Source organism: Euprymna scolopes, chromosome 11, assembly GCF_053919585.1.
Source record: "Euprymna scolopes isolate OS-2025 chromosome 11, ASM5391958v1, whole genome shotgun sequence".
NCBI lineage: Eukaryota > Metazoa > Mollusca > Cephalopoda > Sepiida > Sepiolidae > Euprymna > Euprymna scolopes.
In genome coordinates, this window is record NC_136492.1 from 107062509 (window position 1) to 107195008 (window position 132500).

A 132500-nucleotide genomic window follows, 5' to 3' on the forward strand; every position below is an offset into this window, starting at 1 on the left:
ACTTATCACCAGAATTCTTAAATACAGGCCATACTGATGAGGTTTTCCAGGGTGTTGGAAAACACTTCTCATTAAGGCAACGATTAAGCAGTTTGGTAAGTATGGGGGCAAGTTCTGGTTGAAGCTTTTTTAACACTATAATTGGAATACCATCAGGGGCAGTTTCTTTAATGGAATCAAGGTTCTTGATTAGCTTGGCGACCTCATGCACAGATATTTGTATGTTACCTAGCGTGTTGTGTGTTGTAGGAGGAAATACGGGGAGTTGATGGCCTTCGTCGCATAGGGTAGAATTAGCTGCAAAGTTCTTGGCAAGTAGTTTGGCCTTGTCGGATGCTGACGAGATGACCTCTGGTCCATTGATAATGGTTAGGAAAGAACGCACGCTTCTGTTCAGGATCCTATTTGCTATTTGCCAGAACTGGTGGGAACCAAGCCGCTGCTCAGCTACCTTGGATTTAATGGATTGAGCATATAGCTCTCTTGCATTTTTTATTACTCTTTTACAATGGTTGCCGGCGGTCCTGAAAACAGCTTTAGTCTCAGTGCATCTATTACGTTGGTAGCTATGGGGGTCAGATTTAAATGTTAAGTTAGAGTATCCTTTAATTATGAACTCATCTAGGGAAGTGGTCGGCCCTATTCCAGTTTCTATTAGAAAGAATATGTCTGGTTTTGTCTCCTGTTTGAAGTAGACCCCTGGCGTTGGCATGGTAGTAGGGTTCTACATTGGAGGATGGGGTTCTAGGTTTATTTGTGTTTTTTTTTTAGATATTTCATGTTGAGGATTTTGGGATTTGTGGAACAGGTTAGCATACTTGGTTAGAGCAGTACAGAGAGGGAAAGTAAGAATGAAAAGACGGGAAGATTTTTTTTTGTAGCACATGATAAGGTAAAGCCATAACATTTACCCACTAGTATGGCATCGAGAGGCCCCACCAGAGACTACTGCATGATCCAGAATCCATTCATCAAATGGCAATGCAGCAGCCCCAGTACTTGGCACCTGCTGATAGAACAGCCTCTTTAGTGATTAATCCAAGGTTCGGGTCCCTGACTATCAGGCAGTTAGCATCAGCCTAGATGAAAACGTTTACCTCCAGCACGCTCACTAGTGACATGGCCGCAAGGATAGACATAGAGACAGAAAATTTCCGACATCTCAGACTACTGCTCATGAAGTACTACCCACCTGTGAAGCAGCTTTTTCTTCACCCTTTGTCAGAAACATCACTCATTGGAAATGAGGACTGAGGGACAGAAAAGGAGAAGCGAGAGTTACTGGAGCTGCCGATAACACATCGACTGCATTATCTACTCTCCATAAAAAAAAGGTAAGAGGGACTTATTAATATCTACTTAGATTAAGTCCTTTGCCCCATTCCCAGTTTAGGATAGTACTTGAAGATAGTTTCCCCTCCCATGTTAATCCGTGGAAGTTTTTTTTGTTTGTTTGTTTGTTTTTGTTTTTTGTTTTTTTGCTTTAGATACCTCTAGGTAGAACCTTCGAGCTTCACCTTATAATTAAGTTCCAATAATGGGAATTGTGAAGTCGGCTTATGTTTTTGGATTGGAGAATCTTATTTAAGGACTGGTTTAGAGTAGTACCAGGCATAATTGATAAAAAAGATTTAAAAACAAGAAAATTAGCTAAACAGGATACGTAGAGTTAAGGTGTTTCGCATTTTAAGTCGAAACTGCAATAAGAAAAAAATGAATAAACAAATAAATAGTTAGCAAACAAATATATATATATATATATATATATATATATATATATATATATATATATATATATATAAATGGTTAGCAAACAAATATATATATATATATATATATATATATATATATATATATATATATATATATATATATATTACACAAGTGTAGGCATTATTAACAGTTATGGATAAGAATTGTTTAACTTAGCTCTGAATACACCGACCCTGTATTCCTGAGGTCATCTCGAAAAGAAGGAAGCTAGCCGGTTTGTTCCTGGTACTTAAATTAAGAGGTACAGATAAAGGCCAGGTCTAAGACACATGAAATTTTTTTAAGGGATAGAGGGTGAAGAGTGAAGTAAAAAGAACAAAAAAGGAAGAAGAGGCTATAAAAATAAAAATAAAAAAATATATATAAATATAAAATAAGATAAAATAACAAAAAAATAAAAAAAAATTTTGGTTTCGTTAAAAGGAAGCAGAGTTGGATACTTAAATGAGGAGTAGTGCATATGCATGCATATATATACACACCAACACACACACACACACACACACACACATATATATATATATATATATATATATATACACCCACAAATACACATGTACAATGGGGTTAGCCGGCAGAAGCAGAAAGTTCGGAAAGCAGTATCCTGGGGGGGGGGTAATATTTCTTTACAGGAGAGGGTCTGCAATAGTCCACAATGAAGTCACGAGAATACCCGACTGCAAAGGCCAGCTTTCTGTTATTTATAAATGAGCATGACATAAACAACAGAGTACATACATGCTCGTTTCTAAACGAAGAAAAAGTAATTTCTGAGTGTTGTTTCCTTGAATTATTTTTTTATTTTTAGAGACATGTTGAGGATAGACATACTTCTGTCCGTTTCAATTTCCGTGCTTGTCTTGCAGATATTCATTTTATATTGTTCTGTTATTATTCGTTAGTTGTGCTGCTGCGATAAGTCTTTTATTCCTCTTTTGTGTATGAAATGGCAGAATTCGAGTTTGGTTCAAAAACTGTGACAGCATTCTCTGTAGTTGCGGCCATCTGCGGTTGGTTGGATCGACCTTTACTGACCGTCAAGCGGCATGGATGGGAAATGGGAATATATCTGTGTAGATGACGGAGGTGGGAGGAGCTATATAGAGTGACTGAAAGTCGGAGGTCCTTATTGTAAAGTAAACTTCAGTAAATTTAAATATTAAATATAAATATTTCTGGATGGAAAGGTTAGTATTATTCTAATTGCATAAGTTTATATGTGCTGTTTTTTTTATTTATTATGGGGGAGTTTAGATCAGTACGATTAGTAGGGAGAGGGTTACAAGTGTGTGGGGGGGGGGGGGCAATATTTCTTGTATTTAAGTTAGAGGCCCAGGGAGGAGGGAATTTTTAAGTTACTTTTCATTAGGCTATGGTCTTAAATTGGTGAGGATATATTTTTGGTGTAACTGGTGTTAATTGCTAGTTTTGTTGCAGCTTAATAGGTTGTGTCAAGCGTGAGATTTAATGGGATGAGATTTGATTAGGGATAATTGTCTGAGAAGCTATGAGTAAAGTAGTTGTAGCATTAGTAGGATCTTGCCGGGAGGCAAGTGGTTCAAGGTGGGATTTTTATAGTTAAAGTTATATAATCGTTATATATTCAGAGAGTGTGTTAATAGTTTATATTAAAAAGTTAAAGTTATTGTGGTTAAAAGTAAAGAACCTTACCTCATGCATCGTGCGGCTCGTGTTAGGAAAGAAAAAACAGAGAGAATAAAAATGGCCGCCCCCTGGTATTTATGGACTGAAAATCACGTGATGTGACGAGAGAGGGGAGGGGTTATGCAAATGAGATGTGGTTGGGTCTCTCTATAAAAGAGACGTCTTCTTTATTTTGGGTGTCAGTGTGGAAAGTGCAGAGAAGAGGAGAACAGTTGGATTTGAGTTTGAGACTTTTGATCTGAGGTTGAGTTCAAATTTAACGACAGTTATAATGGCGAGCGCAGCTGATAACAATTGCAGAGAGAAAAAAAAGGGATTTAAAATTTGGGGTGTTAGCCGTTAGCTAGGGGAGAGGGGCAGCGAGGGAGGGTGTTACGTTTTTTTTTTTCATTGTTATTGTTAGATGTGCTAAATATTAGTTGGTGTCTGGTGGTATATTTTCAACGGGGATATTTGTATTTCCGTACTTGAACTTTCTCATGCCTGCAACTGGAGATTATCTCTGGTTTTGAGTTGAGAATGTTTAATTTATTAGGTGTCGCTATAATCTCAGTCGCCTCTGCGTTACATATTAGGCAGTATTTAGAGCCTGGGCTGTAATATTTGGATTTTCTTAATATCTTCCATTTTAATGAGGTTTATTTTGTTTGGTTTCAGATTTCTTACTAGGTTATATAGGGTAGCTTTTGTTTTAGGGGTCTCTCTAGAGAATGATTGTAGATGGTTCGCAATTCTGGTCTTTATCAGGAAGGAAGATAATCCTATGTAGGTGTGTATTTTTGGGTTTGTGTGTGGTGTATTTAAAGATTCTTGATTTATCTGAGGGTAAATTGAGTTTCTATGTTCCAGCTCACTATCGCCTATTCCTATCGGTTGTGTGATCGGTTGTACAGTTAGTGTGCTATAATTTGTTGGGTTATGTGGATCCTTGCTGGAATAACTAGTTTTATGGGCTGTGGCTATCTGGTTATTTGCTATCGTGTTAGATGGAAGTTCGGTTAGTGTATAAGAATATATGACGTCTGAGTTTGCACAGTCATTCTCCAGTGGGCAGCTATTGGAGTCGTTACAGTTGCAGTTTGGGTGAGCTAAACTTGGGTTGTCGTAAACTATTTTCTGCACCGATTCTATTTTCTTATTATTAGTGCTTATAATAGTTTGTGCTATATTAGGCATAGTTGAGAAGGATAATTTAATAGAGTTTTTATTTAGGATAGAGCTGTATTTGTGAGGATGCTTGAATGAATTTTCTATTTTAAAGAATTCTTTTGGGATGTTAGTTTGGACGTTATTGTTATATGGGGGGTTGGACCAAATATTCTTTCTTCTAATTCATTTTTTTTGGAGGGGGGGAGGGTTCTCTTTTTGTATGAGTGTTACATTGCTTGGATTATCATGCAAATGATTCTTATGATTCGATTTTGCCTTGTTATTTTGCTTGGTTTTGCGTTTAGTCATGCTGTGGGTAACTATGCCTAAGGTGCTGGAGTGTTTCTTACCATTATTCGTATTGTACTTAATTGTGTCTTTGTATCCTGAGTTTGCTAGCAGCGTTGCAGAGTCGGATGGTGAAAGTCCGACTCCGACTCCAACTCCGACTCCTTGATTTCCTAAAATGCCGACTCCGACTCCTTTGATATCTTAGACTCTGACTCCGACTCCCGACTCTGACTCCTTCTCTGACTCCCGACTCCGACTCCTTGACCACTATGTGGAAATCTATTCTGCAGATCCATATACCAGCCTGATAAATATACTCACATATACACTCTACCATTTTTATTTATTTATTTAATGTTAACTCATAACAAGACATATCACCACTTGGACGAAAAAGGCTACTTTTTGAGACCATGTCAAGGAAAGATTAGCAAGATGTCGGTTTATGTTACATTTAAACTTCTGCATATCAGTACGACCAAGAAAGCAGGTAGCAGGAAGGGAATTCCAAAGTCCAGCTGTTCAAGGGAAAAAACTATTAGAATAGAAAGCTTTTTGGCATCTAGGTACCTCAACAGTGAAAGGGTGAGATCTTATTGCTGAACGGGTTTGTCGGAGACATGTACGGGATACAAGTGCAACGAGTTCATCAGAACACATTCCATTAAAACAGGCACAAAGATGCAACATTGTGGCAATGGGACAGGAGTTGGAGCTAAGTTGACAAAGTGGGACCTATTAGATTGGAGACTCTTTTTTTGGACCCTATCCAAGATGGAGAGACTAGTGGTAGATGCACCAGCCCAGATGTGGCAACAATACTCCATGCATGGGCGAATGGTGGCCTTGTAGAAGTACAGAATACTCTCAGGTGTGAGCAGTCTTTTAGCTCGATAGAGGGAACCCACCATCTTTGCAGCAGTCTTTGCAATGTCCTCTATGTATTTGTTCTAGTTCATATTGCCTACAAAGTAAAATATGGTAAAATAGTCCCAAAAAAGGAGTTTAAAGGTAGAATTCTCAGGTTGAGTGTTTTTTTTTTCATCGATATAAGCGATTTCAGAGGTATCTTGTAATTGTTAAAGGAGAGCAACTAAGTTTTCCTAGCATTAAATATTACCATCCATTTGCGTCCCCATTCACCTATGGTCTGGAGGTCATTTTCTAATGATTTTTCCATTGTCTTAGATTTATTTACATCTTTTCTTCCCTAATGCATGTTATAGAGCATTGTATCAACAGCAAATATACCCATCTCAGACACAATATTATCAGGGAGGTCGTTTTTGAATATCAGGAATAATAATGATCCAAGGATCCACCCCTGAGAAACTCCCGCATTAATGTTATGCTGCTTGGATGTATGTCCATCAATGACAACCTGTGTGCTTTTATTGTCTAAGACGTATCTAATTATATTTAGTATACGTCCAGTTATAATGTAAGATTTAATTTTCATTAGAAGCCCTTTGTGCCAGACTTTGTCAAAGGACTTGGATGTATCATTATCGCAGGTGGCTTTAGTCCTCATAGGGAAATTTGGGAAGGAGTTGTTTGTTGGCTCTAAGGTGGAGTTAGAGGCAATTGCCAGGACAACAGTTCCGCCTTTTCCATTACCGTGCATGCAACCATCTGGTTGTTGCTCAGTAGAGGAATTACTGATTGTCCTGTATACACTACAATAGTATAGATTTTTCAGAAATGACGAGTCTCTATCTTTGGTGATTCTATGCGTTCCCTGATTATTTCAGCATGCTTTCTTTTGACTGTCACTATTTCTCTCTTACAATGATTTCTAGCATCTACGAATTTTGCCTATTTTTATTTGACTTATGACGTACAAACTGGCGGAATGCAGGCTGTCTTTGTGCCATAGCAGTTGCACAATCTGTAGTGAACAATGGGGGTGAGTGGGGCTTGCTATAATACTTCTGTGTAGGAACATGTGCTTTAATTCCCGCTTTGCACCATTCAATTATCTCATTGGCTCTCTGTTCAGCAGGAAGAGAGAAGATATCGATCGATGGAGCATCTCAGATGTGTTCTCTAATGGTTTCCCAGTAAGCCCTGTTATAGTACCTTTTGGTTTTGAGCAATGATTCCTCACCTTGAAGTTGGGATTTAAATGTGATGTCAACTGATACCACGAGGTGGTCTGCGTTTCCAAGTGGACTGTGAGCATTAGTGACACAATCTTCAGATATTGTGGTGAGGAACAGGTCTAGAAGTGAAACCTGCTGAGTTTCACGATCTGGTAGGCAAGTTGGAAACATTACTGTCTATGTGAGGGAATGGGTTATAGAGAAGCTATTAGTGGAGTGACCAGCGGTATCTATGTAACCTGAGAAACCAAGCCAATTTTTATGGTGGACGTTAAAGTCACCAAACGCATGTATTTGGGCATTACTATCCAAGGAGAGTGCTGCACTTATACAATCAAAGATATGATCGATTAGGGTACAATCCTGACTTGAGGAAAAAACAACAGAGAAAATATAAGTAACTAAGGCAGTAATGAAATGTTAGTCGAAAGCACATAAAGCCTGGTCATCAGATTCAAGATTTTTCTCTCTAGTTTAAGGGAGGATACTACGAATGTAGACTCTAAGTGCGTGCATACATCTATTCTTTTCGAGTCCTTATGGTAAAGAGGGAGGTATCCTGTAATGTTAAAGTAGTTGGAGGGGATTGAAGAGTGTAAGTTTATTTCGCTTAATGCTAAGATATCCGGGGAGTTTACTAAAAGGTAAGAGTCTACATCATCTATATTACCTCTAAGCCCACAGATATTTGTGAAAACGAACCTCAAGAGCGGTTTACATGGTGGTCACCACTTATCAAGGCCCGGAAGCTACTCGAGGATAAGGGTTATTGCATGTACAATAATCAATGGGATAGTATCGTAGTAATCATTAGTATTTAAGATTTGATAAGGTGTCTTACTTAAGGGGGCGGTTCATTAGGAATTTGTTAACGGTGGACTTGAAGACATCCAAATTGTAGTCCGGTGGGAAACAGGCAAACGGAAGAAAGTCCCACAGGCGTGCAGTTCTAAGAAAGAAGCTTTGTTCATGGAATCTGTGTTTTGATTTAGGCACAAATAAAGAGTGGGGAAAATTATTGACAGTGGTTTCAGCTAGACGGGTGTTTATCGTGAAAGATTGGCGAGGCGAGGACCAGGGATTGGAGCTCAGACGAGCACTTGCCATGGAAATAATGATAAAACAGAGACAGGCTTGCAACGTCTCTTCTGTGGGAGAGAGGTTGCAGGGAAGAGAAAAAAGCATCCCCCACTAAGCCACGAAGTCTATTTTGTACTCTGTCAAAGCAGGATAGGCTGTTTTTAGCAGCTCCTGTTCAGATGTGGCAGCAGTACTCCATCCTTGGACGTACTTGGCTTTTATATAGATAGAGAATTGCATCATTAGTGAGATATCTCCTGGAATGGTAGAAGGATCCCACCATTTTTCCAGCAACCTTGGCAACAGACTTGATGTACGTGTTCCATTTCAGATCAGGAGTAAAGGTTAAACTCAGAAGCTTATCAAAACATGGAGACTCCCCAAGACGAGAGCCATCCATTTTAATTGATGCCAGATGGGGATCAGAGCGTTTATCATGTAAAGATAGGAGCTTAGTTTTAGATGCATTAAAAGTAACCAGTCACCTCTTTCCTCTACTGTACCACGTGCTCAAGATCAGAGGAGAGAGAATCAGACAGAACTTTGTCATTTACCGCCTTTGGTGTATGGCATAGATGGTCGTGTCATCAGCATAGATGTCAACGAATGATTTAAGTATGTGTTTTGGGAGATCATTGATGTAAATTAGGAAGAGAGTTGTGCCCATGATGGACCCCTGAGAGACTCCAGCATTAATACTGTGGGCTTCTGATTTCTGCCCATCAACCACTGCTCATGAGCCTATCAGAGAGAAATGATTTAATAATTGAGAAAACATTTCCAGTTATACCGTAGCTGGAAATCTTGTGAAGTAAGCCTTTATGCCATACCTTATCGAAGGCCTTTGATATGTTAAGAGCAATTGCCTTAGAAAGGAACCTTTGTCAAGAAATTCACTAATCCTATGAGATATAACCGTTAACACATCTGCTGTAGATCTAGAAGAACGGAAACCATATTGTATGTCTCTAAGAAGGTTATTTTTGCTGAGGTGGTTGACTACTTCTCTATTTAATATAGATTCCAGCAACTTACTCATGACACGCAGGAGACATTGGTCTATACTGAGAGGTAGATGACTTATCACCTAAATTCTTAAATACAGGGCATACTGATAAGGTTTTCCAGGGTGTTGAGAAGCACATCTCCTTAAGACAACGCTTAAACAGTTTTGTAAGTATGGGGGCAATTCTGGTTGAAGCTTTTTCAACACCATAATTGGAATGCTGTCAGGGCCAGTTCATTTCTTGGTTTCAAGGTTCTTGATTAGCTTGGCGACATATTATAGGAGGAAATATGGGGAGTTGATGGCCTTCATCGCATAGGGTAGAAGTAATGGCAAAGTTCTTGGCAAATGTTTTGGCCTTGTCTGATGCTGACGAGATGATGGTTGGGATAGAACGCATGCTTCTGTCCAGGATCCTGTTTGCTATTTGCCAAAACTGGTGGGGACCAAGCCGCTGCTCAGCTAGTTTGGATTAAATGGACTGAGCATATAGCTCTCTTACATTTTTATTATTTTTACAGTGGTTGCTGGCAGTCCTGAAAACAGCTTTAGTTTCAGTACATCTATTACGTTGGTAGCTATGGAAAAAGTAATTTCTGTGCATGATGGCAGCAGCACATTTTGCGGAGAACCATGGCTGGCTGTTAGGTTTTTATTGGAATTTTTTAGATGGTATTAATCTGTCTATGCCTACAATTAACCATTTGGTCAGGTCTGATACATTAGAGGATACATTCATCTTTTTAAACATGGAATGCAGAAGTAGATTAGATATAAATGTATGGAAGCTATCCCAGTCAGCCATAGAGTATCGGTATACAGTCCTGTAGAGAAGTACACCTAAAGACTTATTACATTTTATTTTTATCTTAGCTGATATAACGGAATGGTCGGAGGATCCCAGAGGAGATAGAATGGAACATGAACATAGCTCAGAGCAAGTTGTGAGAAAAAGGTCTAGAAGGCTTGCATACTGACTGGTAGTATCGAGCACACGGATGGGTTCGTGAACAATCTGAGTGAGGTCATAGGCAATGGCAAAATCATAACAACCTCCCCTCATCATCTGTCTTGTTCGAGTGGGTCAGCCATTCCACATCATGGACATTGAAGTCACCACAAATGTTAGCTGAATGATGAGCAGACAGGATGTGGTCACTTTTCTCCGATATACTCTTAAAGATAGTAACTCCGCTGTTGTGGAGGCAATAGAAGGCAAATATAAATGCGGTGGTGTAAGCAAGTGCAACCCAGAAGCACATATGAGGTAAATTAGGGTCTTCTTTGGAGATATCCCTACCACAACGCTCTGATCTCCTATCTTGCATCAATTGAAATGAATAGCTCTCGTCTTGGGGAGGTTCCATGTTTTGACAAGTTTCTGGGCTGAATAAATGGTGGGATCCTTCTAGCACTCTAGTAGATATCTCACTGCTGATGCAATTATCTACCTGAGTAAGAGTTGGGTACATACAGAGATGGAGTACTGTCGTCACATCTGGGCAGGAACTGCTGGAAACCTTTTATCATATTTCAACAAAGTTCAAAATAGACTTTGTAACCTGGTGGGGGTGCCCTTTTCTCTTCTCTGCAACCTCTTCCCACAGAAGAGACATTACGAACCTGTCTTTACTCTATTACTATTTTCATGGAAAGTGCCTGTCTGAGCTCCAATCTATGCTCCCCTCTCGCTAAACTTTCATGAAAAACACTCGTCTATCTGAAACCACTATCAATAATTTCCCCCCAATCTTTTTCTATGCCTAATCCTAAACGTAGATTCCATGAACAAAGCTGCTTTCTTAGAACTGCATGCCCGTGGAACTCTCTTCCATTTCCCTGCTTTCCAGCTGACTACAATTTATCATATTCAAGTCCAACATAATCAAATTCTTGATGAGCCGTTCCCCTTAAGTAATCCAATTTACCAAATTTCCACTACTAACGATTACTAAGATATTGTGTCATTGACTTGTGTACACTCATTAACCATTATCCTCGAGTGATCTTTGGGCCTTGATAAGTGGTGACTCCTGTGTAAACAAAAAAAGGAATAAGCTATAAAGGGCTATAGTGCTATGGGTTGCTTCTTATTGATTTATGCCCGTTATTTTTTGGGGGAGATAAGATTATAATTCCAGATTGATCACGAACTAATCCAATTGCCAAATTCCATTTGGCAGTTCCACTGGATAACTTTCAGATTACAATACGATTGTTATCCAATGTAATCTACAGTGATCCCACTCAAAGACAGAACTTTCATTGATCTTGTATGACATCACAACGAAAACAGCTGTCTAGACTGGATTTGCAGTGATCCAATAGACCGAAATATCTTGATGAAGTGGAAGCATTACAGTACAATACAAAATATGAGATATCTCCAAAAATAAAAGCAAAACCATACAAAAACTGCTAAATTGTGCAAACCACTGCTTATTAAGCAATTAAGTTATTGCTTATTCACCAAACCTATTTTCCTGCTCTTATTTACTTATACTGCTTCTTTTTGGAAATCATAATTTATCATTCTATGGCTAAGTGTAATGTTTAAATATAAGGCCTATACTGGCCACATGTATATTGTTACTGATGTATGTTACTGAAATAACTGGCAGAAATGTTATTTCTAAATGTCTGCTTTAAAGTGATAATGATTTACCTCCAAGACACCTTCCTGTCTGTTTTGCATGATAAACATTAAAAATCCTTATACTCTTAAATCCTCCTCAAATCACTGTATATCTATATTGTATATTAATGTTGTATTTTTGTAAGTATATCATCTCTCTTGTTTCAACTGGACCAAAAAAAAACAATTGCTCTTCTCCCCAAGCTGATATAAAATCACATACTTTGCATGTACCTTGGGAGGAGGGTTTAGCTTCCAGTCCTAAACTTTAGTAGGCTGACCTTTTCAAAATCGATAAATACTAAACATCTATAGATTTCTATTGCTAAGGGATGCATTAGCTTAACCTATATTTATACTCTAAAGAATATCTATAAAATAGATAACTAATAACCACAGTTTGTGCTCAGATTATAAGTGATATGTATTAACTAGCAACTATATATTTCTTTCATTAGATGGGATAAAGTACTAGTGATTATCTTTACATGAAAACTAACACCTAAAGCACATTTTGAAATGTGCCCTAACGCTTATACTATAATTTTCCAATTAGTCACTAATCCACAAACCACATTTGATCTTTTCACCTTTAATCTACACCCCACACTCATACATACCTCCTTTAAAAACGTAACCAATCTTAATCCTATTCTGAGGAGTATAACTTCAAAGGAGATACTAATTCTTTGATACTAACTCTATCAATCCTCACTATCCATACAACCAGGTGCAGGAAAAACCCTCTCAGTGCTGATGGACCAGTAGATCTGGTTAGGTCATCCATCTAGGATAAGGAAAACTCCAATTTGTAAACCTGTGCCACTGACCTCATACGTCTTGGCACCAAACAGGGGAGGGAGGCCTCCTAATTCCTGGACGACAACCTCCCTAGAGCTGGTGACTTAATCAAATCACCAGTTTGCAAACTTAAACTGTTTAAGGAGTAGATAGGCTCGGCCTATCTATACTCCATATTCTTTCTTTGCCGATTAGCCATTATATTAGAGACGCCCAGTGCTTAGCCTTATTTCCTAACTAGAGCAATGAATGCCGTCCCCTACATTTGCCTCATTCCCTTCTCCTATAACTGGGCATCTTGGGGGTGCTTATTTACCATATATGCTAACATGATTGGGCTGGACCACTCCTATCGGACAAGTTTGAGGGTACCGGTTTGATAGTTGCTAGTTACTGTTTCCAACTGACAGTACAGAAGCCCTTTGATAGTGCTTAGAGTGGCTGTTCTATCATGAGTTGTGTAATATCGGGATATTTGTAGTGCCATGTCATGCATGGAAAGGCACCCTTCACTCATTTCTGGTGGGCATTCCCAAGACCACATTCTTGTGGATGAGGAGCAGGCTGATGGTCTACTCGTGTTGCATGATGGTGCCTATGCACATGCGTTTTGCCTAGTACCTCAATCTAGATCTGAAACTATTAAATAGAATGAAATGACAGCTCAATCCAAAAAAAATGTTCAAACCAGACACATACTTACGCCTCCTCCTCCTTGAGGCTTGCATTTACACATATCCGAGGACTTAGAACTAACTTAGAGGATGTAGAATAAGTTCTCCTAGCAAACTCCCCAGATATCTTAGCACTAATTTGCACTTCTCCATCCCTTCTAACATCTTTAACCTTTAACATGTCTGGTTATCTTACACTTTGTCGTAAGGACTTTAACAGGAACATACTTGGAGTCTATATTTGTAACACCCTCCCTATGTCTAGGGAATCTAAACTAGAATCAGGTGACCAGGCCGATATGTGTTTTAAACTAAATTTACAACATAGCGTTAGCTACTTGGATTTTCTTTATTGCTCTCCATCCAGCCAGAACTGTACTATAATCAATCATGTCTCTTACAGCATAGATGTAGCACTCTCCCTTGACACTAGCGCCAAAATACATGCATTTAGTGACTCTAACACCCGTCACAGAAATTTGTTTGGCTTCTCTAACTTCAATGACACAGCTAGTAGCATCATCCATAGCTTTGCTAAATCCCATTCCTTGACACAGACAGTAACATTCCCGACTCATCTCCCAGATCGCCTCACTTGTGGATCTATTTCTGACAAGAAATCCTGAGGATTGTGTAACAAATGCTGATTGCCCACTTAGGAATGCTGATCATGCTGTGATAATGATAGAATCACTCTAAACTCTCGACCCCAAGTTGAAGAGCCATTGCTCAAAACGACAACGTACTAAAATAAGGCTGGGATGCCATTAGCGATCGCATGGGGAAATATCTTTTCTCTTCCTGCAGAATAGTGTGCAAATGAGACTACTGAATGGTTCAAAGCAGCAATTGAAGCATATGTTCCTACACGGAAGTTCTATAGCAAACCCCACCCTACCCAATGGTTTACTTCTACTTTCGCAGCTGCTATTGCTCAGAGGCAACATGCATACCATAGATTTATCCAGCAGAAGTCCTGTACAAACAGACAAAGTATATAGAAGCTAGAAGTAATTGTAAGAAAGAAGTAGCAACAGCTAAGAGTGAATATACTGAAACCCCCAGGAAACGCATTGAAGTGCAGAAATTAGGAACTCATGATTTCTGGAAAATCTGCAATAGTGTAGTAAATAATGGGCAATCAATAATTCTCCCACTATCCAACAATCATGAGGTTGTTTGTACAGCAACTGAGAAAGCTAACATGTTTGCCCGTTATTTTCCCTCAAACTCTACCTTGGACCCAGCAAACCATTCCCTCCCTGATTTTCCTCTGTGGACAGAAACCACACCAGATGATCTGAAAATTACCCCTTCTCCAGTACATGATATCATAAAAAACATAGACACCTCAAAACCATGTGGACCTGATCTCATGCCAGCTGTGCTATTAAAAAAATATGCTCCGCTGAGGTTGCTCCAGTTCTCTCTAAACTCTTTAACAAATGTCTTACCGAATCTTGCTTTCTTGACAGCTGCTTCTGTGGTACCAGTTTACAAAATCTCTGGCAAACGAACTGACCCATTAAATTATTGCCCAATTCATCTCCTCCCACTTTTCGCCAAAATATTTGTCTTTAATTATTCAAGTTCTAGTCCACCACCTTACAGTTGCTAAACTTTTGTTTGACCATCAATATAGATTTAGGCAAGCCCGTTCTACTGCAGATATTCTAACTGTAATCTCTGAACGTATATACCAAGCACTGAATAAGGCAGGGGAGGGCAGTAGCCCTATATATATCTAAGTCTTTTGACAGGGTATGACACGATGGTCTTTTCATGAAAATAAAATCTATGGTATTACTGGACGAATACTTAACATAATTAAATTCTCCTTAAATGAGAGAAGAATCCAGGTTCTCCTCGATGGGCGTACGTCCAAACAATATAATATAAATGCAGGTGTACCTCAGGGATCGATCCTTACCAGATAAAATTGTCTCTGACATGGGTATATTTGCTGATGACATCACGCTCTATAGCAGGCACGTGGGGAAAACTAATGAGCACACCTCTAAGGCAATGGCGGAAACCCTAGAGGAAGACCTTCACTCTGTAGTGGAATGAGGTCAGAAATGGATAGTAACGTTTAAAGCTGTCAAGACAAAGCTCGTTTCCTTTAATAATTACATGAAACCTTACCAACCACCAATAGTTATGGCTAGAGATACCTGAAAGTACTTTGTTCAAACTCCTTGACTTAACGTTCACAGGGAACATGAGTTGGAATAAATACATTGAGATCATGTCAGGGCTGTTGCAAAGAAAGTGGGCTCTCTCTACCGTGCTTGAAAGATACTTATGCCTGAAAATATCCTGTGCCTCTACAAAGCCACCATTCACCCATGTATCGAGTACTGCTGCACATTTTGGCTGGTGCATCTGCTACTGGATAGTGTTCTAAAGAGAGTCACCAATCTGATAGGTCCTGAACTGTTATCTAAGCTTCAGCTCTGTCCTATCGATGAAATGTTGCATCCCTCTGCTTGTTTTACAAATATTTTAATGGTGGATGCTCTGATGAACTACAAGCTCTTGTACCCCCTCGATGAAAATACCCCGAAAAGCCCGATAAGCAGCAAAGTACCACCCCTACACAGTAGAGATCCCAAGGTGTAAGAAAGCCTTATACTCCAATAGCTTCTTCCGCAGAACTGCTAGACTTTGGAATTCTCTTCCGATTTCCTGCTTCCTCAACTGTACTGACATGCAGAAGTTCAAGTGTAATGTAAACAGACATCTTGCTGCTAAACTCCCTACATAGTACCCCTGAAACTTAGATCCCTGATAGCAGCCCCCTACATCAAAGTGGCAATGTGCCTTGTTTGGTTAGAAAATGTAATTTAAAAAAATGGTAAAACCAAACAGGAAAACCATGTAAAAAAATAAATTCATTGGACTTAAGGAGTCGGAGTCGGATAAAAAATTCCGACTCCGACTCCTTGTACTTTTAGAAATCCGACTCTGACTCCAGCTAAAACCTCCGACTGCTTCCAACTCTGACTCCGCAACCCTGTTTGCTAGAGTGTTGTTATAAAAGGTGGAGTTTTCATTGAATATGTTATGGTTTGCAGAGAGATTGTTTTGATCTATTTCGTTCCTAATCAATCCAACGCTAGATGCCGCATCCCCACTATGTTACCTAGCATCTTCTCTACTCTTCTAATGAGAAGCATTAGGCTTCGAAATGCCTTGACATAAAGAGTCCCTTCTATCCTCCAACTAATTGTCTGTATTCCCTTATTGAATAAATCTATATCCACCAATATATAGTTCTGTGACTTCATTTCCCACTCCTATTGTTTTCACACATATATATATATATATATATATATATATATATATATATATATATATATATATATTTATACATATATATTTATATATATATATGTATATAATTATTTCCACAGCCCAAAGAATATCGCAGCCTACAAGAGCAATGCCAGCTAACGAACCGGAAGTCTAAGACACGAGTTTCGCCCTCATTTCTTGTGTGCAGGGCGTTTGCTCAGTTGGTAGAGTGCTTACCTCGCACGCAGGAGGCTCAGGTTTCAAATCCCAAGTGCGGATATGTCTGACTGATGAGCTCAAATGAGGGCGAAACTCGAGTCTTAGACTTCCGATTTGTTGGTTGTGGAAATAATTATATATAATCTCTCACATTCTGAAAATTATATATATATATATATATATATATATATATATATATATATATGAGAGAGAGAATAGAGAAGAAATTAAAACTCTGAATTAAAGTTTACAATTAAATTGATTGTTTGACAGAATACTCCTAAAAAACAATTTTCAAAGTTCTTATTCTGCAGAGTTTCCAAGAATGCTATGCTTGCTATTCTTCTCATTAGAGAACAGAAACAAATTAGCAAATTATAATTGTAGCAGAGCTAGAATTTGCTGGTTGAGGCATCAAACGAAACAGCAATTTATGAAAGGTAGTCAGAAATTGCAAAAAAAAATGTTTACATCAGTAAAAAAAACATGTGAAAAAAATGTATATTTTATCAAGCTTTATTTATTTTCATATATTTTATATATTTGATCATGCTTTATTTATTTTATATATTTTCTATATTTTATCATGCTTTATTATTTTTATATACTTTATCACGCTTTATTTTTATATATTTTATATATTTTACATGCTTTATTTATTTTTATATACTTTATATATTTTATCATGCTTTATTTATTTTTTATATATTTTATCATGCTTTATTTATTTTTTATATATCTTATATATTTTATCATGCTTCATTTATTTTTTGTATATTTTATCATGCTTTATTTATTTTTATATATTTTATCATGCTTTATTTATTTTTTATATATTTTATCATGCTTTATTTATTTTCATATATTTCATATATTTTATCATGCTTTATTTATTTTTTATATATTTTATATATTTTATCATGCTTCATTTATTTTTTGTATATTTTATCATGTTTTATTTATTTTTATATATTTTATCATGCTTTATTTATTTTTATATATTTATCATGCTTTATTTATTTTTTATATTTCATATATTTTATCATGCTTTATTTATTTTTTATATATTTTATATATTTTATCATGCTTTATTTATTTTTTGTATATTTTATATATTTTATCATGCTTCATTTATTTTTTATATATTTTATATATTTCATCATGCTTTATTTATTTTTTGTATATTTTATATATTTTATCATGCTTTATTTATTTTTTATATTTCATATATTTTATCATGCTTTATTTATTTTTTATATATTTTATATATTTTATCATGCTTTATTTATTTTTTGTATATTTTATATATTTTATCATGCTTTATTTATTTTTTATATATTTTATATATTTTATCATGCTTCATTTATTTTTTGTATATTTTATCATGCTTTATTTATTTTTATATATTTTATCATGCTTTATTTATTTTTATATATTTTATATATTTTATCATGCTTTATTTATTTTTATATATTTTATATATTTTATCATGCTTTATTTATTTTTATATATTTTATCATGCTTCATTTATTTTTTATATATTTTATCATGCTTTATTTATTTTTATATATTTTTTCATGCTTTATTTATTTTTATATATTTCATATATTTTATCATGCTTTATTGATTTTTATATATTTTATATATTTTATCATGCTTTATTTATTTTCATATATTTTATATATTTTATCATGCTTTATTTATTTTTATATATTTTATCATGCTTTATTTATTTTTATATATTTTATCATGCTTTATTTATTTTTATATATTTTATCATGCTTTATTTATTTTTATATATTTTCTATATTTTATCATGCTTTATTTATTTTTATATATTTTATATATTTTATCATGCTTTATTGATTTTTATATATTTTATCATGCTTTATTTATTTTATATATTTTATCATGTTTTATTTATTTTTATATATTTTATCATGCTTTATTTATTTTTTATATATTTTATCATGCTTTATTTATTTTTTGTATATTTTATCATGCTTTATTTATTTTTATATATTTTATCATGCTTTATTTATTTTTATATATTTTATCATGCTTTATTTATTTTTATATATTTTATCATGCTTTATTTATTTTTTGTATATTTTATCATGCTTTATTTATTTTTTGTATATTTTATCATGCTTTATTTATATATTTTGTCATGCTTTTATATATATTTTATATATTTTATCATGCTTTATTTATTTTTATATATTTTATCATGCTTTATTTATTTTTATATATTTTATCATGCTTTATCTATTTTTATGTATTTTATATATTTTATCATGCTTTATTTATTTTTATATATTTCATCATGCTTTATTCATTTTTATATATTTTATCATGCTTTATTTATTTTTATATATTTTATATATTTTATCATGCTTTATTTATTTTTATATATTTTATCATGCTTTATTTATTTCTATATATTTTCTATATTTTATCATGCTTTATTGATTTTTATATATTTTATCATGCTTTATTCATTTTTATATATTTTATCATGCTTTTTTTATTTTTATATATTTTATATATTTTATCATGCTTTATTTATTTTTATTTTTTTATATATTTTATCATGCTTTATTTATTTTTTATATTTTATCATGCTTTATTTATTTTTATATATTTTATCATGCTTTATTCATTTTTATATATTTTATCATGCTTTTTTTATTTTTATATATTTCATATATTTTATCATGCTTTATTTATTTTTATATATTTTATCATGCTTTATTTATTTTTATATATTTTCTATATTTTATCATGCTTTATTTATTTTTATATATTTTATCATGCTTTATTTATTTTCATATATTTTCTATATTTTATCATGCTTTATTTATTTTTATATATTTTATTATGCTTTATTTATTTTTATATATTTTATATATTTTGTAATGATAAATACAAAAACTGAACCGATATTCTGTAATGCAAAATACAACTTCATGATTTTTAAACGAAAGCTGAAGATATCTTCATTAGAAGTGGAAACATACTTAAAACTTACAACCTCCAAATACTAGCATCTGCTGGAAATCTGCCCATATATATACATATATATATATATGTATATATATATATATATATATATATATATATATATATATATATATATGTATATATATATATATATATATATATATATATATATATATATATATATATATATATATATATATATACTTTATTGTACATACTGAACACGCCATAGTTCATAGCTTATGATTTTACTTCCAATTTATACCTGTACTGTATTGTACTTCATATCAAAAATGACGTTACTTGTATCTGACAGCATAGATACAGCACTTAACCCTCATGCCATCTAAAATACCCAGAGCTTGGGCAACCACATTTCTAACTAAATCTTAATATCAAGCCATTCTGTAATACGTTATCCTATTCCTAAACCAACATATAAAAAAATATTCTAAATTTAAAAGAAAAATATTAAACTATATCTTAACTCCTTCCAACTAACCTGTTGCAAATATAACTGCTTCCACTGCATGAACTTTTACTCCCTCCAGTAACAATGTAATAGCAATGTCCCTTAAACACTTTGAGGAGTGTAATTTTTCATTAGACATATAACATTTACATACTAACCCAGTAACATTAACTACCGATGCAGAGTTGCAGAAATACCTGGATTAGGATCCAGGCGCGGGGCAAACCCTCTCGGTGCTGATGAACCTGTAGATCTTCCCAGGTCATCCGTCTAGGAGAAGGAAAACTCTGAAGCTAAACCTAAGGGGAGGGTCTTGGATGACATGCTTCCTAGAGCTGGTGACTCAAATTACCGGTCTGCAAACCTAAACTGCTTAAGGAGTAGATAGGCACAGTCTATCGCCCAGCTTCCATACTCCTTCTTTGCCTATTAGCCAGGCATAGAGGTCGAAGCACAGGGATTCGACAGAAACACTCAGTGATCGATCTTGTCTTCTGACTAGGGCAATGAACGCTGTTTTCCCCTTCTCCCAACACATCCCATCCCTCTCTAAACTGGGCACTTGAGAGTGCTTGAACGCCATAATGCCAGTACAAGTAGATTGGGTTCACCATCGTCTGAGTGGTTGAGGGTACCGGATTGACAGTTCCTGGCTGCTGTTCCCGACTGGTAGTACAGGTGCCCTAACTCTTGGGTAGCGTTGAATAATATCGGGATATTTGTAGTGCCATGTCGCGCATGGAACGGGACCCTGCACTCATCCTTGGTGGGCTTTTCTGAGGCCACATTCCTAGTAGATGGAAGGTCAGCTGATGGTATACTTGTGTTGCATGCCTGGTATTCTGCATAACCACTTGTTCAGCAACCCTTACCTAAACTGAAACTCTTTAAAAAAAATGACAGTACAATCTAAAATTACGCTTAAACCAGGACAAAACTCAAACAAAATCAAATTGCCTCCTCCCTTGAGGCTTGCATTTACGAACATCCGTGGGCTTAGAACTAATTTAAATTATGTTGAAGCATTTCTCCTAACAAACACCTTGGATATCTTAGCACTAAGTGAGACTAACCTACACTCCTCTATCCCCTCTAACTACATTAACATGCCCGGATATCTCCCACTCTGCTGTAAGGACTCTGACAGACATATGCACGGGCTTGGAGTCTATATTCGAAACACCCTCCCCTTGACTAGAGAAACAAAACTAGAATCAGATGATCAAGCCTTAATATGCAACATAACATTAGTTACTTTTATTTTTTCTACCGCTCTCCCTCGACCCAGGACTGTACCCTAATAAACAAAGTCTCTGACCGCGTAGATACAGCACTTTTCCTCGACACTAGCGCACAAGTGCATGTATTTGGAGACTTCAATGTCCACCACAACAACTGGCTTGGATTTTCTACTTACACAGACGCAGCTGGTAGCACAACACATAGCTTCTCTATAAATCATTCCCTATCACAGATGGTTACGTTTCCAACCCGTTTCCCTGACCAGCAAGAACAACATGCATCACTTTTAGATCTGTTTCTGACCACAGTTCCTGATGATTGTGTTACGAACGCCTACAGCCCACTTGGGAATGCTGATCATGTAGTGATAATAGTTGAAATCGCCCTAAACTCTAGAGCTAAAACGGAAGAACCATTACTCAAAACAATGAGATATTATAAAAAGGCTGACTGGGAAGCCATCAGGGATCTCATCAGAGACGCCCCATGGCGAAATATTTTTTCACTTCCTGCTGAACAGTGCGCAAATGAGACCACTGAATGGTTCAAAACAGCAATTGAAGCACATATTCCCACGCAGAAATTTTATAGCAAGCCCTACTCTCCCCAATGGTTTACTTCCACATGTGCAGCTACTATCACGCAAAGGCAGCACACGTACCACAGATTTAACCAACATAAATCCAGTTCAAACAGACAGAAGTATATAGAAGCCAGAAGTAACTGTAAGAAAGAAATAGTGACAGCTAAGAGAGAATTTACTGAAACCACCAAAAAACACATCGAAGCACAGAAATTAGAAACCCGTGACCCTCTGGAAAATCTACAACAGTGCAGTAAATAATGGGCAATCAATAATTCCCCCGCTATCCAACAATCATGAGGTTGTCTCCTCAGCAACCGAGAAGGCTAACATGCTTGCCAGTCGGTTTGCTTCCAACTCCACACTGGACCCTGCTAACAACCCTTTCCTGGACTTTCCTTTGCGGACAGACGCCACACTAGACGATCTAAAAATCACCCTTTCTCAGGTGCATGTATCATAAAAAATCTTGACACTTCAAAAGCATGTGGACCTGATCTCATCCCGGCTGTGCTATTAAAAAAGTGCTCTGCCGAAGTAGCTCCAATCCTCTCCAAACTTTACAACAAATGCGTTAATGAAACTTACTTTCCTGCCTGCTGGAAAACTGCTTTTGTGGTTCCAGTTTTCAAGAATTCTGGCGAAAGAACTGACCCAGTAAATTACCGCCTCATTAGCCTCCTCCCATTTTTTGCCAAAATATTTGAGTCTATAATTAATCAAGCTCTAGTCCATCACCTTACAAACGCTAAACTTCTGACTGACCAACAATATGGATTTAGGCAAGCCCATTCCACAGCAGACATTCTAACTGTAATCTCTGAGCATATATACCATTCACTTGACAAAGCAGGGGAGGGTAGAGCGGTATCTCTAGACATATCTAAGGCTTTTGACAGGGTATGGTATGAAGGTCTTTTCAGGAAAATCAGATCATATGGTATCACGGGAAGAATACATAACATAATTAAATCCTTCCTAGATAAGAGAAAAATCCAGGTTGTCCTTGATGTTCATACATCTAAACAATATGATATAAATGCGGGAGTGCCTTGGACTTCTATTATTCCTAATATTCATAAATGACCTCCCTGACAAAATTGCCTCTGAGATGGGTATATATGCTGATGACACCACGCTCTATAACGGACACAATAGGAAAACAAATGAACACATATCTAAAGAAATGGCAGAAACACTAGAAGATGACCTTCAATCTCTAGTGGAATGGGGACAAAAATTGATGGTCACATTCAATGCTGCCAAGACTAAACTTGTTTCCTTCACTAACTACAAGAAACCTTCTCTGCCACCAATAGCAATGGCCAAAGACTCTTTATCTGAAAGCACATCTTTTAAACTCCTCGGCCTAACGTTCACATGAAACATGAGTTGGAACAATTACATTGAGAGCATTGCCAGGACCACTGTGAAAAAGGTAGGTTCTCTCTACCATGCTAGAAAACTACTAACGCCCGAAAGTATCCTGCACCTCTATAAGGCCACCATTCGCCCATGTATGGAGTATTGTTGTCATATTTGGGCTGGTGCATCTGCTACTAGCCTCTCACTCCTAGACAAGGTTCAAAAGAGAGTCGCCAACCTAATAGGTCCTGAACTGTCATCCAAGCTTCAGCCTCTGTCCCATCGACGAAATGTTGCATCCCTCTGCCTGTTCTACAAGTACTTTAACAGTGGATGTTCCTACAAACTGCAAGCACTTGTACCCCCTCTACGTAAATATCCCCGACAAACCCGACAAGCAGCAAAATCCCACCCCTTCACAGTTGAGATCCCTAGATGTAAGAGAGCCTTCTACTCCAGTAGTTTCTTCCCCAGAACCGCTAGACTTTGGAATTGCCTTCCAGATTCCTGCTTCCCCAACTTTACTGACATGCAGAAGTTCAAGTGTAACATGAACCAACATCTTGCTGCCCAACTCCCCACCTTGTACCCCTGTAGCCTGTGTCCCTAATAGTAGCCTCCTACATCAAAGTGGCAATGTGCCTTGTTTGGGGTAAAAAAAAAAAATAGCTGCAATATTTAATTTAATGCATTGTTAACGTGAACTTGTGTTTTTTGTGTTTCCTCTTTATTTCAAGTTGAAAAATAGAACAGAAGAAAACAACTGTAATATATTTAATTTAATAGCAGTGGTATCGTTAGAATCTTACAGTTATTCGTCTTTTGGTAACATGTGTTGTTGACAACAAACAAATCATCCATTAAAATCGATTTGACAGTTTTGAGGATAAACTGCCTTCATCCAGTAGTATTTTTCGCCGCGGTTTTCACGAAGCAGAAATCTTTAATACTCGTATACGTATGCGCGGTCTGAAAAAAACAAAATGTCAGAAAATATAACTCGTGTTTTTTCTTTTACAAAAGGGTCATCGCTTATCAAGGCATGAAGTCTAATTGAGAATAAAAAGTTAATAAGTTAATGAGGAGGGTGGTGAAACAACATTGGCAATCGTGTAATTTGGATAAAATTCGATTAAAAAAATAGCTCAACAAGAACTTGTTTATATTGGACTTGAAAACGACCATGTTGTAGTAAGCTGGAAAAAAAGCCCCGCAGTATAGGGTTCCACAGGCAGGCAGTTTAAGGGTAGAAACTTTATTCATGGAATTTGCATTTAGTTTTTAGTTTTATAGAGAATGTGGAAAATTGTTGATAGTGGTTGTAGCTAGATGAGTGTTTGTTGTGAATGTTTTGCAGGAGGAAACATAGATTAAAGCTCAGTCGAGCACCTGCTATGAAAATAAGCACAGAGCAGAGATAGACTTGCAACGTCTCTTCTGTGATTATAAGATTGTAAGGAGGAGAAAACAACGCTACCTACTAGATTTCGAAACTGATTTTGAATCCTGTTAAGACTTCCTGTCCAGATGTTGTAACAGTATTTCATCTTAAGAAATATTTGTCTCTTATACAGGTGAGGCATTGCGTCGAAAGTGAGATACCTTCTAGAGCGGTGGAATGATGCAACCATTTTTCCAGCCAGGTATAATACACAACATGTTCCAGTAGCAAGCACATTGTTTCTAGGATCAGTCAACTTGATAAAGGTCTAGTGGCAAACATCTTATTGTATTAGATACGATGTGAAAAGAGAGAGGTATACTACGTAACATGATTCAATGTTGAGCACATTGGTTGTAGGATCAGTATTCAAAATTGCGTAATTGAAGAAAAATCTATGTGATAAAATCAGGTAGCTAAAAGGTTGTTGAATTAAATTCAGTGTCACCATAAAAAAGTGTTATCCCCTTGGAGAGTTCCAGTATCGAGCACGATGTTTCCCTCTTTTGTTCATTTTAATACTTCAAGTCATGTTGCCGTACACATATACGCACGCACACGCACACACACACACACACACACACACACACACATGGATAGACATATACATATATGTACATGTATATATACATATATATATATAAGTAAATAAACATGTATAAATACACACATATATACATATGTTTATATGTACATTTATATATACACATACATATATAAATACATATATATACCCTTATGTATCCCCTTAGTGAGTTATATATATATATATATATATATATATATATATATATATATATATATATATATATATATAAACTAGCGGAGGGGGCGTCCGGCTTTGCCTGGGTGTAAAATACGCTTAAATATGATATTTTAATGTGTACCGATTTCGTATATATTATTATAAAGTTGTGATTTCAAAAAGTAAAAAAAAAGAAACTATTTAGGTGCCGTCAGCCAGAATCGAAACCGAAACTGTAGAAAGACTCATAAAAGAATGGTCCATAAAAAATGTCTCTTTATATTTATATTTATTTGATCTTATTTTTGTTATTTCTTGTGGTTTTATTTTTTATTATTTTTTAATATTTTTAACATCCATTTTCATTTCCCTATTTTTACACTCCTATATTTAACAACTGTGTATCTCTTAGACCTTTTATTATCTACTAGCATTTCAAACTGGCGTTGCCCGGGTATTTGGAGGTGTATGTTGAGCAAAAAAAAAAAAAAACGGTCAATTTTTTAACTTTGACCCCTATTACGAACCCTTAACATTTATTGTTTTGGACTCAAATTAAGTTACTAAGTTAGATACATGTCCAAGTAACCTATATCTAAAATTCCAAGTGTTTAAACCCGAAATTGGCGGAGGAGTTTGGTAGAGTTCTCAAAGGTCAAATCGTTGAACTTTGACCCCTTAACAGCGAAATTTCTGGCTGAAAACCGATTACAAAGATTTTCCCAAATCTCAATACTCTGTATATGATATTTCGAGTCTGTAGACTAAAAATTGACGGAGTTATTGCGTAGGGAAATGTACAGAGACAGACACACAGACACTTTTACTTTTATAGATATATAGATTATTAATCTATAATTCTTATATTTTGATATCTATTCATCCCATATTCCTTTATATTTTATCCCTTTATTCTATCATCTGTTTATCCTCTTTCTTATTCAATTAAATTCTCTCTATATTGTATCCCCTTACATCTATTAGCTTACTATTATTCCTAATAATTTATATTTCTTTTATATACAGTTATAATTTTAGATACCTCATCTAAAATATACCGACATAGCATAAACCCCCTATTTCATGTAAACCCCTTCCATGGCTATAACCCATCTACACACATGATTAAATGAAAACTTTCTTTTAACTTAAGTCTATATTCTCCCGAGAGTTTAATCACATATATTGCCCACATATATAAAACCCACTATGACAGATATGCTATATATCTACCTGCATTATATAATAAAAACTATATTCCTCCTGTATTACAGAGATAAATTTTGTTCTCGCAAACAACCTCAATATTTTATTTCGCCCTTAATGTAACTACCGCTAGATGTCGCATCTCTATTTTGTTACTGAGCATCTTCTCTCCTCTTCTGATGGGAAGGATTAGGTTTCGAAATACCAGGGTATAAAAAGTTCTCACGCAACACCCCTAATTGATATATATACCCGTATTGAATAAATGAATAAATCTATATATATTTAGTATATAGTTTTATATCGTCATTTTCTTTCTATATTTCTCACTCTCTCTCTCTCTCTCTCTCTCTCTCTCTCTCTCTATATATATATATATATATATATATATATATATATATATATATATATATATATATATATAGAGAGAGAGAGAGAGAGAGAGAGAGAGAGATAGATAGATATAGATATATAGTTATACTAGCAGTTCAGCCCAGCTTTGCTCAGGCCCCATATACTGTTCATAACTTTATGCGCATATGTATACATATATTAGGTTGTCCGGAAAATAATGGCCATTTCAGGAAGTCTGTTTTGAAATTGGATTTTATCATAGGATTTTTATTATATTTCAGGTAAACATCGACATGATTATTGATTTATATGTGCTCTTTAATAATTTCTTACTTTTTTTTTTCACAAAACGTTATATGAGCGAATGAGCCCATAATTTGGAATATGAGAAAAGAAGACTTACGATTACTTTTCCTGCATGAGTTTAAGCTTGGTAACAATGCTTCTCAAACAACTGCAAATATCAATAGGGCATGGGGAGAAGGCATCACAAGTGATAGAACAGTACGAAGGTGGTTTCAAAGATTTCGTAGTGGTGAATAGAGCCTTAAAGATGAAGAAGGTAGAGGACGGCCATCTAATCTTCACAATGAAAATTTGAGAGCCATTATTGAGCAAAACCCACGGCAAAGTGTCAGGGAAATGTCTCGGGAACTTGGTGTTAGCAGTTCAACAGTGTCGGACCATCTGAAGCAAATTGGCAAGATGAAAAAGCTCAACAAATGGGTTCCACATGAACTCAATGAAAATCAACAAGCTCGACGTTTTGAAGTGTGTTCGATGCTCTTTTTGCGAAACATTAGTGATCCATTTCTTGACCGAATAGTCACCTGTGACGAAAAGCGGATCCTTTATGATAATCGGAAACGATCAGGTCAATGGCTTGATTGTGATGAACCACCCAAACATTTTCCAAAGCCAAAGTTTCACCAACAGAAGATTATGCTGACTGTTTGGTGGTGTGCAATTGGTGTTATTCATTACAGCTTTCTGGATGCTAATCAGAGCATCACGGCAGAGGTTTACTGCAATCAACTCGAAGAAATGCATCATCATTTACAAAAATTGAGACCTGCATTAGTGAATAGGCGTGGTCCAATCCTGCTCCACGATAATGCGCGGCCTAATGTTGCGAGAATGACACTGCAGAAACTCACAGACTTGGGATACGAAACTTTACCACATCCTCCTTATTCTCCAGATCATTCACCAACAGACTATCATTTTTTCAAGCATTTAGCAGCTTTTTTAAGCAACAAAACTTTCAGATCTAATGCAGAGGTTGAATCTTTTTTCAAAGATTTCTTAGCATCTAAGCCAAAGAATTTTTTCTCAACAAGGCATAAATGATCTAGTTGATAGATGGCAAAAATGCATGGCTGTTCAAGGATCATACTTTTACTAATTTCAATGTCTAGTGTCACCTATTTGATTAATAAATCCTTTTTCTCTAAAATTGGCCATTATTTTCCGGACAACCTAATATTAAAAAGTTTGACTCATGTTCAGGTAACCTATATTTAAAATTTCAAATGTTTAGAACCAAAATTGGTAGAGGAGTTTGGTAGAATCTGCAAAGGTCAACTCTTTCAACTTTGACCTCTTGACAGCCAAAATTTCGCTCCAAAACTGATTAAAAAGCGTGCCGCATGTCTCAATACCCTTTATTTAAATTTCAAATGTTTAGACCCAAAATTGGCTGAATAGTTTGCTTGAGACTGCAAAGGTCAAATCTTTTAACCTTTGATCACTTGGTAGCCGAATTTTCGACCAAAAACCGATTAAAAATCTTGCCCTATATATGAATACACTTTATGTAAAATTTCAAATGTTTATACCAAAAATTGGCTGAGTAATTTGGTAGAGACCGCAGAGGTCAATTTTTTTAAACGTTGACTCCAATTTTGACCCCTAAACATTTATTGTTTCCAGCTAAAATCGAATTAAAAAGTTTGATCCATGTCCAATTAACCTACATCTAAAATTTCAAGTGTTTAGACCCAAAATTGGCAGAAGAGTTTGTTAGAGTTTTCAAAGGTCAAATCATTGAACTTTGACCCCTTAGCAGTCAAATTCCTAGCCAAAAACCGATTAAAAAGATTTTCCTAAATCTCAATACCCCTTATGTCAAATCTCGAGTCTGTAGACTGAAAATTGACAGATTAGTTTGGCAGGGAAATGTACACATACAAACACACACGCACACACGCACACACGCACAGAGAGAATTTGACTTTATATCTATCTATATAATACTAAAAGTCTATGGATCTTGTATGTTTGCAATCAGATTTCCGGTTTTCAACATCCGGTTGCGCATGCGTAAATAGCAACGTCTTCAATCCGTTATTCCAATTCCGGAATTTTTATATCGCTTTTAATACAAACAATTTCATTTAATTTGATCAAATAGTTTTTGGTTTTTTTTTTAACGGCTAAAAACATTCAACTTCGTAAAGTCTGTCGCAGTTTCAAAAAAACTTCTCCCTTTTAAAAAAACAAAAGTAAACAAACAAGAAAAACAACACTCATTATTAATAGAAACAGCGGCGGTGAAAGAAAACACCTCTCACTTTCCCTCTAATAGATTTCAACACTCCTACTCCCTCTGTTTTCGTTACGTACGCGAGAAATCTTTAATTCATGTCATTATAAATAAATAATTTTATAAAATCAACCGTAGTTTTTTTTTTTTTTTTTAACGGCTAAAAACATTCAACTTCGTAAAGTCAGTCGCAGTTTCAAAAAACTTCTCCCTTTTAAAAAACAACACTCATTATTAATAGAAACAGCGGCGGTGAAAGAAAACACCTCTCACTTTCACTCTCATAGATTTCAACACTCCTACTCCCTCTGTTTTCGTTACGTACGCGAGAAATAGTTACGTGTATGTGTGAGAGAGAGAAAAAGGGAGCGATGTAAAACTGGATAGTTAAGCGAAAGGAAAACATAAAAGTTTTTTTAAAACACTCAAATTGTACAAAAAATGTTGTAAATAGAAAAGTATTGTCTTAGTTTTAGTGACCTTATTATTAGCATATGAATACAATATTTATTTTCTGTACAATAAGTGCTTAAGCACCCGTGCTTTTCAGCGATACATATTCAATAAAATAAATTGATTAATATAATTAATCTGGATATAAGAGAGTTAGAACCTGATAAGAAGTCTCAATTAAGCAAAAGGATAACAAAAGTTTTCTTTAAAAAAAATTAATTGTACAAAAAATGTAAATAGAAAAGAATTGTCTTAATTTTATTGACCTTATTATTAACATACAAATTAAATATTTTACACAATGGGTACTGAATGTTTGCTTAAATTAAATGAAAAAAGTTACATTTTATTTTCATTTTCTATTTAAAAAGCCATTATTAACATGTGGAGAGTGTTTTTTTTATTATTCTGTACTTTCAACTAACAATTTCATTTAAAAGATGATATATCAAAATTTGAATTTAACTATAATAAGGATTATGATACCTGTTCAGTGCATATTTACCTATAAGTATGACCAACCACTTATAATTCAGTAACTGTAATTTAAAAAAAAATAACAATTATAATAAACAGAACGACTCATAGAAATCTATCTATATTCTTTTTTCATTTTAATATACTTTCATAGAAATGCTTCTGTTATGTAAAAAAAAACTATTTTCTTTATGCCACAAGTGTCACGCTCATACATGAATTCCATAGCTAATATAACGTACTGACCCAACGGGTCACGGGTGGTCTAGTATATCTATAAAAGTGAATGTGTCTGTGTGTCTGTGTGTCTGTCTGTGTACATTTTCATTTGCAATAACTCTGTCAAGTTTTAGTCTACAGACTCGAAATTTGATATACAGGGTACTGATATTTGGGAAAATCTATGTGATCGAGTTTCGACCAGAAATTTTGCGGGTAAGGAGTAAAAGTTCAACGATTGACTTTTGAGAACTCTACCAAACTCCTCCGACAATTTTGGGTCTAAACACTTGAAATTTTAGATATAGGTTCCTTGAACATAGATCTAACTTAATAACTTAATTTGAGCCCAAAACAATGAATTTTAAGGGGTCATAATAGGGGTTAAAGTTTAAAAAAATTTACTTTTTTTTTGTTTGATTTTTTTTTGCTCAACATACGCCTCCAAACACCCGGGCAACACCGGGCACCCATGCTAGTATATATATATATATATATATATATATATATATATATATATATATATATATATAAAAGTGAACATGTCTGTGTGTCTGTCTGTGTGTCTGTGTACATTTCCCTACGCCATAACTCTGTCAATTTTTAGTCTACAGACTCGAAATTTGATATACAGGGTACTGACATTTGGGAAAATCGATGTGATTGGTTTTCAGCCAGAAATTTTGCTGTTAAGGGGTCAAAGTTCAACGATTTGACCCTTGAGAACTCTACCAAACTCCTCCGACAATTTTGGGTCTAAGCACTTGAAATTTTAGATACAGGTTACTTGGACATGGATCTAACTTAATAACTTAATTTGAGCCCAAAACAATAAATGTTAAGGGGTCATAATAGGGATCAAAGTTTAAAAAATTGGCCGTTTTTGTGGGGTTTTTTTTTTTTTTTTTGCTCAGCACACACCTCCAAACACCCGGGCAACGGCCGGCTGAAATGCTAGTATATATATATATATATATATATATATATATATATATATAAAGCTGAACGTCTGTGTGTGTGTCTGGTCACGAATAGGCTCCTATATGGTTGACTATTATAGAAAACTGATCACATATAATGATAGATGTATTGAAACACAGGAATGGAAATGTTTGATCTGGCATAATGATGATTCATTAAAATTGTGGGGTCTGCATACGCGCCTGGTCCACAAAGTATGGAAATAAAAAATTTAAAAATTTAAAAAAAATACGTTCGCAAGTGTTTTTGATATAGATGTACATAATAATACTTTGATAAGTATGTTTTAACTTAAATAGGGATGGTATAATAAAATTGTGGGGTCTGCATTCGCGCTTGGCCTCCATAGAATGGAAATAGCCACAAACTTTAATAAAGACTTTTCATATCTATCTGCGTAAGTATACTTTGATAATTATGTTTCAGTTTGAAGAAATATGGTATAATAAAATTATGGGGTGTTTGTTCACGCCTGACCTCCATAGAATGGAAATATGTCACAAAGTTTAACAAGGTTTTTTAATATAGATCCACAGAATATTGTGATAAGTGTTTCAGTGTGAACAGGTATGGTATAATAAATTATGGGGTTTATCTATTTTATTTTTACTTTCATCATATTTTGCTTTGGTTTTGATACCCCCAAATTCGAAGCTATCTCTTTACAACCCTTCCTTTACATAACTTATCATACTTTCATAAATCAGAGTCCATTTTCTATAGGTTGTTTTTGAACCCAGTCAATGACGGGTACTTTTGCTAGTATATATATATATATATATATATATATAGTCTTTGAAGTTTTTAACATTTGAAACCATACAAAAAGTTACTTTTTATCATTCGTTAAAAAAAAAAAAAAAAATCTAGTCAGTAAGTCATTTAATCACCTGCAATCACTGCATCAACTCTCTCGAATTTACTATAATACCAATTTTATTTTTTTATTTTTCAAGGGATCATCAGTTGTTTACCATGAAACACTGTTTCGGGGATTTAAAAACAAAACAGTATATTACATCATGGCTCCCCAGCAGTGTTGATCAAACACCACCACTCTTAATCTTAGGAAGAAGACATGTTACAAAAATTTGATCCAATTTCCTATTCTTAATTGCAATTACTAACCTTTTCATAGTATAAAAATGAATTTCTTACCTATGCGATTCATCAATTTCCACATTTAAAATGGATTATATTTATTTGCTGTCCACTCAGCAAAATGTGGCACAAGGCCGGAAAGTGGTAACCCAGCAGGCTCCCCTAAAGGAGGGGCACTCCTGCAATTTTAAAAATTGCCTGAGTAACCCCGTCGGCATTCCCCGGTCGGGGCGCCTCAGGCAGCAAGCAATAAACTTGCTCCACCGGAAAGCCCGGTGGCAAGGCCTGGGAGGGTGGACCTCCTAGGTATTACCCAGGCGGTGTACCTCAGTCCAACAGGTGCTGGGCCGGTCTCCGGCCCCTCACCTGTTGGGCTGAGTGTCAAGTGACGGATCCTTGACTGGTACTATCCATTTAAAATGGATTATATTTATTTGCTGTCCACTCAGCAAAATGTGGCACAAGGCCGGAAAGTGGTAACCTAGCAGGCTCCCCTAAAGGAGGGGCACTCCTGCAATTTTAAAAATTGCCTGAGTAACCCCGTCGGCATTCCCCAGTCGGGGCGCCTCAGGCAGCAAGCAATAAACTTGCCCCACCGGAAAGCCCAGTGGCAAGGCCTGGGAGGGTGGACCTCCTAGGTATTACCCAGGCGGTGTACCTCAGTCCAACAGGTGCTGGGCCGGTCTCCGGCCCCTCACCTGTTGGGCTGAGTGTCAAGTGACGGATCCTTGACTGGTACTATCCATTTAAAATGGATTATATTTATTTGCTGTCCACTCAGCAAAATGTGGCACAAGGCCGGAAAGTGGTAACCTAGCAGGCTCCCCTAAAGGAGGGGCACTCCTGCAATTTTAAAAATTGCCTGAGTAACCCCGTCGGCATTCCCCAGTCGGGGCGCCTCAGGCAGCAAGCAATAAACTTGCCCCACCGGAAAGCCCAGTGGCAAGGCCTGGGAGGGTGGACCTCCTAGGTATTACCCAGGCGGTGTACCTCAGTCCAACAGGTGCTGGGCCGGTCCCCGGCCCCTCACCTGTTGGGCTGAGTGTCAAGTGACGAATCCTTGACTGGTACTATCCATTTGAAATGGATACATTTTTTAATTTATCAGTCTTGTATTTATAAGATTTGGATTTATCCATTTAACTACTTATCACCCCCACTATAATTAGTAGTTTGTATATTTACATTCTTATTTATTTAAAATTAGATATATAAACGTTAAAAATATTTTATTTTTACATATATACATTTTTTTTTTATTTTTTTTTTTTATCTATAAATTTATTATATGTAATTATAAATACATTTTATACATTGTTAATATAGTTTTGGATTTCCTTTATTAATATAGTCTGGTTTATCTTAAACGATTCAAAAGCATCAGGATAACGAACAAATGCTTTATTTAACTGTTTAAATATTTTATTTTTATCTCCACCTTGTTTTATCATCCTTATTACTAAGCTAGAAACTGGTGGTATAAAATCTGTTAATTTTAGAGTAACGCGAGCTATTCTCAAAAACTCTGACATAATGGTTCCATAAAACACAAAAACAGGGCAGGTGCTATCCTTATGGGGCATACGTACTATTTTAAAGGGAAATGCGTTTCTCTTATCAAATATTTTATAAAGAAAAATCCCATCCTCAATTTTTATATCTAAATCCAGAAATGTAGCCTGTTGTCCTCTATGTTCACAATTCAATTTTAGTTCGTTTGGATATATAAGATGTTTATTTTTTTCGAATTCATCATTATCGTTTATGCATATAAGGTCATCTATAAATCTCCTACACCCATGAAAGTTATATGTTTTAGATATATCTGTTCTTAATAATGATGACATATATATATACTCGAGTCTATGTAAATACAAATTTGCCCAAAATGGTGCAGGATCCAATCCCATTGGGATACCTATCGTTTGGAGTAATATTTTATTTCCTATTTGAAAATAGCATTCTTTAATAAGATGACTTACAAGTATTTTTAAAATACCTTTAGAAACACTAGTTTTGCTATTTTTATTTTTACACCAGAAAGCTTTAGAGTTTGAAAAGTCTATATATTTACCTTTTCCACCTTGAAAAGCCAAATCTACAGTATCATTTAATTCTTTTATAAGTTTTTCGTGCGGAATTTTAGTATATAGCGTACTAAAATCATAAGTAGCTATAGATTTTGTTTTATATACTGGAATTTATTTTATCTAATTTTTCTTTCACTAGTTTGGAATTATTTACTACCCAAAATAGATTTATATTACTATAGAATTTACTTTTCAGATGAAAATTATTTATTTGATTTATAATTAATTTAAATATTTTAGATATAGCTTTACTTAGAGGTTTAGTGATGCACGTCTTTGAACCTACAATAAATCTAGCACCAACTGGATTTTTATGCATTTTAAATATATATATATTCTACAATATATATATATATATATATATATATATATATTCTACAATATATATATATATTCTACAATATATATATATATATATATATATATATATATATATATATATATATATATATATATATATATATATATATATATATATTGTAGAAGTACATTCCAGTTACCACAAAACTCACTCCACAATTATGATTTTTATTTTTTATATATCCCTTTTTTATTTATCTATGTAATTTCTATATGTATCGAATTTTCTATATGTAAAATGAAATAAAATAATAAAATATTTAAAATACAAATATAAAATAAAAATATAAAATAAAAATATAAATAAAGTATGAAAAAAAACAATGCTGATTTTTGTGGCAACGGGAATGTAATTATGTGTATATATGCCCTCAATGCAGTAAGACGTCTTCATTGATCTTATTATTTGTAACAATTTTTATTTTTTATAAGCAATATATATTTGGATTCTGATTATTTGTGAGTAGGATTAATTATACTTATTATTCCAGATTCTTCAAGATGAGAACAATAGTTTGAAGAATCCAAATAATTTGAAGAAATATTTACTTTAAAAAAGTATGCATTTTTATATACACTAAAGATGTATGCATGTATGTATGTATGTATGTATGTATGTATGTATTCTCCATTGCTTCGGACTGACAGTTAGCATTAAGAAGACTAAGGTCATATACACTCCCACTCCTGGTGATCCGTATGTGAAAGCTGATATCTTCGTCTATGGAAAGCACCTTGAAGTTGTAAAAAATTTTGTCTACCTTAGTAGTACCGTATCAAATGATGGCACCCTTGATGCGGAAATAAGACCGAGAATCAGCAAAGCATCAGACAATTTAGAAGGTTACAAGATAGAGTTTGGTCTTATAGTGATCTAACTTTCACAACTCAAATATCAGTGTATCAAACATGTGTTTTGCCATCTTTACTCTATGCCTCTGAAACATTGGCCTTGTGCCAGTCACATGTAGAACAGCTTGAGAGGTTTCATCAGCATTGCCTTAGACACATTCTTGGTTTAAAGTAGTATAGCTTTGTCCCTGATACATATGTCTTAAATAAGGCCAAAACTACCAGTATTGCTACCATTGTTATTAAGAACTAGATGCGTTAGGTGGGTCACTTTGCCAGACTTGATGACTATTGACTTCCAAAACACTTATTTTATGATGAGCCCCTTCTTGGCAAAAGCACAAGCTCAAAAACGTTTCCGTGATAGCATCAAGGAGAGTCTGGTGAGATTTCATGTTCCTGTTGACAGTTGGGAGTCCCTAGCATATGATCACAAACAGTGGAGGGTGCAGAACACTTTGAAGCAGCCAAGATAGACCGAGCGAAGCTCAAGAGGGCATGTAGGAAATGCCAAAACCATGGAGATCTTTGGATCTGTGAGGTGTGTGACTGGGCACTATTGTCCAAGGCAGGTCTTGTTAATCACATAAAAGCACACGATGATACGGGTTCTGTTGGTGTTGGTTTTATCCAAACCAATGACTGTCTTCAGTGTCATGTCTGCTTGAGGGTGTGCAAGTCGCTGGCAGGACTAAAAAGTCATCTTCGGGCACATGGACGTTCAATGACTGAGAGCGTGGCACTCGTCTGACAAGACGTCGCAATCATTACATACGTATGTGAGGTACTGTATGTATGTACAATGAGCCTGGCCAGTACCAGATGGTTGACCATTTGGGAATGCTAGGTGCAGTATGTACCGAGTTGGGATGTAGAAATTTCCAGGTTGATACGGGGGGGGGGGCGTTTAATTAACTGGGAGAGATGTAATTTCAGTCTTCATTAAGATATGCATCTAGGAGAAGGATAACTCTGATATAAAACCTGGGGTCTACTGTCCGCTCTATCTTGCAGCAGCCATTGAACTGACTTAGATTAACAATTGTACCAAAAAGTGTGGTTGGTTCTGCACAAAGTCTTCATCACTATAACCTAATCATCTGTGTGGATTTCTGAATAACTTAGTTTTGTGACGGACCTCATACAGGAGTATCATCATGTATGTCAGGTCTTCGATGTCCGGCTAATCCCATTTGTTTTTAAATATAATTTTAAAATTAACCCTTCTCCATTTTCATTACCACTGTAGTGAATCGTGCACCGTCAATTGGGAATGACTGGATTGGTTTCTTTAATCACATTGCAAACAGACAAATGGGATACACTCGATTTTTTCGTATGTTTTGCTTCAATAATCGTTTGGACATGACAGAGACGATTTTATTGGCAGGAGCAAAGTGGCCTCTTCACTATTTAGTTTTCACAATTCGAGTCTGATAACATGTTGGTGTTATTTTCAAGTTTACCTTCTCATCGATCTTCCAAAACTCGGTAGTGACGTGAAGCCTATTATTTAATTAATAGCTTGTTATATTTTCATTTAAAGGAAACGCTAATGCAAATTGTTTTGTTCTTCCTGTTTTAAAAAAATATATATTAGATATGCAAATTCAGTTTCTTGCCACATGATTCTGCATGCGTTCCTTTTTCTTTAAAAGACTGAGTTGGATCGACTTGTCGCTGTAATAGATGTTAGACTACTTGAAACTGATACGCTAACTCTCAAAGAGGCTACTCAATGTGCTAGGGCTTGAGAACAAGCTCACTTTCGTGCTGAATCATACATTTCCCCGATTGGAGCAGCCGCTGCTACTACTACTACTACTACTACTGCTACTACTACTACTAGAACTAACAATGTGTCTTCTGATCCTGCCACTACTAGTACTAAAATTTCTGATTCTACTGGTTCTCGTATGGAGTGTGACTCTGTTCAATTTTCTGCTGCCCTTCCTGCTCGTGGCAAGTTTTACAACTGTGGAGTAAGACGTCACTTTAAGGATGATCGCCGTTATTGCCCTGCCCGCTATAAGGTATGTCGAAACTGTGGTAAACTCGGTCATTTCTCCAAAGTTTGCCATTCTAATATGCCGACACCTTCACATTCTACTTCTGCTATTTTGGTAGCTCATGCTAAAGGTGGTGATAGGTGTCCTTCCATTACTAAAATTATTGAATTAAAAGGAAAAAAATTAACTGCTCTCGTAGACACTAGCAGTTCTGATAAATTTATCAGTGCTCGTATTGTTCAAACAATGAAGCTGTCGACTTCAAAACGTAATTCCGTAATTTCCATGATATCATCTGCCGTTTCCCTCAAACTATCTGAATATTGCATTGAGAATATTTCCTTCAATGGTTGCGAATATAAAGAAATTGACTTTACAGTGCTTCCTGATTCCTGTATGGATATTATAGTCGGAGTGTCTTTTTTAAAACTACACCAGGGTATCACCATTTCTTTCGGTGGACCTTAGGATATTTTAAAAATCTGCATCCTAACCAAGATCAGCTTTGCTCCTGTGAAATTGTTTCGAAAGTTGACCCCTGATTGCAAATCTATTGCTACTAAATCCCGAAATTACAGAGCGGAGGATGCTTGATTCATTGAAAAGGAAATTCTACAAATGCTTGCGGATGATGTAATTGAAACAAGTTATTCAGCATGGCATGCTCAGATTGTTGTGACTTCGTCGCCTGATAAAAAGAAACGATTGGTAGTTGATTTCTCTCAAACTATTAACCGTTTCACCTTATTTTCCACATTCTGATAGACCTCAAAATCCTGCTAAAAGTATTCAAGCCGACATTGCAAATGCAGACCCGACCCAGTTGACCGAAGTAAGTCCTGTTAGTACTAACACCTAATACAGAAAATGAATTTGACTATAATAGTCAGAGCCCTGAGAACCATTTACAATCTCTTTTACAAGTGGGGGAGATTGTTATATTTTCATTGAAAGGAAACGCTAATGCAAATTGTTTTGTTCTTACTGTTAAAAAATTATATTAGATATGCAAATTCAGTTTCTTGTCACATGATTTTGCATCCGTTCCTTTTTCTTTAAAAGACTGAGTTCTTTCTCTTTTGCTTTAGTAGGTGTGAATTTTGTTCAATGAAGCCTTGTAAAGAGTTTTGTTTTACATCTTCATTTATTTACAACACTACATAGCTGGTGGGGGTTAGCGTGATTCATACCTTTATCCATAGATAAAGTGATTCAATTTATCCAAATCCGCAATCTCCGTCCCTAACAACAGCATCATAAAATTAACAAGTGAAGCATGCATGGTCCTCCGTGAGTACATAGTGAACCAGGCATCAAAAAAATAACTAAGTTCAGCATTTTCCCACCCCCACACCCCTCATGTAGCCCCAAAAGACCCCAGGAGACGTCAAATTCTGGTGAAAATGAATAAACGGTGCAGTTTTAGGCTTTAACATATGTAAATTTTGAGTTCTGCCCCATGCAAAAAATGAAATGACTAAGCCCCACCCCCATTTAGTCCCAAAAGTCCCCAAAGCCTTAACAGATTTAAATTTGAGTTCAGCACCATGCAAAACTGCTAAATAGACATACACAGAAAATTTTGAACAAATATGGTAAAATAGTCTCAAAAATGGAGTGTTTTTATTAGCCCTAAAAGAGCCCCTTGGGCACACCCAAGAGTTATCGCAAAGTATAGATAAACCAAATTATATAGAAATCAGTAAGTTACAACTTTTCAGAAAGTTTTATAAAAATCCAAGGCATCGATTTTTTTTAATAAGCAGAAAAATGTCAATTTAACTATTTTAACACAAAAGACATCCCTAGGGGAACAACTGGAGTTTTCACGGAAAATCTGTTCTGTTACTTTTTTTACTCATATCATGTTTAATGTTTGTGCAAAATTTCAAAAAATTCCAAGGTGTAGTTATTGAGAAAAGTGCGGACAGACGAAAGTACGAACGGACAAAGGTGAATTCACCGGTCCACCCTCCTTTTGTTGGGGGACGAAAAACAAAACTAAAACAAAACGCTATAAGTAACACATAATAACTAAACTAATGTCATAAAAAATAAATGAATGAACAAATAAATACTTACTGCTACATCTATATGCATAGTCGCCTTCCAGACCATCTAGTTCATAATATAACAAGTGATCCCACCGTTTATTTCCACTGCACTGGGGAGAGCGTATGGTGCTTTGATAAAATTCACCTGATAAAAATAGATTTAAAATTTAGGAACTTATGCATAGAACATACCGTGTTGAAATAATAATGTTATTATTTGGAAACACATTCTTAACATGGAAAGGTGAGGGTGTTTTATAACTATTCTTGAATTTAACTTGAAAATACTATTTAAAAAAAAATAGCACGGTACCTTCTCTCCATAAGTACCAAAGTTTACACATCGATCTATACAAACGCATTCAAACGCATTCAAACCATCCCCAAAGTGTTTCTGCTTGTTAAAAAAAAGAAATCACTCAGTCGTGTTACATAAGTGATTACACTATAACAGATAGAAACGAGAGTGAAAATTCATGGTTGCCATAAGAGACAATTTATTCATGTCACCTGTATATTGTAGATAGGGCGATTAAGGATTAATTTGTGTATGATTTAACCGACACAGGTCCAATATGCCGTTAATATAAATAACACAATACCTGAGAATTCTTCCTTCAAACTCCTCGGCCTAACATTCGCAGACAATGTGAACTGGAACAAATACACTGAGGACATTACGAAGGCTGCTGCAAAGAATGTGAATTCCCTCTACCAAGCTAGAAGACTACTCACATCTGAGAGTATCCTCTATCTCTACAAGACCACCGTTCACCCATGCATGGAATATTGCTGCCACATCTGAGCTGGTGCATCTAGCACTATCCTCTTCCTCTTGGATAGGGTCCAAAAAGAGTTTTCGATTTAATAGGCTCCACTTTGTCAACTAAGTTCCAACCCACGTCTCATCGCCTTAATGTTGCATTTCTGTGCCTGTTTTACAAATATTTTAACGGAATATGCTCTGATGAACTCGCTGCACTTGTGGCCCCTCGACATGCCCACTTAGCAACAAAATCTCACCTAAGTTAAGGTCTCTAAATGCCAGTAAACTTTACTATAATAGTTTCTTCCCTCGAACAGCTAGACTTTGAAATTCCCTACCTGCTACTTGCTTCCCTGTCTGTACTGATATGCAGAAGTTTAAATGTAACGTAAACCAACATCTTGTTAATCTTTCATAGGCATGGTTCGAAATAGCAGCTCCTTACGTCCAAGTGGTAATATGCCTTCTTGGGGGTGAACGTGAGTTGAAAAATGTAGCGGAATCGTGAAGTGATTCATATGAATGCTAAAACGTAAATGGCTCTAATTGCTACACTTTTTCTTTCGGAGTATTTTAAACCAATGAAAATCGTTTCAAACTCTAAAAGCAGCACATTTATGTGAAAGTAAAAAGCCAATACGAACTTAGAAATTCCTATAAGACATAGTCAACAAAATCAGTTTTCTCCAGATTTAACAAGTCGGCCATGCATGGCAAAACCCAAGAATGTTTTCTCACCTTCTCCTTGCCTTTGGACTGGTGGAGGCGAAAAGGGCTTAATGACTCATGTACTAGCTTTCTCCATCTCGCACACATACCCTTTAACACTAGCGACAATCAATCGTACAAAAACGAACTGCTATTCGCAAGTTCAATGCACTAACAAGAAGAAAGTAAACCAACGCCCATACATACACAATACCACGTTGCCAAATATTCACATATTTGTATTACTTACAAGCGCATATTATTCACACTATGAACATTTTGACTTGTGACTACTTCCCCAACTTTCTTTACGAAACATGTGTTTACACTGTAAACATTTTCATTGTTGAAATATAAATGAAATCTACAAACTTATATAGAAATTCTTTCTACACATTTTGCAGTAGTGTTATCAACACATTAAGCAGAACTGTTCTAAATAAATTTTGCAGAAATTATGTCACTAACATTGCAGAAATTTTCCCAACACATTTTGCAGAAATTTTCTTAACAAATTTTGGACATATTTTCTCAAAATATTTTGAAGAAATTTTATAAACACATTTTGCAGAAACATGTTGCAGAAATTCTCTCAACAAATCTGGCAGAAATGTTCTCAACACATTTTGCAAGATTTTCTAAAACCTTTTTGCGGAAATTTTCTAAACACATTTGGAATAAATTTTCTCAACAGATTTTACAAACATTTTATCAACACATTTTTCAATAATGTTCACAACACATTTTGATGAAATACTCTAAACACACATTGCAAAAATTACTATCAGCCCATTTTGCAGACATTTTTTCAACACATTTTGCGGACATTTTCACAACACATTTTGCAGAAATTTTCTCAACACATTTTGCTGAAATGCTTTTCACACATTTTAATAAATTATTTCAACACATATTGCAGAAATGTTCTAAAAATATATTTCAAGAATTTTTTCAACACGTTTTTTAGAAATGTAATCAACACATTTTGTAGAAATTTTATCAAAACATTTTGTAGAAATTTTATCAAAACATTTTGCAGAAATTTTATCACCACATTTTTCAAAAGAATTTCTGAACATATTTTGTAGAAAATGTTTTCAACACATTCTGCAGTAAATTCTCTCAACACATTTTGCAGAAATATTAATAAAAACGCTTACAAAAATGTTCTCAACACATTTGCATAAATTTTCACAACACATTTTTAAAAAATGTTATCAATACATTTTGCAGAAATTATACAACACATTTTGAAGACGTTACCAACAGATTTTGCAGAAATTCTAACAACACATTTTGCAGAATTTTCTCTAAATATTTTATAGGTATTCTCTCAATTAATTTAATAGAAATTCTACAAACATTTACAGAAATGCTCTAAACACATTTTCAGAAATTATTTCAACAAATGTTGCAGACATTTTCTTAAAACATATTGAAATAATTTACACATTTTGAAGAAATTTTTAACGCATTTTGTAAAAACTTTATCAACAAATTTTGAAGAAATGTTATCAACACGTTTTGTCGAAATTTTCTCAACAAATTTTGCAGAAATGTTCTCAGCACATTTTGCAGAAATGTTATAAATAAATTATAAACACATTTTGCAGATATTTCCTTAAAGCTTTTTGAAGAAATTCTTTCAACACATTTTAGAAGAATCTTCTCAACACATTTTACAAAAAGTTATCAACACATTTCGCTAAAATTTTCTCAACACATTTTTGCAGAAATTCTCCCAACGCATTTTAATAAAAAAAATTTTAACACATTTACAGAAGTTGCTATCAACACATTTTCAGAAAATGTTATCGACATATTTTGCAGTAACAATTCTCTCAAAACATTTTTACGAAATTTTCTCAACACATTTTGAGAAAAGATTATCGACAAATATAGTAATAATTCGGTGAACACATTTTTCAGAATTTTTCTGAATATATATTGCAGAAATTATCTGAACAGATTTTGCAGAAATTCTCTCAACAACTTTTGAAGAAACGTATTAACAAATTTAGCAGAAATTTTACAGAAATAGTTATCAACACATTTTGCAGTAAATATTTGAAAAATATTTTGCAGAAAATGTTTTAGAAATTTAATCAACACATTTTGAAAAACTGTTATCAACAAATTAGACATAAATTATGTCAACATATAGTGCAGGAATTCACTTAACACATTTTGCGAATACATATACATATTACAGAAATTCCCTCAACACATTTTGAAGAAATTTTCTGAGTACATATTGAAAAAATTCTCTAAACACATTTTGCAAATATTCTCACCACACATACTGGGAAATTCTTTAAACATATCTGAAGAAATGTTATAACCACATTTTGCAGAAATGTCGGCCACACATTTTGCAGATATCTTCTCAACACATTTTGCTAAAAGTTTTCTCAACAACAGATTTTTCAGAAATTTCCTCAAAACATTTTGCAAAACTGTTCTAAGAGCATTTAGCAGAAATATTCTCAACACAATTCGCAGAAATTTTGCAGAAATCTTATGAAAACATTTTGCAGACATTTTCTCAACACATTTTTAGAAATTCTCTCAACACATTTTATAAACACATTTTGCAAAAATTTTTCTTAACCTCTGTTTCAGAAAATTTCTTGAAAATATGTTCAGAGAATTCTCTGAACATATTTTCAAGAAATTTTCTTAACATATTTAGCAAAAATGTTATCAGAATATTCTGCAGAAATTTTCTCAGCATATTTGTGCGAATTATCCTAACATATGTTGCAGTAATTGTTATCAAAATATTTTCATAAATTGTTATCAACACATTTAACAGTGAATTCTCTCAATACATTTTTCAGAAAATTTCTCAACAAATTCTAAAGACGTGTTATAAACACATCTAGCAAAAATTATTTAGAAATTTTCTCAATACATTCTGCAAACATTGTTATGAACACATTTTCAGAATTTTTCCCAACACATTAAAGCAGTAAATCTTTCAACCGATTATTCAGACATTTTCTCAACATATTTCTGAGAAATTTGCTCAACACATTTTGCAGAATTTGTCTAAACACATTTCGAAGAAATTCTCAAAAACATTTTGCAAAAATTTTATCAGCACTCTTTGAACAAATTTTCTAATCACATTCAGCAGAAATTTTATCAGCATGCTATCAGCATATTCTCTAAATAATTTTCAAACATATTTTGCCGAAGTTTTCTCAGCACATTTTCCAGAAATTTTATCAGAAAATTTTGCAGAAATTATCTGAGCAATATTTTTAATTTTCTTAAAACATTTCGCAAAAATTCTCTTAATACATTTTGAAAATAAATGTAACACTTTTTCAGAAATATTTCAAAATATTTTGCAGAAATATTTTCGACACATTTTGCACAATTTATCTAAAAACATTTCGCAAAAATGTTATCAACACATTTTGCAGACATTTCCCTAATACATTTTGGCGTAAATTCTCTCAACACATTTTGCACAAATTTTCTGAACAAATTTTGCAGAAACTTATAAACATATTTTGACAAATTTTCTAAATACATTTTGCAGAGGTTTTCAAAAGACAATTTGCAATAATTTTATAAACACAAGTTGCAGAAATTCTCTCAATAATTTTTTCAGAAATGTTATCAATACATTTTGCACAAATTTTCTTAATTCATTTTGAAAAAATCTTTATCAACACATTTTGCCGAAATTTTCTCAGCACTTTTTGCAAAATTTTATAAACATATTTTGCAGAAATTTTAGTAACACATTTTGACGAAAATCTTGCAACACATTTTGCAGAAATTATTATCGATATATTTTAAAGTAAATACTCTCAACACAATTTGCAAAATCTTCCCAACACATTTTGCAGAAATTCCATCAACATATTTTTCAGAAACGTTATCAACACAGTTTACCTAAATTTCTCATAACAGTTTGCAGAAAATGTTTTAGTATATTGAGCAGAAAATGTTATTAGCAAATTTGTTGGAAATTTCTCAACATATGCTGCAGAAATTATCTTAACACATTGTTCAAAAATGTTATCAACAAATTTGGCAGAAATTCTCTAAACACACGTTTGGAAGAATTTTTTTCAACACATTTTGCGGCAATTCTCTCAAGACATTTTGCATAAATTTTCTCAACATATTTTGAAGAAATATCAACACATTTTGAAGAAATTCTCTGAACACATTTTGCAGAAATTTACTCAGCAAATTTTAGAGGAATGTTATCAACACATTTTGCAGAAATTCTCTGAACACATTTTTTCAGAAACTCTCAACACATTTTGTAAACATTTTGTCAAAACATTTTGCAGAAGAGTAATCAACACATTCTGCAAAAAGTTTATAACCACATTTTGCAGAAATTTACAGAGAAGTTATCAACAAATTATGCAGGAATTCTACCAACACATTTTGTAGAAATTATCTTAACACATTTTGGAGTAATTCTTTAAACACATTTAGCAGAAATTTTCTTAACACTTTTTATAGAAATTATTTCAACACATTTTGCACAAATTTCCCCAAACATTTTGCAGAAATTCTTTCAACACATTTTGCAGATATTCTCTTGATACATTTTAAAGAAATTGTTATGAACATATTTTTCAGAAATTTTCCTAACACCTTTTTCCAGAAATTCTCTCTTTAAATATTTTTAAAAACATGTAATCAATACATTTTGCTGAAATATTCTACAACACATTTTGCAGAAAATTTTCTAACACACATTGCAGAAATACTCTCAACACATTTGGGAGAAATTTTCTCAACTCATTTTGCAGAAGATTATGTCAACTTATTTTTAAGATTTATTCCTAACCTATTTTGCAGGAGTTTTATCACACATATTGCAGAAATGTTATTAACACATTTGGAAGAAATTTTATCGACACATTTTGCAAAAATTCTCACAAATCTTTTAAGAAATGTTATCAACACATTTTGCAGAAATTCTCCCGACAAAATTTGCAGAAATTCTTACGACACAATTTGAAGACATTTTCTCAACACATTGTGCAGAACTTTCTTCAATACATTTTGCTAGAATTATCTCAGCACATATAGCAGAAATTTGTGTTATCGTTTTAGCATAATTTTTTAACATATTTTGCAGACATTTTCTAAACACATTGGGAAGTATGCTAATCAAAACATTTTGCAGGAATGGAATAAACACATTTTGCAGAAAAGTTATAAATACATTTTTGCAGAAATGTTCTCAACACATGCTGCAAAAATTCTCTCAACACATTTCGCAGAAATTCTTTCATGAAATTCTCGCAGCGCATTTTACAGTAATTCTTGCAAATCATTTTGCAAGAAATTTTTTCAACACATTTTGCAGACATTTTCTTAACAAATTTAGCAGAAATTCTCTCAACAAACTTTGCAGAATTTTTCTCAGCATATTTTGCAAAAATTTTCATCACATATTTCGCTCAAATTCTCTCAGCACATTTTGGAGAAATTTTTTCAAAACATTTTGCAGAAATTGTTATCAACAGATTTTTCAGAACTTTGTCTAACACATTTTTATAGAAATTCTCTCATCAAATTTCGCAGAAATGTTACTAACACATTTTGCAGAAATCTATTCAACGTACTTTGCAGAAATTCTGTAAACACATTTTGCAGAAATTTCCGAACATATTTTTCAGAAATTTTTTTAATATATTTTGCAGAAATTTTCTGGACACATTTTTCAAAACAATTTTCAACACATGTAGCAGAATTTCTGTCAACAAAAAGTGCAGAAATTGTTGCCAACTCATTTTGCAGTAAACAGTTTCAATACATATTGCAGAAGTTTTCTCAATGCATTTTGCAAAAATGGTTTTAACACGTTTTGCAGAAATGTTATCGACACATTTTATAAAAAAAACTCTCAAAGCATTTTGCGGAAATTCTTTCAACACATATTGGAGAAGTTCTCTAAGCACATTTAGCACAAATTTTCTTAAGACATATAGTAGAAAATTACTTCAACACTTTTGAGATATTTTTTCAAAACATTTTCACAATTTTCTCCACACGTTTTGCACAAATTATAGCAACACATAACGAAGAAATTCTCTCTACAGAATTTGAAGAAATTATTTCAACACATTGTGCACATCACATTTTGATAAAATTCTTTTAACACATTTTGCAGAAATTTCTCAACATATTCTGCGGAATCTTTTTCAACACGTTTGCAGAAATTGCTATCGACACATTTTAAAGAAATTCTATAAACACATTTTACAGATTTTTCAAAACATATTTTGCAATAAATTATCAACATATTTTGCAGAAAATTTTCCAACTCATAGAAATTCTCTCAACGCATTTTGCAGAGAATGTTATCGAAAAATTTTGCAGAAATTCTCCAACCACATTTTACATTTGCAGAAATTTACTAAGAACAATTTGAAAAACTCTCATTACATATTTTGAAGAAATTATGTAAACACATTTTGCAGAAATTATCTCAATATATTTTGAAGAATGTTTCTTTACCCATCAAGCAAAAATGAAAAAAAAAAAGATTTGGCAGAAATTTTGTTGTCACATTTACAAAAATGTTATCAATATATTTTGTATTAATTTTTACAACACATCCTGCAGAAATGTTATCAGCAAATCTTGCAGAAATTCTCTCAACACATTTTGCAGAAATTTTCTCCACAAATTTTCAAAATTATAATCAACACATTGTTCAGAAATTCTCTTAACACTCTTTTCAGAAACTTGCGTAACACATTTTACAGAAATTTTTCCAACGCATTATAGCAGAAATTTTGAGGAAATGTTATCTAAACATTTTGCAAAATCTTTGTAAACACATTTTGCAGAAATTCTCCCAACACTTTTTTCACACACTTTCTCAATGCATTTTGAAGAAATTTTTTTCAACACATTTACAGAATTTCTTTCAACACATGCTGCAGCATTTCTGTCAACATATTTTGCAGAAAACATTTTTCCGTATATACGCTCAACACATTTTGCTAGAAATGTTCACAGCACATTTTGCTAGAAATTTTCTCAACACATTTTGCAAAAAACATTCAACACATTTTGCAGAAATAGTAATTAACAAATTTTGCAGAAAGTTTCCCGACACATTTTTTAAGAAATTCTTGCAACTCACTTTGCAGAAATGATTTCAACGCGTTTTGCAGAAATTCTCTCAACACATTTTTCAGAAATGTTATCAAAACATTTTGCAGAAATTTTATCAACACATTTTGCAAAAATGTTTTAAATACATTTTTCAGAAATTCGGTCAACACATTTTGAACAAATTTAATGAACACATTTTGCAGAAACTCTCTCTAAACATATTTTAAATATTTTCTCAACACATTTTTTAGGAATGTTATTAACACATTTTACAGAAATTTGCAATAAATGTTAACATATTTTACAGAATTTTTCTCAACACATTGTGCAGAAATTCTCCCACTTTATTTTCCAGAAATGGTTACAAATTTTGCAGAAACTCTCTCTCACCACATTTTCCAGAAATTTTCTTAGCACATATTGCAGAAAAATAATGAACACATTATGCAGAAATTCTCTTAATACATTTTACTAAAATGTTTTATAAAACATTATGCATAAATTATTTCAACACATTTTGAACAAATGTTATCAACAAATTTTGCAGAAATTTTCTCAACACATTTTGAAGAAATTTTCTTATCACATTTTGCAGGAATTTTCTCAACACATGTTGCAGAAATATTATCCACACATTTTCAACGAATTTTACAGAAATGTTATCAACACATTTTGCAGAAATTGTCTTAATATATTTCACTGACATTTTTTCTAAACATTAGGCAGAAATTTTCTCCACACATTTTTTGCAAAAATATATCAACTCATTTTGCAGTAATTTTTAAACACATTTTGTAGAACTGTCTTCAACACATTTTGCAGAAAATCTCACAACACATTTTGCAAAAATGTATCAATACATCTTGAAGAAATTTTCTAGGCACATTTAGCAGAAATGTTATCAACATATTTAGAAAGAAATACTTCTTACACATTTTTTTAAAGTTATCAACACATTTGCTGAACTTTTTTCAACACATTTAAAAAAAATGTGATCACCACATTTTGCAGAAATCTTTCCAACACATTTGCAGAAATTTATCTAACGCATTTTGCCGAAATGTTATCCGCATATTTTGCAGGAATTCTCTCAACACATTTTGCATAAATGTTATTAACACATTTTGCATAAATTTTTATATCATATTCTTACAGTGTTCGATTACTTACCTTTCCTTATCAACAAAGTAATTATCACGAGACAAAGTTAATATTAAAATAAATTAAAGAAATTGTAAAGTTTATTATTTTTAAACCTTTGTCGTGGTTTCAAAATCACCACCTTCATTTTTCTTTCTTTCTTCGCTCCCGCTTTTCTCTCCACCTTCCCGTCCTTTAAACAAAAGATGCGATAGGCTAACGCCAGCTAAACGTATAATCATATCCGAGTTCAACGTAAACATTCACCTACCCTTTTTTCCGTTCTCGACTCCTACGCACGTCGGAATTCAAATATATCAAACAAAACGCCAATAATTCAGGCAATCGACTGTTTACTTTTTAGACGAAATTAATTTAAATGGAATCAACAAACTCCCAAGCTACTTTTGATTGCATGAATTTCGTTCTGGAATTAATTAGAGTCGTTTGTTTGTCTTATTGGGAGCGGCACCACTAATATCACTCCTTACCAATGAATACAGCCCGTTTCGGCGCAGTCAGGTGTTGGCTGGGGAGTCGTGACACAACTGGTTAGCGCGTAAATACACGTAAATAAAAAATATTTTAAACACAAAGTCCATTCCCCAATTTCTTATAGGGCCCTGTGCCTAATTTTGTTGTTTGTTATTTTTGCTTTTGTAATTTTTTATTATAATTTCATTTTTGACAACAATAAAATAGATAAATAAGATAAAAACGAAATGCAATAAGTCCTCAGACGTACCTCTCCACCGTACTTACTGTATATTGATACTCTACGGCTGACCGGGATACATTCCATACATTTATATCTGATCTAACCCTACATTCCATGTTTAAAAAGGATGTGTCCTCCATATTATCAGACCTGATCGAATGGTTAATTGTAGGCATAGACAGATTCATACCATCCAAAAAATTCCAACAAAAAAACTAATAGCCAGCCAGGATTCTCCAGAATGTGCTGTTGCCATCGCGTACAGAAATCACTTTTTCCATAGCTACCAACGTAATAGATGCACTGTGACTAGAGCTGCTTTCAGGACTGCTAGCAACCACTGTCTAGCAGAAATCACTATCAATAATTTCCTCCACTCTTTATCTGTACCTAAACCTAAATGTAGATTCCATTAGCAAGCTTATTTATTATATATATATATATATATATATATATATATATATATATATATATATATATATATATATATATATATATTCTTTATTATACACGGCTATGGAATTGTCTTCCGTTTTCCTGCTTTCCAGCTGATTACAATATGGTTGTCTTCAAGTCTAAGGTAAACAAGTTTTTGATGAGCCGTTTCATATAAGTTAACAAATTCACCAAATTTCCATTACTAACGATTACTATATTGTCCAATTGCTACTGTACATTCTTTAACCCTTATCCTCGAGTGACATCAAGGCCATGATAAGTGGTGATGCCCATGTAAAAAAAAAGAAAGAAAAAAGAGTAATAACAAATGCAAGAGAGCTATATGCTCAGTCCGTTAAATCCAAAGTAGCTGAGCAGCAGCTTGGTTCCCACCACTTTTGGCAAATAGGAAACAGGATCCTGAACAGAAGCGTGCGTTCTTTCCCAATCATCATCAATGGACCTGAGGTCATCTCGTCAGCATCAGACAAGGCCAAACTATTTGCCAAGAACTTTGCAGCTAATTCTACCCTATGCGATGAAGGCCATCAACTCCTCGTATTTCCTCCTATAACAGAGAACACGCTATGCAACATACAAATATCTGTGCGTGAGGTCGCTAAGCTAATCAAGAACCTTGATTCCAGTAAAGCAACTGGCCCTGACGGCATTCCAATTATAGTGTTAAAAAAGCTTCAACCAGAAATTGCCCCCATATTTACAAAACTGTTTACGTGTTGCCTTAAAGAGAAGTGCTTTCCAACATCCTGAAAAACCTCATCAATATAGCCTGTATTTAAGAATTCAGGCGATAAGTCATCTCCCTCTCAGTACAGACCAATAAGTCTCCTGAGTGTCATGAGTAAGTTGTTGGAATCCATATTAAATAGAGAAGTACTCAACCACCTCAGCAGAAACAACGTTCTTAGTGACATGCAATACAGTTTCCGTTCTGCCAGATCTACAACGGTTATATCTCATAGGATTAGTGAATCTCTTGACAAAGGCTTCCTCTCTAGGGCAATTGCTCTTGACATATCAAAAGCCTTCGATAAAGTATGGCATAAGGGTTACTTCACAACTTTACAAGATTTCCAGCTACAGTATAACTGGAAATGTTTTCTCGATCATTAAATCATTAAATCATTTCCCTCTGATAAGAGTAGTGGTTGATGGGCAGAAATCAGAGGCCCTCAGTATTAATGCTGGAGTTCTTCGGGGGTCCATCCTGGGCCCAACTCTCTTCCTGATCTACATCAATGATCTCCCAAAACACATACTTAAATCATTCGTTGACATCTATGCTGATGACACAACCGTCTATGGCAACACATCAAAGGCCGTAAATGACAAAGTTCTCTCTGATTCTCTCTCCTCTGATCTCGAGCATGTGGTACAGTGGGAGAAGAGGTGGCTCGTTACTTTTAATGCATCTAAAACCAAGCTCCTATCTTTACATCATCAACGCGCTGAAAACTTCTGGGTTTGACCTTTACTCCTGACCTGAAATGGAACATGTAAATCAAGTCTATTGCCAAGGTCGCTGGAAAAATGGTAGGATCCTTCTACCGCTCCAGAAGATATCTCACTGCTGATGCAATTCTCTATCTATATAAAAGCCAAGTACGTCCAAGGATGGAGTACTGTTGCCATATCTGAGCAAGAGCTGCTAGAAACACGAGAGACGTTGCGAGCCTGTCTTTGTTTTATCGTTACTTCCATGGAAAGTGCTCGTCTGAGCTCTAATCTCTGGTCCTCCCCCTTTGCGAATCTTTCACGTGGAGCACCCGTCTAGCTGAAACCAATGTCAAAAATTTCCCCCACTCTTTATCTGTGCCAAAACCAAAACGTAGATTCCATGAACAAAGCTTCTTTCTTAGAAGTGCATGTCTGTGGAACTCTGTTCCGTCTGCCTGTTTCTCACCTGACTACAACCTGGATGTCTTCAAGTACAACATAAACAAATTCCTGATTAACCGCCCCCAGTACGAAAGGGTGAATGTGGTATTATGGTAAAAGAAGATACTAGCCAAGTTTAGTTCTGGAGAGACACGGATGACCAACGACCCCCATTTTCCCCCTTTTGAGTTGGCCTTGTGCCTAAGATTTTTGTTCAGTTGAAACTTACATTGTAATTTTAGATTGAATAAAGAATTTAATATCTCAAAATCAGATGTGATTTAATATCTCAAAATCAGATGTGATAGAAGTAAGCTATCCCACTAAGAGTTTAGTCGTAGGTGGATACACACTGCTAGTTTGTGTGCATCGCACAAAACAGGCTTGAGTACATGTTCCCGGCCTAGACATGGTACACGTCGACTACAAAAACAAGACAATCTCATCATGGTGGAGTGTTATATATAGGGTCTTCTTAAAAGAGAGGATAGTCTTAGAGAGAGAGATTTATTAAGAGGGATGTTGAAGACTCAGAGAGAGAGAGAGAGAAGTTGTAAGACTTAGATAGATATTAGTTCATGTTAGGAGGCTTGTTGGAGAGATTCTTATATATTAAAATTTCATTCCTTAATTGTGTTGAATGGAAGAAGAAGAAAGCTCTTGGAGTGAAGGGGACATAGTGTTCAGACAGTTCGGACATGATGATGTTGAGACGTGTATGTAAAGACATATAACACAAATATATAATACAATTCCACTTTACCTTTCTGTAAGAATCATAAGACACAAGACAAGCTTTACAAAAAACACTTGATGGTTTATTCTTCACACGGCCATGATTCCCTCATCAAGAATTCAAAGTTTTCACATTTTTTTCTTGAAGTGACGTCTCGCTCCTAGACGACTGAATCTCTCTGAGTTTTCTCACTGACTGACTAACTCTAAAGTTTTTTTTCTATTCCTAGAACTTTCTATTTTCCGTGACGTCATACACATGTTAAAACATGTGCATTCTTTCACGTGTCCTGGACATACGTGTCCAAAACTTTTCCTATTTCTCAGTAACGTATTTATCCAATATGTTAAAAACATTATCTTATAAGCTGCATTCTTTCAATTTAAAATTTCATAACAAACTTGAGAGTTCACATTCTTTCCTTGAAATATTTATCTATATTCTAAATAAATGTTTGTTTTACATTTTTAAATTCTCACACGTAATCTATTTCTAAACTAAATTACCAGGTTCGAATTTGTCTATTGCTATTTCATTTTCATTTTAAACTAAATTCTCCATTTTTATACTTACATGAAAAGGGGACAGCCCTTATCATGTAACATCCCTCCCTTCCATATTTCACAAAAAAAAATGTATGCATTTTTAAATTTAGTACATTTTTTTTATTTTTACATCAACACAACCACACGGCTAGAAAGACCAGGCTAAAAAACAAACGAAAAAAAATCTCTTTCAGTCAGCCCTCCACGGCCGACTTTACAATTATTTATTTATTTATAAGATCAGAACCTTTCTGATCTTCGTGGCATTTACTTTTTTTGGGGTGTAGGGTCTTTACCTATGATTCATATCAGCTATTTTCCAGCCACCCATATGCCGCAGACTAGAGGTTTTCACCTTTCTCGAAATGGACGACTTCCTTCATCTCAAAAGTGTTCTGATCTCTCTTTCCGCATGGTTAGTCTTATCAAGTATGGCTTTGTTTTTTATTCTATAACTATCTTACACGGGACATACCAAAGCTCATATACTTAAATCTTTGTGGTTGGCTTCAGAAGTTTAAGATATACCTTTTTTTCTCTCATACGGATTCACTCGGATTTCCTTGCTTGGATTCTTGAAACTTCAACGAGGATTTAGAAATATCACCCCTAACTAACTAACACTTTTCGCGCCCAACACCTTAATAGCGCTCTAAATACTATCTAATAGCCCGATTTTTTTGTGATTTTTCTTTTCTCTCACCAGCCTCTAAGATCCAGCAGATATATCCCACATTCATGCTTCTCTAAAAAATATACAAGGTTATATCTTTCTTACGTAATCTACGGCATATTTTTGCTTGTCTCTTACTTCATTATGCTATATGTGATTGCCTCGGGACTACCTCTCATCGGTTTACTGGTCCCCTTAAGAATTTTCGTATTCTTTCCAACGCCTGTTTATTAATTAAGCCAAGACTTACCACTTTGCTTGGAGTCGGTACGTGTGTTATATAGGGGTTTTCTTAAAAGAGAGTCTTAGAGAGAGAGTAAGAGTCTTATTACAGTGAGGGATGTTGTAAGACTATGAGAGGGAGAGAGAAATGTTGTAAGAGTTCTAAAGAGATTGTTCGTGTTATAATTCTTATATATTAAAATGTTCTTTCTTAGATCTTGCTGATGGAAGAAGGAGAAAGCTCTTTGAGTGATGACATATTGTTCAGACAGTTCGGACATTATGATGTTGAGATGTGTATGTAAAGACATATAACACAAATATATAATACAATTGGACTTTACCTTTTTGGTAAGAATCATAAGACACAAGACGAGCTTTACAAAAAACACTTGATGGTTTATTCTTCACGACCGGCCGTTCCATCACCAAGAATTCAAAGTCTCATATTTTTTCTTGAAGTGACGTCTCGCTTCCAGACGTCTGACTGTCTCTGAGTTCTCTCACTGACTGTCATCTAACTAAAATTTTTCTCTATTCCTCGATCTTTCTATTTTCCGTGACGTCATACACATGTTAAAACATGTGCATTCTTTCACGTGTCCTGGACATACGTGTCCAAAACTTTTCCTATTTCTAAAAAAGGAATTTTAACCTATATTCAATATGTTAAAACAGTATCTTATAAGCTACATTCTTTCAATTTAAAATTTCACAATAAACGTGACAGTTCCCATTCTTTTCTTGAATATTTATCTATATTCTAAACAAATGTTTGTTTTACATTTTTAAATTCTCACACGTAATCTATTTCTAAAACAAGATTACGATGTTCGAATTTCTCTATTGCCATCTCATTTCCATTTTAAACTAAATTCTCCATTTTTATACTTACATGAAAAGGGGACAGCCTTTATCATGTAACACGTGCAACCAGCTTATTTTAAGCACTTAATTAACCAGGTTCCCAAATTTTTTATATAGGGCACATCTTGTGCTTATCAATCTTTACCAAGTCACTTTTCTTGGAGAAAAATTTTTAGGATCTCTAAAAAAAACAACAACAAAACCAAATGCTAAAACAAAATATCTTTTTTTACGGCTTATCACATCTAAAAACTCTCCAAATACCCGTTTACGTAATTTTAATTCTTGTCCCCCTTCTAAAATTCTAACTGAATCTGTAAGCCAACCATACGTCTTAACTAGTTATATTTTCTCCTAGACTGTTTAAATGTAATGTATATTTACGGATAACTTTGAATTCCTGCTGTGAAAATCAATAACATTACATACATAAGACAATTTACAATATTTGTTCAACATCATAAAAACATTTTCAAAAAAAAATACCTTAATACATTTAAACATTTTGCAACAGTTATAACTTTTTTTTAACAACAAAAAAAATCATCTGTAACAAACAACAATTTAACAGTCTGTCTAAAACAATTGTCCCTTTTTTTTTCAAACATTTTGAACTTTTCGGCTTTTTATTTTTTGTGTGTTTCATTTGAATTTATTTTTCAAAAAAAAAAATTCAAATGAAACACACAAAAAATAAAAAGCCGAAAAGTTCAACTATGAACACAAAAAATGCATTTCCAAACAGAATGTACACGCTGTTTCAAAGACTACATGCGACCTTTGAAAAATTCCTATTTAATTGGCAGATTAAATTCAACAATTCGTCCAAACGATTTCATATTGACACAAATTTCTAACTGACACTCCATACAATTTTCAAAACAATAATGGGTGACCCCAATCTGTGCATTTGCGTGTATGTGTGTGTGTGTGTGTGTGTGTTTTTTTTTTTATCAAACCAATTCATTTATCAATGAATTACGCATGGTGACTTGTTTACTATTTTTCCATTCATTACTACGGATTTCTTTTACGGCATATCGGCCTTTTCTTCTTTTTCTTTTTTAATATTTCTTGTATCTTTTGTTCTCTGTGTGCGTGTGTGTTCAATTTTTTTTCTTTTTTTTTTCGCATTTCTGTGATCGTGTAGTTTTTTTCCGTGGTATTATTTATTTATTTATTTTTTAAATTATGTTGGACCCTTTTAAAACGTTGTGTTTTTAATTTTTTTTTCTTTTTTTTTTTCGTGGTATTGACCCCAGGTTCGGTTTCTGCATCGCTGATGCAAACTGGTTCACGGCACCAAAATATTGTTTGTTACATATAGGGTCTTCTTAAAAGAGAGGATAGTCTTAGAGAGAGAGATTTATTAAGAGCGATGTTGAAGACTCAGAGAGAGAGAGAAGTTGTAAGACTTAGATAGATATTAGTTCATGTTAGGAGGCTTGTTGGAGAGATTCTTATATATTAAAATTTCATTCCTTAATTGTGTTGAATGGAAGAAGAAGAAAGCTCTTGGAGTGAAGGGGACATAGTGTTCAGACAGTTCGGACATGATGATGTTGAGACGTGTATGTAAAGACATATAACACAAATATATAATACAATTCCACTTTACCTTTCTGTAAGAATCATAAGACACAAGACGAGCTTTACAAAAAACACTTGATGGTTTATTCTTCACACGGATGTCACCAAACATCCCCGCAAACCCCACCCATTTTGTCCGTAGACTGCCTACTCCCACCTAGGAGATGACTCCCTTGTTTTCGGTGAGAACCGGAAAACAGGAAGCATTTCGAAAATTAGATTAGGAAGGGAGGATTCCCGCTAACTCATCAGCATCAGCATTTTATTTGGTTTCTTTGTTTTTATTACTGTTATATTTCTTTATTTTGGGGTGTATTTAAGGCTTTCCCCCCCCCCATCATCCTCATACATCATACACATCACGAACTCATATTTTCATATATCATATACATCACCCGTTTTTTGTCATCTCATTAAAATTCACGTTCAAAAAAAAAAGGGAAAAAAATCCCTAATATATATATATATACATTAATATATATATATTAGCATTGTAAATATTGTATATATGTTATTTTCATCTCATCTGGGTAGATTTTAAATAGCTTAAGTTGATGCCGTGAATGCGGTATTGTGATGATTGCAACTAGTTTTAGGGAATAGATCAAGTGGACGACCACCGACACTCCCTCCCCCTCATCCCCTTCGAATTTCATGCCTAATCATAAAATGATCATATTTTTATTGTATAAGACTTGCCTGTCAAGGTTTATACGCCCAATGAAATTTATATTCAATTTTCATGATAAATAAAGCATCTTGGCTGGGGAGTAGGAGGAGGCTCCCAAAATGGCGATGTTGACGCTACCAGTCACGTCGACCAAACCCACCAGCCGAGGGGTTTTCAGCGACACCAGCCGTCTCAGCAGCAGTTCAACCAGCCCTTATCAGGGATAAATAACCAGCCCTTATCAGGGATAGTAAGTTTTTCTACTAATGCGATCCAGCACCAGCAGCGAATTTCACCCCCAGTCTCCAGCGCTTCCAGCTCACTCCAACAGTTTCCTGCTCATTCCAGCAGCCTTTCCAACCCTTGATGCCTCCAGCTCATTCCTGCAGCCTCCAGCTCCTCTTGCAGCTTTCTGGCAATCTCGCTCCTCCGGCCTGCAACCTCACATGCACCTTGCCCCTTCAGTCTGCAACCTCGCCTGAACCTGGCTCCCTACCGACCATCCGTTCCTTAACACTGATCCTACGTTCTCAGTGTTGTCCGTCCCTTAACACTGACCTCACGCTCTCTGTGTCATTCGTTCCTTAACACTGACTCTACGTTCTCAGTGTGGACCGTTCCTTAACACTGATCATACGTTCTCATTGTTGTCCGTTCCTTAACTTCACACTCTCAGTGCCCACTGTCCGTTCCGGATCGCCCTGACAGCCAGATGATCATTCCAGGCCCCACCTAAACCACGCTACGTCTAGAGTACCTGTTCCAGACCTCCAGACCTTAGCTTCCAATAACAAGCGACCTTCCGGACAACCAGCATCCAGATCATACGATTTTTCGCTTCCTTTACAAATAAAAGGCGAACCCTCGTCTTTAACCAAACAACCTGTGCCCGTCTTTCTTCTTTGCCTTTTGCTGTTTACTTTCTGCCCGTGTCTACCTTGTTAATTGTTGAGTCGATTGTCCCTGGACGACCGGCCCCGCAACACCTTTATCTTATTCAATATTTGAAAATACGGATCAAGTAAAGAATAGATACCCTGTAGCAGACGACGACGACTAGTAACAACTGGCGCCCATTTCAATTGACACCGGTGATTTGACCTTGACATTGGTACACGCACATGGCGTTGGTTGTTTGTAAACGCGTCAAATAGCAGACAAGCAAATATTCACAAGCAAGATTTTTTTTAAATATATTTACAAAACTTTTGAAGATTTAAAAGAAAAAATATATATTTACAAAACATTTTTTAAAGTAACAAAACGAACGTATTTAAATAAAAGATATTTAAATAAATGGGTGCCTTTTTGAGTGCGTTTTTAATATATTTACAGAACTTTTTAAATAAAACTTAGAATAATTATAATTATAATAAAATAAATAACTAAATACATTTAAGCCAAACTTATTAATGGCAAAAACAAATATAAAATAACTGCCTTGTTCGGATTTTATGAATGTTTCAGTTTGTTTCACAGATTTTTGCGACCAAGATTGATTTTTATGTACAGCGTTTTTTTTTGTTTTTTTTGTTTTTTTGTTTTTTTTTTTGTTTTTTTTGTTTTTTACAATTCAATTTAATTATTCTTTAAAACATTAACTTTAGCGACAATTAATATATTTTTAAATATTAAATTTTGATTTAATATCATGATATCCTCACGTGATCAATTTATTAAATGACAAAAAAAATCCAAAATTAATATATTTAAATGAATGGGCGTCTTTCAGAGTGCGTTTTTAATATATTTACAGAACTTTTTAATAAAACTTAAAATAATAATTATTATAATTATAATCGTCTGCTACAGGGTATCTATTCTTTACTTGATCCGAAAATACTATACATAACTTCACTGACTAGCCTCAAACTGAAAACAGCATCTTACACACAACTTAACATTAATACGGAAAAAGATTTTTTTTTAGCTCTTGTTTGCAGAAACATTTCATAAAAACGAATCATCTGAGTAGAAATAATTCAAGTTGCATGGGATTACTTTATATCTTACAATCAATGTTTAACCATTTAATCATATCAAAGAAAAACATCGCACTTCATTTCTAAACATTTTAACATAACCTAAGAAATAACTATCTGTTGGGTAAAAAAGGGTACTTCTTTATTTGAGTTTTCCGGACAAGTTTTTATTTCATTTTTGAAGAGTTCCACTCGGGACAAGAGACGACAATCAGGAAATTTATTAAGATTTTGTGAAGCATCATTTGTAAATCAAAACAAATATATTTAATTAACGCAATACCATAACAAAAAACATGAAACATCGAGTTATTTATTGAATTAAATTAAAAATCTGTGTTTACTTAAAAAAAAAACGAACACACGTTTTAATTACAGTTTTAAAATAAATTTCAAATATTTATGATATATTTTTTTAATTTTAAAATAAATTTCAAATATGATATATTTTTTAATTTTGAAATAAATTAAAACAGCAAATTTAGAATATCTTAAATGTATTTAAATTGTTGGCACTTTTATTATTTTTTATTATTTTATTCAATAAATGTGCACATGAGTAACGCTTTCTGTTTTTCTTCTGTATTACTTTTATGTATTGGCTTTGATTTACCCCCAGAATCGCAATGGTTCAATAAATTTCGTGATTGTCGTTCCTTGTTCGAAGTGGAACTTTTCATTTTAGTGCAGAAGTACCGCTTAATTAATTATATGATTAACGGGGATTTTCAAACAGATAATTATTTCAAAATTATAATTAAAAGAAAGTGTTCGTTTTTAATAAAAACAAATCGTTTAATTCAATAAATTTTCTAGCGATGTTTGCTTTTGTCTTACTGCGTTACTGTAATGTATTTTTATCAAAACATTCTCCAAACTAATAAATAATAAATAATAAATAAATAAGAAATGAAAAAATAAATAAGAAATAAAAATAAATAAGAAATAAAGAATAGATAATAAATGAAAAAATAAATAATAAATAAATAATAAAGAATAAATAAAAAATAAATAAGATATAAAAAAAAATTAAATAAGAAATAAATAAGAAATAAAAAATAAATAATAAGTAAAAAATAAATAATCAATAAATAATCAATAATAAATAAATAAAATAAATAAGAAATGATAAATAAATAATAAATAAATACATAATAAATAAAAAATAAATAATAAATGAAAAAATAAATAATAAATAAGAAATAAATAAGAAATAATAAATAAATAAATAAATAAATAAAAAATAAATAATAATAAAAATAAATAATAAATTGAAAAATAAATAATCAATAAATTTTGTGATTATCGTCACTTATTCACAGTAGAACGTTTCAGAAATGAAAAAAAAATGTCCTGAAAACCGAAAAAGGATTTTCGTTTTAGATTTTCAGACGGACCGATTCAAATGCAGCCTCATCAAACCCATCAAATCAGGCAGGGCTTACTACAAAGCACATTATAAAAACTGATCGGCAGAGTCAAATCTGTTGTAGCCCGTTTTATATAACTGGAATTGGAAACGTTTTGTCATGACTGTTATATATGAATATATAGACATCTATATACGAAAGACATTTACTGCCGGTTGATAGCTGAGGACACTTCCGGTAGCTGGGGCTTCCGGTAAGATGGCGTTCTGGAAATAAAAGGTGTTTTAAACTACTCGGAGTCAATCTCTTTCCTCATATCTCTTCCACAGGACATCCTGATCTCTACTCACTCAGGATATTAAATAAGTATCTGCACAATAAGACAAACTTATTTTATTATCACACTCACAAATAGATAAACTTTGCTTATAGTCAGGAGGCAAAATCTGAAAAGAGGCCTAGAAATCACTTTAGCGGGTACGGAATGTTAGGAGCAGGCATTCATGTCAGACTGTTAGAGGGGTCCATTCTGAAGGTTTTTCAGGTGGATGCCCATTCAATTAGGCCTTTAATAATTTTTTAGAGCAAAAACAAAATGGCCGCCATGGTTGAAAATACAGTACTATTATAATGTGACATAGCTCCATATCTATTTGAGATAATGTTATGAAATTTGCTGTAATTGGAGATAATATTATTTGTGATGTATATTAAACTTTGTTTAGTAAGAATTCCATATTTTTATACATTTAAAATGATTTTATTATCACTTTTTAGCCAAATTTCTGACGAACTTCATTGGGTCATTCTATCTCAATTCACCTGGCAATTACACCCACTAACTCCGAATTACTTGAAAATTGGCACAGAATTTCCTCTTGGAGAGTTAAGATGATTTGCCAAATTATTTGGTTGTAAACGTTATGGTTCAGATTTTAGGGGGGTGTAAAGTTTCCATATTTGGCTACTAAATGTAAGCCATGAAACGTCACAAAATTTCAATGTTATCTAAATTTTTAAAAAATACTTCCACAGATTCAATATTTCTGAAATTTTGTACGTAAAACATTTAGAGACTGTATAATCCAAATATTTAATTATTTTAACTCTATATTGAATAGAAAAATATTTTGTTCATCCAAAAGCAGCCCCCCCCCCTCCAACATTAGTCAGGAGGCAAAATCTGAAAAGAGGCCTAGAAATAACTTTAGGTGGTACGGAATGTTAGGAGCAGGCATTCATGTCAGACTGTTAGAGGGGTCCATACTGAAGGTTTTTCAGGTGGATGCCCATTCAATTGGGCTTTTATTAATTTTTTAGAGCAAAAACAAAATGGCCGCTATGGTCGAAAATACAGCACTTATAACTGACATAGCTTCATGTGTATTTAAGATAAAATCATTAAATATTTTTAATATAATTTTATTATCACTTTTTATTCAAATCAAAGATGAAAACTATTGTAAAATTTTGACAAAATCACCGATTTTTAAAATTTATGATGTTATCATAACATTTATAAGATGGTCTCATGCTAAAATAACCAAAAAACATGAAAATATAATCCAGTCTGAATCATCATGGACATAGTTCAAAGGATTTCGACAAGTTTCTGCAGAACAACCACAACCGGTGGTGCATCTCAGTTTCTTCAGACGACAACTGCATCTTTGAGATTCACAGTTCTTGCACTGGCATTGTGTGAGTTTAAGGTAAATCTCTGGCAATGGCTCATCGCTCATCAGATGAGGCAGTATATTTCTAGTTGTGCCATCCTGATTCCATCCATTTCCAACTGGGGTACAAATGTCTGGACATGCGATCAGTGAAGAGAGCCAAACTTTACACTGATAATGTGCTCGCTGTATGTGCAACTTCAAGGAAGACCGAGTTGGTGGTAACCTCTCGGGATCTTTGGAACCCTTGAGGAACATTTTAAAACGCACATTATTGATTTTTGTGTCATTTTCATTGTTGGAATAGAGCCTGCAGATGAATTTCTCTACATCAGTCAGAGTTTGTTCCGTGAGTGTGCCACGTCCAAGTCCATCCAGTAAGGGACCATAACTGGTGAATGTTTTCCAGGCTGTTGTTTTGCCAATGCCACAAAATTGGCTGACTGTGTCACAGCCTGATATGGCATGGAATCCGGGAAGGTTGCGACGAAGAACAGGATCAAGCACTACATTGTGTACAGCAACAAAACTCCTATCCTTTGCTGTTCCTGTCTGGAACCAGATCTCTCTGGTTAGGTAACTGGCAAAGTGAACAAGGAGGACAAGAATGTCTGTGTCTCTGCAACTAATGACCAGCCGCTCAAATCCAAGATCTGTAACACATTTACAATGTAACAGTATTCTGGTATCAGCTTCATCGTGGTTACACTTTAAGGAATTGACGTTTGTTCCACGGGATGATTCTGCAGCCATCCTGTCATGGAATCCTCCAGAAGTCACAACATCGCATTCTTTTTGTGTTAATTTTGTTTGACGAATCAGCTCCATACTCAAGAAGTGTTCTAAATCTTTTTTGTTCTCTGGGAGGTCAATAAACTGTCTCCAGTTAACAGGTAATGGTACGTCCCTGTTATTCACTTTGCGACGTATTGGCCGGCTTTTTCCAATCCGAGAAATTCAAGTGGTATCCTTGATGGTATGTGCTTCATACCGATCAAATACGACATCGACTCTGGAGCATGATTGACTAAAGTGACTAAAGACTGAGGTCACAAAATGGTCAGCGAGTTGTCCAAAGTTTTGGATATTTGCAGGTTTTCCAATTGCTTGGACAAGTGCCTGACCATCGATGATCACACAAGTTTTCAGGTTTGTTATTGGCAGTTGTTTCTCTACAGTTGTTCTTTTCTGGAGAATGTTGCCCAAAGCTGCTTTGTTTGTCGATCGTATTACCCCAGAAGTATCTGCAAGTGAAAGTGGAACTGGCGAAAGTTCATAGCTGAGGATTTCCTTTAGGTCAACCTCCCGTCCAGCTTCCTTAGATACAAGCAAGCGTTGGAAGAGGTTTCGGTCTGCTTTGATAGTCTTTTGCTTGAGAGCTGGATCTTTGCACTGGACTTCATACATGGTTTTCAGGGTTGAGCTTTTTGACTGTCAGAGCTTTTCATGGAATCCAACAACCTTCTTGATAAGACGTGAAGCCACAAATTCCTGTATTTTCTCTTGTCCTTGTGCGTGTGCTGCCAGAATAGATTCTGTAATTTAAAGAGAAGCTACATCTCGAGTGGCTAGACTAACGTTTGGAGTTTGATGTTGAAAAATGCCATAAATCTTCAATTGATCAACAATTTTCTGAACATCTTGCTTGTCCCGTTTTAGTCTTGAAGGTCCAGCTTCTTTCACATATAAAGAACTATAGTCTTTATCTGCAGTGTGCATGTCCAGCATTAAGTTTGTCTCATGGACAATTCTGCTTCGCTCATTAAATGTGAGACATCATTGATCTCTTGCTCCTTCTGATCGTGTTATTCCAACAAGGCCTCCTGCAACTTTACCAACTTTGTTTACATGCTCCAAGGCATGATCCGTCGATAGCTGATTGAATGTGTTGTTTGTCGTCTTGACCACAAAGTTTCCATTCATGAAATCATGGTGGACATCAGGGTGGCTTGTTTCTAGGAGCATGCAATCAGCAAGGTACACTGCTCCCCAGCGGGTGTAATTGACATGGTCATATTGAGCAAACCAGGGTAACATTTTAGCAAAAGACGATTTATGCAGGCTCCAGTTTCCGGTTCTCTCAGCACGCAGGAACTGCAGTAAGATGAAAACCATTTTGATGTACGTCAACCAAAATCTGGAAGTTGGTGGCTGTGTCTCTTGAAAGTCATCCAACAAACTGATGATTCTAGACTGAACAAGTTCATCCTCCAGTGCTTTGACGTTGTTGCTGATCACCTCTCGCTCATCGTGTGCCTCGAAAGATTCTATGATGTTGACTGATAATGTTTGGATGGCATATTTGTCTACTTGGTGGTCCTGTGCCCATTCGATGAATGTTGGCCAGAGAATTTTCCATACGGCTTCAAATTTGAGCTTGTGTGCTCGAATCGCCCTGTTGTACGATTTGGCTTGCATGTTGTTCTGAGCTGTGTTCTGACCAAAGACGGCACTTTCGGCCCATACTTCAAGGAGACCAGAGTCTGCAAAGTGCTTTCCAATGACACACATAAAGTTCTTAATAATGTGGAAACCCCCAAATTAGCACATTATCATACTCTAAAGAACACTAATCAAATGTGTTCATGCTTTATTTTTTTTAATATCTATTTGATAAGCTCATAAACAACATCTACAGCGAATGGCACTATCATCTTTCCCTTTCTCATGGAAAAAACGAAGAAAGATAACAAAATGGCAGTACCCGATACACGGACACTAGTGGGAGCCGACAGATAATAATAATAATAACTTATTATATATTACATTCATCACATATATAAACTTCTTATACATAGATTAAGTACAAGTGAATAAAATAAAAGATTTTAAGAAAATCATTTTTCGCTTTGGCAGCCATTTTGTTTTTTTTTTTCAATAATTATCTTCCAAACTAGGCAAAGAACCCCGCCAAATTCTTTAGAGAACTTAAACAATCATATAGTTGATGCTATAAAAAAGAAATTTTATGACAATTGAATGAGATGTATTTTCTCTATACTGACCGTAAGCGTCTTAGGTCTAAAAATTAATTGGGGGGGGGGGGGGCTCCTTTTGGTTGAACAAAATATTTTTCTATTCAATATAGAGTTAAAATAATTAAATACTTGGATTATACAGTCTCTAAATGTTTTACCTACCAAATTTCAGAAATATTGAATCTGTGGAAGTATTTTTTAAAAATTTAGATAACATTGACATTTTGTGACGTTTCATGGCTTAAATTTAGTAGCCAAATATGCAAACTTTACACTCTCCTAAAATCTGAACCATGACGTTTACAACCAAATAATTTGGCAAATCATCTTAACTCTCCAAGAGGAAATTTTGTGCCAATTTTCAAGTAATTCGGAGTTAGTGGGTGTAATTGCCAGGTGAATTGAGATAGAATGACCCAATGAAGTTCGTCAGAAATTTGGCTAAAAAGTGATAATAAAATCATTTTAAATGTATAAAAATATAGAATTCTTACTAAACAAAGTTTAATATACATCACAAATAATATTATCTCCAATTACAGCAAATTTCATAACATTATCTCAAATAGATATGGAGCTATGTCACATTATAATAGTACTGTATTTTCAACCATGGCGGCCATTTTGTTTTTGCTCTAAAAAATTATTAAAGGCCTAATTGAATGGGCATCCACCTGAAAAACCTTCAGTATGGACCCCTCTAACAGTCTGACATGAATGCCTGCTCCTAACATTCCGTACCCCCTAAAGTGAATTTTCAAGATTTTGCCTCCTGACTACATATACATAATGATGTATGCATACAATATGGTGTCAGAAGTTTAGAACCCATTTGCTTTGTTGACGAAAAAAAAAATAAAAATAAAATGGATTCGCATTTTATTGCGCCTCCTCCACCTGAATTTTCCTCAGAAAATTTTTCTGGAGACTGGAAGGTTTTTAAACAAGACCTTTAAATATATTTAACGGCAACGGAAAAACTCGAGAAAAGTAACGAAGTTAAAACGAGCATTCTTTTGCAATGTCTAGGCAAACAAGGCCGCAGAATTTATAGAAACTTTGATTTTCAAACTGAGGAAGACAGCCTTAAATTTCCAACAGTTTTAGACAAATGTAAAGAAATGTAGCACTCTCTCGTTTTCAGTTTTTCACTGCTCGTCAGAAAGACGCAGAATCGTTTTATGAGTTCATTACTAGGATAAAAATACTCAGCCAAGAATGTGAATTTGGTGAACTCTGTGAAAGTTTAATGAGAGATGTAATAATAATAGATACTAATAACTCACGTTTACAAGAAAAACTATTGACCGAATCTGATTTAACTTTGGAAAAAGCTATAAAAGCGGGTCGAACGGCTGAATTAATTAGACAAAGACTGGGGGTATTACAGAAAGAATTAAAATTGGTGACCTTTACAAAAAAAAAGAAAAGGAAAATACTAATCAACCACAACAACGATCCCGAAGTAATTTACCACACTCTTCAAATAATAACTACAGTAACGACAAAATAAAAAACTGTAGATTCTGTTCATTCTCACATTTTCGTGGAAACTGCCCTGCATATGGTCGAATTTGCAATAAATGCAAGAGACAAAATAATTTTGTAGATGTCCTGCTAAAAGAGTAGTACATACAGTGCATCGGGAACACAGTGAGGCATCTTCTACAGACGATGATGATTATGAAAATTATGTGGATAGCATCTCTGTTAAATTCTCATCTAAGGAGAAAAAAGTAAGGAAAATCCACAAAGTTAATGCTTAGCTGAAGATTAGAACATTAATTTACAAGTCAATGGGACGAACAAACAATTTAAAATGAACTCCGGCAGTCAAGTTAATATTCTTCCAATAAAAGATTACTACAGATTATCGGTTCGTCCAAAATTGCATTCAACCACGTAAGATGGCGTTCTGGGAATAAAAGGTGTTTTAAACTTTCCTCATATCTCTTCCACAGGACATCCTGATCTCTACTCACTCATAATGATATTAAATCGGTATCTGCACAATAAGACAAACTTATTTTATTGTCACACTCACAAATAGATAAACTTTGCTTATATAAATCACATACATATTAATGTATGTATACAACAGTGACCATCAACCCTGACTTTGAACCCCGTTAAACTGAATCAACTCTGCTTTATTTCATTCATTTATATATGAGTACCAATAAGCGAAATAGATTCAGCCGTGAGGGGAGGGGGTCGCTCAACCTCCAAATCAACAATTGAGATGGCCTATTCTCGGTTGACTAAGTTATGTCTCTGATCTTATGCTGTTATAGTTCCACTCTTCTAGGCTTTCTCTTCTTTCTCTGAGAAAGCGTTAGCTTACTGCTAATCGCCTGAGACGTTACTACTGGGGAATGCTGACGGGTTTACCTGTGGAGAAATGCGTGACTTACCTGGATAGACCACGTGCGGGTCGGTCACCGAAAATAAATAAAAAGAAAGAAAAGAAACGGTCAAGACTCTTATTTATAGAGTAGTGATCACGTGAGTTAGAAGAATATGCAAATAGAGGTGAACGATTTTGCGATATAAAAAGCCTGTGTTGTTAAGAGGAGGGGCAGACTGTTGGCAGAAGTCAGTGCTGTCAGACGTGCTTTAGAGTTTTGTTATTATATGCTGTGTTCGATTGTTGGGAGAGAGAAAAGAGAAGAGGAGGAACCAAGAAGACATTCTGCAGATACTTGACTTTGTGTTGGTTTTACTACCAAAACATTTTGACAGGTTAGAGTACTGTTCCGCTATAGTGCTTGTTATGCTCTTCAATCCAACTTTCCAACCGTTGTGTCACATCATTAAAGTGTAGGAGAGAGAGAGCAATAACTTCTACGTTACACTCGTTGGGTCTTGAATTCTTGAGTCAATATCCACCCCTGCCATGGCACTATGCATGATAGCATGATAACTTTTCGTTGTATTTTTAAGTTGCTTACGTAACACGTTATTCTTGAATGAAAAATAAATCCTGTTTTTCTATTTACCCATAATGAGGTATGTTTCTCCTGATTTAATTTGGTACGGACAGGGTAACGCCAATGTCAAAAGTCCTTCACTGTTATTCACAAGATTCAATTTCCAGGGATTTCCCTGAAAAAAAAAATAGATACATAAAAAACACAAATGTTAATTTAAATAAAAGGAACACTTAAACACACAAAAAAAAAAACACGTTTAAACGTAGCCGATTCGAACGGCAGGGTTTGCGGTTAACAATGCGCGACAGACCGACATAATAACAAAGATTTATTGAACGCATCTAGAAAACAATCAGACAATTCAATCAGCATCTTTTGAATCAAAACGTGACAGACCAAAGAAAGTGACATTTGAAGCTTAAGTTCGACAAAGTAGAGGAAACGCTATTTCGAACTGTAACCTGGCGAAACGAGATAAAGAAAGAAACTGATAAAATGATTCATCCCTATTTATTAACAGGATTTATTTTTCTTGGATATTAAAAAATACGTCTCTTTGTGACAATGTTTTTCGTGTCCTGGTTTCTTATGATAACAGTCTATTAAAAACCAATTTAATCTTTCTTACAAAAATTGTTTCTGTTGGCGCCGTGGAAGATGAAACATTTTGGTTGCGAATTAAATTCCTTGTTTCTTAACTATCTCTATCTCTATCTCTACAATTATATAAATGCAACTTTGTCTGTGTGTATGAGAGAGTTCGTTCCTTATAGACTTCGAAACGGCTGGGCAGATTTTCTTTCAAATTTATAGAATTTTAGTGCATAAGTCTGGGAGTGATCTTAGTAAAGTTCTGTCTCAGAATACCCCCGGCAATTACCGATAATCGGTAATCGAAACCGTTATTTTAATTTATCTATCATCGGTAAAGACATTTTTCCATGGCGTCGATTAGCAACAATGAAAGAACAACGGGCAGTGAAAATTTTACTGTAAGTTGATAGCGTGTTTTTTTTTTCTTTTTTATTCTTTTTGTTTTGTTTTGTCTATTCAAACTTCGCGCGTGAGTTTCTTAATTTTTTTTTTTCATTAACTGCAAAGAATTTGAAAATTTACGTGTTTTTTTTATCTTTTTGTTTGTTTGTTTTGCATGACGTGGTCTGTAGTTTCAAACCCCGCATGTAAATTTCTTGATGTGTTTTTTCGTTAACTGGAAATAAGTTTATCTATCCATACTCCTAGAAATTCGTTTTTCTTTTGTGTGTATTGATATTCATATTAAAAACGTTCTTTCTATTTATTTAAAAAGAAAAGAAAAGAACATTTTCTTATATATGGGTTCTGGAATTGCATTTACCAGCAAAAGATCTTGCTAATTTGCATATTCTTTTAAACATTCATTTTAATTAATTCCCTATTAATGTTTCTGGTTTTCTTATGGGATGATCATCTTTAGTAAACTATTACGTGTAATCATATTCATGCAGATATTCTACATGATTTATATTTGCATAATATTTACGTAAAAAGTTTACAGTAAACGCAAAATTGTTTCCATATGTGTTTATGTATACGTATATATTTTTGTTTAATCTATCTATCTATCTATCTATAAAAGTGAAGGTGTCTCTCTGTGTGTCTGTGTGTGTACATTTCCCTGTGCAATAACTCTGTCAATTTTCAGTCTACAGACTCGAAATTTGATATACAGGATACTGAGATTTGCGAAAATCTATGTGATCCATTTTCGGCCAGAAATTTGGCTGTTAAGGAGTCAAAGTTCAACGATTTGACCTTTGAAAATTCTACCAAACTCCTCCGACAATTTTGGGTCTAAACACTTAAAAGTTTAGATATAGGTTCCTTGGACATGGATCTAACTTAATAACTTGATTTGAACTCCAAACAATAAATGTTAAGGGGTCATCATAGGGGTCAAAGTTTTAAAAAATTAACCTTTTTTTTTTTTTTTTGCTCAGCATACACCTCCAAACAACCGGGCAAGGCCTGGCACCTATGCTAATATATCTATAAAAGTGAACGCGTCTGTATGTCTGTGTGTCTGTCTGTGTGTGTGTACATTTTCCTACGCAATAACTCTGTCAAGTTTTAGTCTACAGACTTGAAATTTGATATACAAGATAATGAGATTTGCGAAAATTTTTGGGATCGGTTTTCAGCCAGAATTTTGCTGTTAAGGAGTCAAAGTTCAACGATTTGACCTTTTAGAACCCTACCAAACTCCTCCGACAATTTTGGGTCTAAACACTTGAAATGTTAGATATAGGTTCTTTGGACATGGATCTAACTTAATAACTTGATTTGAGCCTAAAACAATGAATGTTAAGGGGTCATAATAGGGGTCAAAGTTAAAAAAATTGTCCTTTGCGGTCTCTACCAAATTACTCAGACAATTTCTGGTCTAAACATTTGAAATCTATATATATAAAAGCGGAAATGTGTGTGTGTGTGTGTGTGTGTGTGTGTGTGTGTGTGTGTGTGTGTGTGTGTGTGTGTGTGTGTGTGTGTGTGTGTGTGTGTGTGTGATAAAAACTTTCGACATAGGCCACGGATTTTAGCCAGATAGGTATCATTTTAAAGCTCCAACCTTCGCCCGACAAATATCGAAAAATTGGCCAAAAACATTAATTCTTTCACCCTAAACTGGCCCTTTTCTACAAGGAGGGTTCCGAAAAAATCGTTTCTTCATTTTCTCTCATCCTGCTACTACGACAATGACGTCATGTTTGACCTAGAAAACGTTGACGTTAGTTTCAACCACCTACAAGTGTTTTTAAAGGTTTAATTTTATCCGATATTAAGTGTATGTCTCTTTGGCGTAGAGGTCACGTGTCGAGCATTTTTTCCGCCTTTGCTTCGATGCTTCGGGTTCGAGCCTGTCTTTCTACCTAAACTTTTTCCCTCTTTTTTTTACGTTTGTTCGCTGTTTTGCTTTATTTTGTTTTTTCCAATTTTTTTTAATATCGTATTTTTTTAATAATATTAAAACAGGGTCACCCTCTCCTACATACACACCTCCAAACACCCGGGCAACGCCGGGTACACCCGCTAGTTTTGCACAAAGGGTATTCAGAGATTGGGCAAGTTTTTTCATCGTTTTGGGTCGAAAATGTTTAGTTACCAATATATAAATGTATGTATGTATGTATGTTTGCATGTCTGCCTAAAACTTTCGACAGAAGCGACGGATTTTACCAAAATCAGTATCATTTTGAAGTTCGACCTTTCATACGACAAATATCGAAAAATTGGCTAATAACATTAATATCTTCATCTTCAACTAGGCCCTTTTCTACAGGGGCGTCGCTTTTTTCGCCGATATTTTTGAAAGTCATCCTCTCCTTTCGATTGTCTAGCTTTAATTTAAACATGTCGCTTCAAGTTTGGTTGTGGTCGCAACTGCAAAGACGTCAGTTTTTTCCCCCGTTCTTTTCCTCCTTCAAAGTACGGGTTCGAGCCTGCCTTCCTAATACCACTTTTTTTTTTTTTGCCCAACATACACATCCAAACACCCGGGCAACGCCGGGATGAAATGCTAGTAAATCTATAAAAGTGACGCGTCTGTGTATCTGTGTGTCTGTGTTTGTACATTTCCCTATGCAATAACTCTGTCAATTTTCAGTCTACAGACTCGAAATTTGATATACAGGATACTGAGATTTGCGAAAATCTATGTGATTGGTTTTCGGCCAGAAATTTCGCTGTTAAGGGGTCAAAGTTCAACGATTCGACCTTTGAGAACTCTACCAAATTCCTCCGACAATTTTAGGTCTAAACACTCGAAATTTTAGATATAGGTTCTTTGGACATGGATCTAACTTAATAACTTGATTTGAGCCCAAAACAATAAATAAATTTTAAGGGGTCATAATAGGGGTCAAAGTTAAAAAAGTTGATTGCTTCTTTTATTTTATTTATTTATTTATTTATTTTGCTCAACATACACCTCCAAACACCCGGGCAACGCCGGGCTAAAATGCTAGTATATAATAATTTTATAAAAGAAACAGTAGGTTCTCTAGAGTGCAATGTATAATAACATATATTTTGGACTAAGTTACTGCATGGAGGCATGTGAAGCTTTCTCCCGGGCGATTTCATGGATTTCGATGACAATAAAAATATACGAGTGTGAAATATTCGTTGACCATCATTCAATCTCCAGCAATGTCGGGTCTCCCTGCTAGTCTATCTATAAAAGTGAGAATGTGTGTGTGAGGACACTTCTCAACCTATATACTGAAAGAATTTTTATGTACAGAATTTAAATTTCGTATATAGTGTATATGTGAAAAATCCAGATAAAAAGAGCTGCTAAAGGGTCAAAATTGAAAAATTGGTATGTGGGGTTCAACGGATTTTTATCTGTTTGTCAATTGCTTCACGAATGCGCATGCGCGAATTATTCAGATGACATTTTCCTTGTTTTAAGGAACATGTGAAGCTGGCCTAATGGTTATCGTACTTGACTCACTGTCTTTAGGTTTTGGTTTCCATCTCAGCTCGAGTATTCTTTTTTTACTTACAATAAGGGAACTGTTTAGAAACAAACATAATACTAGCATGCAGACTTCTTAGTTTTTGTGAATTAAAATATAATATTTATGCGTGTTTTACTACCGATAAATGCCGGGTGGTCTGCTGGTATTCAATATTTGTTTATTTTCATCGTTTGTCAGAATATTTTTTCAAATATCCAATATTGTTAATCTTCTACCTTCATCATCATCACTACATAAAAAAAAACAGTTATCTTCATTCTTATTGTGTGTACTCCTTTACCAAATTACATTATTCTCATTTTTATCGTTCTAAATTCTTAAACAGGATTGTTGTTAAATTAGGTTTCTGGATTATTTTAGATAGAGAATGATAATTCGTATTATTGGGATTATTTGGACTATTGTTCTAATATTGAGTGCTATTTTCACAGCGTTTCGGTCGACGTAACCTCCGACCTTCTTTAGGTATAGCTTGTTGAACTTGATAATCTTTCTGTTGAATTCGAGAATCTGGAATTTCCAACGGAAACTTTTATATGAGAATCAGTAATTATATACAGTAAAGTAACACACACACACACACACACACATGTATATACTAGTTGGACACTCGGCGTTGCATGCTGAGATATAAAGCTTAAACATGATATTTTAATTTATGCAGATTGCGTATGTATTATTATCGAATCAATCCTCTATTGAATATTATATACTACGGTGGACAATTGGCAAAATAATAATAATAATAATAATAATAATAATAATAATAATAATAATAATAATAATGTCATTCATCAAATTCCGTCTGTGTTAGTTTACAATATCACGTCAACTGATATTTGGGCTTGACGATGAATGCCCTGGAAAAGTCACTTTTGATTAATGTTTAGTTTTAAAATATGCAAACGAAGAAATGATTTGTGGCGATTTTATATGGTACCTCTTCTTTTATTGCGAATTGAACTCGTTGATAAGAAAAAATTAAAATAAAATGATTTGGGACAACCGAGCTTGAGCAGGGAATCATTCGATCTGTAGTCGAATGCTTTACTACTGAGCAATAAATCTGTTTTATAAAGAAGAAATGATTTGCTGAGATTTTATTATCTCCTTTGGCTGGTGTAACGTAAAATATTCCCCTGTAAAAATTCTTCTTTTTTATCTATAAGAAAGGATGATTATTTTTAGGATTGGAGTTTTTCGATTTTTGATACTTATCGGATGAATTTCTGTATAAAACATATCTAAAGACGCTGCCAGATATATAAATTGCCTTTTGTGTGAAATTTGCAAAAGTAAATTTCGTAACTTATGAGGAAGGAACTTACACACACACACACACACACACACACACACACACACACACACACGCAAAGTGATTTTTATATAAAAGTAGAAATAGATATATATAGAGAGAGAAGGAGGGAGCGATAGTAATAATAATATTTACATCTAGAAACAGAAACAGTTTCAAAGCACGTTCATATTAGAATTGTCCAAAAAGATAAGTGGCATAACGGATAAAGTGCTTGGTAAAAATTGTGAATTACTTAGGATTCTTTATGGTCATAGCGGACGAAACAAGGTCATGATGGCCCATGGATTAAATAAAGGGTTCCGTTTAAAATTCCGTGCAAATTCCTGAGTTCGGCAAGATATACATGAAGAAGGTTAGCGGTTAATGCGACTGTGGGTCATTACAAAAAAATTGGAAACATTCATGTAGAGTAGTATAACTATTGGTCCTGATTAAAAAACATGGGAACATATTCATAGGGGGTAATAAGACTGTCGGATCCTACTAGAAAAATAGAACAGAGGTTAATGCGACTGTTTGTTTATACAAGAAAAGTTGAAATATATTCTTAGAAGTTAATATGACTTTTGGTTAAAAAAAATGGGAACATACCCATACGTGTAATATGACTGTTGATTCATGCAAGAAAAATGGGAAGATATTCAATCAGGTTAATACGACTGTTGGTTCATGCAAGAAAACTGTGAATGTATTCATACAGGTTAATATGACTGTTGGTTTCTAAAGAAAAATGGGAAGATATTCATACGAGTCAATACGATTGTTGAAAAGAAAAACGGAAATATATTTATGGGGTTTAGGATAAATTCTCATAATGAGATAAAGATGTACTAAGAAAAGTGTTATGCTCTGTTCTTTTTTGCCCTTCCCGAGAGCGTTCCAAAACCGATTTAGAATGTGCAAAACGATAAAACATCAAAGAACATGACGGCATTAAGCAAATATATTCTTCATTTTTTATTATTTACAGCATAATTATTAATACAAGAGTAAGACACAAAAATCGACGGCTGCATCACTATGACTACATTTATATGGAATTCAATCGCCGATTATCATGACTAATAACACTCTAACTGAGAGCTCTTTGGGTTAGCATTGGCAAGCAACATCAATTGGAACAAATACATCGAAGACATTACCAAAGCTGTTGGAAAGAAGGTGGGCTCCCTCTAACATGCTGGAAAATTAATCGCACCCGACAATATCCTGTATTTCTACAAAGCCACTATTCGCCCATGCATGGAATATTATTGTCATATCTGGGCTGGAGTATCTCTCACTAGTCTCTCGGTTTTAGAAGAGTCCAAAAAGGAGACTCTAATCTAATAGATCCCGCACTATCAACCAAGCTCCAATCCCTGTCCCATCGCCATTATGTTGCGACATGAATACTTGCCACTAACCCTACAGGCGGAAAAATTTCACCCTTTCACAGTAGACGTCCCTATAAATAGTTCCTCTTTAATGGTTTCTTCCCTCGAACTACTAGACTTTGAAATTTCCTCCCTCTTTCCGGTTTCCCTGATTGTATTAACATGCGGAAATTTAAATTTAATTCGAACTTACTGCTCAACTCCCTACATAATAACTCTGTGGTATAATCGCAAATAATAGTCTCTTAAATCCAAGTGGCAGTATCACTTGTTTGAGGTGAATAAGAATTAAAAAAAAAAAAAAGAGTTATTGACAGATTCAAATGTTATTTACCAACGATATAATTACAAGGAACCTGGTGTAAATGAAATATTTTTTATTTATATTTATTTAACCTAAGAGGTGATCTCTTATCAAGGCCCAAAGGCCATTCGAGGATAAGAGTTAATGAGTGTTGAGTGGATTGTGACACAACATCGTGATGATCTGTAATGGTGAACATGGGAATGATTTGATTATATAAGAATACGACTCAGCAAGAACTTGTTTACATTAGACTTGAAAACGACCGTATTATAGTCAGTTGAGAAGCAGCTTAACGTTATTGTGTTGTGCAGTCGGAAAATTCTAGGAAAGAAACTTTGCTCATGGAATTTTTGTATAGTTTCAGGGATTGATAGAAAGTAAGGAAAATATTGACAATTGTTGTAACTAGACGAGTATTTGTTGCGAATGTTTTCCAGAGATTGAAGCTCAGTCGAGCATCATGTCAAGAAAATAACGATAGCGCAGAGATAAACTTGTAAAGTCCCTTTATGAGAAGCAGGAAGTAGGGAAGCGAAAAATTCTTTGCTTACTAGATTTCGAAGACGATGTTATATCCTATCAACACAGGAAGTGGTACTGTTAGCAGCTCCTCCCCAGATAAGTAAACAGTACTCCATCTTAGGATTTATTTGGCTCTTGTATAGGTATAGAATTGCATTGGAAGTGAGATAATTTCTGGAGCGGTAGAATGATCCAACCATTTTTCCAGCAGCTTTGAGAATGGATCTTTCATTTTAGGTAAGAAGTGAATGTCAGTTCTTTTTGTCAAAACAGGGTGCTTCCTCAAGACGAGAGCTGTTCATTTTAAATCAAATCCATGCTGGGATCAGAGCACAGGTGGTGCAAAGATATAAGTTATGAGTTTAGTTTATGAAGCATTAAAGGTAACTAGCCTTTTTTACCCCCATCGCACCATGTACTCAAGTTGGAAGAAAGAGAATCAGAAAGATATTAGTCTTTGCCGGTCTTTGACGTGTTGCCATCTACGGTAATGTCGTCTGCACAAATGCTGACAAATGATCATCAATGTAACCCTTACTCTAACCCTAAACTTTATCCAGCATTTTTATTGCCTATGGTTGGCTTAAAGTCGGAAGAGGGGAATCAGAAAGATCTTGGTCTTTGCTGGTCTTTGACGTGTTATATGGTAGTGCTGTTTGCATAAATGCTGACAAATGCTTGTAACCCTAACTCTAATCCCGCATTTTATTGCTTATGGTGTATTAGCATGGGTATCCGGCGTTGCCCGGGTGTGGAGAGGTGGTATAGTAAGGGCATTGAACAACCAAAATCCTTTTAAAAAATGAAAATAGCAGCGAGTACCCATGCGGGCAAAAAAAATTTAGCTGCAGTAACCAGACTCCAACCTGTAATGCAGAAGAGGAAAAGGAGGTGAAAAAAAAAAAGCAAACGTCTTAACCTATTCGACCACGGCACACTTGTAACGTCACAGCCTTCAAAATAATGTGCTTTAAAAGTATGCTGAGATTGCGAGGCATGAATGATTTTGCAAAAATGTCAACGCTAAAAACTGACTCCTCCTTGCAAAAAACGTCGTTTCCAACAGCTTTGGTAATGTCTTCGATGTATTTGATTGGTCAAAGAAATAATATTTTGGGCCAGTTTTTGCATATTTTCGTCCAAGAGATGTATCTTTCAAAACATACCAATTTTGTCAGTGTTGGTTGCGTGTGTCGGAAGGTTTGGCAGACATGCAAACACACACACACACATTTTGCCTTTATCTATTAAACTAGCAGGGGTACCTGGTGTTGCTCGGAACCATATACAACAATGAGAAAAATGAAGTTGCTTTTGAACATACCCATTATTTTAGGATAGACGAATTTTTTATGTCTATGTATCATTTGCTATCTCGAGCAAAAAAATATTTTACCTACCCTAGGACAGGTATTACACAAAACATGTATGAAATAATTGTACCCTCTTTAGGACAGGTAATTTACAACATGTATGTGAAAAAATGTTTCCTTTCCTAGGACGGGTAATGTACAACAAAACAATTTTACATACCCTCGAACATGTAATGTAGATACATATATAAAACAATTTAACATACTCTCGACAGGCACAACAATGTACCTAATTTTTAGGATGTGACAAAGAAACAGTATGCATTATTTGATCAGTTTACGTGATTATTGAAATGTAACAAGTACGCAATAAGCTTATCAATCTATCTGCTTTTTGGAATGTGACTTGTCTGGAGCAAATTTCATAGAAATTTCGAGTTGCTTCATGCCGAGTCTGTGACGATTTTTATATAAAAAATCACAATGGCTTCGTGCTTTGCCTTGAGCAACTTTCATAAATTTCAAATGTCTTCCTGCCTAGTCTTTAGCGATTTCTATTAAAAATTTCAAGTGGCTTCATGCCTTGTCTGGAGTATTTCCATAAAGTTCAAGTAGCTCTATGCCTTGCTCTGAGCGATTTCCATAAAAAATTTCTAGTTGTTTCATGCCTTGTCTGGAGCAGTTTGGATGAAAATTTTCAAGTGGCTTCATGCCTGGTCTGGAGTGATTTCTATGAAAAATTTCTTGTGGTTTTATGCCTTGTTTTGCAGCGAGTATCATAACAAAATTTAAAGTGACTTTCTGCCTCGACTGGAGTTATTTTTATAAAAATTTGAACTGGCTTCATGCCTTGTCTTAAGTCACTTTCATAAAAAAATTTCAAGTGGCTTCATGCATTATCTGAAACAACTTTCATGAACAATTACGAGTGGCTTCCTGTCTTGTCTGGAGCGATTTCCATAAATAATTTTAAGTGGCTTCATGCCTTGTCTGAAGCAAATTTCATTCAAAAATTCAAGTAGCTTCATGCCTTTTCCGGAGAAATTTTGATAAAAAATTTCAATTAGATCACTGCATTGTCTGAAGCGAGTTTCATAAATAATTTTAAGTAGCTACATGGAGCGACTTTCATAAAAATTTTCGAATGGCTTCCTGCTTGTCCGGAGCGATTTCCATAAAAAATTTCAAGTAGCTTTATGCTTTGTCTGGAGCGATTTTTATAAAAAATTTCAAGTGACCTTATGCCTTATTCTGATCGATTTCCATAAAAAATATTTAGTTGCTTAATGCCTTGTCTGGAGCGGTTTTCATAAAAAAATTCAATTGGCTTTCTTACTTGTCTAAAATTGTTTCCATAAAACATTTCAAGTGGCTGTATGTCTTGTCTGGAGCGAGTTTTATAAAAATTTTGAGTGGCTTATGCATTAACTGGCGCAACTTTCGTAAAACATTTCAACTTGCTTCATGCGTTTTTAGGAGCGATTTCCATACAAAATTTCAAGTAGCATTATGCTTTGTCTGTAGTGATTTTCATAACAAATTTAAAGTGGCTTCATGCCTTGTCTGGTGCAATTTCCATTAAAAAAAATTCCAGTTGTTTCATGCCTTGTCTGGCACAATTTTCATAAAAAATTTGCAATGGCTTCATGCCTTATCTGGTGCAACATTCATAAAAGATTCAAGTGGCTTGATGCTTTGTCCTTGAAGCCACTTGAAGTTTTTTATTGAATAAAAAATTTCGATTGACTTCATGCCTTGTCTGGAGCGATTTCCATAAAAATTTCTTGTGGTTTTATACCTTGTCTAGAGCGAGTTTCATAAAAATTTTAAGTGGTTTTATGCCTTGTCTGAGGTTATTTCGATAAAAAATTTCAAGTACGAGGGGCGTGCAATAAGTAATGCCCCGTACCCACTTCCGATAGTAGTAGAGCAACGAAACTTGACACAGTTATTAGTCTTTCTCTACACAGGAACCACCCAGAGTTATGTATTTCTCCCATCGTTTGATGCAGCTCTGGAGATCGTTTTTGTAGAACACCCCAGGTTGGTCCTCCAACCAGGACGTGACTTCAGAAATCAAGGCTGCATCATATGGGAAACGCTTTCCTTTCAAAAACAACTTCATGGCTGGGAAGAGGTGAAAGTCAGAGGGTGCAAGGAGAGTAGGGAGGTGGTGAGTCCAAGTGCTTCCACTGCATTGACTGGGCTTTGGTCTCTGGATCATAGTGATGGACCCAGGTTTCATCCTGTGTAATCAGTCTCTTGAAAAACTTGAAAAAATCTTCTTGGCACATCTCCAAATTCATCCTCGAGCATTCAATGCGTTCTCGCTTCTGGAATGGTGTGAGCAACCTGGGAATCCATCTGGCAGACACCTTATGCATATGCAAATGGTCATGAATGATAGTTTCCACAGACCCTGTACTAATCTTGACATCTTGTGCTATTTGGCGAATATAATGCGCCGATCTTCCAAAATGGCAGCCTCAACTTGACGGACAGATGCTTCATCAATGGCAGAAGGGGACGACCAGGTCTGGGAGCTGTTTCCACAGACTTCCAGCCATGTTTGAATTCACGATGCCAGCGTTTTAAAAGGTCATATAATGGGGCATTATCACCATAAGTTTCTTTCATTTCATCAAAAGTCTCCTGTGGTGTGCGTCCTTTCAAATACAAAAACCGGATCACTGCTCGACATTCAACAGGCTTCATTTCACACCTGACTCAGTTCAAACACCTGTAAAACAGAAACCACGATTAGTTCAGAGCTGTAATTTGCCACCTAACCCGTAGAGATATAAATCATTGCACATGCAAAATTTCAGCTAGATCAGACAACTTGAAGTGGGTCAGGGGCATTACTTATTGCACGCCCCTCGTAGTATCATAATTTAATCTGGAGCGATTTCTATAAATAATTTTTTGTGGCTTCATGTATTGTCTGGAGCAAATTTTCATAAAAAAATTACAAGTGGCTACATCCCTTGTTTATAGCTTCTTTTATAAAAATTTTCAAGCAGCTTCCTGCTTGTCTGGAGTGATTTCCATAAAAAATTTCAAGTGGCTTCATGCTTTGCTTGGAGTACTTTTCATAAAAAATTTCAGATGGCTTCATGCTTTGCTTGGAGTACTTTTCATAAAAAATTTCAGATGGCTTCATGCCTTGTCTGGAGCGATTTCCATAAAAAATTTTAGTGGCTACATGTCTTGATGTGCGCCATGAGCGCAGCGGATAAAGGCGTTGAATTTCTACAGCTCCAAGAGCATTGTCTGAAGATAGCGGTGTCAATCCTACTCAAAGCCAGCTAGAAGATTAGTTGGCCAAAAACGTGGTGACACAACATCTATGGAAGGCAGTAATTATTGAGGATACAGTTAGGAGATTCAGCATTTTTATCCTGTCACGATTAACCACTTGATGAAGGTCAGAGGTATAGTTGAATGAAACGTCATGAAACCACAACTATAAAGATGAGGATAATAGTCCGCAATTAAATTTTTAAAAAATGACAAATATCATCAAAAACTATTTGATACTTTAATGGGATTTTTAGAATATGACAATAAGGACGATAAACAGTGGCACACGTAAAATTATTTATGTTTTTCATACAGGTACTATACTATACAAGTACTTAATTTTTTGCGTTAGATACTTTACAAATACCTTATTTATAATTTAAGAATGAAACTACTTGGTTATTTCATGTAATTGTTTGTGATAATTTTTCCGTTCATCAAAGGTGAGAGTTTGTTTGTTTGTTTTTTTCATCTGGGTACTACAATGAAGAAGCACCTTATTTCTTATATATATGTAATACTAATCAGCTATATTACGCGATCGCTGGTTTAAATAACTTATATGTACGTCAAAGGTAAGATTTTCTTTGGTTTGTTTTTCAATTAAGTACTAAACTACATAAGTACCTTATTTCTTGGATAGAATACTATACAAGTAGCTTACTTTTAATTAAAGATGAAGCTACTCGATCATTTTACATAATTTTCTGTTATGGTAACTTTTCTGTATGTCACAGGTAAGAGTTTGTTTTTAAATCAGAGTGCTATAGTGAAGAAGCATCTTATTTCTTATATAAATGTCATACTATTTAAATATATTGCATAATTTTCGGTTTTGATTACTTTTATGTATGTCACAGGTAAGATTTTCTTTGTTTTTCATATGGGTACTATACTGTACAAGTACCTTATTTCTTAGGTTGGATACTGTACAAGTACATCCTTATTTAAAAATGAAAGAAGTCGATACTTTTAAGTAATTTTCTGTTGTGCAAAATTTGCTGCACGTTAGGGGTAAGAATTTGCTTGTTTTTTCATCTGAGTGCTAAAGTGAAGAGGCACCTTATTTCTCATTTAAAAGTCATGTTCGTCAAAGGTAGGATTTTCTTTGGGGGTTTTTATATGAGTAATATAGTGCACAAGTACCTTATTTCTAATATAAAGATGAAACTACTCGATTATTTTACATAATTTTCTGTTGTGGTAACTTTTTTGTATGTCACAGGTAAGAGTTTTTTTTTTTATACCAGAGTGCTATAGAGAAAAAGCACCTTCTTTCTTATATAAATGTCCTACTACCCGAATATATTACATGATTTCGGTTTTGATTGCCTTTATTTACGTCACAGGTAAGATTTTGTTTTTCATATGGGTTCTATATTATACAAGTACCTTATATCTTAGATAGGATACTGTACAAGTACCTTATGTCTTATTTAAAAATTAAAGAAGTCGTACTTTTATGTAATTTTCTGCTGTGTTAAATTTTCTGTACTTCAGGGGTAAGAATTTATTTTTTCGACTAGTTGCTACAGTGAAGAAACGCCTTATTTCTCATTTACAAGTCATACTACTCGAATATCTATTGTTATTTTCGCTTTAATAACTTTTATGTACGTTACAGATAAGATTTTCTTTGCTTTTTCATGATAGTACTATACTGTATAAGTACTTTATTTCTTGGGTAAAATTTCTTGTATACATAAATACATTTAAAAAAGTAAGCCATCATTATATGTGATTTTTGGAATATGACATCGATACAAATATACAAACATATACAATACTTAAAATTCATAATGATCGGTTAATTAGTTTGAGAGTGAATCCAATGCATAGAAATATATAATCATATACGCAAACTTAAAAATCATAATAATCAGTTAATTAGTTTAGGAATGAATCCAATATATAGAAGTATATAAACATATACACATACTTAAAAATTAAGCGATGTTCATAAAAAATTTCAAGTGGCTTCATGAAATAATTTCAGGTTGTTCCATGCCTTGTCTCGAGCGATTTCCATAAAAATACCAAGTGGCTTCATGCCTTGTCTCGAGGGTTTTCCGTAAAAGAAATCCAAATCGCTCAATACCTTGTCTGAAGCGACTTTCCTAAAAAAACATCTAAGTGGTGACATGCCTTGTCTGGGGCGATTTACATAAAAGTTTCTAGTAGCTTCATGCCTTGCATGGAGCGATTTCCATAAAAAAAATTCTAGTGGCTTAATGCTTTGGCTGGAGCAATTGCCAGAAAATATTTGAGGTGGCTTCATGCCTTGTCTGGAGTGATTTCCATAAAAAAATTTCTGGTGGCTTCATGACTTGTCTGGAGCGATTTTCATAAAAAAATTTCAGTGACTTCATAGCTTGCTTGGAGCGATTTGTGCGAAGTGAATGTGAAAACGTCAGTTGGAATGAATATCGTTTTACAATTGTCAATATTCTGCATGATTTTTTATTTGGCAATTCGATCAGATCATAAAAAATGCTACTCACCTTGAAAAATTGTATGATGTTTATCGCGAAAGTCGGTTCCTTTAAACCTTTGACCTCTTCTTCGGCTTTAGCCTTTACAACTAAAAAAAACGAAATTAAATTTATTTGCACATTTATCGCAGGAAACACGGATAAACATATTTTTTTTTTAAATAAACTTCAATTTTAACTTGAAACAAGTAAGAAAACGTTTACGGACTTTTAAGACGAGGATTGGTGATTTTTATAAAGTTTATTAGGACTACTGATCTCACCTTGAACGTTACTCTCACAACGTTTCGGCCAATGTAACCTCCGCCTTACTCAGGCTTATATTTTCGAACTCGATGACTCGTGATGTAACGGATCAAGTACTAGGTAAACTTAAGTTGTAAGTGAAAATTTCCTGGAGGTTGAAAATTAAAGATCTAAGCAGACGATACTTGAAATACAATTGCGAAATACTTAAGACTTCTACCCGGTTATGGCTAACGGAACGAGAACACGCTACCACCATGGATTTAATAAAGGTTTCCGTTCAAAATTCCCAGTTTGACGGAATTATTCCTGAGTTCTACAGAAAGATTCTCGAGTTCGACAGAAAGATTCCTGAGTTCGACAAAAAGATTCCTGAGTTCGACAAAAAGATTTCCGAGTTCGACAGAAAGATTTCCGAGTTCGACAGAAAGATTCCTGAGTTCGACAAAAAGATTTCCGAGTTCGACAAAAAAGATTTCCGAGTTCGACAGAAAGATTCCTGAGTTCGACAAAAAGATTCCTGAGTTCGACAAAAAGATTTCCGAGTTTGACAGAAAGATTCCTGAGTTCGACAGAAAGATTCCTGAGTTCGACAGAAAGATTCCTGAGTTCGACAGAAAGATTCCTGAGTTCGACAAAAAGATTCCTGAGTTCGACAAAAAGATTTCCGAGTTCGACAGAAAGATTCCTGAGTTCGACAAAAAGATTCCTGAGTTCGACAAAAAGATTCCTGAGTTCGACAAAAAGATTTCCGAGTTCGACAGAAAGATTCCTGAGTTCGACAAAAAGATTCCTGAGTTCGACAAAAAGATTTCCGAGTTCGACAGAAAGATTCCTGAGTTCGACAAAAAGATTCCTGAGTTCGACAGAAAGATTCCTGAGTTCGACAAAAAGATTCCTGAGTTCGACAAAAAGATTCCTGAGTTCGACAAAAAGATTTCCGAGTTCGACAGAAAGATTCCTGAGTTCGACAAAAAGATTCCTGAGTTCGACAGAAAGATTCCTGAGTTCGACAGAAAGATTCCTGAGTTCGACAAAAAGATTTCCGAGTTCGACAGAAAGATTCCTGAGTTCGACAAAAAGATTCCTGAGTTCGACAAAAAGATTCCTGAGTTCGACAAAAAGATTTCCGAGTTCGACAGAAAGATTCCTGAGTTCGACAAAAAGATTCCTGAGTTCGTCAGAAAGATTCCTGAGTTCGACAGAAAGATTCCTGAGTTCGACAAAAAGATTTCCGAGTTCGACAGAAAGATTCCTGAGTTCGACAAAAAGATTCCTGAGTTCGACAAAAAGATTCCTGAGTTCGACAAAAAGATTTCCGAGTTCGACAGAAAGATTCCTGAGTTCGACAAAAAGATTTCCGAGTTCGACAGAAAGATTCCTGAGTTCGACAGAAAGATTCCTGAGTTCGACAGAAAGATTCCTGAGTTCGACAGAAAGATTCCTGAGTTCGATAAAAAGATTTCCGAGTTCGACAGAAAGATTCCTGAGTTCGACAGAAAGATTCCTGAGTTCGACAAAAAGATTCCTGAGTTCGACAGAAAGATTCCTGAGTTCGACAAAAAGATTTCCGAGTTCGACAAGATATATTTGAAGAAGGTTGGGAGTTACATCGGCGAAAACGTTGTGCGAATAACACTCAAGATGAAAACAGTAGTCTGAATAATGCAAATACAAGAAAGAAAACATTTGAACTTTTTTGTTGTTTTAAGTTTTCTTACTTTAACACACTCAAGCATCAAATCTCGTATATTTGCCGGGTTAACTTGATACACGTATGAGAGGGCAGAACCAGTTACGGTGATATATGTCTCTACCTAAAATAGAGAGCTGCGTCCATTCAATATCTGTCTTCGTGATCTAATCTTCTTTCCAACCCTTGAACAAAGCTTATTTCTTAGAACTGCACGCCTGTGGAACTCTGTCCCGTTTTCCTGCTTTCCAACTGACTACAATATAGTTGTCTTCAAGTCCAACGTGAACAAATTTTTGATGAGTCATCCCCTTAAGTTTTGATGAGCCATCCCCTTAAGTTTTGATGAGTCATCCCCTTAAGTTTTGATGAGCCATCCCCTTAAGTTTTGATGAGCCATCCCCTTAAGTTTTGATGAGTCATCCCCTTAAGTTTTGATGAGTCATCCCCTTAAGTTTTGATGAGCCATCCCCTTAAGTAATCCAATTTACCAAATTTCCACTACTAACAATTACTACATGTTCCACTTGCCAACTGTACACACATTAACACTTATCCTCGAGTGGCCTCCGGGCCTTGATAAGTGATGCCACCTTTGTGAAAAATTTAAAAAAATAATAAATAATAAAAAAAAAAAGTCCGAGAATAGATCAATTAAAAGGCTATTTGAAAATTGGCGCGCAATAGCCTGATGGACGAGCAAAGCTACGAAGAGTGTTTTTTTTAGCGACGTCGAACTTTCACTTAAAATAAATCACAGCAAAAAGTTTTTTTTAATATACAAATCTGTGCTTTTAATGGAAATTGCTTCAGACAAAGCATTAAACCACTTAATGTAAGGAGCTACAAAAATAGTACTTCAAGATCTAAAACTTGTCAACAGTACGTATTAGATGAATTAGATGCTAATTCCGAAAACAGCAATTCTTCCCTTTTTGTCAGAAACATAGCTTCTGGAATGCGAGAACTAAAGAACAAAATTCGTGAAATTATTCCTTGGGAAATTGATCGTATTGTTGGCAGTTTGCTCGATATTTAGAAAATCTGCAATTACAGACTATAGAGTTATCGGGTTTGTATTACTATGCACACAGATTCGAAAAAGTTGTAAAAAAAACAAAAACAAATATATAACAAATAAATGTTATCAAAGGCAAGATAAGTTACTTTTTTACCAAACTGGATATATTTTTCGTGTTTTTATTCAATGCAACATGTTTATTCAGCTCGAAAAGCATACAGTGTTTACCGATGTATTGGAAAATTCAAAATGGCGCCTGACACTCTCTTTAACACAGTAAGTTCAGGAAAAGATGTTATAAATAATAAACTAGACAAAATACTGTTAGAAATTCGCTCATTATATGTTACGGTGACATAAGTTTACATATATTCGGTGTTTTTAAATAGTATTTTATCTAGTTTATTATTTATAACACCTTTTCCCAAACTTACCATGTTAAAGATAGTGTCGGGTGCCATTTTGAATTTTCCAATACATCGGTAAACACTGCATGTTTTTCGAGCTGAATAAACATGTTACATTGAATAAAAACAAAAAAATGTATCCAGTTTGGTAGAAAAGTAACTTATCTTGCCTTTGATAATATTTATTTGTTATATATTTGTTTTTTGACAACTTTTTCGAATCTATGTGTACAGTAATACAAACCCGAGTTATCAATTTAAAATTAACGTCTTAAAAAATACCCCAAATGAGTTTGTTTCTGACTTACCAAATTCACTGACGCAGAAATGGTCCTTTGTAGAGTCAAGAATCGAGCAGAAACAACACAAAGCTGCTACTATGAACGTTTCTAGTATGAGGAATCGTTGAAGAATACCGGTAAACATTGTGTCGATAATGTTTTTATATTTCTTGGATTAAACAGTTCCCTTTTTTTCTTCTTTCTTTTTCTTTTTTTTTTTTTTTTTTTTTTTTTTTTTGAGAAGTACCGAATTCAGCGATTCCTATTCGCTTTTTACTTTGTTTAAATAGACAAGCCAACGTTTATATACGTCAGACAATTTCGAAGGTTGAAATACAAACACACATTCACCAGCTGGAAAAATGTCAATATAGTAATTTAAATAATTTATAAATGGTTTGAATGACAAGATACTAGTTTGGGGTCTGAATATGAATAATGAATGTCAAGAGACACTTGCGATCAATTTTAAAATATCTGATCGGAATATAGATCAAAGGCAACAGTTGAGGAAAATTTTGGAGATTGCGTTCTTGGAACGTGAATAAAGCGACATTGTTTTCAATGTTAAAATATTTGTTTAACTCTCGTCTTTATTAATCGACGTGTTTCTTTGCTTTTTTTTATATTTTCAATCATTTTTGATGTCAGTTACGTTATTACGTAACTTTGCTCATCAATTTTAAATTGTTTTCTAATTCTTTGACAAAAATATTCGCATCATGTGTCTTGCAGGTAGTTTTTTTTATGAATTTTTAAGATAAAGATTGATAATTTGTTTGTTTTATTATTTTATTATTACATAGAAAAATGTGAGCATGAAAAGTAATATGGTTAAGATTAAACTTAGAAAAGTAAAAGAACTACTTGTTAAAATTGGAAAAAGAAAAAGACAAGATTTCCCTGTACCTCTATAAGGCCACCATTCGCCCATATATGTAGTATTGTTGTCATATTTGGGCTGGTGCATCTGCCACTAGTCTCTCGCTCCTAGACAAGGTTCAAAAGAGAGTTGCCAATCTGATATGTCCTGAACTGTCATCTAAGCTTCAACCTCTGTCCCATCGACGAAATGTTGCATCCCTCTGCCTGTTATACAAGTACTTTAACGGTGAATGCTCTGACGAACTGCAAGCACTTGTACCTCCTCAACATAAATACCTCCGACAAACCGAACAAGCAGTTAAATCCCACCCCTCCACAGTAGAAATCCCTAAATGTAAGAGAGCCTTCTACTCCAGTAGTTTCTTCCCCAGAACCGCTAGACTTTGGAATTCCCTTCCGGGTCCCTGCTTCTCATACTGTACTGACATGCAGAAGTTCAAGAGTAACGTGAACCGACATCTTGCTGCCCAACTCCCTCAGAAACATTAATTTCGCAGGCATCCCTATCTTATCAAAGAATCTGCTGTTGATTTTATATGCCGATCCCTTCTGCTTGTGCGGTGATAAAGTTTCTTAAATGCACTTATGATGTTAGGCTGTATAAAAGTGTTAACTTTAGTCAAAATCAGACTGTTCTTTTTTTAATCGGATTTTTTCGCTTATCGATTATCAATGCTTATTGGAGGCATTCCGTTACAAACCCTATCTAAGAACACTCTCAGAGGCATAAAATACATTTGTGTGAAATTTGTATGAAATTTCAAAAAAATTGTTGGGACCCTTTCGGAGTCCATAAGGAGCGAACTCACACCCATACAGACACACATGCATATAAAATACCTTTTATGTAAGTAGAGATAACTAAAACAGATTCAGAAAATAAAAGTTTTGTTTTTTGAAAGTAAATGATTCAACTTAATAAATTACGGGACTTTTTTTTTTTCAATCAACATGATAACAAGTTTTAATCGATTGGAAATGATGACTCACTGAATTATTAATTAAACAAAGAGGTACTTGTGCATTTTAGTTACTTTTTGACAAGTTTTGTTGTTTTTAATTTTGAAGAATCCATTTCAGATGAGAGAGAGACAAATATGGAAGCCCCTAAAATTTTTCAAAAGATTTCTACAAAAATGGATATGAATACATTGAATTATGTGGCGATATTTGTTTTTTACTTTGAACCAGAAAATAAATATCGATATTTTACAGTCTCAAAGACTGCTATCTTTCTCGGCAACGTGTACAAAGTGCCTTCAATAAATTTACAGACTTTTTGTACAGGCATTAAAATTGTCATAGACTCTTGAAAATTCTGTATGTTATTGCTATATGTTTTATAAGATGACTGACCAATTTTATGATTTCAGGATCAAATGGACAGCTACAGCAGGAATTGAAATACACCCTACTATAGCCTGATTGTCACAGATGGTGAATTTCCAAAGTGCAATCTGAAGGTGAGGAAACTTTAGAAGAACAATAGGCAATAAAATTCTGTTTTAAACTTGGAAAAAATGACACAGAATCGTATGGAATGCTTCAGACTGCTTTTGGATTATCTTGCATGAATCGAGCATCACTTTTTGAGTGGCATAAGATATTCAAGGAATTCAGGGAATCTGTGAGAGATGATGCGAGGTATGGGAGGAGTAAGGAAGTCAGAACACCAGAGTTGATTGGCCAAATAACGAATTTCATAGATAAGGACCGTCGTGTGTCTATAGAGACAGTTTGATGCCAGTGTGGGAACGTGCACACAATTATTCATGAAGAACTAAAGATGCGGAAGATTTGAACAAAGTTTGTCCCAAAGGACTAGTCCACAATTCCATCCTTGTCTATTTGCCAAAGATGGCCATCAAGATAGTTCTTCATCCTCCCTATAGTCCAGACCTGTAACTTTTGATTATTCCCTAAGCTCAAGGAAAACCTTAGATGCTGTCATTATGGCATAATTGAGGAAACGAAAGAGACTGTGACGAAGGTCATTGACACGCTTACTCAAGAGGATTTCCATGGGGCTTTCCATAAATTATTGGAAGATTACAACATGTGCATTGCAGCCGGAGGACTAGAGTTCTGTGTGTACTATCAATAAAAGTACCCATCTGAAAAAAGTCTTGAAACTTATTGAAGGCACCTCATATCTGCATGTCACACAACAAGTAAAAGAAATGATGGATTCAAATGGAAATGTCCGAAGAGTTTTTTCAGTTTGATTTGGCTCTAACTGACATGTCGAATATTCATTGGAAAAGCAAGCACTTTTTTGCAACATCCACAAGTTTTTTGGTAATAATTGCTTTATTTTATGCTTTTAGAATTTTATTACTTTAATTATTTTCAACTTCAATTCAAGCCATTATCACCACACAATCAGTAAGGCCAAGCATATAATATCAACAGTAGGTTCTTTGATATAACAGAAATGAATGTTTCTGTTTAGACCACAATTGAAGTATGGTGCTTGACTTTTGTGTTTTAAACTTTAAGTCATATATAAAAAAATATTTTTATAAAATCAACAGTAGGTTCTCTACAGTGCAATGTTGACTACAATGTATTATGGACCAAGTCATTGCAAGAGGGATGTAAAGCTTCCGATCGGTGCACAGCAATGGGTCCCCAACTATAGCAGACAATCGATTTGATTTTACCAATTTCGATGACAATAAAAATATGTGAGTGTGAAACATTCGTTGATCATCATTCAGTCCCAGGTATTGTCGAGTCACCCTGCTAGTTTTTTTTTACATTTACGTACATAGGGCATTGGCTCATTTGGGAGTATTAAGAGAGAGTACCGTTTCATGTCTAATCACACAATTCGTGATTGTAGGATATTCATTAGAGAATTGTGTATCAAGCACTTTTTCCGATATCCGCAAGTTCTTGGTAATAATTGTCTTATCTTTTGCTTTTAGAATTTTCTTAATTTTGTTTTCATTCAATAAATGTTCAGATAATTAATGTTTTCTTTTATATCATTGTATTATTTTAGTGCATTTGTTTTGTTTTGTTTTTAACTAAAAGTTACCTGCAACTTTTACATTTTCAGATGAGGTCTTCTTGATTTGTCTCCCCCTGTTCCGGAAAGAGATCTTCAAAAATTAAAACAAAAAAATGTCCAAAATAACACAAAAGCACAAGTGTGAACAAAGATGAATGTCTAATTTCCAGTCTCTAAAAGAATTTATTTGCATTGGCCATTAACATATCCAATGAGGTATAGTGTGGAATCGATTAAAGCTTCAAAATCGTCCCTTAGAAACGTTTAGCCAACGACCATTTATTGGAAGCATACATGGCAAATCGATATTTAATATTTACGTTTTTCAAACTTTAGGTATTAATTATTAATGCATCTGATAGGTTTTGCTGATCGTTCATGAATGTTTCGTGTAAACGTACTTGTGCTAGAACTAATAGTCAGTGGCGTAGCTAGAGTAAACGTCACCCGGGCGGTCCACTCAAATGTCACTCCACTGACCCCCACTTCACCCTATGCTGAATGGTTAGCTATCATTAAATTTTCATTCATGATCTACTTACTTCTTAACCGGTACTTAACTGCTTACACGTATAAACAAAGACGAAACAATCAGTTCAAATCCAAAGATTTTTACAATGCAACTTTTCATATCACAATAATAATAAACTTATTTACTAACATGAAAACGGGTTTGAAATATGTTTTCGGAAGAAAAACATAAGTATATACGATGACGAGTTTCTTAGTAAATGGATGAATAAATAAATCGTTGTTATGAAGAATAAAAGGGAGCATTAGAAACGCAGTCGAATAGGTACGTTGAAAAAGAAAAAAAAAAGATAAAATCAGTTTGTGAGTAAAATCGGAAAAGATGGTTTGAAAACAAAAACACACTGATCTGCCTTATCAATTCATGAAACGAAGCGAATAAAATAAAATAAAATAAAAGAGAGTCAAGTGATGATAATAAATAAATGGATGGAAAAACAAAATTATGAAGAAAATAAGAAATGAAACACTTAGAAAAAGGTAGAAAAAAAAAGAAACTGAGTTAATGATCTTTTTGTTTTATATTTAAATCTACACTAGAAAGAAGTAACGGTATTTGTACAGTTTTGTTACCACGATTTTTCCGAATCTTCACGAGCGTTTCCGGGCAGATATTGAAAAAAAACGAGATATGCCAATCGAATTCAAGTTAGCAGACGCTAAAAATATTGATTAATTTTTTATTTTATTTAATTATTATTTTGTCAAAGTTCACACTTTAATAAAGTTCTTTTTTGACAAAGTTTCCAGATAATTATGATAATGAATCTATAAACTTTATTGGTCCTACTACATATGCCACAACGAACCACGTCGATAAAATGTAGAGGGAATCAAAGCAAAGAAACAAAATCGAATGTGGGACCAATAGGGAACTATTAGAAAGCTACCTGACAGAGTTCATGTGGAGACAGAAATTCAAAGATCCTTTCGCCTGCATGATAAACCAGGTAGCTCAACATTACCTTCAGCTTTCTTCCACTTTCTCTACGCCCTCTTCTCTACTTTCGCGATCATCGTCTACTCTTGCAGCAAAAGAATCTTTGCGACCAAAAAACCATAAATATGACCACTAACCATCAGCAAAAAATTAATAACTGACAAGAAAAAAATTAATTACAAAACAAACAAAAAACATAAACAAAGTAATTACAATTAAATTAGTTAGATATGTTTGTTTTACAATACACATATGTACGAAAAAGTTGTCAAAAAACAAATATATAATAAATATATGTTATCAAAGGCAAGATAAGTCACTCTTCTACCTTTCTGAATAAGTTTTTAGTGATTTTACTATTTACTTGGTCCGGAAAACAAATCGTGTCGAGTGAGAATAAGAAAAAATGGCCGCCACTTATAACAAGTGGCTTTTCTTACAAGTAGCGGCCATTTTTTTCTTATTCTCACCTAACGCTCAGCACAATTAAAATAAAATTAAATTAAACATTTTAAAGTGAGTAAAATCACTAAAAACTTAATCAAAAAGGTAGAAGAGTGGCTTATCTTACCTTTGATAACATTCATTTATTACATATTTGTTTTGACCAATTTTTCGTACCTATGTGTATTGTAAAACAAACTCATAATTAATTTTCAATTTATGAAACACATTTTGACTGTCTTTAAAATAGTTTTAAAAACACACTTACATTTTTATCTTAGCAAATTTATGCCATCTTTTTGGCATGGCGGGGTCACTTCTTAGGGGTCTTGATAATAATCGCTTGAAAATAGAAAATAAAAGAAAATACTGAGGGAGATTTGGTATTAAAAGAGCCCCCACACTCCAAAAGAAAATTAATTTTTATATTTTTAAAAAATAATTATATCGTTTTATTTAATAGTTATTTTATTATAAATATTTTTGCATAATAATCTGAAAAAAGTCTAAATAAAATTTAGCTGCCATATTTATCTAAATTCAATTTATTTTTTAAGTCTTGAAAATGGAAACTTAATTCAAAGATTTAATCGCTGGCAGGCGGTCACTGCTTTTATTTATTTGTTTGTTTGTTTGTTTATTTGTTTGTTTGTTTTTGCACCAAAACGATTTTTACTTGTTAAAAAACATGTTATTATACAGAAAATCAGCAAAATAGAGTTACAAATTGATGATGCTGATGCTGATGATGATGATGATGATGATGATGATGATGATGATGATGATGATTTAAACAGAATTCGTCTGTTCTTGGAGGATAATCTCCCCTTCCCCTCCCCAGGAATACCACAGCGTGTCAACGCAAGAATAAGTCATAAAGATAATTCCGAAAATTAACAGAGAACTGTGTTGATAGACCGCCGATAGAGATGTTGTTCAATGACTGGAGGACAGCCCACCCGAAGGCCCGCGCGGCAGGTCTGTTTTTTGTTTTTTTTATTACATTTTCACCCCAAACAAGGTACATTGCCACTTTGGTGTAGGAGGCTACTATCAGGGGAAACATCTACTGGGGTACTATGTAGGGATTAGGGCAGCGAGATGTTGGTTCACGTTGCACTTGAACTTATGCATGTCAGTACAGTTGGGAAAGCAGTGCCCTGGAATGGAATTCCAAAGTCTAGCAGTTCTGGGGAAGAAACTACTGGAGTAGAAAGATCTTTTACATCTAGGGATCTCTACAGTGTGGGGGTGGGATTTTGCAGCTTGTCGGGTCTGTTGAGGGTGTTCACGTCGTGGGGGCACAAGTGCTTGCAGTTCTTCAGAGCATTCACCATTATAATACTTGTAGAACAGGCAGAGGGATGCAACGTTTCGACGATGGGACAGAGGCTGAAGCTTAGATGCCAGTTTAGGGCCTATCAGATTTGCGACTCTCTTTTGAACCCTGTCAAGGAGCGAGAGACTAGTAGCCGATGCACCAGCCCAAATATGACAGCAATACTCCATACATGGGCGAATAGTGGCCTTATAGAGGTACAGGATACTTTCGGATGTTAGAAGTTTTCTAGCACGGTAGAGAGAGCCCACCTTCCTCGCAGCGGCCCTGGCAATGCCCTCGATGTTTCCTGTGAACGTTAGGCCAAGGAGCTTGAGAGACGTACTCTCAGATAAAGAGTCGTTGGCCATTGCTATAGGTGGTAGAGAAGGTTTCTTGTAATTATTGAATGAAACCAGTTTTGTCTTGGCGGCATTGAACGTGACCATCCATTTTTGTCCCCATTCCACTACTGATTGGAGGTCATCCTCTAGTGTTTCTGCCATTACTTTAGATATATGTTCATTTGTTTTCCTGCCGTGCCTGCTATATATAGAGGCTAATTATAGACTATAGAGGCTGTTGAGACTAATTAGGCGTGACATCTCGTATACCTGGCATGGGGACGTTTATTTCCTCGCTGATGGGGCGGAGGAGGTGGGGGAGAGAAGATGAGAGAAGAAAATCTTTTCTTTCCTTTTCTTTTGCTTAGATAAATGTAAGGGTCGCTTTTATTATTTTCTTTTCTTTCTCTTCGGCAGCAAAGCAAGCCCTTACTGCCCCCCCCCTCCAAACAAAGGTGCGGACGCTGATTGGTTGACCGCCACTTTTGGAGAGGTGAGGGGGGTTAGAGCTAGTGATATTGATAAAACGAGGTGAGGAAAGAGAGAGAGAGAGATTCTTTTTTTTTTTTGCGACACGTTCCGATACGCGTGTCTCTGTCAGTTGATCCTTCCCCTTAGACTGACGGTAGCAAAAGAAGTGCTTGGTAAAGGAAAGAAAACTGCCAGCCCTCTAAGTTGCATGACTATGCCAGTGTGTAACTATCATTTGTAAAGTCGAAGACAATAATCAATTCTATGTTAAGAAAAACCAATTAAGTTTTGACTTTCTTTTCTTTAATTGGAAACGCCGTTGTGAATGCAATATATTTCTCCAATAGTCCAGGTGACGTTTGGAAACTGATTTGAAAGCGGAACCGGAGAGCGACCGACGGCGACGAAGACGAATTCGACCACTAGACGAAAACACGGGTAATGCCAAAGGTATCAGCTACAGATGCATCTCAACCCACAAGCCTATGTATCTGAGCTGCCCTGTAGGGGTTACAATAATAATATTATTTAGAAAGCCACCATTAATATGAAGAGGAAAGTTCTGTGTTAACTATTCTGTACTTTCACCTAACAATTCATAAATAAATAAACTTAGGAAATTGAAACTCTCATCGGAAGTGATGATGATTTATATCAGGAAAAGGATCTGAAAAAACACCGTCTGCTGCTATCTTTTAATAGGGTACTGTTCTGGTTTGCCAATATTTATAAAATTATCATTACTTTTGTTATGTTTTTGTTTGTTTATGTTTTTCCCCAATTCGAAACAATATTAGCTATTACTAGCAGAGAGACCCGACATTGCCCGGGATTGAATGATGAGCAATGAATGCTTCACACTCCCATATTTTTATTGTCATTGAAATTGGTGAAATTGTCTATTTTTCAATCAAATCGATTGAAGACCCATCGCAGTGCACCGGAAGCTTTGCATGCCTCTTCGCAGTTACTTAGTTCACAATACATTGTAGTCTACATTATAATGTAGATAACCTAATGCTGATTGTATAAAATTATTTTTATAAAATGGCTTGAGTTAAAGTTTAAAACACAAAAGTCAAGTATCATCGTTCAATTGTGCTCTAAACAGAATATATATTTCAGACTTGCCTCTATCATATCAAATAACTCACTGTTGATTTAATGTGCATGGCTTTCAACTGGTGCTTTGATAATGGCTTGGCTATGGTTATAAATTGTGATGAACAGTCAAACGAATAGCGAAAGAAAGGGGATGAATATAAGATCAATACCATTTTATAGTCCTTATCACTACTTCTTTAAAAACTTTTCACACAAAAATAAAAAAGAAGGAAGGAAAGAAGGAAGGAAGGAAAACGGACGGATAGAGAGTAGTAGTAGTAGTAGTGGTATTAGTAGTAATAGTAGTAGTAGTCTTGGCTTTACTACAATTGTTCTTATGTTTATCAACAGATTAAAGTTGTTCAGTTGTAAGAAAATAGCGACAGTATAGTTGAAATACAGAATAGTTGCAAAACACCCCACTCTTCCCATGTTAAATAATAATTCCGAAATAATAACGTTAATATTTCAGTGCGCAGGTCAAAATCTTCAAAAGAAGCGATTTGTGTTTATTTTTTTACGTTGTTATGGGTTAATGTTTATGCGTGCATGCTCAACCGGATGTCGTAAACCAGAAAGTTGGTTACATCACTCGTTACAAGGTCATTTGAGTTTCATAATTATATATATATATATATATATATATATATATATATATATATATATATATATATATATATATATACTGATAGGCTGTTCGGCGTTGTCCGGTCATAAAATACGTTTAAATATGATATTTTAATTCATAAAACTTATGTATTTATTATTATAGAGACAATTCTTAATCGATTATTATATTGAACCTAATATATTATGGTGAGCACAAAACTAAGATATATATATATATATATATATATATATATATATATATATATACTAGCAGAAGTACCCGTCGTTGACTGGGTTCAAAAACAGCCTACAGAAAATGGGCTGTGATTGATGAAAGTATGATAGGTTATGAAAAAGAGGGGGTTGTAAAGAGATAGGTTTTGGTACTCAAAAATTTTACCCTAAGCAAAATATGATGAAAGTAAAGATAATTTTCGCGAAAATATATTTTTTATATCAACTTTGTTTCCATTCGTAGCCAAGAGTGACCAACAAAATGATGTTTCCTTACAAAGAGAAAATGTTATATATATAATAATATAAATATACAAGAAATAAATGTTACCATAGTCAATAAAAGTTACTTTTATGGTAGAAAAGTTCATTGGTTTGTATTTTTAAGTAGTTTGTAAAAAAATGTTGTTTTTTTAATTCACGAACCGGTTTTAAAAAAATCAGATGGCAGCGACTTTGAAATGGAGAGCCCCGTTTTAAGGAGGGACACCTGAGCATTCTGTATTTACAATTTAAGAGAGTTCTGTCAACGTAAGGAATATTTATAAACATATTTTAATGTTTCCGTTATTTTGTGCTTGATGAATATTCGATTATGGTATGTGTAGTTTATATAAAAATTCATTTAAGTAGTTATCGCCTCAAATTTCGTTTTAATTTTGGTTCGCTGAAATTATTTCAAGTAAAGAGCATTAAAAACTATTTCAAAACAAAAATAAACATTAACTAAACTTTTATTGACTATGGTAACATTTATTTCTTGTATATTTATTTTTTCGGGTAGTCGTTTGTTGGCTTTTCTGCTAAACACTCTCAACGAAATATCGAAAAACAAAGAAACAAAAAGTTTTGAAAAATAATTAAGCTTTGCTTACTTTAGTAAAATAATCGAAAACAAAATGGGATATTAAAAAAGTAAACACGTAATTACTTTAGTTTTTTAAAGCAAAGAATCGATATAAATATAAATAAGAAGAAAATGACGCCCTTTTCAAGCAGAAAAGCTTCGTTTCAGTTTTACAGTATTGAACGGTGTAGTATTGCACCGTCGGATTTAGTGTTGTACTATTGTAATGTAAAAAACACGCAGAAAAGGTTGCAATCAACTGAATTCCTTCTAGTACACGGACAAAAAAAGTTTAAACAGATATATAAATAAAAATAAAAAGGTTATGTAAATGTTTTTAAAAAGGCACATAATCACGTGAGCAGGATTTTTCGTTCATTTGACACGATAACAAGTAACGGTCTTATTTTTTATTATTTATCTATTTTCGAAACAGTGCTACGTGCAAGTGGAGAAGGAAAAAACAGAGTTATGCAAAATTTTTGTGGAGAATTGTCTCAAGTTCCGACTTTTTTTTTTTTTGGCTTTCACTTTAATAAGAACGTGAAGTTATTCGACACAATATGATTCAACTCAAAAAAATAAATAAAAGCTAACGTGAATTAAGATTAAAGTTAAGGTGTTATTGTAGACCCTCACCCCTTTTTAAAAAACCTTGTTAAACTTTGTGACATATTTATATTCTATGGAGGTCAGGCACGAACGAACACCCAATAATTTTATTATACCATATTTCTTCAAACTGAAACATAATTATCAAAGTATACTTACGCAAATAGATATGAAAAGTCTTTGTTAAAGTTTGTGCCATATTTCCATGGAGTACAGGCGTGAACGCAGACCCCACAATTTTATTATATCATCCCTATTTAAGTTGAAACATACTTATCAAAGTATTCTTATGTACATCTATATCAAAAACACTTGTAAACGTTTTTTTTTTTTTTCATTTTTTCTTTTCCATACTTTGGGGGCCAGGCAGACCCCACAATTTTTATGAACCACCGGTTTGCCAGATCAAACATACCCATTCCTGATCCTCGATGCATCTTCTATCATTATATGTAATCAGTTTTTTAAAATAGTCAACCATATAGGAGCCTATTCGTGATCAGACATACACACACACACATACACACGCGCACACACACACACACACAGATGGTTAGCTTTATATTATATATATATATATATATATATATATATATATATATATATATATATATATATATATAATACTTGTTTAGTTATATAAACATGGTCACATCCTGCTGCTACAAATAGCCACTTGTTTCAATCAAACAACAGATATCATCAGGTGTGTGCGTGTGTAATGGTTGTATAGATTGGTTTTCTTGATATAAATCCAATCAAACTCACGTGATTATTAAAAGATTGCTCAATGCAGGACAGAGCTGATATATACTCTGTTTATTATACAAACATTATTGGTTACATCTGTGCATATATGTTTCAGTGGAATCCCAATTCAAGGATAATACACCATCAAATTAAAAAAAGAATCAATATTGAAAAGGGAGTCAAAATTTATTAGATTTTATAAGATATTTGGGTGTGATTAACGTTCTGGAAGAAAGTGATATATACTTTGTGAATGTGAGTAGTAGGGGTTTTGGGAAGGAGGTTTGTTTCGTGTGGTGAAGATGTCGCAGTGGTGAGGTGTTGGCATTCTTTTAACTAGGCAGTTATTTATTGGCCTAAGCTTTGATCTGAAGCAATATTATACTCTTATTGTCGCTACTTCCCTATTTCAGATTTTTATGGTTGTGTTTTTTTTCTTTTTCTGATGGCGACTTCATTTTCCTATTGACAAGTTTTATTTATTTATTCATTTATTTATTTATTTATTTATTTATATATTTATTCATTCATTTATTTATTTTGTTCTGTTCCTCGCTTTTTTATTCTTCATTTGTTTTTAGTTTTCAAATTCTTTCTTTCTTTATTTATTTATTTATCTTTATGATATATGTCCATATGATCAAATTAACAGTTAGTTGAATAGATGTATGAGCTTATTCATATGATTTAGATAAAGGTGGCATACCGGTAGTTATATTTTCTCCTCTACCGCCGTGTCTGAGGTTGGCAAAGGTTTTTTATATCTATATATAAATTTAATTTCGATGGTTGTCCTTTTTTTCCATTTGGGTTGTTTATCCTTCCTGCAATACTAGAATATGTATATATTTGATAGGTTTATACACTTCGTTTAAGGGATAGGTTCTACATACCATACACATGCAAACAGGTGCATAATAGTATATATTTATCTATATTTGTGGAGTAGTTCGTTCCTAGAGTTCTCTAGTTAGAGTGCTTATGTAATTGGTATTCTAATGTACCGTTGCTTTACGATAATACTTCTTGTAGGTATATATCAATATTCCAATTACAAGCATGCTAGACCCATAGATTATTTTAGTTAATAGTGTCCGGCCGTTTAATTATCAATTATGCAAAGTATGTGTACTCACCTTATCTGATTAGTCGCAAATTGTGTTTCTGTTCTGTAGGAGCCGAAACTCGCTACAATCACAGACAGGAGTTAATTCTCACGACTCGAGATTTGAAATTCATTTTCTCCCTGGCTTGTCCAATCACAAGCCAGCTCTCAATCACGTGACCTAGTACATAAAAGGCGAAATCAGAAACTCCTGCCCTCTTTCCTCCTCGTTTCAGTTGGCAGCATACATTAGCCTAGGGCTTTGGACCCCAGGCCGAACGTGAGTACATCAAGCTAAAATGGCGACCTTCTAACTCACATTCATTTCCACATGCAGTACCCAAACAAAAATTCTTTATCATCCTAAAGAACTGCTCTTGTCGATACACCGATACACACACACACCCTTTGTCCCATCTCTAATATCGGACGCACGCTCCTACATATGTAAATACACTGAAGACTTTGCACTTTCTTTCTCCTTTAATCGGCTTCCTTCATCCTGACGACTACTAACTATAAAAACATGTGGACTAAGCTGCTCTCTCCTCAACAAGCCGGCATTATATTAATTCTATCTTTACACAAGAACAATTCCACCTACTAACCCATTTCTGTTTTGTACACGCTATTAACGAGGAAGACAAATAAAGTTGTTTATTAAATGTTAAAATGAAACTTCCTTTCGTTGTCTTCATTTTTAACTAAAGTTCTTTTAGTTAAGTATTAAACGGTGGTACTTAAGATCGTGACTCCTTCCTTAATTTAACTAAGTTATTTATGCTAGCCTTTTCTTTGATGCTTTCCGATGAATACTGTTATTTATTAGAGGTGTATCGGTTTATAGTAAGTATAGTTATTAATTTCTGGTGTATCGGGACTATTCTGTACCCTTTCAACTCTTACCCTGGTTCATTTATTAATTAGTGAAGATATTGGGAGTGAGAGATTATGAATTGTAGCGTAACTACTATGGGGGATCACTATTCACTTTTTGACAATTTATGTAAAGCAAAACCACCAAAGTGTTTGCAGTTTATAGACGATTCTACTTTTACATTTAATAATTTATCACTGTCCTTCAAGCTAATAATCTCATGTTTCTCCATTTAACAGGGTGAAGTTAATAAACGATATGTTTTAGTCTTCTTAAGTACTTTCCATTTGATTAAATGTGTTTTGTTCACATCAATTCTTCCAGTAGTGTACTGAGAGCAAGGTGTCCGTAACATATGCTTTATTATTTATTGACAGTGTATGGCCATAGAATCTGTTTTTAAAGGTCATTGAGGTGTTGCTTATGTAGAATGTTTCTATTTCTGGGTTTTTTACAACGCGTATGCTAGCCTGGTATACTACCGAAGATGTGAGGCAATGATTGCTTAGTGAGCATTTGGTTGATCTTTGGCAGTTACAGGTCTTTCTGTTATCACTATTATTAGTGTCCATTTTATGATTCTCTCTAGGTTTTCAGTATAGCAGTAGCTAAGTTTCAGGGTGTTTTATTAAATATTTTATGTAGGGCACTGAAGGAACCTATTTCCAAGTTTTGTTTAGGTTGAAGGAAAGGGTGGACCAAATTATTTTTCTACCTTGACTATTAGATCTAGTCATGTTTATATTGCTTCTATTGTATTTAATGTCATCATTTTTGTATTATATATATATGTGTGTGTGTATGTGTGTGTATATAATATATATGTGTGCATACATATATGTGTATATATATGTATATACATATATGTATATATATGTATGTATACATGTATATATGTATTTGCATATAATATAATAATTTCTCCGCTAAACAAATGAAGCAGGGTGAAGTTTATATAAATATATATTGGAGTCAAGTAAGAATCGTAACATCCATAAAATATGAATAAATTTGAATTAGCTGTATTTTTAAGAAGTGGATTGTCTCATATGTTTTTCTCTCAGCCCACAACAGATCATGCCCAATTTTGAAAATGTATTTATATTACTAATTACGCATTAGTTTAGATTAACCAGAATATCACCAACAGATTTGTCACTGGTTTGTGTGTCACTTTGAAATTCAAAAATAATGGTAATGTATAAAGGTCGCAAGAAAATATTTGCTTAGTCATTAAAAATAGTTTATGTTGTTGTTTCCGTTGTATATTACTAAAGGATGAATCATTTCATATGAAACTGCAGTTAGTATTATGCATCTAAAATTTAGAAAAACGTGCTTGAAAATATCAACATTATGCGAATAAGCCAAAGCAAAACAAAATGCCCACCAAATTTTAATGCTGGTCGAATCCACCTAAAAACCGAATTGTTAACAATGAGCAATTAAACATATTAAAAGCTTGTGTAAATGTCTATAAAGCTAGTGTGTATATATATATATATATATATATATATATATATATATATATATATATATATATAATAGGTTGTACCGATTAATCGGCAAGTTACTTCGCCGATTAATAGGTCGATTATTTACTTTTCTCTGGCCTATTAAATTCAAATCATTTCATCACTGCCAAGAAACTCATCAGATAGCATTGACATATTTACATAGTAACTGCCAATTTAACTTAACATTCAATTAAGCGTCTGGCCACTCTTATGGCTTTTTGCCTTTATTAACTAAAATTACAAAACACAAAATGCAATTTCCAATTCTTACATGAATATAATTAAACAATCATATAAGAAAAAAGAAATTACAAACCAACTACAAAGTACAAATTGTAATTCTTTAAGTGAATAACTATAAGCTGAAGTTTTGCACCTGTTTTGTCCTTTTCTATTCTTGCTGCCTGCCTCTTCTGCTCTCATAGTCTCCTCAGTATTTAAAGTTGAATACTTTTAAGTTGTAATGTAGAAACATTAGAGTTTCTCTTTTCTCAGGACACAGCCTGTTCCTCATAGGTTCATACACATCACCACCTGTACTAAAGAACCTATCACTCTCCACAGATGAAGATGATGCGCTTAAATATTTTGGGGCCAGTTTACTCAGCAGTAGTAAGGTCTACTTCTTCCACCACTGAAATGGATCATCACCTCTTGCGAGTAGTTGTAAAGCTATGTGATGATCAAGTTCTTTTGTGCACTTAACCATAAGGGATTTACTCCTCTTGAGTTTAGATTGTGTTTCTTGTATTTCTGTTGTAGTTGCAGTCTCCAGGTTTAACTCAGCTTCTACCTGCTCTAAGTTTTGAGTTGTTACTGTAGGCTTATTCGAAGCTAATTCATTAAACAGGTTTGAAAGAGATACAGGTTTACTTTTACTTTCATCTTCTTGGCCCTCAACAAAGTCAAATGAACGAATCTCTTATTAAAAAATTCCGGTTTGTGCGAATCATTATGTTCCCCATATATGCCATGAAACATTCCTTTCTGATTAATGTATGTTTACCTGATCAAAAAATATTTTGTTATTCTAAACAACAGCCAAGTTCGTTTGCTTATTTTACAACCGGTAAACATTAATCAGAAGGGACTTTTTCTGGGCATTCAACGTAAAGCAGAACGTCTCGCACCAACAGGAAATAAATCATTTGTAAACAATCACAGCGGTAACTTGAACAAAGCCAATAAACCCTGTGTATTGCTTTATTGAAGCTCAATAATTTTTTTTAATTTGGAATGCTATTAAACGAAGAGAAGCATAACAAGGTGACTTATTTCCCTGATTTTTGTGGAATTTGAACAAATATTTCGAAAGCTATGTTAATTTTTCTATTTTCTGGTAATTTTAAGTGTGTATCACTTTAATGCAAGTGTCTAAAAATCTATATTTTTTGTAATAAAACAATATCATAACTTCGTATTTCTATTTATATGAAATAAAGAACATATCCAGTAACAATATTAACCAAAAACAAAAAAGAATTTCACATTATTTTGTTTAAGAAAATATTTATCAACATAACTCCTATGCTTCAAAATAACTGTGAATAGCCTCTTGTTAACTGATGATGTCAATCGGCGGGTTTGAGATCATGTGATGCTATAGGAAACTTCCAAAATCTTTCTCCAAAGTTCATCCTTCGACGAAAATTGAACACCTCCTTCATAAACTTTCATCTTTATTATTGACCAGAGCTTCTCAATTGGGTTTATATCTGGAGAACAGGGTGGCCATGTCATCAAATTTTCTTCACTAATGCCTAATGACTTAAGGTAGGATGTCGTAGCCTTGGCTGAGTGGGGTGGCACATTGTCGTGCATAAAAATCAATTTGCACTAATAAGCCAATGGAAATGTCATCAAGCCATGGTAACAAATGCTCATTTAAAAATAAAATATGACTGACTTGTCAGTTTGACACCTTTTTGCACTCGAAATGGTCCAATTAGTTCATCACATATTATTCCAGTCCAAAACATGACACCTCTACCTCTCAGTTGACGACAGAATCGATGAAAGGGAGGAAATTCAAGAGGACTCCAAACTTTGGCCCACCCATCTGGTCTATCAAGGGTTGCTCTGGCCTCATCGGTAAAAAGAACATTTTCAAAGATGGTTTTCATGTATTTCTGAGTCCAAGCCAAACGTATTTCCTTATAAATTTGGTTTAAAACAGGTCTGACTATGGGCTTAATGCTTATTACAATTTTGTTTAAGATATTGCAGCGTGTCTTTCTGGACAAGTACGGTATTTCAACCTTGTCAAATATAGCAGCACTATTGCTGCCCAGCTGCTTGATAAGTTGACGGTGAATTTTTCTAATATCACGAGCAGAAACTTTCTTGTGTCTTTGTCTTTCCTTAGTTTGATGTTTGGATTTTCAATAAATGAAGACAATGTTTTTCGATCTCTTCTAAGCTCCGTGGCTAAATCGACAAGAGATAAACCTTCTGCAAGGCCTGCAACAACACGTTCCTTTTCACTAGCTGTCAATCGACCCTTTCTACGTATTTTGGGAGACCTGCAATAAAGTGGTACACACTTAAAATTACCAGAAAATAGGAAAATTAGCATAACTTTCAAAATATTTGTTCAAATTCCACAAAAATCAGAGAAAAAAGGTACCTTGTTATGCTCTTCCAGCGTACCGAATTTCACGTCTCTTCATTTCATAGCATTTTCAAAATTAAAAATATATTGACCTGCAATAAAGCGATACACAGGGTTTAGTTCATAAACTGCTGCTAATTTCAGCAAGAGACAGTTGAATTTTTGTTTTACTTTTATAAATATATCGAAAATTATTTTACAGTGAAGTATTTTTTTGATGGAATGCTGTAATTTGAAAAAATTTTGCAATAAGCTTATTAAATCAAATGCCAGATGTTACAGAATATGATTGAATATCAACAGCAATCATTTCTCTTCTCAGATAATAAATCTCTTGTGACCTGTGATCATTAGTATTCCAAACTTTCTTTTTGGTCAATATTGATTCTATAGTAATTTGGTGTTTTGCTGGAGGCTTGTAGTTGCTGCCACTTGTTTCTGGAATGTTTGTCCTTGAATATTCATTGTGCTTCTTTTTCTTATCTGCAACTTTTGCTTTTTTTTTTTTTTTTTTTTTTTTACAAAGGCATCACCACATTATCAAGGCACAGAGGCCACTCAAGGATAAGGGTTAAAGAGTGTACAGTAGAAGTTGGTCAATATAGTAATCATTAGTAATGAAAATTTGGTAAATTTAATAACTTATATGGAACGGCTCATCAAGAACTTATTTACTTTAGACTTGAACAAAACCATATTGTAGTCAGCCGGAAAGCAGGAAAACGGAAGACAATTCCACAGGCGTGCAGTTCTAAGAAAGAAGCTTTGTTCATGGAATCTACGTTTAGGTTTAGGGACAGATAAAGAGTGGGGGAAATTATTGATAGTGTTTACAGCTAGACGAGTGTTTCTTGTGAAAGTTTGGCGAGGAGGGACCATAGATTGAAGCTCAGTTGAACATTTTCCATGAAAATAACGATACATCAGAGACAAACTCGCAACATCTCTTCTGTGAGATAGAGGTTGCAAGGAGGAGAAAAGGACATCTCCTACGAGGCTACGAAGTCTATTTTGAACTCTATCAAGGCAGGCCAAGTCCTTTCTAGCAGCTCCTGCCCATATGTGGCAACAGTATTCCATCCTTGGACGTACCTGGCTCTTATATAGATAGAGAATAGCATCAGCAGTGAGATATCTACTGGATCGATAGAAAGATCCCACCATTTTTCCAGCGGCCTTGGCAACAGATTTGATATACGTGTTCCATTTAAGATCAGGAGTAATGGTCAAGCCCAGAAGCTTGTCAAAACTTGAGGCCTCCTGAAGACGAGAGCCATTCATTTCAATTGATGACAAATGTGGATTAGAATGTTGATGATGTAAAGAGAGAAGCTTGGTTTTAGATGCATTAAAAGTAACCAGCCACTCCTTTCCCCATTGTACTACGTGCTCAAGATCAGAGGAGAGAGAATCGGAGAGAACTTGGTCGTTTACTGTCTTCTTGTGTTTGCTTCTTTCGAATGAACATTTCTAAGATAGTTTAACATATTAGTCATTGTAAAAGTTTTTGCTGATTTGCCACCCTTTGATGTGATAATTTGATATAACTTGAAAGCAGCTGTATTCTTATTCTTGGGATTAAGATCAAAATACTTCCAGCAGAAATTGGTTGCCGTTATGGTTGAAGGTTGTTATCAATATTTAGTTATTTTTTTACATATTGAAATTACATATGTCTGATATCTAATTAGTAATTTATCTCAATACAATATACATTATCTAAACCAGAAAAACAAAAATATATATGTAATGGTAGCAAGAGTCTGAAAATGAGGAACAAGAGTATGACTGATGAATAATGCTTCATTTTCGGTTTGCACATTGTCGCAATTTACTGTCCAATCTCTAAACATAAAAACCGAAAGATGAAGTCATAATTTTCTTTGACAATGATTAAAAGTAAAAAATAATAATATAAATTCGATAGGAAGAGAAAGGACTGAAATTTTCTATATGCTTACATCTATTTGCCTCAAATTCGGTGCAATTGTAAAAGTCTACATGTTAACAGCACATCATGCCTGTTATTTGATAATATGATGTAGACGATGCATGTATCTTTGATAAATTTTCACTGGCAAGCAAGACTTGTTTTCGTTTAAAATATAATTAATATTAGTATCTGTTGCTTCACAGGGGAAAAGAGAACGCCAAAAAAAAAAGAAATATAAATATGTATATATATTTATACCACACATGGCAGCACAGTCCTGAACAAGTTCGCTCACGCAATCCCAAACACCTCTGATGATTCGGCACAACATGATCCCAAACAATACCATTGACTTGACATGACACAATCCCAAACAACACCATTGAATCAACATGACACGATTCGGCACAACACTGTTGAATCAACACAACACAATCGTGCACAACACCGTTGATCGACACACATGATGCTGAACAACATCATCGATTGACACTAAACAATCCCGAACAATACCGTTGAATTGACATGCCACGACATGATCATGAACGCAATAACACAAAGCAATCTTTTTCAACTGCCCCCGAATGACTTATCGGCTTGTTTTTTATATCCATTGGGCAAAACTCAATTATTGCTGCCAATAGAATGGATGTAGCTTATTGGTAGACTTTTGATTGGCAAGTAAAAGGTCTCGGGTTTGCTTTTTCCTCCAGGTAGGCCCAACTTATACACTAGCACACAATTTTTGTGCACTTCCATGCATGCTCGTCACACTCTTTCTTGATCTTGAAATCACAGGAATAACAATGTTGGGCAGGCCGTTTTCTCCTGATACTTCGCCTTAATGAGTTTAATGATGCGACGAAGACAAAGGCACCACTGAGGAACTTCCTCAGTGGTGCCTTTGTCTGTCACATCATTAAACTCTTCCTGCTCCGAATCCTTGGGTGCACCTTTTTTTGAAGAGCTTTCTTCATTTGGTTGTCCATAGAGCAGTGGGGCATCGTCATCTGATGAGGTAATTTCGTCACTGATTACATAATTATGTCGGCACACTGGGTGCACATACTTTATGTGGTGTAGTGTTCCATCAACTGAGATCGAGTGTTGGCTATGGATTTTTGCTACCGTTCCTGTGCCAAACTACGTCATACATCTTCCCCGTGGATTCTTCACCTAAACCTTGTATAGATTAGCAACTGTAATGCTGAGCACCATCACTTCATTGATATCCTTGACACAGATCTAGATGTTGTCATGGTCGTTTTGTTTTCTTTAGGTGTGACGTTGTGCCAGTACACTGCCTCTAAGATCGTGCACTGTGTTCGTACCACAATGCGCTTTATTGTGTGATGGGACCTCTTGATTATTCAATTTCTGGAGGGTACATGGGCGCACCAAAATCGAATGTGTACACCTCATCTGTATAAACTCAGTAAATATCTTTCTGAGCAATTCGGTCCGCGGCCCTCTTTCATAGAATATACTCTCCAACTGCTTAATGATGCTAGTAGAATCCTTTCGGTGCAACTACCTCCAAATGGTAAAATGGCCACAGTCTATCAACATCAAGTAAAACTGAGTATCAAAATGGCTTTTATCTATAGCAAACCTGCTCCAGGTTTCCAGGATGTCAAGCCTACCTGACTTCCAATGTACTGGGGTTGAATCTATAGACTGGCATTCTTTGCAATCCCCAACCACTGCCTGCACTTCAGTTTCGGTTATTAATGAGTTGACTAACTTTACAAAGTATCATGTCATTTTCACACCGGGATGTCCACTAGACCGATGAATTATCAGTATCTGAGACACATGTTCTGCAGCTACGGCAGACACAAGTTCTGTTGCTTTATGGATCTCATTTAACCATCACTGTGGTTCCCGGGTAAGTTGGTCAGCTCTGTTATCGTGAGACTTAACGAACTCTACATCAATTGTCAGTGCATATTTCAAGGCCAAATCTCAGAGCATGAAGAGGTAACAGCTAATTAATATTTCTAAAGCTGCTTTGGTGTGCACTCTCATCTGTCCAGACAAGGTGTCAGTTATCCATCAATATACACACGCAAAGTCTGTTCGTAAACGTATGGTTTTGGCTTTCCATTGTAATGCAAGATTGACACCTCACAGCACAGCATCAAGCTCTGCTAAATTTATATGCTTGTCCTTATGCACTGCTTGAAGCCGGCTTGTGTCCTCCACCCTGGAACCATTGCTTTCCACAACCACGTCTGTGGCAATGGAATAAGCATCCACTCATAATATCTTCTCTATAGATACACCAGTCACCTTTTACTGGATCATTCTGGGCTGCTCTCAAACAAATGCCTTCAATCATTCGTGATAGAAGAGGGTCTTGCACTTTATCATCCCATCTAGTTGTCATCATATTTGCCCTTCGTTTTACAAATGCCGTGGCAACACGTAACCAGCCACACCAAGAAATGGCTAGTCAGTTTCCCACATACTGAAAATACAATTCAACAAGTAAGTCTATCAAACACTGCTGGAAGGTCACTTTTACACCTCCATAACAATTTTCCATCTAACTGATGAGCCCAAATGAAGGCGAAACTCGGGTCTTAGACTTCCGGTTTGTTGACTGTCATGGCTCTTGTGGGCTGCGACGTTGTTTGGCTGTGGAATTTATTATATATATATATATATAAACTTAATATATATACTTAATTGGCTGAAAAATGCGAAGCTCGTTGTTTGTTTGTTTACAAACAGGCGGTTTGAGCACTGTAAGAGTGGTGGAAGATGTCTATTTAAATAGACATTCCGACGAGTTATTTGCGGGAGTCCCTTCTGTGGTCGAGCGGGAGAACTGCCGACTGTCAACACGACGGTTCTAGGTTCAATCCTTGGCTCGGGAGAGATGCTAGTAGGCAGGATCAAAAAGTGAAAGATGCTAAGTAGGCAGGATCAAAAAGTGAAAGAAAAGCAAATTGTTTTTTTTTTTAAACGAATTAAAATCTTGGAGCAACTTTTTTTTTTTTCTAGGAGAAAGCCTAAATTTTATCATATGAAAAACAGAATAATATACAACTTTTTCTTCTATTTTTAATAGAATTTTAAATTAAAAATTTTCAAAACAAACACTATTTGCCACTAATTTTTCTATCGATAGATAAACAATTAAATATTTTTTAAAAAGCTTTTTGAATCAATTAATTTTATTTTTCTAATGATGGATGATTTGCTATAAGAATATGCAAAAATATTATAGCATAAATACCTGAATTTCAAATAATTTCATCTTTTATCTCAATATGTAAAAATCCCATGTTGAAATTCAAAAATCCAAAATTTAACGTTTCTTTTTAAGAAACTGTAGAAGGCTTTACAAGACAAAATAAATTCATAATTCGTAATTTTGGAAAGGGTGGGGTAACAACTGTTTGTAAATATAGTACAACTATGTTAGCACATTTAGTCGACCATAGAAGAATTGATATTAAGTAAGAAGAAATTGTTGAAAGAAATTATCATATTTTTAACAAAATGTGCAGTTATTTATCAATTTTTTTTCTTTTTGGTATTGATTCTTCAAAGTATTTCCTATTTAATGGTCTATTAGCGATATTAGGCTCACTAAAAGAAAATTATTAATTTATTTTTCAAAGATTTAAAAGTAGTGTTTTTCGAAAAAATAATTTTTATATAGTGTTTTTCATAAAAATAATGAAAATATATAAAAAAAATTTTTTTTTTGCTAATGTGAAAGATAACAATTATTATTAACATATTCAACAAATTTCAAAACACAAAAGATGAAAAATAAAACACATTCAAAATTCGGATTTTCAACCTTAAAATCTGATACGTGCGCAATTTTTTTTTTTTTTTTTTTTTTTACAATTCTCACCCTCCCTACAATACAATATGGTCAATGTCAAGTTTCTTTCCAACTCCTCAAAAAACTTTAAAATGACGACTTTTTCAGGTTTTCGGTGGTGCTGAAAATAAATATCACATTTAAATTTGGGGCAGATAAGTAGTTTTCATGATATGAAAAAAATACTTTTTCAAAAAGTGGGGGATCGCCTTCCTATATAAATTTAATTTTACTGGTCACCTAGTAATTTCTTCATATCATAAAGCAAATTTAACTGTGATATTCGTTTTCAGTAAGCTTACACAAACGGTTTACAAAAAACATACTATTGTTTTTTGTACTTTTTTCATTATAGAACTTGTATAGCTTTTAGCAGGTGCTTCTGCAGTTTAATATTTCACAAAAATTTTGTTTACATTAAGGAGGCGGTGAAAGATCCTCCACCGCCTCCCTAATGTAAAAAAAAATTCTTAAATGTAAACGAAAACATGCACCCACACACAGGGAAAAGATACAATTTTTTTAAAAAAGACGATATGCCATAAAAACAAAAGTATGAAAACAGTATTAAAGGAAAAAAAGAGAAATTGTTGAATGTCTCAATAAAAAATTTTAAAAATAAATAAATTAAAAAAATGAGAAGAGAGAAATATATGCCGAACTGGTTAGGAAAGAAAGAAGAAAAAGTAAACAAATTAAATGTAAATGAATCTCTTAGTAAAAAAACAGCGCCGGTTTTCGGGGATGCTGAAAACGAATATCACAGTTAAATTTGTTTTATGATATGAAGAAATTACTAAGTGACCAGAAAGCAGGTGCTCATTTTACGTTAAATTTATATAGAAAAGTGATCCCCACTTTCAGAAAAAGTAATTTCTTCATATCATGAAAACTACTTATCTCAACTTTAAATGTTATGTTCGTTTTCAGCACCACCGAAAACCATATAGTCGTCATTTTAAAGTTTTTAAGGAGTTAGAAAGAAACTTGACATTGACCTACAATATATTTTGCTCAGTTTCGGCTGATTATTTTAAGCATATTTGTCCCCACAAATAAAAGGGGGGGCTAGGTAAATATATATATATATATATATATATATATATATATATATATATATATATATATATATATATATATATCGGTTATGAAAAAAAATACACTATTATAAAGTTCATTCTTCACATAATAATCGGTGAAAATTTCGTATTGATTGGATAATTACTTGATTTTTGGGAGATGTTTCAAAAAATACTTACTGTCTCCTTCCGTGTGCCTTTATTTAACTACACTTTTGTTCAGCAATTAAAAACAGATTATTAATGCAATCGAACTTAAAATAAGAAGGAACCTAATTATGATACACGAATTGGTAAAAGTCTGTAATCACGGTTTAACTACAATTTTGTCATTACGTTAAATGTAAACAGTTCAGTCTAAAAGATTTTTCGTATTTTTTTAATATTTGCATTCAATTTAATTCTTTTAGCTGGAGAATGATTAAACACACACAATATATATATATATATATATATATATATATATATATATATATATATATATATATATATATATATATATATATATATATATATATATAATAGTCACACATAGTTTTCCCTCCTACACGTAACTAATGAACGGACTTTTTCACACAAGGAACATAATAATGGTTTACACCGGTTCATGATGACCTTATTTAATCAGGTGAATGTTTTCTATAAACAATTTCACGTGTAAATGTTATTTTCTTTCCTTTTTTTGTCAGTCTTTTATTTTTATGAATTGGACCCACAAAAGAGAGAAATTTTATCGATTTATAGTTTAGAAAAGTTCCAACGAACCGGACAATTTTCTCAATACAAAACAAAAAGAAATCATCATTTTTTTTTTATCTTTTTCAGTTTTTAAATTTCTTCTAATGAAAGGTAAGATTTTTCACACATTTTCCTTCTTTTTTTTTTTCCGATCTAATATGATCGATTTAATAAACTTTTTCTATTTTTCTATCTTTAAAATGCAAATTAAAATAATTTGGTGTAACGGAAGCATAGGCGACCATAACCGGTGTCAGTTGAAAATCGCTTACTGATGTAAAATTGTTCCGCTTACCAAACCGGACTTCTTCTTTTAGTTTCATTTCGCTAGCAGTCATGTTTAATATTTTACTTTTTTTTTTTTTTTTTTACACCAAAAGTATTATTGCTTAAAAAATATTTTAATATGAGGTGCCGGGTTTGTATTACTGTACACATAGATTCGAAAAAGTTGTCAAAAAACAAATATATAACAAATAAATGTTATCAAAGGCAAGATAAGTTACTTTTCTACCAAACTGGATATAATTGACGTGTTTTTATTCAATTTAACATGTTTATTCAGCTTGAAAAACATGCAGTGTTTACCGATGTATTGGAAAATTCAAAATGGCGGCCGACTCTCTCTTAAACACGGTAAGTTCGGGAAAAGGGGTTATAAATAATAAACTAGACAAAATACTGTTAGAAATTCGCTCAATATATATTACCGTGACATAGGTTGACATATATTCGGTGTTTCTTTAATAGTATTTTGTCTAGCTTATTATTTATAACACCTTTTTCCGAACTTACCGTGTTTAAGAGAGAGTCGGCCGCCATTTTGAATTTTCCAATACATCGGTAAACACTGCATGTTTTTCGAGCTGAATAAATGTTACATTGAATAAAAACACAAAAAATATATCCAGTTTGGTAGAAAAGTAACTTATCTTGCCTTTGATAACATTTATTTGTTATATATTTGTTTTTTGACAACTTTTTCGAATCTATGTGTACAGTAATACAAACCCGAGGTGCCTTCAATAAGTTTCCAGATTTTTTTATGGGCACTTACATAGGTGTCAGAATTTTGGGGGAATTTTTGTCACCCCTCCCTACAGAAAACTAAATATTTAAAAAAAAAAAAAAAAAAAAAACCTCCTAATTTCTCTTTTTAAAGTGGGTTGTTTATTTTCTGTATGGAATATACTTCCAAAATAAACTATTAAAGTTGTTTAAAAAATAATAGAAATATTTTTTTTTTTTTTTTTTTTTTAAACTGTTTGGTAGCAGTGTCAGAAATTTCGTGAAAATAGTGAATAATTCCACCCCATCTTTCCAAGCTTATAACTCCTCGAAAAATGTAATTCAAGCCCTAATTTTTTTTTTCAATTAAAGGAGTAAGGACCAAGGTTTTATTTAAAAAAAAAAAACAAAACAAAACAATGTGTTTTTTTTTTTTTAAAAGGTTTTAAACTTCGGACTTTACAGGTAAATTTCTAAAAAACTGATTTTTTTTTTGTTTTAAATTTGAATATATTATTTATTGACCTTTTCTCTTCAATTTGTGATATATAAACCTATTAAACATAAATTAATTATTTACTTTTTAATAGACATTTCAAAATGAGAGGCGTAAATTATTCGACCCCCTATCTTTCTAAGCTTATAACTCCTCGAAAAATGTAATTCAAGCCCTAATTTTTTTTTCAATTAAAGGAGCAAGGACCAAGGTTTCATTAAAAAAAAAAAAAAAGACAAAAAGAAAAAATGTGTTCTTATAAAATAAGGTTTTAAACTTCGGACTTTACAGGTAAATTTCTAAAAAACTGATTTTTTTTTTTTTGTTTTAAATTTGAATATATTATTTATTGACCTTTTCTCTTCAATTTGTGATATATAAACCTATTAAACATAAATTAATTATTTACTTTTTAATAGACATTTCAAAATGGGGGGGCGTGAAAATGGGGAGGCGTGAAAATGGGGGGGCGTGAATTAAAAAAAAACGTTTGTCTAAAATATTATATTCGGTTTATTGGAAAGAACATAAAATTTCACATTGACCCTGAAAATATCGTAAAAATAGAATCAATAGAAAAATTTTGATAGATTTTTAAAATTTAAAAATTTAAAAATATTGAGTTTAAAAATTGAAAAATATTGAGTTCGGAAAATTCATTACTGTTTTAAAAAAAATATAAAAATATTTTTATTACTTTTAAAACAACTGTAATAGTTTATTTTGGAAGTATAATCCATAAAGAAAATAAATAACCCACTTTTAACAGAGAAATTACGAGATTTTTATATTGTATTCGCAGTTTCGTGTTAGGGGTGTCAAAAATTCCTACAAAAATTCTGATACTGCTACCGGTGCGCGTTCAACCGTGGCTACCGAGATTATTCTAGGTGGCCGTGGTTCAATCAGCCAATTATTTATTTTTTTTTTTACGTATGAAATCAATTGAATTTACGAGTGAAATTTTTTTCAATTTTTAAGCTTTAAAAAAATCTATCAAAATTTTTCTATTGATTCAATTTTTACGATATTTTCGGGGTCAATGTGAAATTTTATGCTCTTTCCAATAAATCGAATATAATATTTTAGACAAACGTTGTTTTTTAATTCACCCCCCCCATTTTAAAATGTCTTAAAATTTAAATAATTAATTTACGTACCAAAGTTTTATATATCACAAATTGAATATAAAAGATCAATAAATAAAATATTCTAATTTAAAACAAAAAGAAGTGTTTTTGGGAAATTTACCTGTAAAGTCCAAATTTTTTCTTTTTTTTTTAAACCACGTTGATTTTTTTTTTTTTTATGACAACTCGTATTATGTTTATATCATCAAGTAAATACCGGACGCTGACGGCAATTTTTTCTATTTCATTCAGTATTTTCTCTTTTTTTTTTTAGATATTTAACAAAAAAAAATTCACTCAATAAAGTAGAAATAAGATATAATAATCAAAACTCGTGTATTTCATTAAGAGAATTTTTTGAAAAATCGGTCGACTGGATTTTTTGTTTAACGAAAAAAACTTATAAGTGAATGTGTGCTTTTTTTTTTTTTTAACTACGGAGGCCACAAAATACTAATTTTGGTTAACAGCATGCAATAAACAGATTCTGGCGTTTATAATCACGAAAGAAATCAGATTTCTCTCCCTTTATTTGAACAGTCAATAAATCTGAGTTCGCGTTTTTTTTTTTTTTTTTAGTATCCTTGTTTAAAAAAGTATTTTATTTAAAAAGGACATGGTATATAAGTATAAACATGGATAAATTCTTAACAATGAACAATGGAAGTACGCATTAAATAGAATTTTTTATAGGTAAGTAATTTTTTGGTATTTATATATATACAGCGTGACCCAAAAAAACGGGCCCCCAACTCTAATTAGGCCCCATTTCTTAGTGTTTTGTCCGAATGAAATGAAACTTTGGTCATAACTAGTTTATTATATTCAAAACATCACATCAAAACACTATGGTCTTTGGCCTTTTTTTTATTTGTTCTACAGCATATGTTCTAGATGGCCTCCATTTAGATTTTGTTTTTTTGGGGGTCACCCTGTATTAGACTACCCATGACCTGTTGGGTCAGTATGTTATATTGACTACGGAATTCATGTATGAGCGTGACACTTGTGATGTAAAGAAAATAGATTTTTTTTGGCATAACAGAAACATTTAAAACATGAAAAAAAAATCCTCCCTATTCGTGTAAAGTTACCTATTTTTCCGAATAATCGCTCAAAAATCGAAAATTAAACATGATTTCCCTACGAATCGAACGCAGATGAAAGTCATTTAGCAGCAAAAACGCACATGGACCTACCAATGAGAAATATAAGAATGAAAAACCCATATCCTTCAACCAAGTTATAGAAACTTAAAATCTAAAAAAAAATAATTAATAAAACCTGAAGCAAAAAAGAAAACCTAAATAAATAAAATGAAATAAAACTAATATTGAAACAGATTAGTAAATGTGTTAACAAATTCACCGTTCTCACACAATTATTTTGTATCTAGAAATGTAAACAAAAAATAAAAATGAAGAAAGGAAGGAAGGAAAAGGGACGGATAGAGAGTAGTAGTAGTAGTAGTAGTGTAGTAAAAATTGAATGTGACTGCAGTCACGGAGGTGCGAACTCAAAACCCGAGCAATGGGAGACGAGAAGGCGACGAATCAGCAGGTTCGAATGCACATTAATTTGCATAAATGAGATAATATAAGGCCGGGAGTTAAGATATTTGGGAGAGTCAAGCCGTTGAGTTCTCGAGAACCGGATGGAACCTGGTTAGAGCGGAGAGTGTCGCTTAGAATCGAGTCCCAGGGGTTTTTTTTTTCGATTAGGAGCTATTTCAGCTTTAAATATGGAACCAATGCAGCTGAGATGAAATGGGGAAATTTTAAATGATTCACGTCGAACCTGGAAAATTAAAAGTCGCGTTGAAAATTGAAAAGCATTGTCAAAGAGAGAATTGAATTAGTCGTGTCAAACTGCGAAGGTTGAAGATATGAAGTGAGTCGGACTTTTTTTATCTTTTTGTTTGTTAATCCCAGTGGGATGCGTTGGATTTCTTTAACTATCGCCGTCAAAGGAACGTGGAATTTGGAATGAAATGCGCTTATATTTGTTGAAAGAAAAAAGTCGTCGCTGTTAACTGAACTTAAAATGCGATTTGGACGACTTGTGCATTTAAATTCTTTTTTCACTGAGGAATTTAAAATGAGATCCTGTTGTGTTAAAAAGAAAAAAGTTTTTTTTTTTTTTTTTTAAACGAAAATGATTTTATAAAAGTACAATTCGATTCGGATTTTATTTTGTTTGAAAAAAGTCATCGTTGTTAAAAGAACTTGAAATGCAATTCAGATGACTTGTATGTATAGAAATCCTATTTCAATGCAGAGTTTAAAATAAAATCCTGTTGTGCTGACAAGGAAAAAGGGTATTTTTAAACAGATTTATTTTATAAAAGTACAGTTCTAGTCAGATTGTATTGCTTGAAAAAAGTCAAAATATTAATTTGCATAAATGAGATAATATAAGGCTGGGAGTTGAGATGTTTGGGAGAGTCAAGCCGTTGAGTTCTCGAGAATCGGATGGAACCTGGTTAGAGCGGAGAGTGTCGCTTAGAATCGAGTCCCAGGTTTTTTTTTTTTTTTCGATTAGGAGTAGTAGTAGTAGTCTTGGCTTTACTACAATTGTTTTTATGTTTGTCAACGGGTTAAAGTTGTTTAGTTGTAAGAAAATAGCAACAGTATAGTTGTAATAAAGAATAGTTGCAAAACACCCCCATTCTTTCCATGTTAAATAATAATTTCAAAATAATAACGATATTTCAGTGTGCAGGCCAAAATCTGCAAAAGAAGCGATTTGTGTTTATTTGTTTAAGTTGTTATGGGTTAATGGTTATGCGCACATGCGCAACCGGATGTCGTAAAATGGAAAGTGGGTTACATCACTCGTTACAAGGTCATTTGAGTTTTATAATTATATAGATTTTATAATCAAACTAAGTAAAATTTCGTTGATTTTCTTTAAATCTTTTTTAAAGAAAACCGATTTAAAAAAACAAATATTGCATAATTTGCTATTAAACATGTTATTTTTTTTTGTTGCAGCGGGTCGGGAGGTGGTATGGAAATGCACCAATCGACTGTAAGGTAGAGACAAAAAGAGAACGGTAAAAGAAGAATGACAAACGCTGAAATTCATTTAAAGTCGATGGATTGTCTTTTATTTACCAAAAAGAAATAAATGCAAGTGGCAAATTTGAAAGGTCTGAAGATTGTGGTCGGTCCAATAAATCACGATCAACCTCTGGAATGGGACAGCTTGACCAGTAGAGAGTGGATACTGGAACAGGGCTGCTGTATGTCAGTAAGCACTGGAGGAGGTAACCAGACAACAGTGAATACTGGAACAGAGCTGCTGATCGTCAGTAGGCACTGGTATGGGAAGCCAGATGTTGACAGGCTCTGGAATGGGGAGCTTGACATCGACCGGCACTAGAATGAGTAGTCTGACAGCTACAGGCACTGGAACACTGTTGAGCACTGCAGAGGCGTTGAAGGCTACAGGAGGTTCTAGAAACGGCAAGAGTGAGCTGGAGTCTGCTGGTTGTAGAAAGGTAGTCTCAGGAAGCAGGCAGGCAGTAGTAGTTGCATGAAATTAGTTTGTGGTTCGCATAAGTAGTATGAAAAGGTAGCCCTGAAAAGGTAGCCCTGAAAAGGGCTGTTTGAACTACTACTACTGCTGAGACTCTTCGGTTGCTGGGCTCATCAACTTGATTGGAAGTGTCAAAGTCACATTCAGAAGGCTTCCTGCTCCCTGGCAGCATCAAAAGATTTTTGGCTGTAGATGTGCTGTATTCATGGAAGAGTGTTGCCACAGCAGGTGTTGCTCTCGGTAAAAAAACAAATGAATAGAATTAATTCCCCACCAAATCAAAAGAGTTTCAAATATAAATTGATTGTGTCTATGTTCAATTCTGTTTGGAATCAAAAGTATTGTTTTTATTTATTTGAAAAAAATCAAATTTTATGTCTTTTTTTTTTCGTTTGCAGATAAAATAAAAAAAAAATCGACATAACATCTACCCATGCAGAAATGCGTACATGCATAGACACATATGAGTTGCACATGTTGGTGGCATGGCTGATATTTTGGGCACAAAATTCCACTTTCACATGTTTTCTTTATTTGAGTGGAAAAATACTGGTGTTCTGAAACATACTGCAACACTTTCCTCTCGCCAATTGTCTTATAACGACAGTCTCTAAAGTTTTCCTTGAGCTTAAGGAATAAACAAAAGTCACAGGGAGCAAAGGAGTTTGAGGAACTGTTTTCATACCCATCTTCGTCAAATGGTCTGGGTTAAGGATGGAGTTGTGAAACTGGTGGAAATGCCACTGACTAGATTTGAAGAATCCTGACCTCTTCTGACAGAATCTCTTCCTGAACTTCTTTTAAATCTTCAACATAGTATTCCTTGTTGACTGTTTGTTCAGTGGAAACCAAGTGCATGTAAATCATGCTGGCGAAAAAGGGATCATCATTTCTGGGTGGATTTTCTCTGTCTGGCTTTCTTGGGTCTGGGAGAGTCAACATGCTTCCACTGGGAACTTTGTCTATCGGTTTCTGAATCATAGCAGTAGATCCAGTTTTCATTGCAGATCATTTGAACATCAAGAACTACAGGATTTAAATCAGTCAGCATAACCATCTCCCTGCTGTCATGACAACGTCTTTTTTTTTTTCTAATCTTTTCTGAGCAGCCTTGAGACAAACTGATGCTGGATTCATGCAAGATGGTTCAAAAGCAGTGTGAAGCATTCCATACATTTCTATGGCATTTTTTCCAAGTTTAAAACAAAATTTTATTGCATATCAATCTTTTAAAGTGTCCTCATATCCAGATTGCATTTTTCAAATTCACTAACTGTGACAATCAGGCTTTAGTAAGGTGTATTACAATTCCTGCTGTAGCTGTTCATTTGAACCTGAAATCATAAAAATTGGTCAATCATCTCATAAGATGTATAATAATAACATACTGAATTTTCAAGAGTCTTTGACAATTTTGAATGCCTGCACAAAAAAGTTTGAAAACTTAATTAAAGCACCTCCTAAATAAAGAAATGTTCACACGCACAAACACACACACACACACACACACACACGAACACAACACAAAATAAATAAATTATCAGATAACACCCTTAGCTCAAATAAAGTATTTTAGAAATTTTCAGGAGTTTCTCTAAAAGCTAAAAATTTTACATGATATCTACATTTATATTTGTTAAAAGTTTTTTTTCTTTCAAAAATTATTTTAATAATACAAAGCATAAAAGAAAAAATTGTATTCTATTTTTCTAAAAATAAAAAGAAATCAATAGATATTTAATAAAGTAATATGTATCTTATAATACTAAAACAGATTCAAACCATTAAAAAACATTGTATTCTGATTAAAAAAAAAACAATTATAACTTACTTGCCATAGATATTTTTTACTACTACTATTACTACTACTACTACTACAAAGCTCTACTCACATATTGAGCTTTGTTGAAGTAAATACTGTTGGATAAAGGAACTTGGAGCTTCCACTCACACACACAAATTCCAAGTTAGTAGAGAACAAAGAAAATACTATATCAGACTTTGACACACATATTGATCACTAATGAAACAAAGAAAATATCATATCAGACTTTGACATATATATTATCCTCTGATGGAACAAAGAAAGAATTTATCAATAAAAGCAAAAGGTTCTATGAAAAAAGAAATAGAGAGTGAGAGATGTAGGGAGATGCACGATCGTTACATCATTAGTTTGTCAACCCCAACCTTATCTTTCACCCTTGCTCGATATGTTCCACAACCACTGCAGGCAAAATAATAATTAAATAAAAACAGTTTTGTTATGAAATCCTCTCTCTGTTTGATTGTCAAACGGCTGGAACAAGCTCGAGATTTATTTAGCATCATGCAGCATCTTCATAGAAGTGCAACAAACATAATTATACATATGTGATTATACATAATTATACATTATATTACAGAGAGATAAACAATGTAATACTACTAAGCTCTACTAACATACTGAGCACTGTTGAAGTAAATATGGAAAATATATAATATAAGATATATTATCTTATTATATAATGTCTTATATACTTTGCTAAATAAATATTAATTAATCGGCCAGATGATGTTACTCAAGAATAAGGCGAATGAGATGGAATGATTATCAAAATTAATTCAGAATGTTTGTAATAAACTGTTTTTGATTGGAATCTATTGACATTGAGCCTGGAGAGGGATGGGCACCGCCAGGCTATTCTTGCCCAAGACATGCTGCATGAAATATGCAGCATCCCCACAACCCTGGAGGGTTAAGGGACACATCCATATTGACATTGATTTTGAAGACGATCAAGTTGTAACCTGTAAATAAGCAGTCGCATGGCAATGTGTTCAACAAATGGGAAGTTTTTGTACCTGGAAATTTCACCTGATATACTGAGGAAGAAAAGAATATATTTCATTGTTATATTCATCTGAATTCTTGCTGTGAATTCAACCACCGTCCATTGAAATAATGATAAAGTAGAGGGAGAGTAGCAATGAAGAGTGATCTGAGCAGCACCTCTCCAGATGTGGCAAATGTTGGGATAAATCTGACTCTTATACATGTAGAGGATTGTATCAGAATTCAGGTACTTGCTGAGTAGTAGAATGAGCCAACCATTTTTCCAGAGGTTTAAGCAACAAATTGGGTGCAAGTTTTTCATTTTAGTGGGGGGGGTGAAAATCAGTCCTAGGAGCTTTTTCAAGGAGAGAACCGTTCATTTTGATCCAAGCATTGGTGATAGAAGAAACGAATCTTGGTTTTAGAAGTGTTGAAAATAACAAGTCACTTTTCTTCCATTGCACCACCTGCACCAGATCGGAAGAGACAGAAACAGTAAGAGTTTGATCACCAGTGTTTTTCAATGTGTTGCCATAGACAGTTGTATCGTTTTTATATATGTCAACAATATATATATATGTGTGTGTAATTCAGTGTTATATGAGAAATTATGCTCATTTTCTTATGTAAGAGAATATGTATTTTTTAAATATGATCAACTAATAATAATAATAATTGTCAAGGATCAAACAGTGTGGAACTTGAAGTGGTTAAATCTTCTGCAGGCTTATCATCACTCAATTCAAAAAGGAATCTGATGATTGTTATCTACAATTAATAAATAGTAAACAGATAATGCTTTAACACAAAATGATTAGCCTTCCCAAATTCTAAAAAATAAATTCATTTTTTCTGCAAATTTAGATCCTCCATTTCTATGATTCCAGTGAGAACAGAGGAATTGCACTGCTGATGAACTAACTATACATATGGACATCAACCAACATGAGGGGCGAAAAATTTCAAAGTATTTTTCAAAATAAATTTAAAAATTAAGATCTATAAACAATTGAATTTTAGAAGAATATTCTGTTCTCTTTATTTGTAATTACATTAACAATGTTTTAATTTTATTTGAATGTTTTCTGTGAAATGAGTTAACCATTCCGAACTGAATTATTTATGTGATGTACTGAGGCAGGTTGTTATCATTACATGTTAAAGACATTTTTCTCATGTTTTCTACTTCCATCATCAGAGATTGAACTTACTATCTTTGAGGATCATTCATTCTTTTATATTTCTTAACCAAAACCTTTATCGCATAGGCTGTGTCTATTTTGACAATTTAGTATGATTTTCTAAACTGAATTCTAGCAATTATGAGACTGCTGTATGAATAAATAATATAATAAATAAATTGAATGCTCGTATATAAATTTGTTTGTTTTACAGATGTTCCTGTTTGGTGAATTTGATGGATAGTAATTTGCTGGGAAAAGACATGCAAAGTTGAAGAGTAAAAATAAATGAAAATTTTGACAGCCACAAAGGATAGGATAAAAGATTGAATGTTTTCATTATTGACTTGATCATGCTTATCAACAAAGCCTTGTACATGTTGAATGTACAAATTTTCTTTAATGTCACAAGAATTTTGGTATATGTCTTGTTTTCATTAATATTAAATTTAAACTGATATTTGAACTAAAATATAAATAAGAAATTATATTAATCTTTTTATTGAATATTTCATGAACTTAATTAAGGTGAAGCGAAGAAGTCATATCAAAAGGGTTAAACATCTTTAAAAAAAGATTCTTAGGAAAGTTATTTTCAAGTATTTTTTAATAGAAATGTCAAATCACACTGCAGAGAAATCATATTCTGGTACAGTTTGTGATTCTTCTTTTACATACAAGTCAAAATTGGTAGAACACATGAGCAAGCATATTGGGGAAAAGTCATATCCTTGTCAAATGTGTGATTTTTCTAGTTCGAGTAAGTCAACCGTTTTTGAACATATCCAAGCACACACTGAAAAGAAGGCATATTCTTGTGAAGTATGTGGCTCTTCTTTTACGCAAAAAACACATTTGTGTGAACATATAAGAACACACACTGGTGAAAAGCCATATTCTTGTAAAGTATGTGAATCTTCTTTTACTCAGAAATCAAACTTATTGGCACATGTACGAACACACACTGGAGAGAAACCATATTCGTGTAAAATTTGTGACTCTTCTTTTACTCAGAAAATAATATTAATAGAACATATGAGAACTCATACTGGAGAAAAACCATATTCTTGTGAAGTATGTGGCTCTTCGTTTAGTGTGAAACGAACGTTAGTTAAACATATGCGAACACACACTGGAGAGAAACCATATTCTTGTGAAGTATGTGGCTCTTGTTTCACCCAGAAAGCTCATTTGTTGGAGCATACACGAACACACACTGGAGAAAAGCCACATTCTTGTACAATTTGTGGAGATTCTTTTAGTCATAAAACAACATTAGTTGAACATATGCGAAAACATACTGGAGAAAAACCATATTCTTGTAAAGTCTGTAGCGCTTCTTTTAGCCGTAAAAAGACACTAAGAGCACATATACGAACACATACTGGAGAAAAGCCATATTTTTGTGAAGTGTGTGGCTCTTCTTTTAGTCAGAATACGGGTTTAGTCAAACATATGAGAACACATACGGGAGAGAAACCATATGCTTGTACAGTATGTAGCTTTTCGTTTAGTGAGAAACAAACATTAGTTAAACATATGCGAATACACACTGGAGAAAAGCCATATTCCTGTGAAGTATGTGGCTCTTCTTTTAGTCGAAAAGACACATTAGATGCACATATTCAAAAACACGCTAAGGAAAAGTAAATGCTATATAAACTACTCAATAAGAGCCAGAGCACCTACAACCTGAACCAGGGCCACCAATATGGCCCAAACAAATGAGTCAACCATCTGCTGATCATGGATGACCTCAAGCTGTATTCCAGCTTAAATGCTGACTTAAGTCGACTCTTGCAGATCGTATATGCTTTTCCCAAAGATGTTCTAATGAAGTTTGGCATAGAAAAATGTGCCAAGCGTTCCATTAGAGATGGGAAAACGGTTCAAACAGAAAATATACAGCTTGATGAAGATACTGACATTAAGGACTTAGAAGAGCAGAAATAATATAAATATCTTGGTAAAGAAGTGAACGATTCAACTCAGTATGCCAAGATGAGAGAAAAAAATTGTCAATTACTATATATACTGAGTAAGGAAAATTTGTAAAACAGAACTTCGAAACAAAAACAGAGTAACTGCCATTAACCAACTGCCATGCCTATGATAATATGCAGCTTTGACATTGTTGACTGGTCACAAAAGGGTATAAACAGACTAGACATTAAAATGAGGAAAATACTGACATTGTGCTGAGTAGCAAGCAGAAACCAGTGTCTTTCTAGGCTATACATGCACAAGGAAGCAGGAATTATGAGTCTCTCAGAAATTGACCATCAACATTGAAATGGTACATCAAGAAACAAGTAAAATTATAACCAAAAATTTTGGACAAGACTGTCTTACAAATGATGCAAAAATACCAAATAGTCATTCCATGGAAATAGACCAAATGGCCGTTAGCAATACACCAAAACCTTCGATAGTGGAAAACTGAAAGTCAACCAATAAAATTGAAATAAAAGAGAAATATCAGTCTTGTCAAGTTCTTCTTTCGCAAAGTTAAACATATGCAAACTCTTGTTTTCAAAAAAATAAATTATTTATTTCTACACATACAAAAACACACGAGAAAATTTGTTTTTGTAAAATGTATGGATCGTTTTTTCTCAGAAATCGTTGAAATATATTTACATACACATGAGTGAGAAGCTTTATTAATTTTTAATATATTGCCTTTTCTGGGTGCTAGTGCACTTATTGATCCACACTATTTTTTTAATTGTATTTCCAAGTTTAATTAAAGCTTTATGATATGTTTTTTATTCAATTGTAAAGTTAAAGTATAGAATAGGTACAAAACACCCTCCCCTCCCCATGTTAAGAATGGCTTTTTAAATAATATTATTGCAGCATGGATAAATAAGTGTACTAGTACCCTTTTCTGTTTAGTAAAATCAAATTTAGCTGTTAATATGCGAAAATTTTGAATACATAACACATTGGAGTGTAGTGTCAGAACATCAGCCAAACAATAGTAATTATTTTAAAGCTCAGGGTGAAGTGAAAATAACTTTTAGTTAAATGTTATGTTAATGTAAACTTTTTAACAAAAACAATGAAACTTAATGAATATTTATCGATTTATCTTTAAACTTATTAAAAACGAATCATGGAACCTGCCAATAAATACATTTTTAAGGTGTCTATATACCATACTGAACCAAAACAGCACTCACCTTAGGTGGGTTGAACTAGCTGTCTCAAAGGAGGAAGTTTCTTGAGAGTATGAAATTCACATGTGGTCCCTAGTCACACACAGCATTAGGTTTTTCACTCCTGAGGGAAAATGTCGATGTCTTACATACAGAACCTAGTATTCCTAAATAGTCACTTTTCTTGTACTGACCAGGCTCAATGTTGCTTAACTTCAGTGATCTGACCAGAACTTGTGTGTCAACATGATTATGCCATATTTTTCTATATTTCAAATCCGGTTAAAAAATAATGTGCAACCAAATTTTAGATCAAAGAGCTTTTATAGCTTAAGAAATAATGGAAAATTTGGAGTACAAAGTGATACATATTCTAAATGTAAATGATTGCGGTTTTATGCTGATGATAAATCGAATGGGTTAATTAGACAAATATGCAGTTTGCACAGTTAAGCCAAATAGATACAAATGAAATATATGAAAAGAATGGAATTTATAAACATGCTTGCGGGGGTATACGGCGTTGCCCGGTTGTGGTGAGGTGGGAGTGAGGGTAAATCAAACCTCGGAAAAAAACTTGGAAAATAAAGAATAATTAAACATAATAATCCTGTTAAAACACAACTTTTTTTTTTAAATCGGGAAAACAAAAGAAAACAGCGAACATGATGCAAAATAAAGAATAAGCGAACTTCTTAAAAAAAATCAGGAAAACAAAAAAAAAACGAACAAAAAATGGCATAAATAACCCTATTTTAATATTAAAAACTTAAAAAATCAAGAAAAATATATATCTGACATCTCGGCTTGAACGTGCTATTTTAAGATAACGATACTGCCACTATAACCACTGGTTTATGATCGCGTGAGAGAAGTTACATTGCTTTTTTTATATTCAAACTAATTCAAGAAAAAAAGTTTTTTTGTGCATGCGTGTTTGACTAAATTGTCGTGAAGGAACAATTTTTTGCTACCCTCCCTCATCGTGAACGACTATTTATATATATATACATATATATATATATATATATGTATATGTATAGGAAATAATTGACCGTTTTTTTCTAATTTTCACATATTATTCGACCAAGACATCGCCCTTTTAGATGGTATTGGTTTCGACTCAGTCCAATGCTACTGAGAAAAGTTTTAGGCAGACATACAAGCATACATACATACATACATTTAAACAGACAGGTAAGATTTATATTATAGACTAGCGAGGGGTACCCGGCGTTGCCCGGGTGTTTGTAGGTGTGTGTGGTGTTAAATAAAAAAGAAACCAGGGGGTGTAAGATCGAAGCCGAAGCCCTGAGACGAAGTTTGAAAATAAAATCGGCCAGCCAGAATGAAGCATTGTTATAAGTGAATCAGTGAAAGATGTTTGAAAGTCGTCGAGCGTTACGACGATGACGATGTAAGCATTGTTATAAGCGAAGTAAGAAAAGAAAACAACGTTTTAATTAAGCGGGGGGGGGGGGTAATCAAAACATCGAAAAAAACCAAGGCTTTAACTACCTGAGCTAAAGCGACGTATATGAAATTTGTTCGGTTTTTCAACTATTTAAAGTAAATCAGGTCACGACGTCATGACGTCATCTGACACATGCGTTGTTGACCCCCCCCCCCCCCCGTCGAAAATTGTAGATTTCGGGGTGAAAAAGTTAACGTTTTTCTCTCTCTCTCTCTCTCTCTCTGTTTGCGTCTCTCTCTCTCTCTCTCTGTTTGCATCTCTCTCTCTCTCTCTCTGTTTGCATCTCTCTCTCACACACACTTCGTCTTCCTTACTTTAGAGTGTTACTAAAAAAGAAAATGGCGTCTGGCTTTTTTTTTTTTTGTAAAAACTTCGATTGTTAATATTTTTTGTAAGCATATTTTTTTTTTACTTCACATTTTTGGCTTGTTATTTTATTGTTTAACTATCGTATCTAACTATTTTTAACGTGCTGATAACTTTGGTAACGTTGTCATAGTGTAGAAGTTCATAGTTTAGCTTGTGTGAGGGTTAAATTTGTTTTACCGATAACAACAATGTTTTTTAAATTCAGACTGCCATTACAGCATGCTGAGGTCAAGATCATGTGACATGACTCAGCGGGTTTTAAATACAAGTTAACCCAAAATAAATGGCCCCGTGTATACTTTATGTAGAAGAGTTGGCGCCCGTATTTTGGGGGGAAGTTATAAATCGATTTAAAAATATGTAATGTTTAACATTAAAATGTTACTTTTTAGGAGACCCTTCCCTGCAGAAAATCGATCAGTTGACGCACTTCTGATTGGTCCTTTTGGGCCAATTTTTCAATATTTGTTGTCCGGAGGGTGGGGCTTTCATATGAGACCAAGTTTGTGAATTTTTGTTCCGTCGGTCAAAAGTTTTTAACAGACACACAAACATACATATATTTTCGCTTTTATATATATATAGATAGACTAGCAGGGGTACCCGGCGTTGCCCGGGTGTTTGTAGGTGTGTGTGGTGTTAAATAAAAAAGAAACCGGAGGGGTAGGATCGAACCCGGAGCCCTGATGCAAAGTTTGAAAATAAAATCGGCCAGCCAGAATAAGTTAGTGAAAGATGTTTGAAAGTCGTCGAGCGTTACGACGATGACGATGTAAGCATTCAACGTTTTAATTAAGCAGGGGGGGGGTAATCAAAACATCAAAAAAATACCACAAAAAAATCTAACGTAAGGCAAACAAACGATGAAAACAGAAAAAAAACACGTGAAAAATGGCTTAAATAAGCCTGTTTCGATATTAAAATTTAAAAAATCGGTGGATACCCGGGTGTTTTGGGGTGTCGCTAAGAATAAGCAAAGTAAAAAAAAAAAAAAAAAACAGGAAAAGGAACGTTACGTGAAAAATGGCTTAAATAACACAGGGTTCAATATTTAAATTTAAAAAATCGAAAAAAAAAAAAAAAACATCTCACACCACGATTCGAACCCAAAACGTTTAGATAATGAACAAACGTGCTAATCAACTGCGCTAAAGCGACGTAGACGAAATGTGTTTGTTTTTTCAACTATTTAAAGTAAATCCGGTCACGACGTCATGACGTCATCTGACGCATGCGTAGAATCGGTCATCATTGTGAGAAACTCGTTTTTGTTGAGCCCCCCCCTGTTGAAAATTGTCGATTTCGGGGTGAAAAACTTAACGTTTTTGGCCAATTTTTCGATATTTTTCAAGCAAAGGATAGGGCTTTGATATGATACCAAGTTTGTGAATTTTCGTCGCGTCTGTCGAAAGTTTTTAGCAGACACACAAACATACATACATACATACATTTTCGCTTTTATATATATAGACTAGCGAGGGGTATCCGGCATTGCCCGGGTGTTTGTAGGTGTGTGTGAAAAAACCCGAAAATGTGAAAAAAAACAGGTGCCCGTGAAAAAAAAACGAAGCCTTGACGACGCACAGTTGGAAAATAGTAAAGTGTGAAAAAAAACAGGTGCACGTTTTTGATTGACGTGACAGCGATAGCTGTTCAGCAGTTACGATTTTGTGCGGGACAGTTTTTAAATAAATAAATCTGTTTGTTTGTTTTTAACTAAGTTCGGGGAAAACCAGCTCTCTGTTTATTAGGGGGAGTGTCTCCTCTCGAAATGAAAACTAAAGTCTGATATGATGAAGTCGACATTGAACAAACGTTACTTAGCTCTCTAGAGACCACTGGCTCTGGGCCGGTGATTAGAGTCGAGTTTCGCTTTTTGTTTATACCGAAAACCGAATGTAACGCATGCCGATGCGGGAAATGTGGAATAATTAACGTTTGAAAGTCAATAAAATTAAATAGACAGGTGAGCTCTGTGGTTAAGTGTGAGATATTACAATTTATAGATGATATAAAAAGTTTTAAGAAGTTGCGAAGCAAGCGAGCGCTTCTCTGAAAGAAGCCTTTTGTGGACATCGAGGAGAAGCGTACATACATACATACATTTTCGCTTTTATATTTATAGATGGCAATCAGGCTGAATAAGAGAATACAAACAATAGACAATTGCAAAAATTGGCCTCATTTCAAAGATGATGCACTTGTGGTATCAGAAGAGTTCAGTTTGCAAGACAAAAACTAGATTATATAATCAATAAATATAGATTATTATATAGTTAACAGGAATCGTATTAGTCTGAGAGTTGAGAAATGGAATTGAATCATGTAGTCTCTATATAATCCAAGAGTTGATTCCAGGAACTGATGTCAGATAGGCAGATTCAATATAATCCCAAGAGAAATGATCTGGCTGTGTGACTCAACCTGACATGCAACTGAAAATAAAGACACATAGAACTGGAATAAGGAAGTTGTCTTGTGTTAATTTGCATGCTTCTTGATTTTGGAGACATTTATTCCAGTGTCTTCAAGTCAAGTGTCAACCACTGATGAACAAAGAAACGAGTGTAATCTAAGATATGTAATTTGATCTGTGCATCACACAAGCTTGAAGATATTACTGTCAATGACATATTTAAACTGGATACAGTAGTCTGTTAAAACTAGCGTGTTAAAGAATTGTCTCGGGTAATGTTTATTGTTTAAAGAAACATGCCATGAATGTTTTCTTTTAATTATACGTTTTGACAGAATGTCTCATGCTCATATGTGCATTGTATTTGTTTACCTGCATACACACTGATACATTGATATGCCGTAAAATGTCTAGAAAGAACAACATTCAATTTTTGCAAATGACTCGACAATCAAGAATAAAGATTGCAATCTCGTGATTATTTTCTAACTCTTAAGGTTCCATATTCGGTCTCGAGATTTCAAAGTCAAGATTTCCTGAACTAGCAATAATTGATTGATTGTTTGACTTACTTGCTTTAAGAGCTTATGCGTTCAAACTTGCAGGACACATGTCTCAGCATTGCCCAGGAAGTATACTTAATCAAAAAATTTTCGACTCAAAAATTAACTACAGTAGTTAAGCAAAGTACAGATATTTTAAATATTTATATATTTAGATATTCTTCATAAGTTAATAATAATGGAATTCTTTATAAGTAAGTTAATAATAACCAGCAATATACTGCATTAGAAGTATATGTGAAATTAATTTCCTACTGTAAATTCGAAAATAAGTATGTGTGTGTTTGTGTTTCTTAAACCAAATTGTTTTAACGATTTCTTTTGCCAAGTTTTTTATTCAAGAAATTCCGAGCCACAAGTTAGTCTATAATTGTCTCAAGAAAAAGGGAGAAATCGTGACAAAAAAGTACAGTATTGTTAATCTTTATACATTTATGCTTATGTGTTTGAGGATATTTTGCAAGTAAAAAT

General features: G+C 34.1%; 1 protein-coding gene across 1 annotated transcript; it reads right to left on the reverse strand.

Annotated features, from left to right (window-relative positions):
- Positions 1-24121: 24121 nt before the first annotated feature.
- LOC145288044 (uncharacterized) lies at positions 24122-88624 on the reverse strand. Its single transcript, XM_080136062.1, has 5 exons — positions 88095-88624; positions 84429-84508; positions 69332-69437; positions 40273-40389; positions 24122-24326 (listed from the first exon to the last, which is right to left on the reverse strand). The coding sequence occupies exons 1-5, from the start codon at positions 88210-88212 to the stop codon at positions 24301-24303; spliced, it is 447 nt and encodes a 148-aa protein (XP_079992188.1). The 5' UTR covers positions 88213-88624; the 3' UTR covers positions 24122-24300.
- Between the last annotated feature and the right edge of the window lie 43876 nt (positions 88625-132500).

Bases quoted from the DNA above. Each gene is read 5' to 3' on its own strand.
- LOC145288044 (XM_080136062.1), bottom strand. From the start codon at position 88,212: ATGTTTACCGGTATTCTTCAACGATTCCTCATACTAGAAACGTTCATA. The intron at 69,438-84,428 runs GTGAGTAGCATT...TTTTTTTTTCAG, and splicing joins ACATCATACAATTTTTCAAG to GGAAATCCCTGGAAATTGAA. The intron at 24,327-40,272 runs GTAAGTATTTAT...TGTTTTTTTCAG, and splicing joins CTATGCATATAGATGTAGCA to ACCGCGCATACGTATACGAG.